The 103,308-nt window shown below is 37.0% G+C and overlaps 1 protein-coding gene across 1 annotated transcript; it reads left to right on the top strand.

Annotated features, from left to right (window-relative positions):
* Positions 1 to 4,156: 4,156 nt before the first annotated feature.
* On the top strand, positions 4,157 to 97,242 carry LOC120636579 (protein AF-10). Its single transcript, XM_039908118.1, has 25 exons — positions 4,157 to 4,319; positions 6,720 to 6,867; positions 8,128 to 8,207; positions 8,846 to 9,010; positions 9,625 to 9,700; positions 9,925 to 10,046; positions 14,890 to 15,033; positions 16,438 to 16,531; positions 20,428 to 20,487; positions 24,350 to 24,481; positions 25,691 to 25,835; positions 27,367 to 27,544; positions 29,024 to 29,125; positions 31,221 to 31,339; positions 32,686 to 32,761; positions 49,938 to 50,000; positions 67,637 to 67,737; positions 74,470 to 74,606; positions 75,344 to 75,448; positions 77,434 to 77,467; positions 83,703 to 83,874; positions 85,977 to 86,094; positions 93,823 to 93,957; positions 95,303 to 95,412; positions 96,624 to 97,242. Exons 2-25 carry the CDS (start codon positions 6,747 to 6,749, stop codon positions 96,669 to 96,671), a joined length of 2,637 nt encoding a protein of 878 aa, XP_039764052.1. The 5' UTR covers positions 4,157 to 4,319; positions 6,720 to 6,746; the 3' UTR covers positions 96,672 to 97,242.
* Positions 97,243 to 103,308: the final 6,066 nt, after the last annotated feature.

Here is a 103,308-nt window from a genome sequence, read left to right as displayed (position 1 = left end):
AAAGCAAAATAATATCTGAAATATGTATGCTGTATGGTGTAATATGCTTGAGAGTTCTCCATAATGTTGTCAAATATGTGGACTGTGGAGACCAACAATGCCAGCACGCAGTGGTAAACTACGGCCTTAACCCCTTTTCAATGCCGGAGACTCGTGCCCTGTAGCAAGAGGCTTTTACGGTGAAATAAAACATCTTGAATCAAAAAAAAAAAAAATCTTGAAGAAAACTGAAAAGGGTGTAAAGTATACCAAACCACACTGGGCTAACGAGTAACGTGGTGGGCTAGGCCAAATCCCTTCTGTAGTGAAAGTGTTCAGTATTTTAAGCCTTTAATGAGGGGAGTGTCCGCTGAGGAGTTATGACTTTAAATAGCGCAAAGTTTCATTTGAATTTATTGAGCAGTTTCAGCGTGATAATAAGTACAGATGTGTGTAGTTCAGGGATTGAGCACAATAAAATACGTAAATTCCGTTCGAACCAGAATGTATCCTTTAGGTTTTGACGCGTTATTAAAGTGCCGTCAAAAGCGGTTTAGCTATTGCAAGGACTAGTTTTGCCAATAATCATTAAAACAGTTTTTAAAAAGGAGTTTTAGAGCTCTTTTTAAAATAAAAATGAGTTTGATTCTTAGTTTTCTCAAAATAAGAAATTAAATTTATTGGGGGTCGATACAGTGGCGTGGATAGAGGGTATGCACAGGGTATGCAGATGATATAAAATGAAGCAAAATAACCAGTACGAGTTATAAAAAACTTAAGGAAATACATTGTTAGAGTTATGAAAATCCTACCCTCAAGAATTTAGAACTCTTACTGGATATTTTCTCCATTTTATATCATCTGCATACTCTGTGCATACCCTCTATGCACGCCACTGGGTGGATATTTAACAAGCCTAGCTTAGAGTGTTGGGCTATCCCCCCGATGTCGTCGAGCCCTGGGGCTCTTCTCATGGCGAGCTTTCGCGCTCGCCCCACTCCCCCGGTGACGCCGTAGCAACCCCTCAGGTGGTTATCGGCAAGGGTCCTTCCGAAAAATGAAAAAAAAAAATGAGTGTTGGGCTAGCTTGAAATCGTAAAGGTACTACTATTTTTGGCAACCCTATTACAGCTAACACTTACTTAAAGATACCTATTTATAGATTTCAAAGCAGGCGATTACACGAATACGAAAATAAACTAATTGGTCAAATTGTCGCCATTGTATTTAGGGCAGGAGTCAATTGAAACGGCTGTAGTGTCCTATCTGACTAAATCACAAGCCGAGTTGCGCAAATCTACTTGTTCAATTGCCTAACATGTTACATGTATGCTAGTCGTGCTATATACGACATTGTACAGTGTTGGCCTAGTGGTACATGTACGGCTACGAGGCACGAGTTCCAGGGTCCAATTCCTAGGTCAGTCCAAAATGTTTCTGTCGAGTAATTACGGGTAGGTCCCAACACGGATTCCGGAAATCATTGTGGTGGTGTCTCTTAACTGCCTCGAAAGGCTCGGTAAGCCATTATTCTCGGTTATTGGTAATAGTTATATGTTATGCTAATCGCTAGAACCCAACCCCAATTTATTTATCATGGTTGTGTCAATAAGAACATCCTGCTAACTTTGTATAAGCATAAGCCAGGTCGCATTTGAATTCTTGTGTGGAAGAGTTTGAACTATAAAACAAAACTCATAAACTCCATTTTACTCCATCGTTGGAAACTAAGTTTCGATTGTCGAAACCGGCTCTCGATTAGGAGCGTGCCTACAAATAGATTAATTAAGGGTCCAGATCCCTGTCTCTGAAGTCATTTTTGACGTACCTTGAGGCTCCATCAATGATCGCATTTGTTACGCTAGTTATATACAACTGCGCATTATTTTGGCACTGTGATTTTCCTCCGCTTATCACGCTATCATTCTCCCAACAGCCATGGCGTCATGTAAAATGGGCGTGTCATCTTATTTTAAGCGTGATTCAACAGTAAATCTGTCCTTCCTTAGATTTATCTGATATGGTGTGCATACTTCAGAACACGCTTCCGTTTCATACCACTTACACATATGTAGATTTTTTTTTGTTATCAAAGTAAACTCAACATTTTTCAATATCAAGAACGGGTCTTTTCCTAGAAGTTCTCAGATATATTTGGTCGCAGTCCACCACGCTGGCCGAATGCGGTTTGGTAGAACTCACATGCCTTAACCTATATGAAGAAATCTCAAACATCCAGGTTTTCCTACAATTCACCTTTAAAGCAAGTGATATTTTGAATGTTCCTCGAAAAGGAGGCTGAAGCCCTCACCACAAGGCTATCACTGCTTTATTCACAGTTTACTATTTTGTTAAAACTCTCGAGCAACACTTTTAAGCTTGCGTGGACATGGTTCGAATACGTAGATGCTTCGTGGGAGATCTATAGAGTGGGATGGAACTAACATAGTTACATTGATGGGCACATCAATAAGCATGCTTGTAAAATAAATGGCTTTCAGATTGCAATCCTATAATAAGAACTATGTGGTTAACACTAATAATTTCTTGTATATTAGGTATGTGTGTGTTATTATGTACAGCTTTCGTTCTTTAGGAAGTCATCATGAGCAGTAGCCATTTAAAAAGAAATTTAAATCTTAGATAGTATATTCGTGTTGTGTACATCTGTATGTAGACTTATTCCACTAAAATAGCTGGACCGATTTAGGTGAAATTTTGTGTCGATAGTGTGGGTTCTTGGATTGTTTAAGGACACAACTGAAGACGATAGTAGTAGTGTTCAGCAATCATACAAGTATTAGGACTATGAGTAAAACTCAGCTATAGGTACCAATATTACTCAGTTAATACACTCAGCAAAAATTTACTTAGCTAATACAAAAAGGCGGTGGGTCGGTGCGGGCGAAATTAATTTGAGAAACACTCGTATCTTTATCGTGGTGCGAGATGAAATAAATTAATTTTGCAGACGAAAAGTATTTTCTGCACATTTCAATGGCAGCAGTACTTACTTGGAGAGAATCTACATCTTTAAGAAATTACTTACGTAGGTACTTATATTTAAGTACTTAAGTATAGTATAAAGTAGTTCTTTTGAATTTAAGTAATTTGTGGATGGCGTGCTCTAATTAATCCTCAAGCTGTAAAAGTCCCACTGCTAGGCACATAGCTGTGACCCTGGCATGAGAAAGAGGGAAATAGAACTTTCTCCCATCACGCTGCTTTTCAGCAGGTTGTCAGGCTAAGCGCAACGCGCTTGTAGGCCTCTGGTTGTATATAATAAATGTTTTTGTATTTTTTATATATTACATTGTTGTTTATAAATACTATTCAGTTCATTAAATTATTTAAACTCTCCGATAAATCAAACACTTACCTCATTCCTAAAGCATGTTTTCTCAGAAATAACTAATTAATTGCCCTTATTTAAAAGCAACGAAAATTTGAAATCCTTTTTAGTAAAATTGGTTCTAGAGTACCTACCCTGTATGTCAAATGTAACGGTTCAAAAGGGGACCAGATTTCACTCTCTTCTAACAATAAATATTTGTTTATCCTGTAATTTGTTTAGGTACAGCCTAAGGACAGCAAGACTTATAAGAGGTCAGTGTATTTAAACTATTCCTTCAATTCGATTAGATAATAAGGAACCTCCAAAACTTACCCTGGTATCTGCTATTGTTTACGTTTCCTGTGACTTCGAGGTAATAAAACTGTATTTTCGTGAAATCAAGTACGAGGTGCGTGAAGTGGATATGAAGCCAGCGAATCCAGTGTAAAATCCCATGTTCGCACAATCTTTAGGTAGGTACCACTTAAAAAACACGCGAGTGTGCATCTGCGAGAGTTGAAGCGTAACTACGCCTTAAAAATTTATTTGGCCAAAACGTGGATTGTACTCAATGAGAGCATAGGATATCATAAACATAAAGGCGTATTTGCCTAATGCTCTCTATATACTCTCTAGTAAAATGCTTAAGATAATATAATAATGTTATCCCTATTAAGTAAAAATCAGTGTGTGTATACTCATTGACTGAGATTTACAACTTGGTAGGGATCTGAGCTACATGCACATATTCTCTTGGATAATCACAATGCTTTAATCTGGGGTTAAGCGTCTGTAGTCTGTGGCCAAAATCAATGGCTTGTGTTTTGTGATAGGGATTGTGATCGGGATGTCTTCGTCTTATCTCAAAAAGTTGAAATAAAGTATTTTAGGCGCTTGAGAAGTGCAAATTATTGTGTTTTGTCATAGCGTTATATTCTAGTTTTGTTTTACATGAAATTGTGTCGTGTGCATTGACTTGGTTTTTATACGTAAAAGCTAGGAGCAGGTGAGGCGGTCATGATTGTCAAATAATAGAAAATGATGAATGAATAAGTTAGTGGCGAGTTATTGATATTCCTGAACACTGAACGGATATTTTTACTAGTGGTAAATATGTAATGTGATGGAATTCTAAATAACAATTGCAACATCACATATAATCCATGCATTTACAGATTCAGATCATATTTATTTGCCTTGCATTTTTCTGATATATCTGTGTATCTAAGTAGCATTACGATGTTTATCGATCGATCGTATTACGTAACGAAATGCTACTGGAAGCATGCTCACGCAGATTCGCCGGGAGAGGCTTTATTGATTTATTTAACTGGATACATTTTGCACATGTCAAGAAACAGGTTGTTACAACATTAAAATGGCTGTATAAATTCTGCGTGCACTTAGAAATCTGTTTTATAAGATTTTTTATTGGGTAGCTATTTGGTTTGGTATAAACCAAATTACCATTGTTGTTACTGTGTTCAGTCTATATTTCTGTGACCCACAGTGAGTTCCATTTATAGAAACATAGACAATATCCTAATGGCCACTTCCATTTGCTATCCTGTAAAAGTATCACAGGAAAGCTAAATAAATATTCTAAGATGTTAAATTATGGTGAAAAATATGATATGTTGAAATAATGATTGTATCTGCTATTTTACAGTGGTTTGTGTATACATAACATTTTTGTATGCTTCAAAGCTAAATTTCTAAGTACCATTGTGTCATACACTTAAATTCTAGTGGCAATTTTTTTTTTTGTAAAATACCTATTAAGCCCCAGCTAGTAACTACCTTGCTGGTAATTCCACATTGCCTAATGTCTGGTATGATGCATTGTCAAAACAACACAGCCAGCATTGCCCAAACTGTAAGTGTTGCAAGTGTTGCAATTTCAGTTAAGTCCCTATGTCTGTTGATGGTTCAGAGAGAGGTGTTTGAACATTTGCCAAATCATTATATCTCTCTTACCTAGTAAATATATATACATATATATTTAATATAGTATAGCCTAGTATATACTAGTATAGCCTAGTATCTGTACCTTAAGCTTTAGTGTTGGTAGCATTAGCTTGTGCCCACACCGATAAAGCTTCCGACAGTAAAGGGCATTATTCCTATACCTAAGTCTAAAAATCCAATTTCTTTCTCTCAGTATCGCTCTATCTCCATTCTTCCCTTTTTATCAAAAGTATTGGAGCACATCGTGCATTTTCAGCTTAACTCTTTCCTGATCAATAACAATATCCTCAGTCCTTAACAGTCTGGTTTTAGATGCGGCCACAGTACTGTTACTGCTCTTGTTAAATTTGTGACAATATACATGTATATTGTCACAAATCTAATATGGAAAATATTTAATATTTCTTTATTCAGCTGTTTAGGTTGAAGATTCTGTCATTGAGTCGGGACAAAACCTCTTATAGACAAAGATAATACTAGAGGGTGGAAAGGGTTCTCTTATTCTATTAAATATATGACGCCATAGACAGTGGTCAATACCACCAATATACAATACTTATGTTGTCTTAATGGTCTCCTATGTGTTTGCAGACATGCTACATTTGTACTTATTTACACGGTAGTAAAGCATTTTGGTCTGCAACTGTAACTTTAACAGAAAAGGCTGACCTGGTTAGCAATTCTGGTTGCTTTGTGGCTGTGGGGCTTGGAAAAAAGCTTCTATTTCAAAATATTTTTGATTTACAAGAAGCAACATAAATCTATTTAAAAAGATGCATAATGTATACCAATTTTGTACTTTGTGTGGACTTGGACTCGCTCACGCCACAAACAAGGCTAGGCATTTATCAAACGGATAAACTCATATTGCATAAACTGGTTAATTTTGACTTAATAATCATTATGAAGTTATTTGCCATAAAAATAGAACCGTAACCTATAGCAGTTTGGTGTGTTCAATCATTTAACAGGTAAAACATAGGACATTAAAATAATTTCCCAGTAAATTGAAACCAGTTACAAGCCCTGTTTGGCTTATCCAGTCTTGACTGTTATACAATCTGAATTGGTTTGCATGAACATTCTTAGTTGCACAGTAAACCTATTAGGATATATTTCATGTTGGAATTCTTGTTCATTCATTCTAAATTCATACATAAGTTAGAGTTATATGTAATGCTTGGTCATCATTATACATTTGTAATGGTTTTAGGTTCAGTTGAGCATGTTTGGATATTTATATTCGTAAAGTTTCAGGGTTGTTTAAAAGGATTACTAGCTGTTGCCTGTACTTGTGTGCATTTGTTTTGTTTTGTATTAATCCCACAGGAATGGAAAGAAATGAAAGGAATGAAAAGAATGCTGTTGTTTTTACTAGCCTGAGTTAAAAAGAAATCTGCTCATATTACAGTGGAAACTATTTAATAATTGTTCACAGGCTTTGTGCAATAATGCTTCCTCCAATATGAAGGAGATTATGAAGGAGATGGTTGGTGGTTGCTGTGTGTGCTCGGACGAGCGAGGTTGGCCTGACAACCCGCTTGTCTATTGTGACGGAAATGGGTGTACGGTTGCAGTGCATCAAGGTGACTATCATTGTGTGATTCAAAATTCTTTGGGATGGTTTATCATACCTTGAAGCCTGTTCTGCTAGGATTTTTATGATATCATTATTACAAATCATAGAAATACGTCAAGGGTATGGGTCAGCCTGTTTAGTGTGCTTAAATTTTTACAATTTCTTATTGGTTGGTGGAAGCTGTAATAGCCCAGTGGGCAGTGGCGTGCATAGAGGGTATGCACAGGGTATGCAGATGATATAAAATGAAGAAAATCTCCAGTATTAGTTATAAATACTTAAGGGTAGGCTAGAGTTATACTCTTACAATTCCTATACTTAAGTTTTTTATAGTTTCTACTAGAGATTTTCTTTATTTTATATCATCTGCATACCCTTTGCATACCCTCTATGCACGCCACTGCCAGTGGGTAGGACTCCAGCTTCGGCTTTTGGGGGGCTGAGTTCTAATCCCAGTACGCAACTCTTAACTTTTTTCTAAGTTATGTGCGTTTTATGCAATTAAGATATCACTTGCTTTAACAGTTCACTGTTCAATATGTGTAGTGTGAAAATACTCTATAAAGTACTCAAAGGAATGTGGAGTGCAACAATCCACACTAGGCCAGTGTTGTGGACTAAGGCCTTAACCCTTTCTCATTGTGGAAGGAGACTTGTGCCTTGTAGTGGACCAGTAATGGGTTGATACGATGATTGGTCAAAGCCCTGAAGCCTTAAATCCTTTGCGCCTATGAGTTTTTGTCCCTGGCAGGAAGAGGATGTTTAGGTTTTAGATTATGAATGATAATGAATTTGACGGCCGAGTGGCGCAGTGGTCAGCGACCCTGCTTTCTGAGTCCAAGGCCGTGGGTTCGATTCCCACAACTGGAAAATGTTTGTGTGATGAACATGAATGTCTTTCAGTGTCTGGGTGTTTATATGTATATTTTAAGTATTTATGTATCCTATTCATATAAAAATATTCATCAGTCATCTTAGTACTCATAACACAAGCTACGCTTACTTTGGGGCTAGATGGCGATGTGTGTATTGTCGTAGTATATTTACTATTTATTATTATCTCTCATAGGAGAAACAATTTTAAAGCACAGACACAAAACCCTGCTCCAATGCAGGTGAGTCTTTAATGACTGTTGGCACGAGTTAGTGATAATAATAGAGATTGACGGTTTAACGTGAGACATAGGGTTCGACACCACTAGTTTCCTTCCTGTGGCTATAAAGCTTATAATATACACTTACTCAACCAATAAATGTAATTTTTCAGCCTGCTATGGAATTATTGCTGTACCAACTGGCCCCTGGTACTGCAGGAAGTGTGAGAGTCCAGAAACCAAAGGAAAAGTCGTAAGTTATCGGTTTATATCCATGACATAGCAACCTAATATTTTTTTATTTGAATTGTTAAATAAGAGATGAAAATTAAAATGTACCTTTCGCCCATACACTAGAAGAAAGAGAAATGTTTTCCCGTTGGCATTTTTAGGGCTTCAGCATATCGGTCTAAACAAAAATCAACAACTACTTTTCAAAGGGAAAATAATAGCCTATTTTCTTAACAAACTTGGTCGTCCTTTGATGGAGATTTAGCCGTTGAAAACATCGCCTCGGAGCAAGTTCTTAAATGGTTGTAAGGCTTCATGAAATAGCACTGTGGAATATTGTATTCATTGCGTTTTGTATTTAGTTTTATTAATTTTTATTACTCACTCATACAGACATTTTATCTGCTATTCCACACAATTTAGACCTGGACCCACTTCTATATACCAATTTGCTTGGAGGTTATAGAAAACCAAAATTTGGCTATCAAATGCAAAAAAAATATTTTACAAATCAAGCTGGTAGTTTCAACGCTCCTTCGAACGAACAACAAAACAAACTCTTCAGGTTTGTTATTGGTTTAGATATAGATAGACATTGAATTATTAGAACAGGGTTTGCTAGTTTAGCCTGTTCACTTACCAGGGTCTAATAACTTGCAGAGATGTGAGCTGTGCCCGTCCAAGTCGGGTGCACTGAAACGCTCTGACACAGGAGGCTGGGCGCACGTTGTCTGCGCGCTTTACATTCCAGAAGTGAGATTCGGCAACGTAACATCCATGGAGCCTATAGTTCTCAGGCTTATTCCTCCAGAACGGTTCAACAAGGTATGTACCCAAACATATACAAACATCATTAGGAATCAATTACATATTTTATCAATAATTATTTTATTTAGGCTTTTTGAATTTATCCTATTAAATTATATTATTGAGTAGTTATATAGCCGAATGATATTTATGTCTACCATTTTCTATGAGCTAAGACAAAATGAAACCCTACATATTTTACCTGTTTGAGTGCAGATCAAAACTTCAGAATCAAAAATGGGATACAATGTTTTCTTATTTCTTAACCAGAACCACAAATATTAAGTTGTATTTGGGATATAAGTAGAAAAATGTCAGGCTTTCATACAAACTTTCGTCCCTTGAGTCTTCGCCTTAGATTATATTAGAAGAGTGGAATTTAAAAAATCCTTCATTTTGGTTTAAACGAAGGGGCTGCAAGAATTTTCTCTCTTAATATCGAATTTCTTTATTCAGCTGTTTAGGTTGAAGGTTCTGTAATTGAGGCAGGACTAAACCTCCTGTATGCAAAGATCATGCTAGAGGATGGGAAGGGTTCTCTAATTCTATTAAATATATGACACATAGACACTGGCCAATACCACCAATATACAATTCTTATGTCGTCTTAATGGTCTCCTATGTGTTTGCAGACATGCTACATTTGTCAAGACATGGGAAAAACACACCGCGCCAACGCCGGTGCTTGCATGCAGTGCAATAAATCTGGTAAGTTAATGAATAAATAATATGATAATTTCAACGAGTTATGGCTTTGGACCTTCGACAGTATTAAGAGGCCATAACTCCTTTAAATGACCTGAATGGTGGGCCTGATAACAACCCGCCCGTTTTTGAGATTTATAAAATCCCAAACTGCATGTTGCACTTCAATAAATCTCTGGTTTTCTCATGATGGATTTTCATTAAAGCAATTAAATATATGTTCTCAGGATGTAAGCAGCAGTTCCACGTGACCTGCGCTCAGAGCCTCGGGCTGCTGTGCGAGGAGGCGGGCAACTATCTGGACAACGTCAAATACTGCGGCTACTGCCAACACCACTACAGCAAGCTGGTGAGTCGCTTGCACGGGTGCGTTTCCAGCGAACCGGACGCATGCGGGGAGAAGACGCGTAGGAATAGACCAATCAGATAAATGAGTGATGACGTGATGGCCGTATCTCGTTACCTTTCAATAATCTGATTGGTCTGCCCGCTCCGCTTAGTTGAAACGCACTCTAATGGAGCTCACACATCACAGCCGAGAAACGCGTTATGATTTTTCCTATTGAATCCTGAATTCGACAAATAATGCGCCACAGCATCATAATTACTCTTGACTTAGTAAGCATCGTAACCGAAAATGTTCCCATCAGGAATTTGTTGGGGATTTGAACGCATGAGGGTAATTCACGAACTTAACTTTATAATATTTATTGCATACCATTTTGTTTTCATATATTTATGTCATTGCCATGTCTTTATTTATTATTATCATTATCAGTGCCCTTAGTACGAGATTGCACACCTCGGAAGCGTCTATGGTTTTCGAGTATCGATACGCTATGACGTCAGAGCGTTAACGACCTCATTCCTTGTTATAAAACTTGAGTTCGGGTGTACGTCTACAGCCAGCGCCCTTAACAGAAGCGTTTCTTAAGATAGTACAGGATATACGTACTGTAGTATTCCGTTACCTTTTAACGTTTTCGAAGTATTGACAAGGTTTTTGAAATCTGCAGCGATGTCGTGCGCAAACTCATTCTAAGGTACAGATCACCCGCACACTACAGATTAAACGATCGGCTGATAGTTAAGTAAGCAAACCCGACTTGGATGTACATAAGTTTAGTTCGACATGCGTAGACTTAACTGTTATCGTGTGATTTGCGCAGACCGAACTAGGGGGCTGTTCTAGTAAAATTTTCTACAGATTCTACTGCAGTCAACACAGTTGTGTCATTTCATACAAAACTATCATTTTAAATGCCCGTACTGACAAGAGGCATTTAATTATTTATTAAGTCACTGATTTGTCAAATAGAAATAAAACAAAATGTTAAACTGAATATATTATAATAATCTTGTGAGAATGCCTAAATACAATGCTTATTCGAAAAGAACTACGTTAATTTGTATTGTTACATAGGTACGTAAGTATGCCGACATAAATTACTGTACTAATTGTACTATATCAGACTTGAACAATAAAAAAAACACAGGTAGTAATTGTAACAAATTTTAATGCGAAACTAAAAACTAACATTTTGTATGCTTATCGTCGTGTTTTTGTCAACTCCATACTAAGGACTATGGTTAAAGTGAAAATATCGGTAACAATGTGACATGGTTTTATGTAAGTATGAAATCATTTTACTTCAAACCATTAGATGATAATTCTTTGCAATAAGCGATACAATCGGTTAGTGCAAAGAATTATCGAATTTGATATCGATAAAAGAATTATCGAATTAAGAATCGAATTTGATATGATATCGACTATAGACTTAAGTGCCGCAAACTGAATCTTTTATAATTACTTTACTAATAAATGAAATTCTTGGTTTCACTTATATTGTAAACAGGAGGTAAAAAATAATCACAAAAACACATAGAATTTACCTTATTGACAAACATTCACAGATAAAAAAATGCAATGCCATAGACAACCGAAAAGTGTAGAAATTTTTTCTTGTATAAAGCTTTCTCAATCTCATATTTTGTTTTAAATTTTAAAGATCGTAATTTTTTATCGATTTACTATGTCTGAAGTAGAAGATATTATTAAATTCCGTTGTAAGTATACTAAATATAAAAAAACTTTTCTTAATAGTTTTACTGGGGCTGCCATTTTTTTGTCTGAACCATAACGTAGTAAAATACCGTAGACGAAATTCATATTATAAAGATTTTAGACGTAATACCGGAATTAGTTTACCTGTCTAACATGTATGAAGTTGACAAACCAAAAAGATTAGCATATAAAAATCTTTTATTTGGAGCACAGTGCACCTCGCATACGCTCGTCAAACCACGTCGTCGAACTTCATAAATCATCACCAGCCGATCTAACTATCAGCTGATCAAAAGTCTGTAGTCTGCGGACTCCTTTATAAATACATCGATCCATATATTTGCAATTTTTATTTTTTTTTCACCTTGTCACCATCATCGGTACAAATGATCATACTAAGTAAACTGGAAGTCGATTATACACGAAAGACTAAAAGGCTAGCAGTTGTGACTAACATTGGGTGCGTGTGTGTGTTAAGCTGGGTGTTGCTCGACCAAGCCAACTAGACGATTCTGTGGAATCCGACCTCAGTTACTGCGACCGCCTTGGTACCGTATGTATCATCGATTCGCTCGCACGTATTTAAAAAAGTTTTATGCGATATTGAAGGTATGCTTTTTTTTTAATGTGTCAGAATTACGCTACTAGATGTCACTGCAGTCGACAAATTTATTGAAAATATGTTACTTATCGGATATTTCGGCACTGAAAGGTAAGTTAACCGTATCGAAATTGATTTAAGACGCGCCAGCTGCCATACTCAGGGGCTGCCATTCGTGTGCCGTTTGTTTGAAATGTATTAGAGGGATTGTTTCACCCCTGGTCAGATCGTGTACACTTTTTCAAAAAATAGAATAAAATCATAGAAATCCAACAGAAAAGTATTTTCACAGTAAATAAATGTCGTAAAATATAATGAAAGCCAATGTAAATGTCAAAAACATTTTGACATTTTAAAATTGTCGGCTTTCTAAGAACTATGGTCAATCAAAAAGACAATACTGTCATGTCAAATGTATATTCGGATTCAGTTTTATAATCAACTGAGATTCTGCGTGTCAGATAACAATTTTTTGATGACGTTTTGAATAGGTGTACACATTCCTTTATTTAAATTACTGTTATCATATTTCTGAATATGAAGTGTGATGGATACATAATTTAGTATACAGATTATTTTTTTTATCTGTTCATTCCCGAAACATGAGCCTGCCACCTTTGAAAGTCGTCTACTTGGCTTGGTTGGTCAGAATTGACTATGTTCGCGAAACTGTAGCGCTGGTCTCTAAATTGTATACGTTAGTGAAGTTCCGGTTTGAGGGCGAACACTCCGGAAGCGTAACGCAAACAGTTTAGCATCGCAAAAGGGTTACAGATTCGCTGTCACAGTGTACATCCAGCTTTAAATTTTAGGGTCGATTCACATTTCCTTTACGGACCGCGTGATGTGAACGAAGCAAAGTATTAGTAAATTGTTTCTTTGCCCGGTTATAATTGAATGAATTACATATGTCACTGTTGTATTCATACTCTTATCACATAAGACTTTATTATTTGGGTACTTTACGATTACGTTGTATCATTATAATCGATTCGTTTATGTTTCTTATCACATGTGGATGGAGCCTTCACGAAACACTTTTTCCGATACATTGTATCAACAAAGTTCAGTTCTATTTTATTGGTGTAATTCAATGTGATACTAGTATGAGGACGACCTTAATCAGTGGGCTCGCGCTACTAAGAGTAGTCGCATTAAAGATGGATCGAAATCAATTTACACGCGGTTTTTTTTCACGATAGTGTGACGACATTCCAAAATATACCTTAGACTAAGTAAGTTGATTGATTTGATTCTAAAACGGAATACTTACTAATATTAAAAATGCGAAAGTAGTGTTTGGTTGTCCTTCCTTCGAGCCCTAACCAAGCAAATATTAAACTGGATTTTTTACACAGGGTTAGTTAAAAAACGGATAGTAGCATAAGCTATTTTTATACCAGGACAACAAACCGTAATAAACGCTAACTAACAACGCGGGTTCTAGGATATATCCAGAATGAAACATATTGTAAAACTCATCAGCAAATAAAGGAATTGAGTTGAATTGAAAATTTAGAAATGTTTGGTCAAATCTAAACTTAGTTTTTTGTATGCTATGAAATACTTACCCCGATACGTTACATACGAGATGACCAAACGTTACGAAAACCGAATGACCATGAGATCTTATGACACCTGATAAGTGTATGTGTGTCGGTCAGACAGTTTCTGGCCGTCTGTCTTTCGTAAATTACTTTCTGGACATAAAGCTTGTCGACAATGTAGGTGACATACGACCTGAAGTAGTAAAGTCTAATGAAAGAACTTTGGTGATGATAGAGTAATAGGTTGATCGATTTTCGATTGAATGTACACTAGAATGAACACAAAGGTTGCATACAAGGCATGTACGAACCTGGGTTGAATAGTCTACGTCCGTAGTATTAGGCCTGGAGGTTTAGAAAAATATTTCTAATATCCATAAATAGTCATATTTCATAATCCTGCATCATTAGTCGGGTTATTTAAACGACAGATGATACCGCGTGTAAATTGTTTTTGGCATTCCATCGCAAAGTAGGCCCAATATTTTTTGTATAAAATATTTTTGCGCGTATACAGAGGCTTTCCCTGTAGCTCGTGTTGTGGGGATTGATGGTAGAGTTTATTTACCAACTCGATGTTGAAAATCGCATATCAAACAATGCAAAATCGTCTTTTAGCACTAGAATGCAATGAGATGGCATGCTGACCTTGAAATTAATATGCCAGTTAAACCATTTATTAAACTTATACGCGTAAATTGTTACTACATCGCAATGAAATCGCAAAGTTAGAGTAGTAATTAGCGTAGCAAAAGCCTCCATCAGTCCTTACCTGAGCCCATTTAGAAAGTGTTTGTATTAAAAGTTAACCAAATTTTCGAAACCTGTCTTTTCTGATAAATGAAAACGAGGCCACAGTGTAATCGGTTCCGGAATCTCCAATTCTAATAAGGCCAGCCCGATTCTGAATCTTACTTGATTATAATAAGGACAGCGCGCACGGCAAAGTCGTCAAAAGAAATTCGTCATTGTGCAGAAAAAGGGCGGTAACGTGAAGACGATCCCGCCGTACAAGCCAGTTTCGCATGACAGCCAGTCGGATGACTCGAGCGAGCGGGAAGACGAGGCGTCACCAGCCACTGGCGGCGCAACTCCTACTCACGTGGCAAAAGCTAAAGGGGTACGTCACACGTGCGACCAACGGGCCTGATTCGTTATCCGTAAAACTAACATCCGTATTTGCAAGCGCTACATTTCATCCAAACGCACACGCAGTGTCGTGCAGGTATCTCTATCGGCACTCAAAAATTATTGGGGGTATAAGTCTAAAACTGCCTTTTAAGGCTTTTTTAATAAAAATATAAATTGATTGCTGAATTTCTTCGGTAAAAGTGAGGTTGCTTTTTCTGCCTGTACAAAGTGCACGCCGCTGTTCCTACATGATGTAGGTAATGCGTTTCCACCAATCAGATTATCGAAAGATGACGTGATAAGACTTACGACGTCATCTCACAATAATCTTATTGGATCTTTTCCTTCGGATTGACTGCGATTCGTCGTAGTATGTTTGTGAATACGGGTGTTAGTACGTGTTCGCGTACTACTGTATGAGCCGTTGCACATGACTACATTTTCGCGTACAGTTTACGCGAGTTTCATGAATATGCGTTAACTGCACCGCACAATGGATTTTGTGAACTTGTGCAACACTTGCCTACGTCTACAAATCAATTTTAGATTAAAATGAACCTTATAGTCCTTGTTTGAAAGCTCGAGTTCATCGTTAAATCTGCAGCCAGCGCTCCTAACGAAAACTTTATGCAATAAAAATCCGTACTGCAAAAAGTTCTTCCAAAAGAGTCATTCAACTTACATTGTCGATATTGTATCGAAACTCACGAAAAACAACGCTTTCCAGATGTGCAAACTCGTTCTGAGGGCATAAACCTTGCGACCAACTCGCGTTCGCAGTCCGTTTTAATTGCGTCTGACGCACTCCAACTGCACGTGAAAAGTCTTCCTGTGCAAAGGCTCTAGGGTGTACTTACGATACGTGACGTGCCGCGCCCGAGATTCCGAGCTCTAATACGTAAATATTCACAAAAAAAGATGGCGCACACATCACAACATGGTAATACAAGTTAAACAGTAATCGTACTTTGGTCGTAGGTTCTTATGATATTGATGTTCTGATTGTGTTTGTTACTTATTAATAATAGGTGCCTGTTTAATATTTTTTTTTTGTGTTTGAGGTTAGAATTTTTCATGCCGTCGGCTTATTTGATTCCATGCAAACTGCCAATGCATGTAACATGTGTGCAAGTCGTATATGCTTATTTCGTTATTGTAACACAATAATAATCATGTAAGCCCACGACATACATGCGTATTTAGTTACTTCGATATAATCTTCTTTCCGTTGAAAGTATTGCTGCCAAAATATCTTTAAAGATCCTTCCTGAGTATAAATCAAATATTTACAAATTGCAATGATATTGATATATTATATTTTAATATACACGTAATAGTATGTTTATTTTTATGTAGTGCCACTGGCGAATAGTAATTACATGTTATATTTCAGCCCGGTCGAAAGACCTCGCATTCAGGAGGTGCTGCGTCAGGCAAAAGCACACCAAATTCGGCTAAGAACCCTAATAGTGCAACCCAATCTATGGGTAAGTTTTATAAACATATGTTCAGTAATAATACGTCATAAAAGTGACAAACATTAATATAACTTTTATTCATTTACTCTTAGTAGATTATGATGCGAACCATCATAATGTGTACTAAAACATGTAGCTACTTACATAAAGTATATATTTCCTGGCATTTGATTAAAAAGTCTATTGCCATTTTAATGATATTATAAAATGTAAAAGCACTTTAATGGCCTTTTTTTTTATTTATGTTAATACGATTTTATTATATATATATAAATATATTATTTATACCTTCCGTGTAAGTTGGATGTCTAACAATTGTACTGCAATTAATACAGATGAACTAACACTAATTTCCTTTTTTTATATAAACTTTTTAACAATAATAATTGTGCTAATAATGCTAGTGTAGATTCACTTTTAGTCTTACGAAAGTTTGTATATAAGAAAATAGTGACACATTATTTATGCTCTCTGAAGAATGTAACGTTTAACTTTATTATTTATGGTATGTTAAGTTCTTTTTAAATAAATCGATGCAATACAATACAGCCAGTAATGGAGCCACTGAAATTTGGACTGATCTTAAAAAATACCTAAAGAATATCTAAAAGTAGTATTTATATTATCACCAAGTCTTGCTTGATAAGTTATATAGTTGCCAAAATCTAAAGTTAGGTTAGGTTGAGTTAGAACATAACTATTCATTTGCCCTCACCGAGCACTCAGCTTTTACTGTTTATTCTTCATATACCTAACCTAATTTCAGTTAACATGTGGTTAAATATTGGTGACCATTTCCTACTTTTGGCAACACAAAGTTATTTATGACCTCGCCATTAATATGACGTCTTTCACACATACAAGAAATGCAGCTATCAACAGACTTCGCTCATACATATATTAATTAAAACAGCGATTATTTCAAAATGAAATTTAATTTTTACTATAAATGTATGAAGTTCGTCACAGCGAAAAAAAAAATAACAAAAGAAGTGTAACGGACTTAGTTCCTACAGTCCTTAGTTTAAACTAGATGGCGCCACTCGTTCTTTGTCTCGCGCTACCGTTGTGTTCAACTCACTACTAACTATATAGTGTGGAGTAAATTTATCTAATGGGTGTAACCCAATGTGACTGTGTACGTTTAAACGGATCACCATTTATTGTTTGCTACCTCTGACAGTTTTTTTTGTACAGGAAATAAGTGCTACTGATTAGATTGACGATGATTGTAACTGTTAAATAGTGTACGTTGCGGAAGGCGGACCCCCCTTGCCGTGAACGGACCGTTAACAGGGATAAGCAAGTACTTATATACTGTGTTATTACCCCTTGGTGTTTCCTTTGACACTTTTTTCCGCCTACCCACGACTATATTAATTATTATTTTTGACAATACATATTATATATTGAATATATAATTGTCTTACGTTTTCTTGACGGTAATAATAGTAAACTTACCCTAAACGTAAATTGTGAGTGAGTTCTTTGCTATTTATTAAAAGTTTGGGATAAAAAAAAAATTGGAGAGCTTATTAATTTAGTTATAGGTATTTAAGTTTATTTAAGCAACTATATGTTGCATACAAATATAGAAAAAGTACAAGTAGCATTTATTAGGTCGTGTTTTAAAATCGACTCCACGCTACGCTCCTAATGCAATGATTTCGTAGCAAATCATATGCTACGTCCTCAAATTATTGCCACTTGGTGGACGACCTTTTTAATATCACCAATATAGGACAGTAATAAAACATCTTTAGATTCCGGTCACGGTCACTGTGTAGCCCAGATAGTCGAGAAAATAATTACAACAAATTCATTTCTTTCATGATGTATGTCATGGAATCTTTAACTCATATATTAAGCTGAAGAGTTTCTTTGTTTGTTTACTTGAATGAGATGACCTCAGGAACTACTGGTCCGCTTTGAAAAATTCTTTCAATGTTGGATAGCCCAGTTATCGAGGAAGGCGGCTTTATATCATGACGCTAAGGTCAATAGTAGCATAGCACCAATGAAGAATGTTTCAAAATCGGGGGTTTTTTTTTCCTTTTCAGAGATTCGCGTGCGATTTGTAAACGGTTAAAGTTTCGATAAAATAGTCTATGACAAAGTTGTTTTCCCTTAAAAGTTCTATAAACCATCCGCGACAGCATATGGCTATCCTTTTGATGTTGACTTATACGCGGACGAAGTCGCGAGTGACCGCTAGCTATTAATTTTTTTTGTATTAAAATTAGAATCTACCTTAGAGTTCACAGAAAATAAAAGAAGTTTTTAATATTGTATCGTACGTTAATTAATATATATTACGATTAATAGGCTTATTACAATTAACTTTTTTTTTTTTTTTAATTTAATTTGAGAGAGCATTAATCATAGAGAGCCACTATTTTCTTTCCCGATTCCACACGTTGAACCCTCCGCTAGTACTAACGTTGGTTATTAACTTGGCATCCAAACGAAAAGTCTAGACATTTTAGTCTAGAATAGCAATTTATGGTTTATGATTTAACGTTACTGCTACAATATAATTATAATTATGATGACTGAAGTAATCCAAACGTTTGGATGTACCCTAAGTATTGGCGCGTGTTTTCTGTAAGGCTGTCACACACTGTCAATATTATTGTCAATAGATTCTACCAACACTTCCACTTTACAATACGCCCGGCAATAATAATGCCCCGCGCACGGACAATATTACTGACAAAGTGTCGGGAGCGTAAATAAGTCGAACGACCAACTACCAACATTGGTATTTCGTCAATATTCGAGACAGCGTTTGGATTCACGTATGAAATCGGAATTAGGAAAACTACGGGGTAAAACTGTAAATTTTCATGACTATGCTATTGAATCTTTTCTGATCTGCGATCTGTCATCTCATACAAACCGTATAATGTAATTTAACATTGCACGTAGGTACAAACAACAGCGCCAAAAGTGTGTATTATAAAAAATCATAAACTTTATGTAAGATAAAATACAGGAATATAACATAATACGGCGACTTTAAAATGATCTATTCCCAAATTAGGTCAATATCCGTTGGATGCTATTTGTATAAGTAAATAACTTGGTAAATAAGGCTTGTTCGAGGCTTTTTCTGAGAACTTGAACACGTCCTATGTTCAAGTTTTTTAATTAAAGTTGCTAATGTATATGTAATGTGACGGTCGAATGGCGCGGTGGGCAGCGACCCTGCTATCTGAGATCAAGGGCGTGGGTTCGATTCCCATGACCGGAAAATGTTTGTGTAATGAAAATGAATGTTTTTCAATGTCTTGGTGTTTATCTGTATATTATAAGTATTCATAAAAATATTCATCAGTCAACTTAGTAACCGTAACACAAGCTACGCTACTACTTTGGGGCTGGATGGCGTATTGTCGTAGTATGTTTATTTATTAACAACCATTATCGCACTACAATATAAAGAAATTGTAAATCACCATTTAAGGGGTTTACTTAAGGCCCTTTGATGAACCCCAAATTATTTTTATTTTGATGATATGATCCAAAAGTACGGCTAGCTTAACAGGAGACATCTTTCTCCCCGAGGAAAGGCCAAAATTTTATTAACAACAGACTATTGGCGCACAGGTGGAAATAATAAAACACGTGTAAAAACCAATAACCAAACAATATTCAAATAATACAAGTGAAATTATAAATGGGGATAAACTTTATCTGTTGTCGCGCTTTGGCACGTTAATTTTATCCCTTGTCAGGATGTAATCGGGGAGATATAATTTTTGACTTTGGCGTATACTAGCCGCGCTGGTCGTTTGTCCACTATTTTAACTTTAACACTTAACATACAGTTTTGCCCCGCTAGTATAGTCAATGTTTTAGTACGTAAGATGTATGTTTAATTAGTAACCTACCGTTTCGGACAGAGACCTGTCAAGACAGGACGGAGACGGCTGCGAGTCGCAAACATAAAGCCGCTGACAAAAGTTCGTTTCCCCCCACCCCTCCTTTAATTATTGTTGTATGAATGTAGATTTGTTGAGATAATGGTGCTTATTTGGCTTAAACGATAGTTCTCATAAGAACTATCCTTATCACATTGCTCCATTTGGAAGAGGAAAGTAATACTTTTAAAAGACCTGTAAATTCTAAAGGAGTTTTTTTTTACAACCGAATTTGCACCATTGTGTGTTCAGTTAAGTAAGTTTTATGTACAATGTAGTTGTGTATTGTAGTTGTCAAATGACCCTGATTAGTAATTTAGTCAACGAGGGCAATAATAGGGTTTTAACCCGCGCCATAAAAATGTCGCGCTATCTCAGTCGCACTCTCGTATATTGCGCGAAAGAGAGAGCTTTCATGAATCTGTTCTTTAATGGTGCAGGTTATACAAGTAATTATAGTCCGAAAATTTTGATTATAGGGTCCATTTTTGTTTACGTTTTGTATACTACAAAATGAACTGGGAGCCACAAGGTGCGCCAGTTTGAGCAAGATTTGCGAATTTACGTAAGTGGGACGCAAATTCGTACGCTACCGCAAACGAGGGCAAGACACATTTGTTTTAAATATGTTGGTGCAGGAGCTTATATATGCGTTGTTAAACAGCAAAATTATAACATTGTAAAACATTCAGTAGTCGCTCCCACATTGGTATACCATTATCCGATAATATTAATTTTGCCCGCGACATCGCCCTCGTGGACTTGCTTTCACTAGAAGACAAGTACCCTATGTCGCACTCTGTCTGTGACTATCTCTTTGCAAAACATTACGTCAATCTAATGCACTTTTAAACTACTCAATAAACTGACAGCATAGTGATAGGTATATTAGTACCTCTATACCTACATTTTAATATGTTTAAAAAGTTAAAACATTTTAAAACGAAACAAAACAACACTTTTCATTCACGTTTCTGACACATTGAATTGCTGACATGTATTGCTTGAGTATATTCAAGACAAGAGTGACTCTGCTTCTTCTAGGCAGCGATTGCCGTCCTAATAATCTGCTTTAGATCTGGTATGATGGAACCGTAAATCTATATTGTGTAGTATGTTTTGCTACAATGTTGTGAAAGAGAGTTTTCTTACTTTAGTGTGGCAGCATTATTTGTTTCGCTTTTTCGAATAAGGGTTCATGTACTACAATACAGCAGCGAAAATCTGAGTGTAGTAGCCGATTTCAAATTGAATGAGTTCTCTTGCATGCCTTTAATGTCCAGCGCACATTGTTATTTTTTTATTGTAGTTATTAATTGATGAACCGAGCAGATATCCCACCTGGTGTTGAACCATCGTCTATGAACAGATCAATTTTTCCCAGGTCATGCAAAAAAGGTATCCTGCAAATTGTTGCCCTTAAGACTCGTGTGCCTTTAATTACACCGGCGACCACGCCCTTCAGACCGGAACACAGCATTGCAACAATACTGCTTAGCGGCAGAAATAAGTAATTCTCCGGACGAGCTCTGTCGCAAAAAGCTCTACCAGTAGTTAACATAAATTGACGGCCGACTGGCGCAGTGGGCAGCGACCCTGCTTTCTGAGTCCAAGGCCGTGGGTTCGATTCCCACAACTGGAAAAATATTTATGTGATGAACATGAATGATATTATTCATAGAAATATTCATCAGTCATCTTAGTTCCCATAACACAAGCTACGCTTACTTTGGGGCTAGATGGCGATGTGTGTATTGTCGTAGTATATTTATTTATTATTATTATTAAATGGATGCAGCGCGCTTCCAGGTTTAAACATCTTGGAGGTTTGCGAGTAATTGAAAATATGACCAGGACCTACGAGGAATAAAGTATTTTTTACCTTTCTTTATCTCGTGATGACTGGGTTACATATAAGGAATGGTCGCTAGGATTAGGGGCTGGGGAAGTGAAGCATATTTCGTATGTATTTGGACAATAATTTAACAAACGTGTTTTTTTTGGAATGTTACATAACCAGTCGGCAGTATAGCGTATTCCGTCTCGGTATTCCCAAGCGTGCTCTTTTCGATACCGCTGATGGCTTTAGAACGACAAAGGAATTATCCCTTGGTCGTCTGAGTTATCTTAGTTACTTAGTTTAATAATAATATGTAATATAAATTCTGTGCCATACCGTTCGTGTGCGCTGGCCATTAAAGCCTTTACACATATCGCCATTTCTGACGCAGTCGACGTGCGTCTGACGGAACTAAACGCGTTGCAAATACGATACAGTAAAAGCCTGTTTATCCTAACACACGTTTACAAATTGAATTTGCAGCGCTGTTGAAGAGTTTTAGTACATATGTCGTCATGTGCAAAGGCTCTTATTGCACGATATTTTTTTTGTGTAATATATTGCATGTGTTCGATTAGATGTTATAACCATTGTTAATAATTTTAAGAATAATATTGCCAAGGATTTGTCAGTGCTTGAATTTGATTTTTCGTTTTTTTTTGTTTGTGAATGCTGAACGTATGAAGATAATTAAGATATGAGACAGCGAATCTTAAACTTCTGCATGAGTTTAGGCAAAATCCCCACGAATATTATGTACAAAACCAAAATAAAACTTATGTAATAACTACCATTTTCGCTACAAAAGCTTGAACAGTAAGGGCCAATTTAAATACTGATGACAAACAATTATTTATGGTATAAATATTCCGATGATATTTATACCATAAATAAATGTGTTTGCTTTAACTTTGTTATTATTAGTCTCAATAAATTTTGCAATTAGTCCTCAGACAGCTATTAATTTCGAAGACTTCCTATTTATTAACAAGAATAATTTCAAAGTAAATAGATGGGTACAATTTTCGTTTGGGTAGCTCGCTCACACGGCTGTTACTCTTGCACTGTGTGTGGCGCCCCTAATGTTTTTCTTTATCGCCGTATAAGCATAGATGTTAATATCGAGTCGTAATAATAATGTTTACCGGGTGAGGAGTGGCATTATAATCCTGTAACGATCAAGAGAAGGTCTAGCGCGTAGAGTTTCTGTCGTTACACAGGCTACAGACTTTCATGTAGATCATCCAATAAGCGTTTGCTTGATACTTGATCCAGGGTCTTGGCTACTATCTATAACATGTTTGAACTAACACACATTTATTTTTAATATTGTATAAAAGCAGGCGTTACATTGCAGAAGTCCTTGAAAGAAAATCAAGCTCACTCAGGTGTCCGCGAAAAGTAGAGAAATCTGCACGCCGCTATTTATAATTCATGCGATATGTATAAATTACAACACTCATCTTCTCTTTTTGCACGTTTCGCAATTGCTTCGTTCACACTCTTAAACAAATATTATTGGCCGCGTAATTGACCGCGCCTTTAGACTTTCTTTCTGGAGGACGTTCTCGATGTAGCGATGGCCGGTCTTTAGTTACCCTATAACACCAAAAGCCCTAAAATGATTATAAATGTACAAGAAATAGTTTTTCAATTTTACTAGCGTCCATGAGTGTAATTAATATTTCTTTATCTATTATGAAATATACTTAGCAAAACAAATATCAATATGTGCATGACTAGGCTTTATTAATAACTAATAGCGAAGCTAACTTTCTCTGCACGCGGTCCGAATCCGGCGTATTGTTAAACTCATTGTATTCATGTTAACTAAAGCACATTCACACAGCCAAGTCTACTTGATCAAGCCTCATGCAAAATGGACGACATACTTGAAGGTCTTTAGTCTGCATTATTGTAAGATTCAAGGCATGCCATGATGCGTGAGCTAGTTTGTGTTTTATTGCGTTGCTGCGAGGGTCGCTTTTGAAGTGCCTTTATAGTGATCCTGCTGAACTTTTACCGTTGGGTATTGTGGTAAAACGTAATAAATGTCCGTGATAGATAAAAAGAAGCCATCGCCGTCTCGACGCGGCTCCTCCGCGGGCGACGGCGGCAGTGGGAGCAAATCCCATACTCCGGCTCCGTCGCCGCAACACTATCCGGAAAACACGGTGCAAGGACCAGCTCCGAAAGGTAATAATGTTAATTTTTATTTTTCACCCACCCACCCATGTGTGCATCCGCGCTTCTATGAGTGGTAGCGTGCACGTGCGTGTGTGTCTGTGTGACTTTGTGCTCGCGTGTAGTTTTTATCTTTTTTAAGAGTGATAAATGTAACTTTGCTGATTTTATTGCAATTACTGAACCGATTTTGTCTGAACCTTTACATTTCAAGAGCAAACTTGCAATATAATACTGCTTGTAACGGGAAAACAGTAACACCGTAAACAGCGTTATGTTGAAATTTATATCTATTTTCGGTCAATCATTGCGACATTTAATACAATAAATTTCACTGCTTCCTGGACTCGTCTTGACTACGAAGTGAAGGAAGTAACTGCCTAGCTCTGGTAAATACAACGTGTAAATGAAAACCGAAATAATACTTCACATTCTTTAGATGTACATTTTGTAGTCTCTGAGTCTTATACGTGAAACCGAATACCGAATAGTTTTTGAGTAAACCACTTCCATAGTTTTTACTGATATAAATCAGATACAGCTCTAACATCACATGCGAAATTAATATCATGTGACTCCTGTCACTTTATTAGTTGCGCGTCGTGTAGCGTAGAAACTATGCACGTGTCGGTTTTTTATATTTAGTAGGGTTGTCATAAGGAGACAGTTAGAATGTTTTGAATTCGTTTGTATGGGGAAAAAAATATTGTTCTTTTGATTTAATATTTTTTTACAGGGTAATCCTTATGAAATATACTTATGCATCCTTCAACATTATTTCGTAATTCGGTTACACGTTGTACAGGAATAAATAAGACACAAGAAAGCTCTCGGCCTGTAGAATCACGTTGATTATGTTTCACAGTGTAATGTCACTTTACAGATATAACATGATATAACATGATATAACATGATATAACATGATATTTTATTATATGAAATAAATTAGTAACGAATTGTGGAAAGTCGTAAGACAAAAGTTGTTAGTTTTAATGATAGGAGCCGAGAGCTTTCTGGTAATTTTTATTTAACCCTGTATATGATGATATATGTCTATCGACTGCGATAAGGACGATATTATATATATGATAATATACTACGATAAATTGTAACTTAAAAATTACTTAAATTACTTTTTAAGTTGTAAAGTAAGTTAGCTGGAATAACGTAGTTGTTAACGGACACTTGACGGCTCAATGAAACGGGTAACTCGTTACACAGCTCCTGGCGGCTCAACACCGACTGCGAAGATTCCGCTACCATCAGCGTCGCCGAGCCAAGCTGTTAAGCCGCCTGAGACGGGCGGCGTCATTAGTTCCGTTGCCTCGGCCACAGCTTCCATTGTGTCCGTACCTTTGCTGCAAACGTAAGTACCCAAACCTTCACTATTGGCTAAATAACTTAGCGCTACGTATTTGTGGTTAAGGCAACACGCCGCGACCGAAACAGAGTAGACCAGAAGAAGTTCAGAAATCATAAATTCACAAATTTCCCAACCTTGAGATCGAAACATCCGCTTTATAAGACCACAGATCCGCAGGACATCCCCACTGTTGGGCACAAGCTTTCTCGCAAGACTAACCGATCTTTGAGTTCAGATGCTGCATATGCGAGTTGGTGGGCTTGAACACCTCCAATTTCCGTACTCTGTACTCGTAATCATATTTATTGATACGAAATCCATAGCCAATTTGACTTAATCCTTGAATTTTTTGGAATCGAACTTTAAATTCCTGGCCATTTGACCAACTTTGCAAAATCACTTTTCCATTACAATTTTTTAAGCAATTGTTATCACAATTTCAGAAGACAGGAGGGATATCGTTCGTTGTAATCTTTGACTCCTAGACTTATCAACATATCGGTACCGAAACTCTTCGAGTTTTTAATGTAAATGAGAAAAATAGATATTTTTTTAATTCCCCGCTGAAATGCCATCAAAAATATTGATTCAATCCAGGTTTATATGATAGGCACATGGCAATGTGGCAAAGACATGTTCGGGCTGTAGGGGTCATCGTACACACTATGTTCTTATTACACGAACTATGTCACGCAATAAATATATTTACTTGCAATTGCTGCAAATTAGGAGTGCAGTGTTTTATTACCTGTGTTATTTGAGTAGTTTTACTGAATAGGCATTATTATAATCAAAACATAATGCAAGCGCGTTCAGTTTTGACCCGGCGATATCATTACATCAAGCGTGATTGTCGACAAGCGCAAAACTACACAGAAAAGTATTAAATAATTCTTGCTTTTGTCATTAATAAAACTTAATTTAGCCGATTTTCTTAAAGTCCTAAATCAACGTTAGTAAGCCGATTTGTTGCAATTTAATGGGCCTAAATAAGTTCTTGTTCGCTGTAGCTGAGATTCCTTCATCATCAGACAGACCGCACAATTCGATAGCACAGTAATTTCAAACTTGCTGTCGCCCGCGACTTCGAAGGTCTGAGTTAATTAAGGTTTTTTTTACAACTCCCTCGGAAATTATGGGCAAAATGTTGTTACTTTGGGTTACATTATTGCAATTTTGTTAAGGATCTCCTATTTTTTGAAAACAAATTATAGCCTATGTTACATTCTCGTACTTTAGTTTTCTTTTTGTTTAGGAATGGTTAAAATCGGTCCAGTGCTTTCGAAACCTATTCGGTACAAACAAAGAAAACCAATATTTCCTCTTTATGGTAAAGCCAAAATAAATTTAGCTTTCTTTTGGTGAAGGAATGGTTCAAATCGGTGCAGTACTTTCGAAACCTATACGGTACAAACAAAGAAAAAAATTCTTTCCTTATTATGATATTAGTGAAGCTAAAATAACGAAATAAAAAAATAAAGAGAAGTAGAATTTTGTTGTATTCTTGTATTTTGAATTTTATTTTTTAATGCAGCACATCGACAACAACTTCGGTAGTTCAAACTGTCACGTCGAAGACTATGTACCAAGAGTCGGTGATTACCAACGCGGAGGCGATGGACATCAAGCAGACCAAGAAGCGAAAGGCGGTGGCTGCCAGCAACATGGCCATGCAGGCAGCGGAGTATGTGGCCACCACACCGCCGACTACGGTGAGTAATTACAGGCGTGATGACTATACCAAAGAATCGCTCAAACATTGTATTTATCGTAAGACTAGCTGTCCCGGCGAACTTCGTACTCGCGGATAATTTTTTTTTAATTATGTTATATTTTAATACTTATTATCCTATTCCGGTCTAAGAGAAATCCAAAAAATCAATATCATAAAAATTGGTCCAGCCGTTTTGAGTTGAATAAAGTTCATATAAATGGTGTAACTAACACAATTTTCTCTTATATATATATAGACTAGCTGACCCCAGCACCATCTGTCGGTCGGATTTGTGAATCTAAACCATCCAGGGTGCCACCCAAACGTATACCGAAAAATTCATGCAAATCGGTCCAGCCGTCTAGGAGGAGTTCAGTGACATACACACGCACACAAGAAATATATATATTAAGATTAATATTATACGTTTTTCATAACATTATCACTATATAATATATCTCGAAAGCGGTGAAAGCGCATTGGGTCGAGTTCGAATCCCAGCACGAACCTCTTAACTATTCTAGTTTATGTGCGTTAAGTAATTAAAGATATCACTTGCTTCAACGGTGAAGGAAAAAAACATCGTGCGGAAACATGCATGCCTGAGAGTTCTACATGTAGTTTGTCTTGGTGTAAATAAAGGTGTGAAGGCGACCCGTGCTCTGTATTGGGCCGGTAATGGGTTGATGTGATTGGTACTTGTGTGTGTTTATTTATTGAAAATGAATACCAAAGTGGGATTGGTATTCATTTTCAATAAATAAAACTGCAAAATCTAACGATCCGACAGGTGTAACGCCCAATTCATTATTATGACGTCACGTCTATATAAACATAATTTTGTACCGCTTGAATTTCGAACCACCTATATCAAGTTTTTTTGTGGTTTCAAACTATCAGTTGCTAAGTTTATATAATTGCTTAAGCTCTAATTTGCCTCAGACGCTACACTACTTTTTATATATATTACTTGATACTTCCGAACATCATAGGGCCGATTTATAAAATCAGTTTTTTTATAGTTTTAATTGACAGACCAAGCAGAACACAACATTATGGAAAAATAATTTATGTAATTTATTTTAATGCTTAAATTAAAAACTTGCATAACTCCGGAAAGTTAGAGATGAATCCACCACACTGGCCCGATGCAGATTGTAGGAATTTACACGACTTGTAAAACCATAGGTATACAAATCTCCTCACGATGTTTTTTCTGGACAGTTAAGTGAATTTCTTAAAACTAACATATCTTCAAAAGTTAGAAAAGCGTACAGGTAGTAGCGTAACTCAGTGTCCACGAAAGTGAGGACGGAGTCCTAACTTCAATGCCTCAATACCTAAATACGGGTTGGAGATAATCAATAGTTAAACAGGCTTCCTAGGCCTCACAAATATGTATAAATGCTCAGTAGGTGCCTGTAAATGGCCTGCATGGATATATAATTTTGAATCCGAAAAAAATAATCTCTTTCAGGCAACCGAGACAAACGTGCACAGTGGCAACACCACGTGGGAGCAAGGGTCATCCGGCCAGGGTGTCAGTGAGACAACTGTGGAAGAGAAGGTCCTCAAAAAGGTGAGTTTTTTGTTTGTTTTTTATTAGCTTCTGGCCGTTCTTAATAATAATAGTAACTAAAAAAAGATTTTTTTTTAAACCACCTCAAGTTAGCCCTCGACTGCAAGCTCACCTGGTGGTAAGAGATGATGCAGTTTAGAATGGTAGGCGAGCTAAGGCATTTATATTTAACCCATACCACTCATGTCTTTATCGGTAGGGTGATAACTGACCACGGCCGAAGCCGGAGAAAATTTGAGAACCCGCTGGGGATTGACCCCGGGACCTCCCAGTCATGAAATCAAGCGCTGTCAACTTTGAAGAGAGGTCGCCTTTAATAATAATCAAGCGTTTTCCCACAACTTCGTCCGTGTACATCTTCTGATATCCTACACAAATGCTAAGACTCGCCCGCATAGTACACTCGCTTGAATAGTACAAGCAGCGGCTTGTATTACTACACTCTTATTTTTCTAACTTGTTGTTTTTGTTTGCCCAAAAAATACATATATATTAGGGTGGCGCAAAAAAACCGACTATTTTTTTTTTTTGAGTCTCGGATGAAAAAATGTTAGTTTTTGATGTTTTAAGAGCCCTCTCCAAAGGACAGCTCAAAAAAAAATTTTTAAGAGGTCACTCCAAATTTTTTTTAATTTCGAAAATCGTCGAAAATCAAATTTTTTATTTTTTTTCTCGTTACGGTATAATTTTATAGACCAAAAAAAAATAAGTTTCTGAAAGTTTCAGTTAAAAATTTTAATTTTGAAAGGTCGCTCATAATTTTTTTTAATTTATTAGTAAATGACTTTAGATTTTTTTGAGTGACCTTTTAATATTAAAAGTAAAACGTATCATTACATTTAATTGTTTTTTCTTAATATTTCTTTTAATTATGATTAGTTTTGTAGTAAATAATTAAAAATTACCGCTGCTTCATTTCATTCAGACAGAAATTTTAATTACCGACGCAGCGAAATTATTAGTTCACTATTTTGACACCATATTAGGCCAGCGCTTTTTCCACTTTACTTTTGAATATAAAACTTGTTTGTAAACAATTACTTCATGACTTTCTGTTTACTTCTCACTCCGAATAAAGAATCTCATAATAAATAACAGTTAATTATAGAATACTAATTCGTCAGTTCGTGATTTTTCAATGTTACAATGTTTGATATATTCGTTCAACAAACAGGTATGTTCCTTTGTTATTTATATCGTTTCTTTCATTCTTTTGTCCTAACCTCAATAAAGTTCAATGTATCTAATTGTTTCATAAACATTTAATGTTTTATTTAGAATTTTTATCTGAAATATTTCTATATTTTGGTTTTTGACTATGATCTTCATGTATTTTTTTTTTGTAGACTAAAAATGTGCTCTAAACGACAATTGAGATCAACAAAACCATCTAACCCTGGTGAATGGTTAATTGGCAAATACCATAAAGAATTGAAAATTACTAGAGCTCCTTCTCGTCGAGAAGTACTCAGTTTTTTCTTATTTCATCACTACGAAAATAAATTGACAATTGCAGACAGTTTGAAATTAACTGCTCAAAATATTCAACAATGTTTCGAACCGCAAGTAACTATCAAGGACTTTCATATTAAAGAAAAAATTAAAAAAAATTATGAGCGACCTGTCAAAATTAAAATTTTTAACTGAAACTTTCAGAAACTTATTTTTTTTTGGTCTATAAAATTATACCGTAACGAGAAAAAAAAAAAAAAAAAATTCGATTTTCGACGATTTTCGAAATTTAAAAAAATTTGGAGTGACCTCTTAAAAATTTTTTTTTGAGCTGTCCTTTGGAGAGGGCTCTTAAAACATCAACAACTAACATTTTTTCATCCGAGACTCAAAAAAAAAAATAGTCGTTTTTTTTGCGCCACCCTAATATATATATATACATAATATACATGTAATTCATGGAAAGTCAACGCGAGTTTCAAGATTTTTGTACACCCAATAAGTACACATGTGTACACAGCATAAATATTGTTAATCTGAAGCGTTCGGCGACGATGACGCGAGTTTCACGCCTTTTATTCAACCAAGAAGTACACATATATTACACAGCATATATATATATAATATAAATATTTTGTTGCAGGCGAAAACCGACGGTACGGAAGCAGCGGCCACTCCGGCGCACTTCTCAAGTCTTAGTCCGGCGCCTCCCCCGCCGCCGCCGCCTCCCGCATTCAGCCCAGCATCGCAGCCAAGCCCGAGGTAACCTTTGATTACATTTTAAAGTCAAAAGTCAAAGTCAAAAGTCAAAAGTCAAAATCAAAGTCAAAGTCAAAAGTCAAAGTCAAATATTTATTTGTTCAAATAGGCCCATAGGAGCTTTCGATGCGATGACGTTACATAAATAGACGTGTACACGGTAGTGAGATGATGGCGATAACTACATTCGTAATATTAAAATGAAAGCTACGAGGGTTCAAAACGAAGAAGTCCTCAACAAACTAAGCTGGGTGTTTATTGGATTTGAAGCGGTGCTAGCCCTAGAAAAATTCGTCCAGCCGTTTTGAGTTATAAATGGTGTACATATTTTTTTGTTATTAAAGTTACTTCATTTTATATGTATATATATATATATATATATATATATATATATATATTAATATATATATACATATAAAATAAAGTTACAGATTAATATTAATCGTTTTTCATAATATTATCATTATCATATCTCGAGAGCGGTGAAAGCGTTGCGTTGGGTCGAGTTCGAATCCCTGCACGCCGCACCTCTGACTTTGCTATGTTATGTGCGTTTTAAGTTATTAAAATATCAATTGCTTCAACGATGAAGGAAAACATCGCGAGGACACCCGTGCCCTGCGAGTAGGAGGAAACTCGTGCCCTGTCGTGGGCCGGTAATGGGTTGATACGATGATGGGGACTTTTTGCTATCACCATCTCACATTGTCATTCAAAACTATTTTTAAAAAAGGCCTGGTTACAGCATTCATTCAAACTGAAGCTTTTATATAATTTAGGTAATCCTTTATACTATAATAGAATTTTTCTATAAACTTACGTCTCATATAAACTGAACTTTTTAAGAGACATTTCCAAGATGTCAACGGGTAATTCATTGTGAAATGGTATAGTACTATTTCCTTTAAAAGTTATTTCCTTTTACATTTTTTCCTATTAATTATCACCACGCTGCTGCAATGCGGTATGGTGGACTTTAACGACTATTACCACAATTAAGTGGTAATAATTAAACGGGACCTACGGGAACTACGTGCTCTTCGAGGCACGGGGGCTGTGACCGCCAACTTTCTAACTACGGGCTGGTGCCAAAGAATCTTTATTGGAAAATATACAGAAACTTATTCAATTAGTCCCGACTCAGGATTCGAACCCGGAACCTCGTGATCCGTAGTTGAACATTCTAATCGCTAGACCAACGAGGCAGTTGAAAGGAATATTTTCTTAGTTATAAATAAAATCAATTTACAGGAATAGTCACGTTAAATTTATTTATTTTTAATTTTAAGTATAGATTATACAAACTGTAGCGGGTTAAACACCGTCCTCAATGTAATGTTTCATTTCAGGCATCCGCCGAGCCCAATGCCAGGCCCGAGTGGTCTCAACCAAGTCTCCAACATTCGCTCGCCGTCTCAACTGCAGGTACGTTGACAGAAATACGTTAACGTAGAGGTAGGGGCCATACAACCCATATACCTGCAATAAATCTGTGCAACTTCTTTACCGAGGAAGATTTTCACAAATTTGTAGTTTTTTTTTTTGCCGTTTTAGGACACGCTTTGTATAGCTGAACACGTCGGTAACAAAGCATTCTCACTATACATAAACCATTCAATTTGTATTGCAAAGTATCACGGAATTATTATTTAAAAGGCACAAATACAAATATACAGTTTTAAATAATCTCCCCTCTGTGTTAAGGCAAATTTTAGTTTAGTTCGGCTCAATATTTTTGTTAATTTAAATTAATTATTTTTTCGCACAATTAATTAACTAAACAAAGGCAATTAGAATAAACCCAATCAACACTAATGTAAAATGGTAAGTTCTTTAGAAATTAGTCACTTCGGAATTCTTTTAATGAATTACAAATTATGTACAACTACAGGATTGCGTTAAAAATTCGAAATCTTCTAATCTGTTGGTTAACTTATTTTTTTCTAACTACCCTGTTATTGTTAATATGTTCCATATGCATATATATCACTAGATCGTCTTTATGTATAAAGATGATGGCTGCGCGATGTTCTGTCAGTAATTTATCAATCTGTCATTCTGTCAGTGTCCCGGGCACTACCATAATATTGAGCATTATTGTTATAATATAATTTACATTTTGTTACAGAATTATATTCCTTATTTTTAGGACGTCAATCGATCTGAAATTGTCCATTTTAAGATAACACTGTTATAAGCGATGGTAGTAATATTCCAATTTGGAATGTAGGTACAGGAAGATTGCACAGTTATATTGCAGGTGTATGGGATGTTAAAAAAATATTTTTAAATGTTTATTAAGGAAAAGGACTGTGTAACTAACGATTTTTATTATGTTTTACATTTAACCGATTTAAAAAAATAGAGAAATATCTATATATTTGAACCGACCCTTATCGTTAGATTTTATAACTATTAATCAAAATATATTGGTCTGCTTCTTGTTATTTGAATAATACCCTATATTCCGTTCAGTGTATTTAAATTTTGATGATATAATTCGAGAAAGAATGAAAAAGTATCACAAAATTAGTGACAGCTAATGCCCTGAGTAATGTATCATTGAAGTCGGTTATGTTTGTGCTAACATTTTTACGTCCATTTTACGTGGGTTGTACGTGTATTACGCTTTATTGTGATTAACTGAAAACTGTTAATCAGTTATTTAAAATAAAATATATATTTAAAATTACTGATATTTAAAAAAAAAATAATGATTAATACTTTAACTTACGCTCGAGAAACTCGAGAATTATCGCCTTAATGGGATGCCTAGTGATTTAGGTGATTCCTAGATAAAAAAAAAGTTTTACGAACTCTTATGTGATGTCTAACGACGTTAAGCGCCGTGTGAAGTTACGACTCCGATTCGGCGTACCGTAAAGTTTTGGGAAAACGTAAACTGACACTTGTCAGAAAAATATAAACTCGTTTTCTTTTTAATAACATTAAATCTAAACGAAAAATTAAAAATATGATAACACAAACACAAAATGCCACACCTTGAGGCTAAAACCATACAAGACAAGATAGGTTATATTGAGTTGCGTAGTGTAGTAAAAGTAGAGAAATCCTTGGGGATGGGTATATGCTTTTGTAACATGATACCGAAGGTAATATTAGATCTACCTTTACCTAAATGTAAACAATATATTAAAACATATTTAACCAATCGTGGTTACTACACGATTGATGAATTCCTTAAAGACAAGGCTGCTTGAATGCAGGCCACTCCGTTCTCATCTCTTACAAAACAGAAACATTCTAAAGATTGTTAAACTATAAAATAATGTTGGAAAAGAGCAATCTGCTGAGTTTATTGCCGGCTCTTCTCAGTGGAATCTGCCTTCCGAACCGGTGGTAGAGTCACTACAAACAGACTGATTAGACGTTTCAAAAGTGCTTATAAACTGGCCTACTTGAAATAAATGAATTTTGAATTTTGAATTGAAGGGAAAATTGATTGTTGAAATGTAAATGTTTGCCTAGGAATCTTCTTAGATTAGGCGTTACTTACATAGGCATTGCCTTGGCAATCGTTAGTGAAAATGAGCACGTTGGTCTTAAGATGCCGATTCAGCTACATAACGTCCATTGATGCTTAAACTTTTATCTGATGCCTACTTCGTCTGTGTTTTTTTTACAAATCCCGAAGGAAACGTTCGTTTTCCTGGGATAAAGGATGTTACTAACTCTATGCCAAAAATAAAGTCAATTGTTTGATTGTACATGACGCAAAGACAAGCAAACAAAAAAACAAACCAACAAATACACTTTCGCGTCTTTAATATTATGGATTCACCGGTCTGATTCCGCAATGTGCATTTTCACGTACATTTTGCCCTACAATATGGTCAGCGGGATCTGAGTAGAGAAATTAGACAAATATAGATTGTGACATCTATGAAATATCGCACTTTAATTTTTTTTTCAGAGCTTATTCTATTTTTATAGTAGGTAAAAAAAAAAAACTTGGTATTGCTTTTAATAATGCTTCATAACGATGCTTAACGAGCAATGTAATTGAGGGAAGCTTTGAATATGCTTTTTATTATAATTTGATTATTTACTTATTACTTAGTTTTTATTTACTATTCTTTTAAGCTTTTTCTTAAATGAGCTATTGGAATAAAATAAAAATTTAATTTGTTTATGTAATGTCGCATAGACGAAAAGTTTACGTTAAAAATCAAAACGAAATTTAGATACGATATTATACGTCCTTGAATTATATCAATCTGCGCTAGTGAATTAGGAAAATCCCTGTGATACTAGTGGTAGGAAGAAGAAAAAATATTTAAATATCAGATCAATCTTGAATAATGATAGTGGTGATCATTGGCTTTATGGTGATTGGGTCCAGGCTAGGCATTTAGTAGGCACATAAAAAAAATTTTGAAAATCAATCCCATATACTTTTTATTTTTTAATACTGCCATAGTCATTTTCGTATAGGTACTCTAAGCTATTCAGTGTTTTGTCACGCTCTGTCATTTGAATGATGCCCTCAGTTGGAGGGTGACAGAAAATAGTATAACTATTCTGACATTAATCCACGTTCAATTGTAAGACCCTGATGGTGTTTATCCTTCTGCAATGTACTGCAGGGCTAGCACAGGAAGGCGACAAAAATTATATCCCCCGACTATGTCCCCTGACAAGGGATAAATCGTCTACATGCTAAAGCACGGTGACATAGAATGGGAGAGTTTTACTCCCGTTTATTACACATTGATTTTTGCTGATGTTGCCAAAAAATACGTTCACGAATCCATAATAAAACTGAATCTTATTTTTTCGATCTATCTCGCTTGCAATCATTAGCGCTTATGGAGCGCCTTTAGTGACATGTGTTGTAAGTAACAAAGTTAGTATGAGTTAAAGACAGTGCACCAACAGGTAGCAAACCTCTACCTGACAGTGCTGCAAGACTTGCACATTGCTACTATAATGCCGTCCGATAGTTAAAACTATAGTTTTGAATGCCCGAAATTAAATTTATTATATACATTACATCCAGTTTAAATACAAAATACGCACATATGCACACTTACACTCGCACTTTCACACTCTCGCACTTTCACACACACTCGCACTTTCACACAAACATTCACACACACACACACACACACACACACACACAGACAACGGCGGAAATCTTGTTTGCGCTGTTTGGATAAATCCTCCATGTTCTAATCGAACTCGGAGGAGTAGTATAACTAACATGAAAATTAATATTTACGTAACTCTCGTTTTCCGCCAATCATTTTAGCCAGTGCCCAGCAGTGGACTAATAGATGGAATAATAATTAAGAACACTTCGATTTAGTTATTGGAAGGCAGCCAGGGTTTGCCGCCCTGCCTTGTGCAGGGCGTATCAAAGCAATCGTCGCTAACTAACTAACTGATAACCATCATAAGGGTGTCCGGGGACACCCTTATGATGACACCCGAAGGAACAGAGTTACCGAGGAGCTAGGGGCGAGTGCAAAGCTGGCCAGGAGTTGTTGTCCTGGCTCATAGACATCTTAGAGAAGGGCAGACGTTGACCTAAGTGTGTGGCTCCGAATGATGCGATGTCATCATCATCAGAAATTAGAGACCTCGTCTTCGCCAGCAAAGACTCCCGGCGTTTTATTTATTTTTCCTATTTGGCAAGCCTCGTCAATGAACATGTGTATGAATATAACTATTAATACATAGTCTTGAGTAGTGCCCATATTTTTTTATATATCCCATCTTATGATAAAAGAAGATGCTGTCTCAGAATACTATCCTGGAAGTAACATTTAGTAGTTTGAATCTGCTTCTTCAATCGACATAGCTTCGTACCCGAAGGCTTAAGAACTTGGCGGTACGGCTTTTTTTACTGACCTGAGCAGAGTAGGGCCGATTAATACATTCGCGCGAGCTACGTAATTTCACTAAACTGTAAAGTGCAGAATAAGAACTTCTTGTCATGTGAACGTGTTAAGTATCGATTCTCGTTAAATTTCGTATGGCCAATTAACGTCCCTAGAATAAATAAATAACTTTCAGCACGGTGGTCCTACACAGCTCAGGAGTGCTTTATTAAAGTTTTTGCCGTCTCCTAACGTAGCTTAAAGGAACGTGTTAAGAAACTATAATTGTCAATCAGGGTCGGCTTTAGCCCATGTAGCGTCTGGGTGCTATCAATATCCTTATACCCTCTAGTAGGCGCGTCATTAAAATGGAATACTTACAATTATATTTTCAACGAGGTGGTTCGGGGTTCGAGTTTGAGATGGTTCGAGTTATCGGGGATTCGAGTGCAGATGCGTGCAATTGTATTAAAAATGATGCCTGGGAACCAAGCTGCTTTTTTCGCCTTTCGTTTACTTTGGGAATAGATTAATTGATTTGGAGTTAATTTAAAAACACGAAAAAAAAACAGGACAAAGATTCATAACACGTGCGCGGATCTAGCAATACATGCTCTATGGAGCCTTTTAGCCTTTTGGGAGGCGCTCTGTCCGGACGCCCTATGACCGGACGCCCGCGTGCGTCGTTCACCCTGCAACATAGGTAAAGCCGGCACTGCTTTTTATATGGTCCCAACGACAATTGAGCCCGAGCTCTTACTGATAAGGCGCTCACTGACCAGATTGCAAAAAACGTATTAACGGCGTATATACCGTGCAAGGGCAAGGAGCGTGACGCGCCTCCGTCGCTGCTCGTGTCGGTGCCTTTGCCGCCGATCGGGCACGGCCTCAACCTGTGTCTGCCAGCCCCTGCGCGCTCACCATTGCAGTCGCCCGCGCCATCGCCTGCCAACGCGTCTTCGCGGTCGCCCGGCCACGTGCCCGTGCGTTCGCCCGGTCACCCGACCGTGCGTTCGCCCAGTCACGCGTCCGTGCTTTCGCCTGGCAACACGTCCGTGCCAGCCAACGACACTGCGCAGGTTTCTTACAGCTTACATGTGATACCCTCGCTGAAATACTACCACTTGCAAAAAACATTATTCTCCCGAGAAAAGATCGCGAAGGTTTTCGCAAAAGTAAAAAAAAATAAAAATCTCATATAGCGCCACTTCTAGTATCAGCAATTTGAACGAAAATGTTGGGTGATGGTATTCGTTTGGATATAATTATATCCTTGCGATCTTATATGTTTTTTTGGAATGCTTCAAATATTTTGAAAAAAATAGTATTTTTTGCAAAAGTGTCAGTATTTTATCGCGTGTACGATAAAGACGCATTTTGATTGGTCGATATACCCGGAGAATCCCATCAGGCGGGATATCGATTTCACGACTTATGCAACCGGTACTAATCAGGTTTGGTAACGGTAAATTAAATTTACGCTGCCCTGCTTATCTATTATTTTATCATTTTAACGTAACGATTTGTGACGTAACCATCGTGTAAAAATACGTCAAAATTTTGCGTTACTAAATGCGCATGTACCGCAGTTGAGATTTCGATAGAAAATCTACGATATCTAGACATGCGTTTCCCTACTCTCCCGCACCCAAAATTGAAATGGATGGTTCCCTATGAATAGATAGAAATAGTTTCCCCATGCAGGCCTCATTGCATGCGTTTCACATATCATATTCTATGATTCCTATTGACCAATGAAAATGCGTCTATGTCATTATATGTGTACCTGTATTCCACTGTTCGTGTTAATGCAACTTTGTAAACGTCTGCAGTCAATTTAGGTAACATTACTTTTCGGTGTAACTTTAGCAGTCTACAGATAGTTTTTTCTCCCATTCTTTATACATTGTAGACTACCTCACCCCACCGGTTTCAACCGCTATAATATGGGTCTTAGGATGACGTTGTATAACCTTTTATTTTCCCTAATAACTCATACTTATTTTTTCTAATTGAACTGATCCTTAGATTAGGGTATAAAGAATACACGCACACTTTATTTTCGTATAGCAGCTCAGCCGAATTGTTAATGCGCCTTGGCACTGAAAATCTATGTAACTGTTTTCATACAAACACCAATCGATATAAGATCCCTTCTAGACAATTATTTCTACAGCCTCGTTTCTAAATACGCTCATTAGCCTCCGCCACCTGAACTCACGTATCGCTATGGAAACACTGTATCTCATAAGATTAAGTCATATGCTTTATGCTTTAAATCTTAGCTTTTACACCTTCTATTTTATATTCGCTATCAAACTTGGCTTGTAGTCTCACACATTACATTTAATGTGTGAGACATTTTCCTATACTCTCGGCTAAGTTTGGTTCAACACGTAGAGGCTTTTTGCGAGGAATTAATACAAACCGAGTGATATAACAACTGGATTTTATTCTATGGAACACCATTTAGTTCTACTAGACGATACCAATCAGGGTTCAAAGGGCAATCTTAATTGGTGAAGTGCGTGACGGAAGGCGTTAAGAGGGATAAACGGAAATGATAGAAGGTACCTAGTAACCACCATAAGTGGTAATTTAAAGCAGATAACGTCTTGGCGTATCATCTTACATACCTGGTCCTATTGATGATGTCTGTATACATCATGGTACACAACATCAGTAGGACCCTGAGATAATTGTCTACAATTTTCTCGTCCTATTAGCAAGAAAATGAAGAGACATAATTATCGTGGCGTGCGTTTTAGGCCCATTCAAGTCACCCTAACTCTCAGCTTGATTAGATATTAAAACATTGATATGTTTAAGGGGCCTATGCGTTTATTCAAAACTCGTGCCGTGGTAACAATTTTTATTTTCTCTATAATAATAATTATAATAATATGTTTTATATTTCAGGCCAAATATGACAAAAATTTCAAAACAAAAAATACGGTAATGATAATTAAATAAAGACTACGAAAATATAACTTAAATCAAACTAAAACAACCATTAAATCAATAATTCAAAATATATCAAGTAACCTATATTTCTTGATCATTATTTTTATTGTATTTTTCCCATGAACTACAAGGCATTTAAACTACACCTCCTACCACTTTGTTATACCTATTTAACTGGCTTAAATAGGCATTACAAAGTGTAGGATATGGTTTAAATAGGAATTGCAAAGTATTTTTCGTGAAAATTTCTTTAGCCTATTTGAGATATTTTTGGTAGTGCGTTATCCGACATGATATCCGCCAATGCGACGTGTGTGCGCTAGAGAGGCAATTCGTAGTGATTGTAACCACCATAAGGGTCGTAGCAGCGTCACCACTTGCCAGACTTTGAGACGCGACCTAATAGTTTATTCTGGCAGGCTTTGACTTGGCACTGTGTGTGGGTTTCTGGACTTGGGTTAAGTCGAACGCCTACTAACCGTGGCTAACTATGACGCTGACATGGGGGGCAAGCGTACAACGCTTGAGTGAGTGTTCTACTTGAGACGCACTGTCGGCCAGTGGACATGTGAATATTCACTAATACATTGCAATGCCTCGACTTAATAGGTGTTAACTTCAATGGTCAGCGGCAATTGAGCTCGCGAGCTCGAACTGATAGGGCTAAAGCACTCAGCGAACAGATAGTAAGAATACTAACAACGTTTATACCGTGCAAGGGCAAAGAGTGCGATGCTCCTCCACTGCAAGTATCGGTGCCGATACCGTCGTCCGGGCACGGGATCAACCTGTGTCTGCCAGCGTCTGCACGCTCAGTGCCCGCCCAAACGTCGTCGACTTCATCTGGCCTTTGGTCAATGTTCGCGCCCGTACGACCGCCTGCGCCCGCTACCATCACTACGCACCCGCAGGTTCTTAACAGGCTACATATAGTACGCACGGTGAAACACTGCCACAAGCAAAAAAAATATGTAGCATCTTTAAAAAAGGTATTAAGAAAAAAACATAACTATAATATCACGTGTAAGTAAGCAGGTGTCCGTTCTCATATCGTAACTTTAACTACAACGTTAAGTGATGTCTCGTCATTCTATAAAACCTTTGGAATGCTTGTATTTTTTGAAGAAGTGACAGAGTTGCATCGCGTGTACGATTACGACGCATTTTGATTGGTCTATATATCTACCCGGGGAATTCCCGCAGAGTAGGCTGGGTAGTGACCAAAAAAGTCACACACTTCTCTATTACTTTGTCATCGCAACATAACAATTTGTGACGGAACATTCGACAGCACTGTATAAAAAAGTGTCACAATGTTCTTCACCAAATCCGCATGTACCGCAGTTTGAGACACGACATAATAATCTCGCGCGCGCACCCCAAATGGAAATCCCTGGAGCAACCAATACAAATGGTTTCTCATTGCATGCGTTTCACAAATCAAATTCATAGATTCCTATTGACCAATGAAAATGCGCCAATGTAATTATATGTGTTCCTATATTTCGCTGTTTGTATATATGCAGCTTTATAAAAGTCTTTAAAAAATTTAGGTAACAATGGTTTCTCATTGTAACTTTGGCAGTCAACTTATAGTTTAATTTCATTCTTCATAAGTTGGACTACCGACCCCCGCGGTTTCACCCGCTATAATATGAGTACAGCTTATTTCTAAGTACGCTCATTAGCGTCCCTCACGCAACCCTGTCAAAACACTGTCAATTTACCTAAGAAATTATTTTGAGAGGCTTGAACGTCGGATTATTTTGAGGTTGACGTTGGGACTGTGTCTGGTAGGGCTAAAGTACTCAGCGACTAGATAGTAAGGATATTAACTGCGTATATACCGTGCAAGGGCAAAGAGTGGGCAGCTGCTCCGCCACTTCACGTGTCGGTGCCGTTACCGTCGATTGGGCAAGTTCTCAACTTGTGTCTGCCGAACTCTGCGCGCTCACCCGCGCGGTCGCCCGCCAACGCGTCTTCGGGATTGGCCGGCCAGTGGTCCGTGTTCTCGCCCGTCAAAGCGCCTGCGCCCGCCACCATCACTGCGCACCCGCAGGTTTCTAACAACCCACATTTAGTAAACTCGCTGAAACACTGTCACTAGCAAAAAAAATCTGGAGGACCTTTTCGAAGGTTTAAAAAATAAACATCACTAGAATATCACATAGAGTCTGTCATTCCTGGTAACTGTAACTGATAATTAAATGTAAGTTGACGGTAAAAGTGAGGAATATGTTATAACCTTACATTTTCAGCGATATTTTTGTCGTGCATAAATATGAAATATTAAGACTCCTTATTCTATAAAAACTTTGGAATGCTTTGACTACTTTGAAATCAATTGTATTTTTTGCAAAAGTGACAGTGTTGCATTGGGTGTACGAAAACGACGCATTTTGATTGGTCGATATATTATCTACCCGGGGAATCCCCGCCGGGATATAGATTCCACTAATTAGGCTGCCGATACTAGCGATTCTAGTCAGGCTGGTTTACGACCAAAAAAGTTCACTAAATCCCAAATTTGCAATAACTTGTGACGTAACATTCGACAGCACTGTATTAAAAGGTGTCACAATGTAGGTCACCAAATACTTATGTACCGCAGTAACGATTTGATAATACGCGCACCCCAAATAGTAATGGGTGGTTCTCTGGATCAACCCATAGAAACAGTTTTCTTGTGCATGCATTTTTGAAAACAAATCAATTTCATAGATTCCTATTGACCAATGAAAATGCGCCAATGTCAATATATGTGTTTCTGTATTCCGCTGTTCGTGTATATGCAACTTTATAAACGTCTTCAGTCGATGTAGGTACTGTTGGTTTTTAAACATAAATTTGGCAGTCAACATACAGTTTAATTTCATTCTTCATAAGTTGGACTACCGGCCCCCGCGGTTTCACCTGCCATAAGGGCACAGCTTCTTTCTAAATACGCTCATTAGCGCCCCTCTTGTGACCTCACGCAGTGCTGTCAAAATACTTTGTCAATTTTCCTAAGAAATTATTTTGAGAGGCTTGACCGTCGGATTATGTGGAAGTTGACGTTGAGACTGTGTCTGATAGGGCTAAAGCACTCAGCGACCAGATAGTAAGGATATTAACTGCGTATATACCGTGCAAGGGCCAAGAGTGGGCAGCTGCTCCGCCACTGCACGTGTCGGTGCCGTTACAGTCGATTGGGCAAGGTCTCAACTTGTGTCTGCCGACCTCTGCGCGCTCACCCGCGTGGTCGCCCGCCAACGCGTCTTCGGGATTGGCCGCCCAGTGGTCCGTGTTCTCGCCCGTCAAAGCGCCTGCGCCCGCCACCATCACTGCGCACCCGCAGGTTTCTAACAACCCACATTTAGTAACCCCGCTGAAACACTGTCACTAGCAAAAAAAATCTGGAGGATCTTTTCGAAGGTTTTAAAAATAAACATCACTAAAATATCACATAGAGTCTGTAATTCCTGGTAACTGTAACTGATAATTAAATGTAAGTTGACGGTAATAGTGAGGAATTTGTTATAACCTTAAATTTTCATCGATATATTCGTCGTGCATAAATATGAAACTTTTAGTCTCTTTATTCTATAATAACTTTGGAATGGTTTTTCTTTTGAAATCAATTGTATTTTTTGCAAAAGTGACAGTGTTGCATCGCGTGTACGAAAAAGACGCATTTTGATTGGTCGATATATTATCTAACCGGGGGTCCCCGGCGGGAAATAGTTTCCACTAATTAGGCTGCCAATACTAGCGATTTAAGTCAGGCTGGGTGTCCAAAATAGTACAGCCCAAATTCTCAATTACTTTAACATAACAACTTGTGAAGGAACATTCGATAGAACTAACTGTGTTAAAAGGTGTCTCATTATACATATCAAGATAGGCATGTGACGCAGTTATGATTTAATTAATAGAAATGGATGTTTCCCTGGATCAACCGCTAGAAATGGTTTCCTTTTGCATGCAGGTGCATGCGATTCACGAATCAATTTCAAAAATTCCTATTGACCAATGAAAATGCGCCAATGTCGTTATGTGTACCTATATTCCGCTGTTCGTGTACAAGCAACTTTAAAAAAAAGTCTTTAATCGATTTAGGTGACATTGCTTTATCGATGTAACTTTGGCAGTCAATATTTAAGTACGAGGGGAGGTCCAAAAGTTCGTGAAATTAAAGGGTTTTAAATAAAATGAAACAACAAATCTATTTTCCCTTCCTTTTCAATATAATCACCCTTAAGCTGAATTTTTATAAACCATCGTTAAAATATTTTCTATCTTTTGCTTCAAAATGAGCCAAAATTGCCTCCTTTACTTCATTGTCATCGGTAAATTTCCTTTTTCGTCTTTTTTTAAATTGCGGACCAAATAAAAATTATAGATCTGAACTGTAGGGTGGGTGGGCTAGTGATTCGAAGCCATGTGTGTACAGAGCAGCCATTGCAATTCTGCTCTTGTGAACCGGCACGTTGTCTTGCAAGAGCAACATAGATTTGGTCAATTTTCCTCGATGTTTTTCTTTGATAGTATAATCCCCTTACAATCCAAAAAAAACAGTAGCTATCAACTTTCCCGCCGCCTCCGACACTTTTAATTTTTGATTTAGACCTTGCCCTGACTTTTGTCATACCCAGGATTCGCAATGTAGTAGTACTCCAACTAATGCAAATAAGTGTTTTTTTCTTCAAACGAGTATCTTCCATTACAATTCTCACTTTTTCGATGATGTCTGATTTGGTGGCGTCAAGCGCAGGTCGTCTTCAATCGACCGACGATGTTTGGAAAAACCATGCTACTTTTATCTCCATATTTTCAGTTTTCTTCCGGATTGACTTGTTTTGTAGACGTGTTCGTAAACTCATGACGCAATAAAGCTTTAACTCAATTTATATACTAATGATTAGTCCCCTCCATTCCACGAAGTTTTGGACCTCCCCTTGTATATAGTTGTTCCTGCTAAACCCTTCGGTTTGACTCGCGGTTTCAAACTTTGGTCTCAAGGTGCTGCTATAGCTGCAGCCAATTGATTCCCGAATGATTTTTTTTCTTTTTTTTTGTTAATGTTATACTTACTTATACAGACCTATGTTGCAAACATTTTATATGTGACCTGGAACCGATAATCTATGTAACTGTTATCATGTCAATAACAATCGATATAAGATCCCTTCTAGATAATCTTTGTTCAGCTAACGGACACATTTCTTCGGTATGCCAAATAAAATTAAAGCATAGCTAATGCTTTAAATCTTTCCATTCTATATTTGGTATCAAAGTTGCCCAGGAGTCCATGTAATGTGTGGGAAGTTACATGCACTCTCGGCCAACTTTGATTATTGCTCAATATTGAGTTATATAACGACTGGAACTTATGCTTTGGTAAGTTCTGGTACATTCAGGTATTTTTGCTCTGAAATGAAAGAACCATATTGATATATTTTTTTTGTTTTTTACTTAACACTTGATTTGATAATTTGGACAGGTGTGTGTTTAACTCTTATAAAGAAGCATAAAAGTAGGAAATCTTAGAAGGTTCTGGTTACCACCATATTATATGTGTTATTATGTATAGCGGTGATCAAAGGCCGATGTCGCCTTGGCGTATCGTCTAAGATCCTCTGGTTCTACTATGCGCGTCTCGAGATCATTAGATCAACCATTGGGTCGGGTATTAAAATATGAGATAAAACATGGTAGACATGATTATCTTGATGTTACATCTAAAAGTCACCTCAACTCTCTCGCCTAAATTATATATTTACACATTTATATGCGATTTAGAGGCCTTTCATTCAATACCAAACTCGTATTAACAACTAACAAATTATTGTTACCATCTTACGAGTTATAACGTAAATTTGCTAGCATGTTGAACTATTGGTCCCGGTCCCATTATTAACTAGCATATGCAATTAAATCCTTACGATACTTTTGGGGTTCGTCACCTTTGTCACCCAAAGCGTATCAGATGTTCATGTCGTACATTGAGCTAATAGTTTGGATGATAATAAGGTTAACACTGCATTCTATTTATCGGGCGGCACCCCGGGTAAAGACGCCCTGCCTCCAGTATGTCGAATCAAAACAACCGGCACTTGTTAAGTTCCACTTCCTTGACACGTATTTTTTTAAAGTGTTAATTCTTAGTCGAGAAGAACTATTTTTGTCAATTTAATCGCGTAACGTTTTGAATGGACTGTAACTGATAACCAAAATTAAGGTTGTAACAGCGTCACCGGGGGGGATCGGGGCGAGCGCGAATCTTGCCAGGTGCTAAGACCCTGGGCCCAGCGAAATGGAGAGGGAGCTGTACGTGGACTTAAGAGGGCCACCTGGGAGGCTTGGACCTCGGTTTAGGTTGACACTTGGTTTGTCTATGGTTTTTTTGTAAATGTGTTGTTGTGGGTGTAAGGCTAAAGCGTTCATCGGTCAGATAGTGATGGACACGTATTAACGGCGTATGTACCTTGAAAGGGCATGGAGCGTGACACGCCTCCGTCGCTGCTCGTGTCGGTGCCGTTGCCGCCGATCGGGCACGGCCTCAGTCCGTGCGTGCCCGGCCCCGCGTGTTCACCAGCGCGTTCGCCTGCCCACGCGTCCGTTCGCTCGCCCGCTCATGAGTCCGCGTGTTCGCCGGCCCACGAGACCGCACGCTCGCCCGCCCACGCGTCCGCGCGCTCGCCTGCACACTCATCCATGCGCTCGCCTGCCTACGCGACCGCGCGCTCGCCCGCCCGAGTGTCCGTGTACACGCCCGCCCACGCGTCCGCGCGCTCGCCCACCCACGCGTCCGCGCCCTCGCCTGCTCATGCGTCCGCGTCAGCCACCGCCACCACGCACTTGCAGGTTTCTAACCGCGTACATATGGTTTTCCCGCTGAAACACTGTCACTTAAAAGAACTATTTTTTGTTCCGAAGAAATGTTCTCATACATAGTGGAACGTTACGTGTGTTTTATATCTTAACTGTTACCAAAAGGTATTGAATGTATCAATTGAGGCAGCATAATAACCTTAAAATTTTATCGGACATAAATATGAAAAATGATGTCTTCTCATTCTATATAGCTTTTGGAAAGCTTCAGCTATTTTGAAAACAATAATATTTTTGGAAAAGTGACAGTGTTGCATCGCGTGTTCGATTAAGACGCATTTTGATTGGTCGTACGATATATTTTCACGGGTATACCGAGGAACCGTGCAGGCGGTAAAGCGATATTACACGAGCAGTCGATAGCAATCAGGTAAAGTAACGACCAATTGAGTTCCCCAGTTTCCTGATTCTCTATTACTCCACCATCGTAACATAACTATTGGTGAAGTACAAATTGACATCCTTTTATAAAACGGTGTCACAACATTCCGTCACCAAATGCGCATTTACAGCAGTTCTAGTCTGATTTCTATTTCGCTGGAATTCTGGCAGTTTTCATTTTAAGAAATTTTGGTTTAACAAATATTTTTGTGTGCCTTTTTAACTTGATACTCTGATTTTCTTTAAGTTTAAAATTACTGTTTGATGAAAATTGATTAAGTGCTATCAATCAATCAATATCAATTTTCAGCTGTAATAAAGCAAATCAAAGCAAATCCGAATACTTAACTGCTAAAAAAAAAAAGAAAAAAACGCAACAACCTTTCATAATAACAACGAGGGAAACAACAATAAACTTTAGAAAAAAAAAAACACACAATTTCAAACTATGAAATGCAATGTTTATCACCAGAATGCAAGCTTTATATATCTATGGATGATATAACATAACAGGATGCAAGCTTTCTCTGTAAATAAAGATCAGTGAAGGATGAGCCAAACATAGTTAACAAGAAAAACGTACAGACCAACGCACTTTCGCAATCTTTAATGACCCCAGAGCCTACTACGGTTTCAACTTACCTTTACGATTCTCTACCACCAATAATCTAGCAGGGCTAGCACGGGCAGGAGACAAAAACCATATCCCCGATTATATCCCCATATGCATATAATTAACCGACTAAATCACGGGAACAGGGACTAGGAGACGTTTATCCCCGTTTATTATTACACATATATTATGTGTGTATTATTTCCACTTGTGCGCAAATGCTCTGAGAGTTACAGCTGTGGGAGAAGATAAATTTTTATGCTTTCCCAGGATATATAATTGTCTCCAGTCCGTGCTAGCGGTGCAGAGATGTGTGGCCCAGTAGCAGCACCTAGATTGACACCTATTATATTTTTACTCGAAACTCTTACACATGAGTTTTAACTCGGTCTGATATGTTTCTGATTTCTTATCACCATAATTAATTACTCACTATTGCCTGCGTTCTTCTTTTCTGTGATAAAAAGTTTCATTTATAACAGTAGGTTAGGCTTGTTTCGACATTTTATCTTTTTTATTTTTTATTTCTAGTATTGCCAAAAAACGTCAGAATTCCGCGGAATTAAAAATCAATCTTAAGATTTAAATACAATAGAAAATCTATTGTATATAGATGTACCGCACCCAAATGGATATGGGTTGGTTGTCCATTAACCGATACTAAATGTTTTCCCACTGCAGGCCTCATTGCATGCATTTCACAAATCATATTCAATGATTCCTATTGACCAATGAAAATGCGCCCATGTCATTTTATGTGTTCCCGTATTCCACTGTTCGTGTACATGCAACTTTACAAACGTGTTCTGCCAAAATACGTCAACGTTACTTTCTCAATGTTACTTTGACAGTAAATAGCTATAGCCTATCTACATATTTATATATATGTATGTAGATGGTTTGCTTTTCCCGGAGTACAAAAAAATAAGCTAGGAGTATTAAAAATAAGTGAACAAAAAAATACAGACTTAGCAAATTTTGCGTCATTAAATTGCGTGTACACGACTACGCTTGTATATTGTAATGCTATGAGTTTTACTAATACATTGTTTATGAGAAATATTGACGCATGCCTCGGCGGGGGACCGATATTGTATGGCTATGCTTTTTTTTTCTCTCCCCGTGTGGAATGCTAATGGAAGCTTTATTGTCGCATGCTATCAAATTTTATAGAATTTTTTTTCAAGCAACCTATTTTCGATTTGGATGGTAAAGGTAAGGTTCCCATAGCCTAATCTCACTCGTATGATTTTCGTTTTTGATATTCGGCGAATAAACTAATACAAAATAAAAAAGCTTTTATCAGATTAGTCGTAGAATAAATAACAGTACTACATCCAGATGTTTCACTCCTTTTGACCTTTAATGTCGTAAAAAAAAGTGAAAAGAAATCTAAGATGTTACGTGAGGTTTTACAGTTGTTACGTTAACGTGGGTCAAGTACCCATTTATAAATTTCATTTATACTTGGTACAACTTTATATACAAATCTGGTAAAAAAAGGCCTTGCCAGGTGTTGGGATTTTCAGTCAAGAAATTCTTACCACCAGCCCAGTGATTGGAACTTACTTTACGACAGCGAACCACAGTGGTGTCTTAGAGATTCCGTGACGTAAAGCCCAACAACCCGCACTAGGCACTAGCATGGTGGGTAAATATGGGCTTGTGCCCAGCTATGGGGCATTAAAGGCTAAAAAGGATAATGATAATAGAATAATTATTATTTGCTAGAATAGGGTACACAATGATTTATCTTAATTTATTGCTATCTGTAGACCTATAAAGCTGATCACGCAGCAAACAGCTGTGCGTGCGTACCGATTACTTTATTTGAATTTTAAACACTGTAAACTTCCTACGTCAGCATTGGTATGCGATCAGTATTAGACCAATGTATGGTTTTAGTATAATAGAACTATTTTCTCAGATCCCGTTGCCGCCTGAAATGAGCGGACACTCTCCGCACATATTCCATCAGCCGCACAAACAGGTGAGTTTTAAAATTAAGTAGCAACAATAAAACTTAAGAGATCCACATCAACTAAATGCTATCCTAGTACCCACTGTGGTAGCTTATAGTCTTATTTTTTTATTTATTTACTATACTTGATTTATCATTACAGACTTAACCTAAATCATAAGCTAAAAACAAAGAAAACTAGAACTTATAATGTGCATAACTTAATAAATAAGTAATTGCCAAAAATTTTGTTATATCTAAGGACCTAGCGACACAACAGCGATACTTTTGTATGCGTAGAAAGCGTCGATAACAGCCGGTTTTTTGACTTAATACCCTGTGTTACTTGTATAAAATGTTAGTTGTAAATCGCCAGTACCTCCATGTAATGAAAAAACGTGCCAATAATAAGACTCTTAAGAATCACAACAAAGTTACAAATTGTGGTTATAAACCTCAAGACTTCTCTCAGAACTACTCATAAGTTATACCAATGTAATGCAAAAATGCACCAATAATAAGTACGATGTGATTCTCTAGCAGTGGCGGTACTACCATAGAAGCCGAAAAGGCGGGTTTGCGTTACAATAAATATCTCTTAAATTTAGCTCGAGTACTTATTTCGAAATTCAATTCAAAAAATAATTTACACATGACAGCAATGAGGACCGAACAAAATTTTTTAACGTACTACATACTCTGGCAGGTAGACTCGGTGGCGTTGATTTAATATGTTACTAGCATCTCTGGTAGCAACCAGCCGAACGCGATAGAATGACATTAAGCGCCGCGCCGAAATAACACGATCGTCTACAAAGTTTTCTCGCCTTGTCTCGCTCACACTGATAGGGCCTATTGTCTGCTTTCACTCATCAAAATGTTAATGTATTTAGCAGGGATAATCTGAATTGTCTAATAATTCAGTATGAACGTAAAATGCAAGATTGCGAGTTGAAGTTCGTGCAGATGACTAGCGAGTGAACATAAACTTCATGATACCTAGCATTTGCTAGATTTGCATTATAACTGAGGGTTTATAATTATTGTTGAGTTCAAAAAAGTGCATTTCAGTTGTTTGTTTTCTTATAAATTCAAGTAAATTTCATTAAATATGAGGTCTTATTTTGTATCAATATGTTTGTGGCGAGCTTAGATGTGTTCAAATTGGCGAACACAATGTAAACTTAATAACTTTTTTTGTAAAGGAAACAGCTCTAAACTCACCGAATACTACGCCAGACTTGTGCATTTCTCAGGGTAGTTAAAACCATAAAAGACAGTTTAATGTATACATAGCCCGTATTGCTGTTGTATGCTCCCATTCAAATAAATTGTATTGTTGTTATCGCATTTTTTTTCTAACGAAAAGAATGGTTAAAACGCGCCTGGTTAGTATGACTTAAATAACTTTTTCAGAGAAACAATTGAAGTGATGTTACACGTCTTTATTATTTTAGGCAAACAGCGCATATAATCTTCTTTATCCTACCATTTACCAATCGAAACTTCCAATCATAAAACGCATGTTGACGTTTATCGTAGTGCTTTTCAAGGATAAGTTGATATTGTTTGTCATTTGGCATAACATGAACGGGTAACTTTTAGGGATAATGACGAGTCAAATTAGTTCTGTAGGTAACTGGGCTTGCTCATGTTCAAGACCCTAGGAAAGCCAATGTTCTCTAGTAGGTACGCTTTGAGTCGTTAACATATGGGATTTGATTCAGCCAGCTATTCATTTGCCCGAGCTATATTAAAGTTTACACATACGAAGTGACCTGTAAATACTTTTGTACTCATAATTACGATTAATTTCAAATGAAAAACCTTCATGTTTTCAAGTATTTCCAAATAATTTAGCAATTAATTAATAATTAAAACTTTCCATTGTTAAAACTTTTTCGTTTAAATATCACCTTTTCGTTAAAGGGTTTCATATCCGGCGTTATTGTGACATTCTTTTAAAGTTCGAATGTTTGAAATTTTCTTTCTCTTAGAAGGTTTCCCGGCCCCCAGTTAAGAACTTATGCGAAATTTGCAAAACTCCCTACAAAAACATGATTGCAAAGAGGTTTTTGTACAATGTAGGTACACGCGTCGGAAATTTAGAGAAATCTTTTGTTCACTTTTGTTTGTTTTCAAGGTGTTTATACAAAGTTTACCCTTTTGGTGCATAATAAAGGTTACCTTTGATGTCGTCCGCATACTATTTCGTGTACCTACTACAAATCTCTGTAAAATGCTGAGTGAAACACCTCTTTTTACGGACGGAGTAATATGAAATTTCCCACACTTATACCTGTTTTTTTTTTAACTGTGCATAAAAATGCATTAAATCGATAAAAAAAATTACACACACTACCATGTATTTGACAAACACTCATGTAAACTCAAAAAGTAGACAAGACAAATCAACAGTGCCGCCAAGGCCAATTGTAGCTGAATTTCGACCACTAGGCGAACACTAGTCATATTTATTGCATACTAGCTATTAGTATAGATTTTGTTTTTTTGATGTAGCATTCAATTTAGTTGTAGTTCTAAAAAAAATTAAAGTATTCAGTATCGCTAAGCCTTAAATGAGGGGTTTGCTGCTGTCCGCTTAGGAGTTCTGTCCTCTATCTCTAACCACAGTTTGGGCAAAATTAAACACATATTATAACCTCTATAGTACAAAAATAATTATTTAAAGTGGTTATAATTTGTCGGAGTTATGGTGTAAAATCGTCAAACACTCATCCCCAAAAATCCTATATTACTTCTAACACTTCCAAGAATATGTGTACAAAGTTTCATGAGGATCGGTTAAGTAGTTTTTGCGTAAAAGCGTAACAAACAAACTTACATTGACATTTATAATATTAGTAGGGATAAACCTATTATCTACTTTTCTGAAGTTCATTCGTTCATTCATGGGATAGTTCCAAACCCTTGGCAATATTTTGAAATTTGAATTTCGAGACTAGTTTCGACGAGGCCGGTTGGCGCAATGAGTAGTGACCCTGCTATTTGACTCGGAGGCTGTGGGTTCGATTCCCACTGTACTGGTAAATGTTTGTGAGATTAACATGAGTGTTTTTAAGTGTCTCTTTATATATAAATGTATATGGATATATGTATGTTAGTAAATCGATTATATATTAACGTTATCTAATAATAATACATGAAGCAACATCTTTTTACCCCGTTTTACGAAAATTGCGCGGACGGAGGACTATGAAATTTCTCACACACTTTATTTATCTTATTAATAGGAAGGCTAATATATTTTTTTAAATTATGTATTAAACATACCTACTTGCTATCGTAACCATGTATTTGTCACATGCACGCAAATATACTCGTTTTGTCATTTATTGGATTTGATTTTTTTTTTTAACAAAGCAAATGGTCAGTTTAGCCTTAACGAAATCTGTGATTAACGAAGTATAAGGCCTTTGAACGAAGTATAAGAACCTTAATAAAGTTTTTTATCTGGTGGGAGGTTTCGGCCGAGGCTGGTTACCACACTACCAACAATAAATTGCCGTTAAGCCATTAAGCGTTCCGGCACGATATCGCGTATTAACCGATTAAGGGTCTGAGTATATATGGTATGCCATATTCCCTAACAGGTTAGCCCGCTACCATCTTAAACTGCATCAACACATGCCACCAGAAGAGATTGCAGTCAAGGCATAATTTGTAAATAATAAAATAAAAAAATTATAATTTAAATTAATTATGGTCAAATTTCGACCGGTGGGCGACCACTATTATTAACAAAAGCTTGGGTATGAATTGCTCTAACTAGAATATATAATAGCGAAATATTAGTTGATTGTGAGATGGTGATAACAAAAAAATAAACCGTTTTTGTGGGCTTTTCTTAGACCTTCTAGCTTTAGGTTTTAAATAAACGAACGTATTACTATCATCGCTTCAGAATTCCGTATGAACGCTTCATAAGCACTTGCGATAGGTCTCCATAAATAATATATATTTTTTTTAATTTAGCCACAAGACAAACGTTCGAGTTATCATAAATATAAACACCTAAACCAAATTGATTTCTACCCGGAAACTGGGTACCGGTGCCGAGCGCATCCGACTAGCGCGCGAAGTTCTACGGACGTCCGTCGCCCGCGTCTGGCGCTGTAGTTCATTTCTATCGCACGGTGCGACCTCAAGTTATCGCTCAACAGTTTTGCTATAGGCGATGTGCCTTTAGTTTCGATGATCCTGTTTTCGACGACCTCCCAAATCTCAAAACATAACTAAACCAATAAATATATGATTATATTTTTATTGCGCAACACATATAGTTAGTAGTAGTATGAACGCTCCATAAGTGACTGGGATAACGTCTACATAAATAAAACAATAAAACATAGTTGAACTTGAATTTAAATTTGGTCTGAATTTTTTTTTGGGTGTGAACTCAGGGATAAATAGGTTAAAATAACTAAAACCCTAAAATGGAAATGCATTGTAAACTATGTTTCAAGTCCAACTCTCGTCTACCCGACTAACATATTATGCTAGTTAGTTTTTGATATATTAATAATAATAATAATATAATAAATGTGTGAGCCGTCACGGGACGCCTGGCAGATGTGAAACATCGATTTCTATAAGTTATATGAACAGATTACGAAGGAATCAGACATTGCATAATGAAAACCACCCGAATTAATAGATTCTTTTTTTGTAAGTCGGTTAATAATGACTATTGTTGGGATTACTGTGTAAGCAACTTTTGTGTCATACATAAGTCTTTGTACAGTCGGTGTTAACGGATCGCGCGCTTAATAAATATGTATCGTATATACGTCGCAATTAGTACCTATTTAATTTGATTCCAACTGGTCACCCTCTCCAAACTCTAGTTCAGTTTACATAAGTACTGACGTGATTTGAACACGCAACCTTTTGATGACGCCTCTACAACTTTTTATTACAAAATTAATGTTTAAGTAGAAACACAAAAATTCAATCATACAGCGTGGCGAAGCGTCGCTACGGCCTGTAGATGTTTCACGTCAATAATAACTGATTTACACTGCAGAGTAGTAAAGAAGAAAAAGATGTTAAATGAAGAAACGAGCAATAATAGTTCGGTTTCTCTCTGGTGACTAAATGAGGTTTTTTTTTTACATAAAGGCACCGGTAGTTATCCACCAGTATTATGTAGCCGCGCGCGACGCTAATAATACGATAAAAAGCTAATAATATTCCATAAAATAATATTATGAGCACATGTTGAGCTACAAATGGTGCGAAACTCCTAAAATAACACTTGACGGAGTTGTTTTACTTATGCTTGTAAAGGTGTTCTTGCACGAGTCACCGCACGGCAGCATAAAATGTGGGGACGTCTCCGGACGCGATATCTAAATTAATGTCCAATATCTCCCATACAGCCCAATTCCTTAAATTCCGGCAAAGATAAACCAATTTATTTATTTTTATATTTCCTCTAGTGCTGCAGATGTTTATGGGCGGCGATGATCACTTAATATCAGGTGACCCACTTGCTCGTTTGCCCGCTATTAATATAAAAAGCCCAATGCTGCTAGATACCATGTGCATGGGGCACCCCCGCCCTTTAGAGGCCCCTATATATATACGGATCGTTTCTCATGTTTCGAAAACGCACAGCACGACGCTCGTTTTGCAAGCGCTTTCTCTATGTCTTCGGTGCCATTTTGTTGTCACGACATCCGAGCACCATATATTTCTATGGACCGCCCCTCATGCCACGACACCGCGTAGTAAAACGCTTGTTTTGCAGACGTCGTTTATGCCATGTCGTCAGTGTAACTTTTTGTACGAATCTTAGCGTTGACGATACAGTGGTAGTATGCGACAGTTGTTAAAGACGCACCGACAACCGTACCGTCTTATAGGTATGGTAAACAATCGTCACTTTTGGAATCGTACGAACGTGTGTGGTAACAGAAAATCTTGCTTTGCGGTGGCTCGTGCAAATACGCTCTTACGAATGATTTGTGAAACAACGAATTTCGAATAGTACTTTGGATTAATAGATGCTTTGTCATTTGGGCGATCTGTAACTTTAAATACGAGGCAGTGAGTGGAGAGTAAGATAGTTTACTTCAATCAAATCGATAGTCTTATTTCAGTCTACTGCTGCACTAAAGACATAATAAATAATAATCCCTACTTCCCTACTAATATTATAAATGTCAATGTAAGTTTGTTTGTTACGGTTTCACGCAAAAACGACCTAACTGATCCTCATGAAACTTTGTACACATATTCTTTTTATCCCGACATTAAGCTCGGTTCCTTTGGGAGAGAGAATTAAAGGGTTTGGCGATTTTACACCACAACTCCGACAAATTATACCGATTTAAATAATTATTTTTGTACTATAGAGGTTATAATATGTGTTTAATTTTGCCCAGATAGAGGACAGAACAGATCTTGACCAAATTTGGCACTTACCTAGCTAGGATTAGAATATTTATCTCGGTAAAGCTTCAGGGATAACGTTTCCGTTTAGTTTAGGAAGTTAAGGATACATCTGTTTTGCCATACAGTGAATAAAATATAATTAAAAATACCAACGACCAACAACAGATTTTGAACATCTGAGCACTTTATTCAATGTACAATTGAAAACAATGTAATTCGCCTGTAATGATCCACGACAATAATGACTCTAACATATAACAATGACAACAATGAATGATGGTATTGCTAATAACGACTCAAAAGTGGTCTGTATTAAGTAATTGTTTTAAATAAAGTTAAATAATCATCCTGTTTTATATAGAATACAAAAAGACGCTCCCTCTTTTTGTATTCTATAATCGATGCGGTTAGATGTATTAAAGGCATTGTCAGTTTGTCAATGCTAACACACAACTTTCTGAATATTAAACGTGAATTAAAAAAAAACAACTCGTCTTCCATTATTGTACATTATTCTATCAGTGACGCCCTTTTTGATACCCATATTAAGGGGGTTTGAAAAAACAAATGTAATTCGCCATGTTGTGGTGGCGGCCATCTTGGATTTGGAATTTCGCATAGTTTATAGTGTTTCCCTTTCGTTTGATGCCCATATTGAGGGAGTTCTGAAAAAAAACGTATTCGCCTTTTTTGGCGGCGGCCATCTTGGACCGATTTATCGCATCGAACATAGCTAAGAACACTCCCGACTAATTCACCTTTCGAACAAAATCATATCGGTCCTTCGCTCGGGAAATACGATGCCACCGTCAGACACTCCGTAGTTATTGCGTCAGGGTTTAAAAATTATTATTTAATTAATTGCTAGGTTATAATTTCAGATTAGATAGCTTAAGGATATTTCAGTACAGAACTTCAGATTTTACAAATCGCGCGGGAACCGTTCGCTTTCCTAGGATGAAAAGTAGACTTATGTTACTCTCCGTCCTTTCAGGTGAGATTGCAATCATGGGTTAACTATTTTCTATTAAAAAAAGAAAAATAGTGAATAGTGTGAAAAGAGCAGCACCTCTTTAGACCTGTCAATTTAGTTAAGTTAAGATATTTGCGCACAACAGAATCTACAGTTCCAAAAATTGTGTCTAGAGATTCTGCACCGAAAAAAAAAATTGGTCGTCTGTACCGAACCGACCGGAAAAAAAAAGTCGGCTTACTGACGATAGTTGAACGTGACAACGTCGTAAGAAAATACTGATGGAATGGTTGCATTTTTCAAAAGAAAATTTTAATTTTATTTGTTTGACAGATATTATCGTTACTATAAACAATTGACACCACATTCACTTTTCACTGCACTTCATCCTTGCCGAAAACATGTAAATGTATTATTGTATAGAAGCTGTCCACGCGGACGCATCGCTCACTCAAGTAGGAGAGAGACAGATGTCGAACGCGGAGGCCGACTCTGCCTCTTTGTCGCTCGTTCCGCGCTCTCGCTTGCACTTCAAGCCTTGAATGGAACGCCTCAGAGCGAGGTAACGCCGCATACGTCATGTTTTTTCGTGCGTGCAGCCGGCTCCATCGAATTACGTTGTCACGTAAAAAAATACAGTTTCAACTTCTAATGTCATAAATACTCTTATCTTTGATAGCAATTATTTATGACGGCAACGGTGAACGCTGTGAATTTAAGCAGGAGGTCCCATGTACGATTCCCGGGAGGGACTTTTTTTCGGGAATTTATAATTTCTGAATTTCTCTTTCTGTCAGGTCTGGTGGGGGCTTTGGCCGTGGCTAGTTACCACCCTTACGTAAAAGACATTCCGGTGCGATGTCGCGAAGAAACCGATTAGGGTTATGCCTACCATACTCCCTATCAGGTTAGCCCGCTACCACCTTAGACAATATTTATATATATATATAGATTGCAGTCAAGGACTAACTTGTAGTGAATTAAAAAAAAAAAACTTTTGTTGAACCCCAACATTGAGAGTCGTAATTGATTTCAAAGGACACCCATTTAAACTCAAAACTATCTATACTATTCATCGAACCCCAAAGTTCGAGAAAAAAGAAATACTTATCAATAGTTTTGTAAAGGCTTCCATAATGCTCTTCATATTTTTTTGAGTGTCTTTTCTACATACATGACTACTTATCACTTATAAGATATTTAAGTAACGATCTTTGAAATGTTCTCCGTTATCTTATAATGAAAATATATCGAAGTGGCACATTACGTTACTATTCTTTCTATTCGTTGCTTTTTTCTTTGTTGGTGACATAAAGCATTAAAATTTTCAGAGCCGTTTTAAAATATGCGCGTTATTATGTAAGGTATATTTACAACCCATTGACATCTTGAAGATGTCTCTTAAAAAGTTCAAGTTTATTAAACGTAACCTGATAGAAAAGTCCTTTTATAGTAAAAGGACTACGTAATCGATAATAAAGCTTGGGTGTGAATGATTGCTCTAACCAGGTTGCTCTCCTAATAATTTTAAATGACAATGGGAGCTGGAGATAACAAAAAAAAAGCACCCGGCTAAGTTTGTTGTGGGCTTCTTCTTAGACCAGGACGCGTTTGGAACCCTCGTAGCTTAAGATTCAAGTTTACGAAAATGGTTATCGCCATCATGTCATGTCACTACCGTGTAATTCTCATGTAATGTACGCATTAAAAGTGTCACCTACTTGACTTTAACTTTGACAACTAGGTATATTAAAAAAATTAAATATGACGCCAAATAAACATTTACTTGTTCTTATTCAACGTTGTTTAGATTTTGACTTTTTTGTTATTAACTTTTCGTAAATCACATAAGCTAAGTAGTTTTTCACGTAAATTGCAAAAATAAGAAACAGGACTGCAGGTATATTTCAGATATATTTAATGAATGGTCCAGATGACGCAGGTGCCTACATAGAGCAAAAACTCGTATGACAATCGACCCAATAGTTTTTCAGAAAAATCACAGTCTTTTGTTTAATGTCTTTGATAGTTTTCAAAGCATCTATATACCCCACCCATTTTAACTGTCAAATGTATACAACTTTCTTTCTGAATCGCATCTCTGATTATGATCACCAGGGAATCATCAACGGTCAACAAAGTCTCGGGCCAATCACAGACAGTATAAGAACATGACAAGCGAGCTATTTTGCTATCACATTTATCTCAAAATCCTTAACATTTCGATAACTTCGTAATATAATGAACTAAGAAAAACTATATCGGTAAAGGGTCAAAGTGACATGAAAGTTAAAAACTTACGATGCCTAAAATCTGAAGGAAACACGAAAACGTATGTTTCAAACGTAGTTCTATCTAAAAAAAGTTAGGTAAGTAGGTATGTACTTTGTAGAATTCTAACAAAAAACAATGAGCACTGAAACAATAGGCAAACTTAAACGTCTCATTTATCTTTCCGAGAAGCGTTATCTACACAAGCGACGGGTGGAGTCAAACATTGCGATTTACCTGCACCCCATGACTCGCCCCATCCCCTTGCTACCTGATGCGCTAGCGCCATTTATAATCTGCCATTCATGTCTGTTACGGACTAAGTTCGAAGCGTGCAATGTCGACATTGTCCGCTTAAAATAGGTAAAATTCGGAACCTTATTTATTTACAATACATACAGGACATAAGTAAAAGACAGCGCCTGCTTATGAAAATAGAATCACTATTAGCTGTTGCCCGTGTTCTTTGTACGCGTTTAGAGTGTGAAGGACTAAAACACAAACAAACAAACACAATTTCTCATTTATAAAATTAGCGCAAGTATATTTAGAAGAACTATGAATAACATTAATAACGAATGCATTAATCGGGTTTACCCAACATACAAGATGATTATAAACTAAACGAAAACTAGACTAGCGTGTAGATACTGTAGCAGATGCTTGGCACTTTAAAACACAAAATGAAGATTAACGCGCATAAACAAGGCTATATAAACACTGTTCAACACTGGTCATTTCTTTTATATCAAAAATATATACTTACAATAAGAATCCTTATTGACTAGACACAGTGATGACACTTCGACTAATATAGGTTGAGTTACGAGTGTTTAAAATGTATGTTTATTAATATGTATTAGGAAAATAAATTAAGGATTACCCTTTAGGAAAATTACAGTAACGATCGGTGCAGTGAATAAAACAAGTGTTCACACCATTAAAAGTAAAATTCAACATCGTAAAACTAGTCATAGATTAGTTTTAAGGCAAAGTGAAGCTACTTATAAGTAATCTAAAGCTAAATGGTGATATGTCATGGCGTGTTAGTTAATTAGATAAATAGCGTGATAGATGTTTTATGGTAATAAAATATAAACTAAAGTTTAAGATTAAAAACCTTTTAGCTTGACAGCATACTAAAAATAAGTTGCTAGATATTTAAACAAAGGTGCCAGACCCATTTGTGCAAAGCCAACTTTGCCCGGGCAAAGTCGAGCTTACACACCCTGAAGACTTCGCGCGTAACAAACACATCCTAACGCTAACTAACTTGAAAGCTATTCAGTCGGCCCACTGCGCCGGTTTCAACAACATCTGCCGTCAGGGGGCTAGTCTTTTTAACATATTGACAACAGAATCATGTATTACATTATGCTCTAGTGCACGCAAAACTCACCCCTGTTCTTATACACCCTAGTGAGCATATCCCTTGGATTTACAATAATATGGTGAGTCGCAATTACAATTATTATCAACCACGTACTAAAGATAGACGAAATGTGAACGGGACGTGTTCTCAAAAGTGAAGCCATTTGCGTACGTTTTTTATTCTAGAAGTCCGTGATTTTGTCCATGTGGTTTCCCAGTGACTAAGATCTTTCCCCCGGAAAAGTACAGCCACAGCCACAGCCTTTCCCAACCACAGTAAAAAATAAGCATTCCAAAAAAAACCTTTTGTGTAACAGTTTTGAAACAATAAAAAGTGTGGTGCGTTTCGTTAAGGGTCCTTCATCATTTAAGATGAATATTAGAACCCAGAGCCGGTCCTCCGTGAAGCTTAGTTCTGAAAGGTAAAAACAGACAGACAATTTTTCTATATGTTTAACTAGAGTTTTGTAGTCTTGGTCACTTAAGATGCGATTAAATTAAGGTGTGTACACACTGGCGAGTATGTTCTAATGCTGCGGAGGCACTGCATGTAATTTTGTAAAATTATAAGCGTAGAGCGGTTAAGTTCTTCGTTAGCGAAACACGTTGTTTAGCTACACCGTTGACACTACGCTCTAAACAGCGGGCGCGAGTTTGCACTAGGATTGATACTGTTAACTCGTGCTTAGTTTGCTAGTTTCCGATTTCGGTTTCTCGACCTTTAATGTGGTTACAGCAAATCTAAACATTTAAACAAAGGTGCAAAAGAGCTCCAAATGATTTATGAGTACTTACTTTACGTAAGATGAAAATACAACGTTGAAAACAATTTATACTTAATATATGGCAGCCCTAGACTGGGACAGTCTAGTAACTACCCACCCCACACACCGCGCGTCCCATTTTGCGCGCGCTCACAGTCGCAATTTCCCGAACACGTGTGTGTCTTTCCCATTCGCGTTATGGCGCTACTACATTGTCAGGCATATATTCGTATCGCACTATCGTATGAAAGTTTTGTGTAGAGTCAAGGGTAAAGTAACACACTAGTGTAACTAAATACCACGTAGATATTTCCGTAAAATTAATTATGTAATAACATTTAAGTGTGGTAGACTAAAGTGGCGTGCTTTGGCCAAGCGAGCGAAACTGAAGTGACGGAATGAGGCCAAGCGAACGAATTTCATCCGAAAACTTCATCCGCGCCAATAATTAATTTAGCAACAAAGCGGTGCTGTGATGGATACGAGTCTCTAGATACGAGTATGTCACTAATCTCTGTTACTCTATTCTTATTTAACCTGTAATGATAGATAGCACTTCGCAACTTTGCAAAGAAACAATACAATGAGACATAGATAGTATTAATGTGCAAGTAAAGAGTATACAAAAAAATGTCACGTCAATGCGAACATTCGCTAAAGCCCGCTAATTTAATCGCGTCATTAGGGTACATAATAATTATCTAAGCGCAAGCCCACACGTGCAGTTTGGTAGCCTTTTGCAAAAGGTCTCTACAAGCAAGGGCAATCCTTCGCTGACGGATTATCTCCATATATCTCAGTCAGAGGAGATTTCGCAGCACGTTTTCAATTGCAAGTTTGAAGTCACATTCGCATTTTTTTTGTTACACTATCAAGCTACCGTCGCCAAGCTCGCACGAGCTACTGGTGCGAGTTACACACACATGCTACTTCAACAAGCTACAAACAATATTATATTAATTTTAGTTTGTAGTTATTATTGCATGTTTCCCCGTTTCTTTGCAAACGAGCCGAAGCGACCAACTGGACGTACTTTGGTGATGGAAATTTCATCATTTATTTCAAGTAAGCCTACTTTATAAGCACGCTGGAAACGTCTAGTCTGTCTTTTTGTAGTGACTACCACCGGTACCACCGTCATGAAACTCTGCAGTTGTTCTTTCCCAATATTAATACTTTACCTTTTGCTATGTTGCCAAGGTTGCTGCTTCCAAGCAACCCTGTCATTAAGAAATTCATCAACTGTATAGGAACTCCGCTGATTGTTGCTGCCGCGATTAGTTTGCAATCGCTTGTGATTAGGTGACTTTACTGGCAAATTTGCTGCTCATTCCAGTGAGCTAGTGTGAGCGAACGCTTAGGTTCTTGTTCGTGTATTTTTGGTCAGCATGTGTTGATGTGCTAAATTTGCACGTGTTATTTTCTGTTATATAAACAACGTTAACCGAACTATTACCGCTAATAATTTTAAGTTCTTTTCGTCATGCCTACGAGTAAGTGTATGCAGTTATAATATTGTTGTTATATTGAAGTGAGGATAATAAAAACAATAATTAATTTTCCTTGTCCGATTTGATAAATTTACATTTAGTACGGTTGGAAGTTCGCGCGGCTAGCATCCAAATATTTTATAAGTGTTCAGTTAATGTCTGTAACTCGTTTATCAACTTGGGCGTATGTTCTAGACTGTGTTTTACTGTACGGAGACGTTCATACTAACGTGTTTTCGGATTTTTTAGTAGATATGACAATACGTAGTTCGAACTTGCTGTCCTGATAATAATTGCAGTGTACACAATGATATACTTTTAAGCTATATTTGGCGGGTTCCTTAACGCGTCCTGGAGGTAAGTCTTATGATCTACTAAACAGCTATATCTATATCTATCTATATAAATCTGGATAAACGATCGTGCATTCTTGGGTTTTACTTATGTTCCGTGGCTCGGAGAACATGTAGGACAATGAAAGATTTCTTCATAAACTAAATTTTGATAAAGTTTATAAGCTATTTGACATCACGCACGCGTCCCTCTGGAGCCGAGTCACCGAAGTATTACTCCACCACAGGCGGCCGTTGCGACGCAGTATATTTTAGAGTATATTCAGTAGAAGCATTGTTAAAAATTGGCATAAGAAAAATTTACTTATCAGAAATGGTCGACAAGAAACGCTAGTATGTTACAGGACGTGTTTCTTTGTATTTCTATTAGAAGGTGAAAATTGCGATTTCCTTAGGTCATTAAGAGGATTATTTACGAAATGTTTTGAAATCGTATTATTTTGTTTTTTTCTCGCAAATTAACAAGCCGAGGGATTTTTATACCTCCTCTCTTCTAAGAAAGGGGATCATATTTAATCCTCCTTAGATACAGGATTTATCTTTTGCTGTGTATTTTTATTGTAAGATTTTAATTTCCAATATTGTTAATTTAAAGCCATTCAAGTACTATTTACTTACGAAGTTATAAAACATAAAAGTTGTGTCAAGTGCATGTCAGGCACTTAAAGCTAAAGGGTTCGTTGGTACCAAAAAACAAAAAAAAATCTTGTAAGTAATGAAACATATACTATACTGACCCACAAACATATACTATATAATTTTACTATTATTTTAAATTTTTGTATTATTTTCACAGTATTTTTTGTATTTTAGTTTTAAATTTTGTCACTTTTGTCATATGGGTATTTAGCCTGAATTAAAAGCATTTATTATTATTTATTATATGCTGAGTATCTTCTGAAGCTACTAATTTTAATTTTTTCTTGTACTATGGAGAATGTGGTTTATTTATCTTGATGGGCATGTTTATTTATGCCCGATAATAACCACGCCGCTGCCCCACTCAGGTCTGTGCCATTTGTTCAGTCTAGCCAATTTGAAGTGGTAAGAGCAGCGTAGGTAGACCCCCAACAGTTAGCGTCGCAATTTCGAACTCCCTACAAAAGACTTATGACCAGCAGTGGACGTCTATCGGTTGATATTTGCCATTTTGCTTTGTCTCAACGTGTTTGGTCTAAGCTCTAAATCAGTCGGTCCCAGTTGTTTTTGTCAACATGTGATTTTTTTTTAATCGACGGACGTAACACACAACACTCTACATGGTAGATGGAACACCATCGTTTTTAACAAGTGCACTATGTCGCAATGCGTGTGTTAGGAAATAGGGAATAGACCCGATGATTATATTAAATATATCAACAAATCATAGTTCGTATAACTCATTGATAGTGTATCAATGAGTATACGAACTATGATTTGTCGATATATTTAATATAATCATCGGGTTCATCATAGATAAAGTGCTGTAATTCCCTATTTCCTAACACGTGCATAGAACGAGTCCTACAAAGTTCCAAATGTGTCCATCAACCGAAGGCTTTTAGGTGTAAAACCTGTTATTATTCACCTGTTATTATTAGAGGTTTTTGTGACAGAGCTCGTACGTGCGAGCTTATTTCTGCCACCAAGTAGCATTTTGCAGAATAAACGTTTAAAGTTATTGCCATTACCGATAATTATAAGTCCTCCACAAATTGCCGTTTTATCATGTCCGAAAACTCTATATTTAACTCATTCCGTATGTAGTACCGCATTAACTAAACATTGTGCAGTCCTACGTATCCTTGCATATTATTTATTCATTAGGAAAGTAGGGCCAATTCGATAGTTGCTTTTGACATTTGCCAGTCTTAGTCTTATAGCGACCTATTTGAAAACATCGAGTAAATGGAATTAATCGATATCGGACTTCGAACATCTGCGGATTCAATGCACTTATTGTAGAAGAACTTATAGGCCCTGCACGGCTAGCATGGCCAGGAGACAATTATGTCCCCGGGGAGAGGATAAAAAATTATCTTCTCCCACAACTTTTATCAACTAGCGGAGCACTTACGCACAACTGCAAATGATATCCAATTAAAATATCTAATAATAAAAAAGGGGTAAACTTCTCCTATCCCGTGTTCCCGTGCTTTAGCAGGTGGACTCGTTAATTATATTCCTTGGCAGGGGATATAATTTTTGTCTACTGTCTTTGCTAGCCCTGATGTAACCATATAACGTGACCTGTTTCCCACTATATTTATTTATTTATTTAAGTAAAAATACATATAGATGGAAATAATAATTACAAACTAAAATTAATATTTATAATAAATATAAGCCGTCTAACTGTTCACTTATGGGCATGGTACCCAAAATGCTGGCGCTATTGCCCCTTTGTATAGTTTCCCACTTATATTTCCCACACGATTTTTATAGCATTAGTCGATATACCACGATCAACCGTGTGGATTCGCCCGCTATAATCGCTGCGCTATAATTTCCTCAAGAGTCAAGTTAATAAATGCAAAGTCAGTTTATCATTTATTTAACTAACCATTCCTATTTTGAATTTGAAAATACTAAGCTGATTCTGGTACAGTACTTTGCCTTACACAGTTTTCACCTTAGATCTGGTTATTAGAACTTTCTTTCAGACCAAAAAAAAAAAATAATAAATGCCTCAATTGAAATAATAAAGAAATAATAAATTCCCTGCCGGAGGTCGATCCCGGGACCTGCCACTATACACACAAACGAGCATAATTACTATTGCTTCCTAGTAGCATAACTCTGAGGCGATACTCTGTTTGGGAGAAACAACGCCAAAGATATGTTAACGTTTCCTAGTTTTATGTCACTGCCAACAAAGAATTACGTTTGTTTGTTTTCAGTTTATTCAATTTTATTTAGTCACCAAATTTTTAGATCTTCATTTTTTTTTGTATATATCTTCTCATTTATATGTTTTTTTGTAGCGTGCACTTCATATGTGTTAGATTTATTATTATTATTACTACGAGTGTAAAGCCTTGTTGATCGTCATCGTAGAGGTAGCATATTCGACTTCGGTTTACGAAGTTCTGGGTGCGATTTCCAAATCGGCTCACTAGGTATTAAGTTTTCCTATAATGACATTTTCAGTGCCGACCCGGGGTTTGGATTGGCGTTATCCACTCAAGTGCCTCGAATAGCCCTTGAGGTTCAAATGAACACTATTTTTTTTTTTTTTTTTAATTGACGGACGAAACGCTCAACGCCACCTGATGGTAGATGAAACAGAGCGACGCTTCGCAAGGCATGCAAAGAACACTCCAAAAAAAGTGCCGAATGTGTCCAACAACCCAAAGCTTGGGTGTGTTATTTATTATCTACACAATCAATAAAGGAAAACAGCAAGAGCTTTTTGTGACGCTGCCCGTCCGGGGAAGTACTATCGCCATGCTTCATGCTTTCTGCAGCTAAGCAGCATCGTTGCAATGCTGTGTGTTGCAAGAGCATGTTTGCCGGTGTTATTACAGGCACAATGAGGCTTGCACGAGATAGAACGAAGATTGTTAAATTCTAAAACGATGTCGGGAAAGAGCGACTGCTTGGTTTCTTGCCGGCTACTTCTCGGTAGAATCTGCTTTCCGAACCGGTGGTAGATTCACTACAAACAGACATACTTCACGTTTCAAAAGTGCTTATATTAGGCCTACTTGAAATAAATGAATTTAGTTTTTTTTTTTAATACCTACGCCTCAAATTGAAGCCCCCTTGCATGCCCTGTGAAGTGTTGCTCTGTTTATAGGTGATGGTTTTCCACTTACCACGAGGAGGGCCATCCTATTGGTCCGACAGTTATTATTAAAAAAAAATGCCGGCCGAGCTCCTCCACACAGCTCTACTCCAACTAAAACCAACAACGTTAAAGCCCACCATCCCGCATTAGAGCAGTGTGGTTATTTTATGCCCTAATTTTGATAGGCATAAATAAATCAGCCTCGTGGCGCATGCGCGCTTGGGCAATTGTGTAAAGTGCGAGTTGGTGTTCCAGGCTGCGGTGGACCCGAGTCACTCACCGCACAGTGTTGGATCGCGTGGCGTCTGGGGTGGACTCAACGTGGCCTACGAGTTTCAAGACGCTAACAAACCAGGGTGAGTTTAACATACACTGGGTGAGTTTAATATACATACACATACACTTGCTACACAACGACATTGGTCTGATTGATATGTATTACAACGTTAAGTTTACTTTAATTTTTATCCGCGAATTGTTTCTAACGCAGCGCTCGTTAACAATTTTGAATCTTACCACGGGAACTATTCGAGAGATCGGTATGGAAAGTACACGTCCTCTTCCATAGCATAGGTGACATGCATACCAAATTTCAACGCTGCCCGCGTTTTAGCTCGTAGACAATTTTCTATTTTCCCTCGGGAACTACTTAAGGAATCGGGATAAAAGGTAGCCCATGTTCTTGTCCATGTCAAAGGTTGCATGCATCCCGAATTTCATCCAAATCCGTTCAGCCGTTTTTACGTGATTGAGTAACAAACGTCCACTTTCACATTTATAATATTAAGTAGGATTATTTTATTTGCCGTTGAAGCTCGGAGTGACCGAGTTCAATCCCCGCGTAAACCTCAACCTTTCTGGAGTTGCGTGCGCTTTTAATTTAGGGAATTTAAAATAACACTGGTTTCACTGGTGAAGGATAACGTCGTAAGGAAACCTGCATTTTTGTGAGTTCCCCATAACGTTCTCAATGTGTGTGAAGTGCACCAATCCGCACTTGGGTAGCGTGGTGGAATACGACCTACGCCCTACTCATTCTTAGAGGAGACCCGGTAGTGGACCGGAAATTGGTTGTTAATTATGTTTACCGCGTTTTTCGTCCGCGTTTATTACGGTTCTTTATTCCTTGGGACTCGTTTGTTTTCCTAGGATAAAAGTAGTCTATAGTATACATACAAAAATCAAGTCGATTGGTTGCGTAGTTAGGGCGTAAAGTAAAGACAAACAAACTAACTAACGGGCACACTGTCTGTCGCATTTATATCGCAGAAAGGTCCTACTTATAGGACCTGTTAACAAATAAACCTACCGTCCTCTATTTCACCCCTTTGGGCGAATTATATTTATAACCCCTGGTACACATATTTCATCAATTGAATTGTTATCCTAAATACCAATTTTATCAATATCACTTTCAAGATTGACGTACTTTCATACAAACTTTGATACCCTATTTGACCCGGCGTGAAATTTTAAAATATAAAACCCCTTTTCAAGAATTATGAATAGTAATAATCATGGTATTTTCCTAGCGGAGGTTATAATTTTTTTATTCCACTACAAGTTAGCCCTTGTCTGCAATCAAAGACGATAGCGGGCTTACTGAAAAGCGCGACATAATTTAATCTTTTTTGATATAATAATATAATATAATATAATAATAATTTTATTTAATCGATAATAGTGGAAGCATGGCAAATACCAATTTTATATAATTTATCTAAAAGACGGTTTTCTTTATCAATTTAATTGATGCAAAATATAATAAATTCATTTAAAATGGTTGAACCGAAACAAGGCTAAAATCTCGCGATTTTGTGTTATAGCTTTTGCAACTCTTCCTCATAGAAGGTACTGCTACAATTACGCGTACTGTTTCTTGAACTCTAAACCGTTTGGCGTTTTTGAAGATAGGGTCCAGCCAAGCCACGAAAATATCTTTGACGGGGATCGAATGCGGGACTCCCACGTGTAATAAATCACTCACTCTACGACAGGGGTCGACAAAAGTCATGCCACTGAAGCACTGGAAATATAAAGAAGTGTCAGCTTTGCCAAGTATTTAGAACAGGACAAATGATCGAATTTATAGAAAACATTTCCATTCTGACAACATATTCTTTTGTTGTACGCTTCTAAAGGTGCCAATTAACGACGCGTGCTCAAAACGGCGACGCGCCATTTTATTCTCACAACTGATATAAAATTCTGATGTAAAAATAAAATTAATTCCATCTTAGAAAAAAAAAAAATACTTAGTATTTCAAAAGCACACAAAAATAACAATGTTGCCATCATTATTTTTTTGTAGCTAACACAACCTATTTTCAAACCATCAAAGCTCAACGCGGTAGGTAGAGATTACAATACTAAAGGGCGTAGGTCCAAATATCAACTGGTTGACTATTGTCGTAACCACGCCTGAATTTACGATTCGCTGCTGGAGCGAAAATTGAAATTTTATTTCATTTCATTTCTTACAATATTTATGCTGTTACATTTAAAATATCAGTTGTTATGCCATATAAGAAGTTAGGAACAAGTAAACGATAATAGTAAAAATGTATGTATTTTGAAATAAGCGAGGGTTTTCATTACTAAAAGTAATTTATGCTAAAAAATGACATGAGTTGTCATGACTTCTCTAACCACGCCGTTTCCCCCGTTATGCTTCAGGCATTTCATCTCAATAAAAAAGGTACAATATATTAGTAGAGAAGGTTAAAATAGCTTCTCTAATATAGGTCATTCTATGCACAGACAGAACTTGAGAACCTGTCCATGGCTCGACGCTGGTACGATTAATACAGGCATGAGATCTACGCGCTAATAAAAAGGAATATGGCAGTTTATCGATGGCTAATTATTGGACGGTAATGTGATGACTGACGTACAGATTAAAATCCATTAATTACGTTAATCCAATTTTTTTATTTTGATGGTTGTTAGTGCCCAGTTGGACCTATTAAAATAATAGTGGTTTCTGGGATCACCTGAAGAAACCACTAAAGCACCACTGAGAACCTGATGTCCGATCTGGTGTTTCTCATTTGGTAAATTAGGACACATGGTGTCTTTGTCAGATATAGGCCTAAAGCTGAAAGAACTTGTTGATCGATTTAAGTTGGCGAATTCAAATCATCAAAATCTGCCCATGCGAGCTATATATTTCTCATCTATATATTTTCGCCATGCTGAATTTATTTATTTTTATTTATTTATTTTGCTTTCTGTTTTATTTTTTGCAACGCTTTTGGCAATTCATGACATTGAAACTGGCGATATATATATATTATTTTTTGTATTCATGCATTTGCAGTACCTCTTTGCGATTTGGATATGTATTTATTGTTATTTATTTATATATATATTTGTAAGGGGAGAGTGTACAGAAGAATATTTTATCTTATCTTAAAAGGCAAGGCGCATTTGAATGAAATTTTGATATATATATTTTTGACAGCCGACTGGCGCAGTGGGCAGCGAACCTGCTTTCTGAGTCGTGGCCGTGGGTTCGATTCCCGCAACTGGAAAATGTTTGTGTGATGAACATGAATGTTTTTCAGTGTCTGGGTGTTTATCTGTATATTATAAGTAATTATGTCTATTGTATTCATAGAAATATTTATCAGCTATCTTAGTACCCATAACACAAGCTACGCTTACTTTGGGGCTATGAAGTGATGTGTGTAATGTGGTAGTATATTTATATTTATTTATTTTATAAGATGTGCCTTATAGTCGTAAAAATGTAATAGGCCCGTTTTGACATTTGTCATTGCGACGTAACTAGTTATGGAACCATAAGACTCTGTACTCGATACTCACGATAAATCAATTCAAGTTTGTATCAGTACTTGATTGATATTATTATGTATTGTAAAGTGTTCGTTCGTTCAAAGTATTCCTTTAACTTCACAACCAATACGCGTGACTGGCTGTTGATTATACGTCCACTTTTCAACATGTTGAAACAGAGTTAGTACTATATAACAACAAACACAAAAATCTAGTCAAATCACTATGTTTAAATTAATGTCCAAAATAGAAGAGCCATAGTTAACGTAATAGTAAACAATATATATCAAACTTAAACGAGCGCACAGTCAACTTTACAAGATGAGGAACGAAAAACTGCGCAGTGCGCGCGGGGACGCTTCAGTCATGTGCCGCTTGGTCAGATACATTATCTCAGACTCATTATTTAGAACCCATTTTGAGAACCAAGCTCATTCTTTGCAGTAAAGATAACTACACAATATTTAATTTCGATATTCAGTAAAAAAATGGTTACAGCTCTAGTATAAAAAAAAAAAGACTGAGAACGTAACTGTTTTCGGAACGTTTCGCAACAATTATAAATTGCATGCTACTATGAAGTAAGCGCAAAAATAATACTCGCGATATATTCTTTCATATTATTTAACGTCCCAAAAAAATTTACGTATTTTTTAAAACACTGTATCTAATTGATTTTAATTCTTTTGTTTCTTTCAGTTTCGTTCCAAGTTACATTCTATGGTCTTGCACAAATGTCAAAACGGGCCTTTTACATTTTTCCGACTATAGTTATCTTAATATGTTGACCTAATGTACTAACCTACGACAGTCTTCGGACTATTTAACTCCTTGACAACTAACAATAATATAAAAAAAAGTTGTCGTGTTTGCAACCACCAGATGAATATACATCATATGCCGCTGCGAAAGCTAGTGTTTTACTAGTTTTTAGTTGGACGACGACCCTGGCGTAGTGGTGAGCGCTGTGAATTTTATTTGGAGGCCCTGGGTTCGATTCCCGGTAGTAGCAATTTCGGAATTTATAATTTTGGAATTTTCTCTTATCTGGTAGGGTGGGAGGTTTCAGCCTTAGCTAGTTACCACGGGTATGTACATAATTCATCAAAATATTCATCAGTCATCTTAGTAACTATAACACGTTACACATTACCATAAAAAACTTTGGGGCTAGATCTACTTTATGTAAAAACCTCTATAGCCAAAATATGAATGTTCTAATACATTAAAATTGGTTCCTCTACTTAAAGTAAATATTTTATATTATAAACAGTAGTATACTACTGAAATTCATGACATCGAAACTGGCGATTTATATATATTTTTTATTTTTTTTGTATTAATGCTTTTACCGTACCTCTGCGATTAGGATTTATACTTTTTGTTTATAAGTTTTATTTATACATATTTGTAATAATTATTTATATATATTAATTTAGTTAATTAATAAATATATACCAAAATTCCATTCAAATTAATTTTGGTAAATATGTATCTTTATATATATATTTCTTGTGTGCGTGTGTATGTCACTAAACTCCTCCTAAACGGCTGGACCGATTTGAATTAATTTTTCGTTATGCGTTTGGGTGGCACCCTGGATGGTTTCGATTCACAAATCAGCCCGACAGATGGGTCAGCTTGTATTTTTATAAGATGTGTGAAACATTTTAACAATAAACATTTTACAGTATAAAATAATTTTTTGTCAAAGTAAATACCTTTTTCGCTTCTGATATTTACAGTACAAAAAGTTTCTAACGAAAACAACAAATAGTTTAGACCATTAAATACATTTTTATTTAGCTAGAATATGGTCCATGAAACATAGGTGTTTTTTTATTGGCGTGCAATTGTCGTTAATCATTTTAACCATTTTCAACATTACACATTTAACATTATCAGGAGAGTGACATTTAAATTAAGTAGAAAAAAAGTTGTCCGGCAGGGACAATTTGCGAATTTATAATTTCTGAATTTCCTCTGGTCTGGTCTGGTGGGAGGCTTTGGCCGTCGCTAGTTACCACCCTACCGACAAAGACGTGGTGCTAAGCGATTTATTGCGAATGTGTTCCGGTGTTATGTCGCGTAGAAACCGATTAGGTGTATGACAACCATACTCCCTGACAGGTTAGCCCGCTACCATCTTAGACTGTATGATCTCTATATAAAAATAAATACTAAAATAATACAATGTAATAAATAATTACCTCTGTAATTCTGATTTCTTATATTACTCTAGGTTTGAAAGTAATAGACGATGATCTTACACTAAAACGTGCCAGTTAAAATAGACTTATTTAAATCTCATCTTCTCATCATATCCTAAACTATATTCATTCGAATAACAAGCTGTAAAGGGTAAAGTTTATCTCCATAAGATTGTCTTGATAGTAAAATGTGTTTTTTTTTGTAAAGAATAATATTGTATGCCTAATAACCTTTGAAATGCACCTTTTAATATTTAAATTATATTCGACTTGAAAGCCGTGGTTTTATCTGTGATGATAGAAATGAACCAGTGTTTGTGCTCTTTAGTCGTTGAGGTAGTACCTACTTACGTTTTACGAAGCACGAGGTTTTACCATTGTGTCAACGTAAGCGGATGAAGAAGGTCGTTGAAGTTTTTTCTTCGAGCTTACTTATTGAGTATACCTAGGTGTGGTATCAAATGCGACGACCGCTATCGAATTTAATTAAAGTGTAATAATAAAACTAGTTTAGTTAACTAACTAATATTATAAACGTGAAAGTATTTTTGTTTGTTTGTCCTTCGTTAGGGCATTAGGCCCTTACGACGCAACCAATGAACTTGATTTTTGGTATGAAGTTGATAACGCAGGCTTATTTTCATCCAGGGATAACAACCGTAACTGGACTTGTAGATAAACCGATGTAAAAAAAAAGTGAATAGTTAATACAATATGTTTTATATCTGTTAAGTATTAAGCGGTGATAGACCAGTCGGTAGAAGCTCGACTACACTTTCGTGGGGTCGAGTTCGATTCCCAGCACACACCTCTAACTTTTCAAAGTTATGTGTGTTTTAAGTAATTAAATATCACTTGCTTCAACGGTTACGGAAAACATAATGAAGGATACCTACATGCCTGAGAGTTCTCCATAATGTTCATAAAGGGGTGTGGAGTCCACCAATCGACACTGCGATAGCGTGGTGGACTACGGCCTTAACCCCTTCTCATTGTGGGAGGGAGACCCGTGCCCTGTTGTGGGCCTTTAATGGGTTTATATGATGGTGATGATTAAGTGTTTTCTACATTCTTCTACAGTGTAAGCGGAATGGCCGGTACCAGCAAAGACGCCAACGTTGGGACGAGCATTGGATCGATGCCTGCAGCTATGCGCAACAAAAAACGCGCGGCGATGGCCGCTTCAGTGGTATCGATGAACACTCCGCCGCCAATCCGTAAGTGACCAATAGCGAATCAAGTCCACTGATGGATTAAGGCCTCTCCCGACGGGGGGGTTGGTCCATGGCTGGGCAGACAGGTTGGTTATCGCAGTAGATGGTAGTAGTAGCACGTAGCTGCTGACCATTCTACGTTATATTACATTATTTGCATCGTACGACATCCGGTGACCACTGTATTATGACATCCTGTCACCACGCGACACAGTAAGTACAATGTCATCGATTTGCTTCATTACAGAGACTACTTCATAATTGCGGTCTGATTAGTTTACCATAAGGGAAAACATAGTATAAGTGCAGGGAGAAAGACGACGCGTTGGATCGACTGGCAACATATAAAAAAAGGTCTTTTTTGCGCGTTTTTTTGCTTGATCGATAAATGTTGTTTGTGTTTCATATTGCACCTTGGTGTGGATCCATCTTGCACTCTTTAATTTAAGGTATATGTGTTGCAACCTCTCCGGCGCTGTGGTGAGCGCTAGGGTCTTATAAGTGGTCGGCTGCTGGGGGCCAAACTCGGGACTGGTTTGGTCCCCGGCAGCAGCAGTATTTATGATTTATTTGTCTGGCCAGGCCGTGGCTAGGTACCACCCTACCGGCAAAGACGTGCTGCCAATTGATTTAACGTTCAGGTACGATGCCGTGTTGAATCCGAGGTGCGGGATACAACTGTATCCCTAACAGGCTAGCCCACGGGGCTAACTTGTAGTGTAATAAAAAAAATGCTTCAGTATCGACTGCGACGCACTCTCTGGCCAGCGTCCGACGGCAGCCTCAGCCAACGCCGCCTCCGCTCTACTCCGAGGCCATCAAGGAGTCGCCGCCGAGCTCGCCTAGTATGTATTTCATTTACCTACTCGATACTACTTTTTTTTTGCCTAGTTTCTGATGCAAAGATTTCCGCACTGTTAGACAAACGGTGGGTGACATATTCGACCAAGGATCGCATTACAAGTCGGGCCAATCAAGTCAGTAGCCTATAACAGTCCACTGTGGGGCTAAAAGCCTTTTATAAAGGGAGGGTTTGCCCATGCACGGAAGACCGGGTTAGCGCAGCAGATGGTAGTTATAGCACGGAGGAATCTGCTAGCCGATCTCTCTTCCTTAGTCGCCTCCTAAAACAACCGCTGGCTGAGGATGGGTGGCGACAACTGTCATCTGATCATAACGAAGTGGTCGCGGCAATAAGTACTGGAATTTTTCAGTACAATCTACGGTTTGGGAATTTAGTGAAGTACACATCCCTGCCTTGGATAGCACTTTAAGCCTTAACGCGACAGTAATCGTGATCGCCCACCCACTCGCATTGGAGCAAAGTGGTGGGACGGCGTTTTTCTTTTATTTGGAATCCTCTCCTTTGTTGGCACTTGTCGCTGGACAGTGGTTGTGATCTCGTTGGGCAAATGATATACCTATGTAGGAATCCGTCCGTCAGGTGTGATTGCAGCCAAGCACCTGCCCAAGTCTCAGTCAAGCGTAAGTCTTTATAGTATTAGAGCCGTCTGTGATGGAACTCGTCTGAGGTACTACCGCCATGTTTATTTCCGCCGCCAACGAGCATTGTTGTGTTCGGGTCTGAAGCAGTGGCTTGCAATGGGTTTCTTACTAGGGTATGCATACAGCAGAAAAATTGCATAAAATGGCCAAAATCCTCCTCCTATACCACCTGTATATAAATTTTAGGGTATGCAGTGCTTTTGTGCATATATGAAGTGCACGCCACTGGTCTGAAGGGCGTGGTTGTCGGCGTCATTACAGGCACATGAGGCTTAACGCCTACGGCTCAGGTAGATGGACACCGGGCTGCACTTTGTACGACGTCTTCCTTATGCGGGTTGCTCGGTATATTTACCGATGGTTTTCCTCTTAAAATCAGATTGCCTATCTGCTTTGTCAGTCCATATGCAGTATACAAACATAAACAACTTGAATAAAAAGTGTGTGTTCTTATGTGTACACGCGTTAGAAGTTATACTTCTTTGGCGTAAAAAGATAAAAATCTTTTCTAAAATAGTATCTCTCGTCTCATTTCTACGTTTGTAGAAAAAACGACAGACAATAGAATAAAGGTATTTAATACATTGAAAGTTTTATTATAATGCGTTATCTAGTTAAATAAAGTTTATTTTAGTATCACAAATAAAATATTTCTACATAATTAAAGAGATTAACATTATTAAATTCGGTTTACTGATAGACTCATTATTCGACAACCAAGTTCGACAATTGAAAGTGTACACAGTCAAACCTTATAGCTAACTTCAGGGTGTCGGTTCTTTGTGACGGTGTGCGCGCGCATCGTTAAAGTTTACTCTCATATTTTTTCCCAAACGCGCCAAAAGAAGTATAACTTCAAAAACATATAAATAAAAAAAAATCCACTATAATTGATGCTGCTGATAAAGTGTTATCAATAGTGCTTTTTAACGGCACTTTAGAAGGATATATAAGCTGCAGCCTTCGTCAAAAGTTGGGCTATCAAATACAATATCGATTTTTTTAAATAGGACTTGTAGTTCCAGAGATACCAGAGATAGATTTAACGCGTACAACCATCAGAACTTTTTAAAGTTCTCACTGGGTAAAGAAATATATCACTTTGATAAGATGGGGTTCATGGGATTTGTTGAAAATAATCCTTAAAACCACGCAATTCTGCAATTAAGGAAGTTATTAATCGTTAATATCTGATTGATTTAGATAAGTTTAGAGAGACGTTCTAAAAGAGAGAGAGAGTTTATAAAACATAAATCTTTGAATAGTCAGTACCAGTTTATCAAAATAGAATAATGAGTTTAAAGTTGTTATTATTTTGTTTCAGGTTCAGAGCGCACCTTGAAGCCGAAAATTGAAAGGTAAAAATGTTTTTTTTAATTTGTTTCTGTAAGCGGCGATACCCTAGTAGGAGCTTCGGCTTCCCTTTCCGGGCCACCGAGTTCACCTCTAACCTCTAGACTAATCCAATCTATGATTTAAAAGTTAGGTGAGATAGTGGTCAAGTAGAAGCTTACCGTACTAATAAGACATAAAAGAAGCTGTCTAGTCAGAACGATCTTGCGGTAAGTGTAACGGGAGGAAATAACTCTTACTAAAGTCTGATTTTCAATTAGGTGGAATTCTGACGTTTCGCGGTGATAACGATGACATATTTATATAAAGTAAATTATATGTTACGAGTTTTATGGATTATATTTATAAACGCGTTTTCACTTGTTAACTAATATGACATCGTCTAATATTAAATAAAACCTATATACTCGTATATAAAAATAGCTGTTGCCCGAGAGTTCGTCCGCGATAAAATTTTGATTTGCTCTGAAATTAAAAGAAATCCTGGGACATCGTATCGGAAAGGCGGAGTGGAGTGCAGTGGGCAGAGACCCTGCTTTCTGAGTCGAAGGTCGTGGGTTCGATTCCCACAACTGGAAAATGTTTGTGTGGTAAACATGAATATTTTTTAGTGTCTGGGTGTTTATCTGTATATTATAAGTATTTATGTGAATTTTATTCATAAAAAAAATTCACCAGATATGATAGTACCCATAACACAAGCTACGCTTACTTTGGGGCTAGATGGCGATGTGTGTATTGTCGTAGTATATTTATGTATTTATCTCCAGCAGTACCTGAAAATCAGTTCCATGACTTAGACTTTATACGTTATCAGGTCTAGCTACCGGCAAATTTCAAATGTCCTAAAGATCAGTTCAAATGTTTATACCGTAGATGGCTACAAATAGACAGAAATACACACTTTAGTATTTTTTATATATTATTTAAAGTATTAGTACTATAACCGAAGTTTCAAAGAATCCGTTTATCCCGTATGTTGCTGGCCTAATTTGATCACCTTAAGTGATCCCGCTGTTTTCCTTCTTCTACTGGGCCGGTTTCAGCATTCCGAACTACTGGCCTGTTGTAAGTGCATCCCCGTCTCATTAGCCCATTTATATATAATTATAAACCTAAATGCGAATAATGGCGACTCTTAACACAAAAAAAAATTATAAATAAAAAATACATGTATCGACGGTTTTCTTAGATACCACTTTTTAGGGGTGGTAAAATAGTGGATGCATGGTACATGCTGTATTTTGTTATTAATTAACCTGAATTTTAGAGTATAGGTTTATTTTAAACACCCTAATGCTATCCTTTATTTCAGAGTTTTAAACAGTATTTTTTAAATAATTAGTTTTATTAAATCAGATGTAGATAATAATTTAAACTTGAGACTTTGTATTTCTGTGTTATTGTGACCTGTAAACGTATAAATCATGGAACTTATTTTGAGGGTCTGAGGCGTAGTCGCTCTCGGGTTTTCTTCTAAGAATATGATTTAGACTCGTTAATGTAACGATAACTATTTTTCTTTGGTGAAAGAAGCTGAAACTTACACGAAGTACCTACGCTACATTCTCCGACTTAAGTCAATGTATCTAGCGCAATAGTCAATTTTTGATGCTGCTTTTATTTCACGCATCTCTCGATTATTAGCAGTATATTGTGATACAGGGTGAAACATTCTATAGGTAATAGAAAACCCGGAACGGTCATTTACGATTGAAAATGTTGATTGCGAAAGTTGGTGCGTCTGTTTTGTTTTTTTTTTGACGTTTGGCTCAACCTTCACCGATTTGGCATAAAGATATCTTGCTAGCATGATATAAAATTCAAAATACTGGCCGACTGATAAATCAATGCGTAGCCTAAACCTCGGGCGCTAGAGAAATGCATTTATTTAAGGACATAGATTCTTTGTTTTCTGAAAATTCAAAGGGGTACGGTTCCTGGATGTTAAAAAAAAGTGTTATTTTTAAACGGCTTGGCAGCAAAACTGATCTTTAGAAAATTGTGCATAAATACAGATTTCATTCTAGAGTTAGACACCGCACTACTTTTAGCTCGGGTAAATAAACTGATACGTGATTCTTTAAAATCTTAAACAAACGCGTACGACTAATGAACGCTAGTAATATACATCATAATTTAAAAAAAATGTGTATCAGGTATAAAAGGTATATAAAAGTGTTATATATATGTAACTGTAGTGTCAACATACACACGTACAACGTTTCAGGCCTGTATGGAGACACGCCCAGCAATAGATGAACTCAAATGTCTTAAAATAACAAATGTCAGAATTCTACTTAATTAAAAATCAGACTTTTGCCCAAATATGAGTCCTACATAGCCTCTGTGTACTATCTCTGTTTAGTTGTAATCGGCATTTTTCAATAGATCAAATGCGCCTTACTACTGTATCTCGTTATATTATGCTAATATTATAAAAAAAGCGGAGGTACCTAAGTAAACACAACATTGGTAGACCTCCAACGAGGTGGACGGATGACATCAAACTAGTAACAGGGAGCCAGCCGCTTCACACAAGCGGCACGAGGCCGTGGTATTCGGATCTCCCTAAATAACCGTTACTGGCTTCAGTAACAAGGATCCTACATAGCATCTCACTATCCACACATTCTAGCCACGAGATCTCATGCGTCTTGTACTACCTCCTGTATCACTGTGCTAATATGAAAAATAAGCGGTGAACTAATCCGGGATTTAAGGGAGAGACTAGAACCCGTCAGCCTTTCTCCTCAATCACACCTGCCCGTGGTGCACCATGCTGTTTTACCCGCCCGTTATATAACCATAAGCCGCTGGTCCAAAATACACTGACCGGTAACAGGCAGCAGTGTTATCAATGTGAGAGGGTCACCAATCGGAATGCCAAGTGTAGTGATTATTGGCAAAACTTTTGTGGCAAGTACAAAAAAACGACAGACCCTAGTCCTCGGCAGGTCTGCTATTCCTGGCTCTAGTAGCCGTTATAGTAACGGCAGGCAAGGAGTGTTAAGAATTTCTGCTAGCGATTCCGCTACAAACCCCTGGCAACGTATAACGGCTAATGACTGAACCTGGCAACGTATAACAAACGCACTTTGAGGACAGAGGAAACGATGATAGAGCTGGAAGAAGCAGTGAGGGAGTTGCTTTGGGAAACCTGGAACTGTCATTTACGATTGAAAATGTTAATTGCGAAAGTTGGTGGGTCTGTTTTGTTTTTTTTTTTTTGACGTTTGGCTCAACCTTCACCGATCTTTATGAAATTTGGCATAAAGATATCTTGCTAGCATGATATAAAATTAAAATACTGGCCAACTGATAAATCAATGCGTAGCCTTATAAAGGATTATCTGAAGTCTGAAGAGCGGAAGATGACTCGATAATCTTGAAATCCGGCAAATTATTTTACTACTAGGATTGAGATCAAGCTGGTCTCGGATTGATCTTCCACAATTCCATCGTGAACAACATTATTCGAGTCGAAAGTGTGTCGACCAGGGTAGCGTCCCTCATACTCAGAATCACCAAATGGTATTCGCTTAAGGTTATACAGGGCTACGCACCCACAAAGACTCACTCCAATGAGGAAGTAGAGGCAATGTATGAGGATATTTCGAAAACCATACATGCTTCGAAAACTTACTACAGTGTTGTGATTGGGGATTTCAACGCAAGGCTGGGCAAGCGAAGTGGTGCTGAGCGGACCTATTTCGATATAGGCAACGGAACGAACGGGGCCAAATATTGGCCTATTTTATAGACAAGGAGTTCCTCTAGATGATAATCTTCTTCTTCTTTTTTATTCTTCTTCGAAAAGCTGCCTCACAGAAAATGGACCTAGGTGAGCTGCGCTGGTTCGACGAGAAATTTATTATGTAAACTAAACGGCAAATACTCAATGATATCTGGAATCAACAGGGTGAAAACCGGAAGCGATCACCTAATGTTTGAATGCAAATCCTCAATGTAAAGCTATACAATATATAGAATAGTAATGTGCTGGAATCTGATGTTCGGTGACGTACGAGATTAGTATGGCTCTCAAATAACTCAAGAACAGCAAAGCACCGGGTGATGACGGACCAGCAGAACTGAAAGAGGGTGGGAACTAAGGTAGTACTTAATTAAAATAGGCCCCTTGGAGTGAGACCGAGTTCAAGCTCGGCACGAATTCTTGCCTGAGAGTTCTCCACAATGTTCTCCAAGTTATGCGAAGTCTACTAATCCGCACTTTGCCAGCTTGGTGTACTGCGACCTACGGATCTTAAGAGCAGACATGTGACATGTAGTGCGCCGGCAATAGGTTTTTATGATTATGATGAATATTATAAATACGAATGTGTGTCCGTTAGTTTGTTACTTTGGTTCGACTCAAGTGCAGCGATCTTTATTTAATCTTTTTGGATCAATTGGAGATCTTGGAGGCGGAAATAGTATTCTCCTTATCCTGATATGTGTACACATTCCCAGCTAGCTAGCTAACGCCTGCGACTTCGTCGGCTATTGTTCAGGTTTTTAAAGAATCGTGTAGAAACAGATGGCTTACTTTTGGCTTAAAACTGTGCAATGTCTTACCATGAAAAGTTACATCGATGCAAAATTTTATCAACATCCGTATTGCTGCTAAGTTAAAAATAACACTTCTTTTAATCATCCGGAAACTGTATTCCATTGTCGGAACACAAAAGTAAGTGTCCTTACTTAAAAGAAGGAAAGTCCTTATCCTATAAGAAGCCAAAATTCAACAAGATCCGTGAAGGTTGTCCAACCTTAGATAATGAACATACGGACAAACCTTCGCAATCAACATTACCTAATGCGGTTTCATCTTACCTGTTATACGTTTCACACCCTATAATATTTTTCTGCTAATAATCGGGACATGTGTGATAACAGAGTAGAAAAAATTCCCAACAAAAAAAATGGAATAAAAAATAAGTTATTAGTGTCTAGGTATATATTTATAAACTAGCGACACCTCGCGACTTCGTGCAACCTTAAAAGATAGTCATATGCTGTCGCGGACTGTTTTTTAGAACTTTAAAGAGGAACTATGCCGTCATAGTTACTAATACTTCCTTCGTATTAGCGTAACTTTTACCGTTTACGTATCGCACGCACCGGAAACTTTCAAAAAGTATATTTTTTTCACATTTTACATTGATGATTGTAGCGTGGTTATGGTAACTATTGGTCGTGTGCACAGCCTTGAGCCTGAACATTTTTTTAAATTTCAAATAATAGTGTTAAAAACCTCTGCATATAAAAAAATATTATAGATATAAAATATAAATATATCAGATGTAATGCTTAATATAACATCTAATATGGCATGTCATCATACGGTTGTTTTAACTTTTACAAAAAATCTGTATCAAATAAAAAAAGCTGATAAAAATGTTTGTCTTTACTGAAATGTCGTAAAATGAAAAATATCAGAACTGCACGGAATTAAAAATCACACTTTAGATATACATATAAAGGTATAAATTTTTTAGTTTGGGTTAGTTAGTTAGGTTAGTTTAACTAATTGTGACACCATTTTGCATAGCTTTCGTCCTGGACAGTGCATAATTTTAAGTCTGGGCTAATAAACTGTTCCTACAAAACTTTAAATAAAGGCGGATGGCTAGTAATAAACAGAATGGCCGTAAAAGGTAATCCCGCTACCATCTTAGACTTAACCATCACTAACCACAACGTGAGATTACAATCATCAATTAAAAAGCGTTTTCAATTCTCGTATCTGTGTTTTCTCGTCTCGGTGCGATTGCAGTCAACGGATAAAAAAAGGAAGGAATAAATATAATATTCCCTCCTTTTTTTATCCAATCAATCATCAATCCTATCAATCCTTTTTTATTGTATAAGCAAACATATAGGCACGCGAGCACAATTACCTTCGCGACGCAAACTCACACACGCAGAATCATACACTCAATCATCGAAACAACAATTTAAGGAGAGCACTGTCGCCTCTAATACAGGTTTTTACCTAAATCAGGGACAGTAGATTTTAAATGGCACCATTACATACATTTATTACATACACACCAATATAATTTGTGAGGCACGCATTTGTTTGTATAAATATTATAATAATTTAAAAACTGTATGTACCTACATTTCTTGGGAATAAATTATTATTATTATTATTATTATAAATAATTGAAAGAAAGACGTCAATCAGTTGATCTAATGATGACGATTGAAGCGTTAAACCCCCGTGCGTTACAGGATCGGGGCGAATTGCACGGCGCCTCACATGCTGGGCAACGAGCTCAACTTGGAGAGCGGTGCGGCCGCGCGTTTGCAGGAGCAGTTGTCGGCGGAGCTGGCTGCGCACGCCGCCAACACCGCCGCGCAGGACATGCTGGTGCCGCCGCCACTCATCAATAAGGCTGGCCCGGTAACGTACTACCAACATTTTACAGTTACCTGCTATATAATAACAAGGTTGACTCGGTAACGTACTACCAACATTTTAACATTTTACACCTACCTGCTATATAGTAATAAGGCTGACTTGGTAACGTACTACCAACATTTTAACATTTTACACCTACTTGCTACATAACAAGAAGGCAGTCCCGGTAACTTACTACCAACATTTTACAGTTACCTGCTATATAATAACAAGGTTGACTCGGTAACGTACTACCAACATTTTAACATTTTACACCTACCTGCTATATAGTAATAAGGCTGACTTGGTAACGTACTACCAACATTTTAACATTTTACACCTACTTGCTACATAACAAGAAGGCAGTCCCGGTAACTTACTACCAACATTTTACACCTGCTATATAATAACAAGGTTGACTTAGTAACGTACTACCAACATTTTAACATTTTACACCTTCCTGCTATATAGTAATAAGGCTGACTTGGTAACGTACTACCAACATTTTAACATTTTACACCTACTTGCTACATAACAAGGAGGCAGTCCCGGTAACTTACTACCAACATTTTACACCTACCTGCTATATAATTCCAAGGTTGACTTGGTAACGTACTACCAACATTTTAACATTTTACACCTACCTGCTATATAGTAATAAGGCTGACTTGGTAACGTACTAACAACATTTTAACATTTTACACCTACCTACTACATAATAACAAGGCTAAATTGGTAATGTACTACCAACATTTTACACAAACCAGATACATAATAACAAGGCTCGCATGGTAACGTACTACCAACATTTTACACCTACCAGCTTCATAATAGGAAGGCCGGCCCGGTAACGTACTACCAACATTTTAACATTTTACACCTACCTGCTACATAATAACAAGGCTGACTTGGTAGCGTACTACCAACATTTTAATATTTTATACCTACCTGCTATATGATAATAAGGCTGACTTGGTAAAGTACTCTTACCTAACCTAACCTACATGCTTCATATAAAGTACTACCAACATTTTATACCTACCTGCTATATAATAACTAGGCAGTCCCCGTAAAGTACTACTAATATTCCAACATTTACACCTACCTACTACATATTTAGAAGGCCTGCCCGTTAACGTTAAACCTCATAAGCCTGTAATTACACCGATACCAAGCCCTTCAGACCGAAACACTTCACAGCATTGCAATTTTGCTTGGTAGAAACTGATGTAATGTTTTTGGCTATACTTTAGAGCAACTATAGCCAAAAACATTACATATTATTTTACGAGTTATTCCTATTAATTATTTGCCCGGTCTAACTTTATTAGAAAATATTTAAATTTAGCATCAACATAAACAATAGATAATATCGAATTATTGTCAAATGGGTTTAAAAAAAAATACCAAAATATTTTTCAAAAGTATTTAAAGAAGTAATGGTATAGTTGTCCGCGAGCGAGAGACAAACACTGGAATTCACAATCGAAATGTGCACAGTCCCCGAAAATCTAACGTATATAACGTTGAATATTTAAACAACATTGCATGTCTTTCATAGGCAATCGCTTAAGAAACCCCGACCTGAACAGAGTTAGTTTTAATCTTAACAAAAAAATATATTGGAGTTTTAAACTAGATATCCTTAAAAAAAATGGGTAAGGCTTCGGTTTTCCTTTCGTGGAGACCGAGTTCCAGCCCCGGCAAGCACCACTTTCGGAGGTACTTAAATATCACATGCTTTAAACGGTGAAGGAGAACATCGTGAGGAAACCTGCATGCCTGAGAGTTCTTCAAGCGTTCTCAAGGGCGGGTGGCGGTCTACCAATCCGCACTTGGCCAGCTTGGTAGACTCCGGCCTAATTTCGGTAATAGGGAGACCAATGTCATCCAAAGTTGTTCCTTTTTATTAACTGAACCCTGAACAACATTGCTTACCCAGCGCAATCGACAACTTTTTTTAACCTCTAACGCAAAAACTACAGGATTATACTAACTCGCGATAACGTCGGGTTGTTATCAGTTTTACGTGCGTGGCATTGTATCCCGATAGCATAAACCTATTTTGTTTTTTTTTTCACAGTCCCTTATCTTGATTTCCTCAGAGCGCGTTCACCAGCACCGGCCGCAGTACTTCGAGCGCTCAAAGTCTCGATCAGCTGTTAGAGCGACAGTGGGAGCAAGGCTCGCAGTTCCTCATGGAGCAAGCTCAGCATTTCGATAGTAAGTCTCAAGCCAATTTATATTAATAATAAATATATTGCTTAATATATTTCCCACTCAAATGTATTGCGTTGCGCGAAGTTTTTATGCCGCACACACGGGTATTTGACCCTTATCATCATATACTATTCGATGGATGTTGTATAAATTAATATTTGGATAACTAAATGAGCTATTACCAATCATATTATAGTAGTTTATTCCTCGAGGAGGGTTATATTGCATTTTACAGTCGAGGCGGTATTAGGCGTGTGAACTAAAAGCTGACGCGCTATTAAAGCCGAGAGTGTAACAAGTAATGTACCCGACGTGTGTCCGTCGATTTTCATCACACTTGCGAGAAAATAACAGGATGAACTTTATAATATGTTCTCAGACACTGACCCCTTTTTGCAGTTTTTGCACTGTATGAAAGTTCCGTAGGCCGCCCTGTCGATTGATGGTTTGTTCCCGGAAGTAGAAAAAAAGCTATTGCTCGAACTTCCAATTAAAAGTGGACATTTTGAATAATTAATAATAGAACATAAAGCAAAAATATTAACAAAACATATGACGGTTTTTGTTTTGCGCGCCATAGTAAACCGAAATACAAACAGCATCTTTCGCTGCATTCTACCTATACTAAAAATAGGAATACTTTGGTGAAACATGTTTCAAACATAACTAGTTATAATTTAATAAAAGTAAACGTTCATTTATCATAATTGAAAAGGTAAAAATATTTGTTCATTGAAGGAAATGCCTACTATTTTTACTCGCATAAAACCTTTTTGTTGGATAAAAAAAATCTGTATAACCCGGCTAAATTAAAATGGTCCATCATCATACACATAACTTGTAGCGAAGTACAAACTAAACGAAATAACGAAATCGGGTCATCATAAATAAAGCACAAGTACGGTAATTTAAAAATAAAACACGTGTGTCTGATATCTTGTATTATGAGCCTTAAATCGATGTAATAAAGTCCACGTTACGAGCAAGTGTGATGAAAAATAAATTATTGACAAAAAGTTAGAATCATTGTATCATACTTAGCCCGCTAGTATCATATAAACTGTAATTAATGCTTCGCTAATATTAGCAATATTGCTTGTAAGGCGAAACTAGGCGAGATACAATGATTATGCAAACAATAACATAAATAAGCTTATGTTATGCAACAAATTTTTAGAAATAAATGGTTAATTGATGGATAAAAAGTCGATGAAAATTTAAATATCGAATTTTCCAAGAAACTGCCACCGAGCTTTAACCAACTGTCTACAGAACCGAATGGTAATAAATTTTGGCAACGTTGATTCTGTAGCGCGTAAACCAGAACACAAAGTAATCCGCAATAAATCTAACTTACTATGAAATACTTTGTGATTAGTGTGACGTGGATATTGCTAATTTATGGAATAGAAGACGTGCAACCAGGTTTGTATCATTGAGGTAATAATAATATGAATCCTGAAGCGCCTCATTACGTTTTTTATGTAATTCTTACTCAATAACTTTGTGTGCATACTTTTTTTTGTAAATAAGTAAATATTTTTTTTAATTGCCTTTCCCTTTTGTTATGTTGATCTGTCTATCTTATTGTATATAACTTAGCTGGGATTTTAAGTAAAAGTAATGTGGGAAAAGGTACCAAAGCATTATTTTTTTCACGACAAAAAATGCTTACGCTTTAATTAAACCGATGTAAAGAAGATCATCACTCGGGAAATACATTTACGACATCACTTTAAGCAATAGATTTGATTCTAATGGAGAAAAATAAGCTATATATTGGACAACTGGCACAATAATCACTTCTGCCAATAGATGTGAGAGATCGCATTGGAACAAAAACCTTAAGAATCGTGAACTTAGTCGCGGGCGACATCTAGCACGATCGATATGACGCAGAAGACGAAGCAGAAAACAAATAAACAACGGAAGATATGAAAACAGAAGAAATTCAAATTTTTTAACAATAAAAATATATCTAAGATATTTTACAGATACTTAATTTTGTATGTATTAATAAAGTATTTGTTTTAAAAAATAAATATGCCGTATTCTTATTACCATTAGACTGAATTAAATTTATTTGTTGACGAAAGAAACTTAAAAAACATAAATATCACAAAAAAATATTTTCATCGACTTTTTAGGTCAAATACTCGTGTGTGCGCTCTTGCTGTCTTAGGCTTCCTTAGACTTATGAAACCTCTCCACCCCAAAGGCCAAAGTAAGCGTAGCTTGTGTTATGGGTACTAAGATAGCTGATGAATATTTTATGAATATAAAACACACAAATACTTATAATATACAGATAAACACCCAGACACTGAAAAACATTCATGTTCATCACACAAGCATTTTCCAGTTGTGGTAATCGAACCCACGGCCTTGAACTCAGAAAACAGCGTCGCTACCCACTGCGCCAGTCGACCGTCGCCCGAATAATAACCGTCATCTCTGTTTAACCGGTAAAAAAACCGAAACCTTAACCGAAATAATTCCAATAATTACGGTTTCCGAGCCTTGCATTATCATCATTTTTGACCGCAAATAAAATCTATCATCCGCGCAAAAACGAGCTGCGTTAAACAGAACTCAAAATCGAATGCGAAACGGCACGTGCGAAAATGCTGTGAATATCTTGATCCCATTGATGATGAAGCCATTTTAATAACGTAATTGGCGTATCGGCTTGGCTTATCCAGATTCTACAGATAATCTTGTTTGTCCGCATCAAATTCGTTTATATCGATGATAGATTGTACCGTATAGAATATTACAGACGAAAATTGCAGTAAGTTATGCTAGTGTTACCACGGCGTACCACGTTTATGTAGGGACAGCATAGCATTCGTAAACGAATGGTAACTATTGAGTACGCCGTTAATTTACGAGTTACGGAATCTATCACCGTCGAAAATAAATATTTTCTATAAATTAATACAAGAAATAGCGCAAGCTACAAACCAAAATTTTTGCGTCTGATTTTGCAAAGGGATTTTTTATATTATTTTTTATTTTTTATTTTTTTTACCAATTATTTTACAGATGGAAAATGGGATTAAAATTTACCGCTAGATTTATTTCTGATGAGATGAAATGAAATTGAAGAGGTTGTTTTGACTTTGTTGTCTGACGTTAATATAAAATTCGAGAAGAGAAGTTTAATATTGAAAAAAAAAAATATTCTCGTTAATTATTAAATAACCAAAAGGAATTGTGATATAATTGCTCAGACAGCTATTAGGTGCTTAGAAAGCTTATACAATATGATTTAAATTGTGTTTAATAAACTCTTCTTTTTTTCAGAGTGACGCAAAGTAGTTTGTATTGCTAATTCGTTTATTTATTCATTAAGTAACATAGGACATGAAAAAGGACAGGACACGATCATGGACTACTAAGCACTAATATGATTACTTCCAGGAGCCAGCGTATGTGAGAGAAATCGTATGGGTATATTATATTTTGTGTGATAAGATTCGCGATGCGTCCACACGTTGCTCAGTGTCGCCGAGGCACGTATAGATAGCGTATTCAATTGCGCTACGATATAATCTTCGTAAACAAACTACTTCAATATAGGGTACTCGGTATTGTAAAAGTAAACGTTGTCCCGTTATCCTTGCGTGTGGATGCCTAGTACAATTGCGGCCCAACGTTGGTACCACCGACGGTAACAACGTGAGGGCCGGGGTAAGATGGTCTCACACTGCTACATTTAACACTGATGCCACACCCACATTAATCTTTCCTTTTTTTTTTGTTGATAGTCTCGTATCTTTAACGGCCCCGCTATGTCCCTTTGAAAATAATTATTTGTATTTTTGGATTCATACTTATTTTGGAGCTCCATGACTCTTGAGATTGTAGCGGGTTTTAGAAAAATTGACTGAAATGAGATTTTCGTGCGCAGATTGCACACTTGAAGGAGTTAGTCTACAGCGAGAATCATTTCCATTTCTCACTGTTGTTTAATTGGGTTTAAATTTTGTTTCATCATGAATTACAAATTGAAATCCAACTTTAGATAGTTTTGAATACAGTGCGAATGGGCAATTTTTTGCGCGACTTTGAGTTCGACACTTGGCGAGCTGGTCGGAGCGTGCAGGAGTCGCCCGCAGAATCAATTTTTAGGGCCCTAATGGCCTTAAGGGATTCACAAAGCAAAAGTGAAGGTAACTAAAGTTGAGTTTCAATTGAACTTAATTTTTTTTTTTAATGAAGGCCCCGAAGTGTACCTACGTGTGCTTTTTATTTGTTTCTTTTTTTTTTGGTTTGATATTTTCAATGTCTTGGATGTAGCAAAATACTATTTTCAAAGTAATTTCGAAATCCCAAAGTAGTACCTATTGTGTAGATAATATTTTTTAATTGCCTGAGGCCCGTATAAAAACATAAAATACTATACAAATTAATGAAACACAATGATATCACAGATTAAGGATAGTCTTACAGAGGTCCGACGTAGACAGAGCAATCGTGTGGTTAGTGCGTGGGCGTGCGGGGCGGGGCGGGAACCCATACTACGGGTGCCAGTAGGGGCCCTTCCTCGCCCCGATACAATGTCGCGACCACGAGATAAGGCGTCGAATTACTGTATCTCTTCTTTATACTGTGATGCTATAATTTAGTATTCGAGATCGCTATGTAGCCGCAAATAATAAGGCCGCAAAATTGTATACTTTGTATTCTGCTTATTTTTATTTTAACTGCACTTTGATGTGGTCTATAAAGAAAGTGTATTCATCTATTCATTCATTCATTTATTCAAAATATAAAACGGTTAATAAAAAATACAACGATGAACGGTGTTTTCTGCGTCGTATACTACTTGCCTCGGATCGGTCAATATTAAGACGCCTCTCCCACCGCCGTTGCGAAAGTCACAAGCTATCGACTATTTTCTCGCTCGAGAAACGTAAAATAGACTTAAAACATAAAAAGATAATTGAATCCCGGGTGAATAAATTAAATACATACAAAATTAATTGTTGATCACTATATTTCCAAACGCAGACGAGAACTCTCTCCACTAATTTGTCGCTAGCAAGACATGACACTAACTCAGCTATGCTCGACTCTAGACCAACAAGCGCGAATAAAAGCTTAAAAGAGGAGCATGAAGTTGTTATAGAAAATGTTAAAATAGTCGGTACAACATAGATATTTATATTTCTCGCTCCTGGGCACAAACACAACTGCGATGCGTTCCATAGTTTATATATACGAGCTCTCGCAACGAAACGCAAATCCAAATTCATAATAAGTTTATTGCAAGTATACTTATGAGCTGGGGATTCTAACACCAAACGATGGTAGAGTCTGAAAACCGGAATGCATGTGTTAATGAGAAGAAGTAAGTTGCTGACGCCATTGTTAGTCCACATACAGTCAGTTTTCAAAACTTCTTATTTTCGAGAGAAATAGTTTCCATGGGCGTTATTAATGGCCAAACCCAAAGCTTTATTTTTTCTTCTATATCTTATCAATATGCGCGAATCTTTTTACGATCCACGTCACCAACTTGTACGATATTATATGTTCACTACGGTTGTCGATCGTCAATAGTCATCCGGACCTTGCTGCGCGAAATCGCAGCAACGGGCAAGATCACTAAATTTTTTTAGGCAGAGGGCGCTGTGTGCTTTTTACCTGTCAGTTGTGTACAGTTGCGACCGGACCGCCACAGACCCATATCCCCGAGGTTATGGCTCTGTGGCTGTCAAATAATATGTGTGAAATGTTGATTATTTTTTTTAATAACATAATTTGTTATAACATACGTTGCGATGTACACAAAGGAGGACTCGTTCGTAAAAAAATATGTGGCGCTCCCAATTGCGTGTTGAGTTTGGGCCCCATAGCACTACAATAGCACTATTGGAACTATATACTCGTCTCTCGTTACTCAATAACTGGTTTCTAATTTTTATCTCTATTCGCTTCTCGCTCATCGTCGGCGCTGGGGTAGGTGCCTAATGACCGCTCCGAGCCATGCGTACAGTGCTGTGTAGTAGTCAATGTTATTTGATTACTAGAGATGTACCGACTAGTCGGAAAGGTCGACTAACCCGCCATAATTGCAGTGGGCGATTGCTCGGCGAAAAGTGCCTATTCGTTGGCCTCTTATTTATTTCATATTTCTAATTAATCCAATAAAACGTAGGATAATTGAAATTCAATCTTTACTTTAATCTTTAATATTTTACTATAAATTCATAATCAGTTTGTATTGGGAATAAGATATAATAACGTAATTAAGAGCCTTTCCTTTGGTAAATCATTAAGACAATTATAATAACAAAAATATAAATTCGAAATAATTAACATTAACAATGTACTTTTGAATTATATTTATAACGATTTTATTTAATAGGTTTAAGCTGACAGAGATGCATGTGTATTCAAAGCACACTGTGTCAGCTTTAGTATTTCCCAATATTTATTATATATACTAGCATAGACTTTAAGTTAATTGTGAATTATTAACACCTTTGTAGTCTTAAATATATCTAATAATTTAAGCATACATCCTAGAGGTGTATGTAATAGGTTATAGGAATTAGAATATAAACTGTGTATAATTTGGCATCGACATCTAAATTTAGAATTCGAAAACATTAGAAAGTCCGACTGTCGGTCAATGTCATAGTCGGTCCATCTCTAGATATTGGTGCCAATTCTGTTATTTACAAATTCCTAGAATGCTTCTTCTTCTGGCCCTTATCCCACGATATGTGGGGTCAACACAACACGTCTCGGCAAACATGAAAGCAGACTTGTTGTGTTGGTTTTTTGGCATATCCTGTACGACCGACCGCATGCCTACCGTAAACCCTCCTTGCGAATTCTAATTAAACCAAATGGACGAGTTTTTTCGAGTTTAAGCGGTTTTCATAATTTTCTCAATGTTCTTTTTCGTTACTAACTCTTAGTTAAGACATGTCCATTTAGTTTCGCTTAGAGATTTGTTTACAACAGAATCTGCACCAAGGTAGATAATAAGAAGTTGCCAGGCCTCCCTAAAATACTATGCCATGCAACTGCATTTACTCATAACCTTTGATGTATTTGTGTACAACCGACTTACCGTGTGAAGTAAGGGCCTAGTGTGTATTTCTCTACATACGTTCACTTGTTCGATCGCGTGATAGTTAACTACGGTTTTTTTTGGCTTCGAAGGAGCGCTATATATTTCCAATGGATGGCGCTATTTCGATACCATACAAATAGTAATTAACTTTCACGCGAAGGTACGTAGAATCTCTCACTTGGCATCCTATACTTGCAGCGAACTTGAGAGACCGTGAGCGTTAACGGATAGTTAAATTCCCGGTAAAAAAAAAGGCAAACACTGACCGTCTTATCAATAGACAAAAGCGGTTGTATAGCTACGCAATGTTTTCTCTTGCTCGCTCGCCATCGAGGAGTCGTTTTCGACTATCGAAATATTTTAACATCCGATTAAAGTGGAAGTTATTTTTATTGTTTTTAAGCTCAAATTTGACTATGCAAATGCTTTTGGCAAAAAATCTAGAACACACGGGAATTGCGACTCTAACATGAGTTAAACAAGGCCAATTTTACTTATCGCATGGCCCTCGATTGCTAGCATGCAAATCTTGAACTAAAGCCACAGCTCTACAACGTTTATTAGTTAGGCCCTGAATGTTTTGTATGCTGTGCTAATTAGCCACATTGACGGTTATTTTATGATATTATTTTGAACAGTAGCGTCGCTGCTATCGTGCCTGCATCAACTGCGCACCGAAAACGTGCGGCTCGAGGAACACGTCGGAAATCTCTTGCAGCGCCGCGACCACCTCCTAGCGGTGAACGCCCGCCTGGCCATCCCGCTCACTACAGGTTTTGCTTTTTTATTCCTCTACAAGTTAGCCCTTGACTGCAATCTCTACTGGTAAGTGAAGATGGTAGTGGGCTAACCTGTTAGAGGTTTAGCATTTATATTAATTTTAATTTAATTTCAACGACACACTTGTAAAAGGGAGCACAGAATATGTGTAGACTGTAATTTTCACACTAGGATTCCCCGAGGAAATAGCATGAAACCAAAAAACCAATATTACTTAGCGTTGTACCGGAACACTCAATCAATTGGCGGCACGTCTTTACCTGTAGGGTGGTAACTAGCCACGGCCAAAAAACCCGAAAGATTTTGAGAAATTATAAATCTCCAAATTGCCGGTATCAAACCTTTTGTTCTACGACTTTTCAAAATTCATTATTAATTTATTTTTTTTAATTATGCAAAAAAATTAAAAAAAAACATGTTATTTCTGTAAAGTGACATTACACTGGAACATGTGATTCGACAACGTCGCGTAGTAGGGTCAGAAACCGCACGATAGAGTAGTGTTTCACGCGCTGTTGCTGATGTTAGATTAATATTCACAAACTTAAGTCGAGAGTTAAAAAAAGTCGTACAACAAAAGTTTTTAGTTTTAATGTAAACAACTGCAGGCCGAGGGCTATTTGTTTTTAGTTGAAACATTTATTATTAAGTAATTATAAATCTCCAAATTGCCACGATCGGACCCAGAACCCTGAAACTTCTTCGAATGCCACTTATAAGACTACAGCGCCCACCACTGTGATAACTTACTAAATTAATCAATAAAACGATAAAATGTTAACTTGAACAGCCACTATTAAGAGAAGTGACGTCACATGCACGTCAACTCAAAGAATCGAGTGATAGGTCATCGACGTGAAAGTTTTTTCACAAATGTGAGATAACCGTGGATTCTTCCAGAGGTAAAATAGCATGCCCGTTGTCTGTATGCATGTATGTTAAGACTAGGGTATCATTTATATCCATTCCAAATTTCAGTCCGAGCTGATCATTAGTTTTTGCATGAGAGAGTGACAAAACATCCATCTGTACATTCATTCATCCTTTAATACTTGCACGGTTAAGATATTTACAAACAGCTGCTCGCAGAATCGTCCAAATTTTTTGATTTCCCAATGGAACCCTACATTGTTCTATCAGTTAATTCAAAGTATAACCACAAAATTGAGTCAAATCGGTTCAGCTGTTTGCGTGAAAGTGTAACAAACATCCATACATCCTCACAAACTTGCACGTTAAGATATTTGCAGGAAGCAGGGAAATACTCTATATATATATATATATATAGCTATATATATAAATACATATTTATATTGTCTTATTTAATGCCTATTACAGTGATGGCCGGTCCTGGAGAGCCGCCACGAATTCCTCGTGAGAACGGTGGTCAGCTGCGTGCACCCCCTACGCCCGTACGCACTGAGACCATCACCTCTGACCGGCCCCAGGTACTGCTGACAAGTTGCGGTCATCATCACATACACGCGCGCACACGCGCACGCACACACACGCACACTACCTCTGACAGATTTAGCCAAGGTGGTCAATCTCCAAAGAGATTTTCGAACTAAGCGAAAGATAAAATACACAAGTGTGTGCTATTTGATCTTTCGCGTGACGCAAACGCACATATACTCCGCTGGGACGGCAGATCCAAAGATTAGGCGCTGGGTCGACAGCATAATGTACCAATTTTCAATCTCCGGTTTGGTACTAAAAATTTTTTGGTAGAAAACTCGGTACATCCATTGGCCCGACCCGGAGTTAAGAGTCTACCACGCTGAGCCAAGCGCGGATTGGTAGGTTTCATACGCGTTTGAGAATATGCGGGCATTGCTCGGGCATGCAGGTTCCCTCAAGATATTTACCTTCACAGTTAAAGCAAGTAATATCTAGAGGTGTATGCCAGAATTCGAAAACTTTCCTTAGGCAAAGACTTGCTCGGCTTACACTATAATAGGGCTTACATTTTGAAATAAGGCTTAGTCATCTCGTACGGCACCCGCAGAAAGGCGCAGGTTGGTTACGACTCTATTCTGTTGAACAGACACGACACGCCACTAATGTGAACGGACAGTATCCTGCATTGTATTACTACCAGCTTGGGCGATCACCAACTCGTTTGCCCAGCGTGGTTACTATGGTCAAATCTTCCAGTTGGTCGCTCATCCTATAGTTCTTCGGTAGACGGTAGTAGTAGCACAGAGGATGCTGCTGCCTGTTCTACGATATATGTTCTTAGTCGTTTCGTACAACACCCACGGGTGCAGTGGTGACAACTGTATTCTGAACGATAGTCACCACACGCAAATACATTATTTAAACTTACATTTTTTGATTATTTAAACCACTCTGAAGCGGTTATAGTCTAGTGGTTGTGGTTTCGGCTTCACTTTCGAATCCCAGCACGCACCACTAGCTTTTCTAAGCTATGTGGGTTTAAAGCAATTAAAAAATTCGCTTGCTTCAACTGTTAAGGAAAACATCGTAAGGATACCTGCATTCCTGATAGCTCTCCATGCATGTAAAGTCCACGAATCCGCACTGGGCCAACGTGGTGGACTACGGCTTAAACTCTTTCAATTGTGGAATACTGTGCTCTGTAATGGGTTGATATGATGAAACAACTCTGTTGCTAAAGTTTTCATACTGTGCGCAGCTGATCATGCGCGAGGCGGGCTCGGGCGCCAAGGGTGGGCCCAGCTGAAATGAGCAGGGCGGCGGGCGCGGCGGAGACAATCCGCCCGCGCCGGCCCCGCTGGGCCCCATGCGCTCTTACCTCGTGCTGAGAAGAGAGCAGCGCCGGAGACACGACTTCTCTATTGATGCTATACTCAACTGCGACCATTAGACGTAACAATCATTACGCAGCTATTTTAAATAGACACAGACACATGCACGGTTTTATATGTTCGGGATGACATCCCATTTTTGTACTATCAATTACGGACGTATTTAAACCAAAAGCAATCCAACTGACATCGAAGTAGGTTTAAAACGATTATGCCCTAATGATTGAGGCGATGCCTAATGAAACGTATCAACGACTGGGCATATACATAGATTAGGCGTTACGTATTTTATGCATTGCCTTGTTCGTTGTTAGTGAAAACGGGCATTAGGGCCTTGCAAATGTACCGCGCATAACTTCGGAATAGGCATGCAATGTTTATTCGCTCTTTGCGATTTGAAAGTTTCTATCCCTTTAAGTGTGTAGTAGTAGAGTGTTTTGAAACAGAGCTCGTCCGGGGAAGTACTACCGCCATGCTTATTTCTGCCGCGAAGCAGTATTGCTGTGCTCCGGTCTGAAGGGCATGGTTGCCGGTTAATTCACAGGCACGTGAGGCATAACACCCTTGCCTCAGGTCAGCATAACTATTGCGACGTTATGCTACGTTTATTTGTAAGGCAATTAATGTCTTAAAACTACCGTAAAGCAGTAACGAAAAAAATATGGAAGCATAACTACTGCTCTAAAATTGCTTAACGAAAACCTAGTCTCGGTGCGAATGGCTTATGAAAATTTAGTTCGCTAGTCACAGCGCTGACAGATTAACGGCCGGCCAATCACGGGTGATCTCGTGCTGCATGACATACAGTAGAACCAATCATGTATTTTTGCGATTCAATTCATGGTGCGTGTAGACTGATTGGTTCCATTTCAAATTCAAATTAATACCTCTGTTTGCGTGATTGCAGCTTAACAAATTTGGTCTTATAATATAACATAACATATTCCGTGCTACAATCTGAAATTCAAATCAAAACCATACCATAATATTGAAATCATTTATATTAATAATCAGCATATGTCAGAAAAGGTAAGATATCAAAATTGTGAAATAACATAAAGATATAAATTTGCAACAGAAACAGTAATGTATATCTTGTGTTTAAAATATTCGTCTACTGAATAGAACTGACAAAGCATAAGCCATTCGATCAATTTCATCTTGAATTCAGACAGAGGCTGAGTTTCATGGCGGAACAACCTCCTTAAAGTTTAATCTGTTAGAAAAGGGCGACTTCTATGTTTTTGTCGTTCGCTGCCTTAATGTAGGTTGGATGCTCTGTGTTTGACTACGTCCAATTAATTATTAATGTTATTCATTGTTTTAAACAACTTTCAGTTTTGTACAATTGTTTTTTTTTTTATTATGGAGCAATATTTTTAAAACGATTAATTCCTATTTATCAGTCATAACTTCCGTGTAATATTAATGATATAATTTATATTGCTACCAAAGTCTGCGTTGTTAATTCTTTTAACCGATTCATTATGTTTTAAATAGTAATATTTTGAACTCGAACATTAATTTAAACCTAACCAAACTATTACTTCCTCTTCATTGAGAATGACATCACTCTCAACGTAGACGATGTAATTAAAATTTCGTGTTAAAAAGTTGTCAGTGTCCGGCGCATAATCATTTTAATAATAGTTATTGTAGTTATTATAGTTTTAGTCAAAGATTTGGAACGTATTTGTGCCCTTAATAAAATTGTGTATATAACTAATTCATAACCTACTAACTCATAAACGAACTTTGCATATTTCCTAACATTGGTATATAGTATTGGCACAAAAATTGAGAAAGCAGTTTTGAGTTGCATAATTGCATTTCACAGATTGCAAATATAAACCACACTTAACATCATAGCAGAATATTTTAGAACCTTACATGCCTGTAGCATCTTTAACTATTTTACTACAATGTTTTTCAAGCTCTGACAATTCAAAGTAGTAGTCGAGCTATTTGTGGCAGCTTGTTTCGGGAAGTACTACCGCACGCTTATTTCTGCCGCCAAGTCTGTCTGTCACATCATAATATAGTAAGTGCGATACATTATAATATATCGCTCATTTATATTATATAGTAAATGATTTGTTATTTTTGACTCTTTCTTTATGTGACATTTTGTTAAGTGGAAATGGAATTTACTTCTTTTTGCATTTTTTTTAAATTGATATGCCAGAATTTTGCTAGTTTTCATTGGACAAAAATGTGTAAATAGTAATTGTTAATAACAAAACTGGACATTCTACGGTCGCAGGATGTACTAACTGTTTGTTAATTTTCGCACCGTAAGGTCTTCTCTGGTGGTTTTCTCGCTTAGAGCAAGACATGGGCACATTTTACGATTCACATCTTTGGTTTATGTAGGTTTTAAGCTCAAAGTACGCGATACTAGATTTAGCAGTTAGAACATAGGCTCTTTTTATATTACATTATTATAATAGGTACAACGAATTCTTAATAATATGGAATACCAATTTTTTCGTTACTTTAACCAGGTAATACTGGAAGTGTAAAGTAGCCTAGGTAACTTTCTGAAGACAAAACGCACCACCATCTATTTGGCATCATAGTAGTTTTATTCCGATAAAACAATGTATATGTGCCGTTTTTCTATTGTATATTCAAAAATAATTGTCTCGACTTTCGGGGCAGAGTTACTTGTAAAATTGGTTTATAATCACGCTTCCATAGTATTTAAGAGTACGTTGACTAGAAAATGTAAAATATAAGTTAGATTTTAGCTTTTAGATCAAAATTTATATTAGCATTTCACAAAATAATGTGGATAGGGAATCTGACGGTTATATTAATACGTTCGAACTAAAAGTTAAGGATACTATACATATTATATTTTCACGTTTTAACCTGCATAAATACATTAAATCTGCGTTCGAAGATTCCTAATAATGTAATTCCTAGGTTTACGTGCCGTTAATACACAGACTCCCCAAAAGTATGAGTTATCTAACCTAAATTTTACATAAGGCTAGTTAACCCAACAATAAAAATAAATCCTCAGGGATCCTATATGGTCCCGGGTGGAAGCTTATATTAATGGCACTACAAAGCTGTGGAACGTATTTTTGTAACCTATACAAATAAGGTATCTTCATTTGTTATATTGTTTATCCCTTAATTAGATAATATCCAAAGATACGGAAAATTATGATAACTAAATTTAGTTCTTTAGTGTAAAAGTTAATAGTCTTAATTAGAATATAAAGTTCCATGGACTTGCAAGGAATACATGATTTAGAATTTAACTAAATTTAGAATCTGGACGAATGACAATATCATGACATAGTTTTGAATAGTGTCTTATCAAGTCAGTCGTTTAAACAAGTGTCATGAATACCCGATCTAGAATTAAACTAATATTGGACTCTGTGCTAATGACAATGGCATGGCTTTACTTATATGTCAAGGCAATCTTGGTCTTCAAAAAACAATGGTCATGAATGATTTAGAATTTAAGTGAAATTGGACTCTGGGCTAATGACAATGTCATGGGATAAATATAGTGTATTGGCAAGTCACTCTTTAAAACAACTGTCATGAATACACGATTTAGAATTTAAGTGATAATGGACTCTGGGCTAGTGACGATGTCATGGTGTAACTTTAAATATAGTGTCTGCTCAAGTCACCCTTTAAAACGATTGTCATGTTAAATATAAGTTTGCACCAAAACGTCAATCACAGCAACACTCTAAAAAATTAGAAGAATCATTCAAAAGAAAGTAAGAATTCGATAATTCTGTATCATAGGTAATAATTAATTAAAAACACTACACTACAAGTGAAGTCGTTGCACTAAACTAAATTAATCTTGCTATATCGGTTTTGGTGGAATCAAACGACCGCCTATATTTAACATAATAAGAGAAAAATGACTTGATGTATGAAATAAATTTAACTCGGATATTACAACCATAAATAGAATCAAAGATCAAGGCTTGACCTCTGATACCGAACTCGGAACTAAATTATAAATATTGATGTATAATGCTGGCAACAGAACGAAAGATTATTTGCTCAAGGAATGAAATGGAACTAACGTATACTATGCTAAAAAAACGTCATTAAAACGTAACCTCATCTTTTCATCAGCATACAAATGTATACGACCAATGGACACGCATGCGTACGTATAGTGACCAATTTTGTTCAGTGCAAAGTGCAAGCGGAGTGCCCACCGTCAAAACAATTATAATATTGTGTTTAATGTGGCTGGTTTGCCGGTCATCTGGTATTTGACGGTAAAGGATTAAAACAATTATTATTGTTTTGTGGAATTGTATTGACCGTTGGGAAAATGGTAGCTGTATTGTTACGATGCGCAGACTGAAGGGAATATATAAACGGAACCGGATATGATAAAATTGAAGCCCGTTATGGTTTCGAGACTTGCGTCACGGGCATAAATATCTATCCCGTACTATTGAAAATGTTTTATTGTATCCGACTCCGTTGGGCTTCTTCATATTCTGTGCCTTGAGTGCAAAGGTGTTCAGTAAACCAACTCGTCACTCGTGTTGGTTTTAATCTGAAAATGTTATCGATGGCCAAATGTCGATATTTGTCAACTGCATAGATGTTTGATTCGAATAACTCTAAACTTGCACTCGCGGCACTTGAGCCCCGTCGAAGGTCTTATGTCTTTAGTCTTAAGATTTTGATGTAATTTGAAAATATTTATTTATTGATGTCGTATATAATCTAAATGTGTTGATGTTGCTCTGTATACTTCTACTGTTTATGATGATAACCTTTGAAACAATGCTAACAGCTCATGGTACATTGACGTAGTTATATAAGTTAGAAACAAACACTGGTTTTACAAATAAAACTAGGTCGTTGCACGGATTTCACGTAACCTGGTAGATAACTTTTCGCATTCGAAATTTATATCTATCTATTGTATATTGAGAATATTTTTTAAATGAGTCAGATATTTTGATATATTTTCCATTTGAATATCTACTTATTATATTACATTGTTATTAGGTCGAAATTTGACATAAAAACATTGAGATATTCTATATATACTATTTACGAATTTAAAAGCCATTTGGCGCTTATATGGCTACGTTGATATTATTTTATGTGCTCTTAATGTATTGCCATGATGTTATATCCTAAATTGTATGTTTTCGACCATGGTAAGAGTTTATATTTTTGCATTCTATTAACTTTGGACTCTGTTAACAAGTTCATGATATCCAGAACCAATTTGTAGTTAAACATTCGGCTCTTGCACTAATGTCTATAATTCTCATACAAAACTGTGCCATTAGTAAAAGTAATAAAAATTTTAATCATATTAATGCTAAAATATTTTTAATAGAACTTCCGATCACCCATTATCTAAAAAGGCAAAAATATATACTTAACCAAGTGAATATACTTACTCCATTATACAATTTTCTATTTTACACTGGCAGGTATAAACACTTTTCATATTTTTGACAGTAGGTACACAAAACTGCCAAGTAAAGTGACATAATGGCTGATGGTCTGTTTCTCTACGTCCTAGTCACTTTGGTGCAATAATTGCAAAGAAAAGAAGAATGATATCGATAACCTAAATCGGTATGATTGGTACAACACTATGCCAATATGTCACATAGAACATAGTATAATGGATGGAGTGGAAGATAAAGATTTAAATTGTCTTAATACACGTATTTGATGTATCGATATTTCTATCCTAAGATCCGGTGTCTTTAAAACTGATCGCACTGCTAAGGGCTAGATAAGACCAAGTGTCGAATTCTTCTGTAGCAATCTGTCGGTTACAAAACAAAGGTTTTCTGTCATTATTTTAGAGCTACCAGCTGATTATCGTTCTCGTTTATTACGTTTGTTTACAAATCTCGTGGGAACTGTTGGTTTTTCCGGGACAAGAAGTAGCCTATGCTACTCAATCAAACAATTTGATTGGTTGCTAATTGTTAGGGCGTGAAGGAAGGACAAACCAAACAATCGCACCTTCGCATTTATAATATAAATAAGAATTTAATTTTTACGCTCTAATACGATACGATGCCAGTAAAATACCTTTAGAGGTATCGGTTCCATAATACCGCCGTATCCCTAACAGGTTTAGACGCTAACATCTTTGACTGCATCTTGATACCAATAGTCAGTAGAGTAAAATTCAAAGATACAATTCATAACTAAACACACTTAAGTGGCTTGTTTGCATCACGGTTAAGTTTTATTTTTATCGCGTTTGGCCGACATGCTTATTTCTGCAGCAAAGCAGAATTGTTGCATTGCTGCAATAGATTTTTAAATACCTTTGCGTTCGGGGTACATCGGCCAGGTAGTGCGATTAGCCCAACATTATAATAATGTCTGTCCGATGTGTAGTTGTCAGTAATTTAGTGTTTGATGTCTTAGATAGTAATATATTATTGATTTCACATTTTGTGCAAACAAAACGATGCTTTATCACTGGCGACATACTTTCTCTTATATTGAAAAACTTTCACGTTAGAAAACTGCGTTTAAATATTTATTCGGTACGTAATACCGTAT

Source organism: Pararge aegeria, chromosome Z (assembly GCF_905163445.1).
Source record: "Pararge aegeria chromosome Z, ilParAegt1.1, whole genome shotgun sequence".
NCBI lineage: Eukaryota > Metazoa > Arthropoda > Insecta > Lepidoptera > Nymphalidae > Pararge > Pararge aegeria.
The sequence above is the reverse complement of the archived record's forward strand: the minus strand, read 5'-3'. Positions and strand labels throughout refer to the sequence as shown.

What these genes read in the sequence shown, in the direction of transcription:
- LOC120636579 (XM_039908118.1), top strand. Translation starts at nt 6,747, where the DNA reads ATGAAGGAGATTATGAAGGAGATGGTTGGTGGTTGCTGTGTGTGCTCG. An exon ending in CCACCACACCGCCGACTACG is followed by an intron (nt 27,545 to 29,023) that starts GTGAGTAATTAC and finishes AATCTCTTTCAG; the next exon opens with GCAACCGAGACAAACGTGCA. An exon ending in GGCCATCCCGCTCACTACAG is followed by an intron (nt 93,958 to 95,302) that starts GTTTTGCTTTTT and finishes TGCCTATTACAG; the next exon opens with TGATGGCCGGTCCTGGAGAG.